This window comes from Stegostoma tigrinum, chromosome 13 (assembly GCF_030684315.1).
Source record: "Stegostoma tigrinum isolate sSteTig4 chromosome 13, sSteTig4.hap1, whole genome shotgun sequence".
NCBI classification, from domain to species: Eukaryota; Metazoa; Chordata; class Chondrichthyes; order Orectolobiformes; family Stegostomatidae; genus Stegostoma; species Stegostoma tigrinum.
In genome coordinates, this window is record NC_081366.1 from 78448003 (window position 1) to 78592181 (window position 144179).

Below are 144179 nucleotides of genomic sequence, written 5' to 3' on the forward strand. Positions count from 1 at the left end.
AACCACAATAAATTGCATTCACTGTAGGTAAATGTCCAAAGATACCTACCAGGCCCCTTAGCCCATCATGTCTGTGCTGACCATGCTGCTATATGTGTTTTGCAAAGCTTTCCATTCCCGGGACCATTCTTGTAACCCTCATCTGAACCTGCTCCAGGGTCAGTACATCTGTCCTGAGGTATAGGGCCCAAAATTACTCACAACACTCTAAATGTGATCTGACCAGAGCCTTACAAAGCCTTAAAAGTACATCCCTGCTTTTATATTCTAGTCCTCTCAAAAATAAATGCCAACATTGTATTTACCTTCCTAACGACTCAACCTGCAAGTTAGCCTTAAGAGAATCCTGGACCATGGATCCCTAGTCCCTTTGCATTTCAAATTTCTGAATTTTCTCCCCATTTAGAAAATAGTCCATGCCTCTATTCTTCTTACCAAAGTGCGTGACCTCACACTTTCCCATGTTGTACTCCATCTGCCATTTCTTTACCCACTCTGCTAACCTGTCCAAATCCTTCTGCAGCCTCCCTACCACCTCAATACTACCTGTCTCTGTATCGTCTGCAAACTTAGCCAGAATGCCCACAGTTCCTTCATCTAGATCATTAATGTACAAAGTGAAAAGATGTGGTCCCAGCACTGACCCTTGTGGAACACCACTTGTCACTGGCTGCTATCCTGATAAAGACCCCTTTATCCCCACTCTCTGCTTTCTGCCAGACAGCTATTCTATCCATGCTAGTACCTTGCCTCTAACACCATGGGTCCTTATCTTACTCAGCAGCCTCCTGTGTGAGACCTTGTCAAAGACCTTCTGGAGGCCCAGATACATAACATCCATTGGTCTCCTTGGTCTACCCTGCTTGTTACCTCCTCAAAAAATTCTAACCAATTTGTCAGGTATGATGTCCCCTTGATGAAACTGTGCTGATTTTGCCACATTTTATGAGGGACGTCCAAGTATTCAGAAATCTCCTCTTTCACAATGGACTCTAAAATCTTACCCACGACCGAAGTTAGGCTAATCGGCCTGTAATTTTCTGTTTTTTGCCTTACTCCCTTTTTAAACAGTGGTGCCACGTTAGGATTTTCCACACTGTGGGACCGTCCCTGACTCTAGTGATTCCTGAAAGATCACCGCTAACGCCTCCCCTATCTCTTCAGCTATCTCCTTAAGAATTCTGGGTATAGTCCATCTGTTCCTGGTAATTTATCCTCCTTCAGACATTTTAGTTTTTTCTAGCACCTTCTCCTTCATGATGGCCACCACACTCATTTGTATTTTTGGGATGTTATTCCTGTCTTCCACTGTGAAGACTGACACAGTTCCTCAGCCATTTCCTTGTTTCCCATTAGTGCTTTACCAGCATCATTTTCCAATGGCCCAATGTCCACTTCTGCCTCTCTTTTATCCTTTGAAGGTCTTTCTAGACTTTCCAATCCTCTGGCTTCACACTGTCCTCCACCTCATTATATGCTTTCTCTTTTGCTTTTCTGCTATCCCTGACTTCCCTTGTCAGTCATGTTTCCTTCATCCTCCCTTTAATGTGTTTCTTTTTCCCAGGGATGAATTCTTGCTGGGTCTCCCAAATTAATCCCAGAAACTCCTGCCGTTGCTGTTCCACTGTTTCATGCTCTGCTCCACTCCCAGTCAATTCTGGTCAGCTCCTCCCTCATGCCTCTGTAGATGCCTTTATTCAGCTGTAATACCATTACATCTGATTCCAGCTTCTCTATCCCAAATTGCAGGGTAAATTCTACCATGTTATGGTCACTGACTCCTAACGGTTCCTTCACCTTAAGCTCCCTTATCAAGTCTGTCTCATTACCCAACATTAAAACCAGTACTGCCCGCTCCCTAGTGGGTTCCACCCAAGCTGCTCCAAAAAGCCATCTCGTGGATGTTCCATAAATTTGTTTTCTTGCAATCCACTACCAACCTGATTTTCCCAGTCTGCCTGCATATTGAATCCCCCATGATCACTGTAACCTTGCCTTTCGTACACACCTTTTCTATCGCCTGGTGTATCCTGTGTTCCACATCCAGATTACTGTTCGGAGGCCTGTACATCACTTCCATTTAGTTTTATTACCTTTGTGGTTTCACAACTCGACCCACACAGATTCTACGTCATCTGACCCCACATCATCACCCCTCTGTTCACTGGGCTGTCCTTTCAATAGGATACATATCCTTGGATATTCAGCTCCTAGTCCTGATCCCCTTAAAGTCACATCTCCGTGATACTCACTATTTCATTCTGTGCCTTATTGTGTATGCTGTGTGTATTCAGATACAACACCTTCAGTCCTATATTTACCATCCCTCTTCGCATTGTCACTTGTTTATCCAGTGTGCTCGAAGTTTGATTCCTAACCCTTTCCAAACACACAGTCCTATCTTGTGTTCTAGTCATGGTGGCTGCATGGTTTGGTACAACATGTTACAATGTGAGTAGGGGTTTTTGGATGCATTGAGGTTTATGGAAGGTAAATAGAGAGGTTGGCCAGCAGCATATTGAGAAGCCTGGAGGTAAGCGAAGCATGAATGAAGCTTTCCACAGCAGTTAGGCAAAGTAGAATGTTAGAACAGGGGTGAAAATGGGCGATCTTTGTGACTCGGGGGTGTGTGGGATTGAATAGGACACTGAGGTTCACAGTTTAGTGTAGCCTGAGCTAGTGGCATGGAGAGGATGGATCAGTGGCTTGGGAGGAAAACTAGCAGCAGGACTGAAGACAATGGCTTTGATTTTCCAAATGGTTAATGCAAGTAAGTTGTAATTTATTCAAAATTTGATGTTGGACAATCCATCTGAAAACACAGTGGTAGGAAACAGTTGAGAATGATAATGGTGAGGCGTCATCAGCTTACAATTGGAAACTAACTCAAACGTTTTGAGCACAGTAGGAGGTCGTTTGGCCCATCATACACGTACTGGTCAGCAAACCTCTGACAACACTAATCACACTTTCCAGTCCTTGACTTGTAGCCTGGAGGCTAAAGGTGACTATCTAAATACTGTTTAAATATTACGTGAGTTTCTGGCTCAATCATCCTCTCAGACAGTGAGTCCAGCCTCTTGTCACCCTCTGGGTGAGAATACTTCTCCTCACTCCCCTCTTAGCCTTTTATCTCTCAGCTTCAATCTGTGTCTTCTGGTTATTGACCTCGCTAATCAATGAAGAAAAGTGCCTTCCTATCTGCCCTATAAGTGCCCTTCATAATCATATACACCTCTGACCATTTCCCTCAGAACCTTGGCTGCTCCAAGGAAAACAACCCTAGCCAATCCTCAGAGCTCAGACCCTCCAACCCAGGTAGCTTCCCGGTAAATCTCCTCTGCACCATCTCCAGTACAATCATATCTTTCCTGTAGGGGAAGGCAATGGTTTAGTGGTATTGTCATAAGGCTATTAATCCAGGAACCCAGCTAATGTTCTGGGGCCCGGGATTCAAATCCCACCACAGGCAGATGGTGGAATTTGAATTCAATAAAGAATATGGAATTAAGGGTCGAATGATGACCGTGAAACCATTGTCAATTGTCAGGAAAAACCAATCTGGATCTCTATCCTTTAAGTAAGGAAATCTATCATCCTTACCTGCTCTGGCCTCCATGTGACTCCAGACCAACAGCAATGTGATTGATTCTTTACTGCCTTGTGGGCAATTACGGATGGGACAATAAATGCTGTCTAGCCAGTGGCACCCACATCCCATGAGCAACCAATAAAAAAAAGAATAAATGTGTTGACCAGAAGCACTTGTCTTTCTGACAACTGAATTTCTTTTGCAGATGGTGGATGCAGTCAAGAAATAGGAAATGACCAATCACCAATTTCCCTCTGAGACACCCTGGTCCACACTTCCTTCAACCCCAGCACCACCTGACAGCCCTGCGGCACCTTTCCCTGTAACCAGCAAAGGTGTAACACCTGCCCACTTACCTCCTCCCTCCCCAGTATCCACGATCCCAGACAGATCTTCTGGGTGAAGCAACACTTCACCTGCACTTCCCAGAATCTAGTCTTCTGCATTCGCTATGAGAGACAACAAGGTGTAGAACTGGATGAACACAGCAAACAAAGCAGCATCAGAGGAGCAGGAAGGCTAACATTTCGGGTCTAGACTCTTCTTGAGAAAAAAATTTACTATCCTACTATCTCTACTGCATTTGCTGCTTCCAATGTGGTCTCCTCTGCCCTAGGGAAACAAAGTGTAGACTTGGTGACCGCTTTGCAGAACATCTACATTCTCCTCGCAAAAAAGACCCTGAACTACCTGCTGCCTGTTACTTCAATGTACCACCCTGCTCCCTGGCCAACATCTCTGTCTCTGTGGTGATGGGAACTGCAGATGCTGGAGAATCCAAGATAACAAAGTGTGGAGCTGGATGAACACAGCAGGCCCAGCAGCATCTTTTGTGCTCCTGAGATGCTGCTTGGCCTGCTGTGTTCATCCAGCTCCACACTTTGTTATCTCTGTCTCTGGCTTGCTACAGTGTTCCAGTGAAGCCCAGCGCAAACTGGAGGAACAGCACCTCATTATCCGCTTGGGGACCCTTCAGCCCTCTGGACTCAATATTGAATTCAATAATTTTAGGGCCTAAACCCTCCGATGTCCCAGCCTCCCAGCCCCCCACCCCACACACCAAGCCTTGTTACCACATAGCCTGCCATTAAACACACGCTGTTGTTAATCACTAACAGTCCCCATTAACAACTATTCGCCCTCCCAGCCTGATCGTTATCAACTCCTTTGTCTGTCCAACTGTCTTTCTCTCTCTTTAGGCTCTATCCTATTGTGTACTCCCTACCCCACCCACCTCCCTATTTTCTGCACATAAACTGACGTTTTCCCAGCCACCATCAGGTCTGAGGAAGGGTCACCAGACCCAAAATGTTAACTCTGTTTTCTCCTCCACAGATGCTGCCAGACCTGCTGAGCTTTTCCAGCGACTTTGTTTTTGTTGTTATTAATGACCAATGACAGCTCTTTCAGGATGTTCATTGCTGCATTTCCAACAAAATTACTTAATCGCCCAACTCAATCTCGTGTCTGCAATACCATCCAATCCACACCCCAGCACACAGCTTCCACTTCTCACCCACTGTAGGCTTTCCCTCTTCCCTTCTATTCCAACTAAAAATTTCTTGTTGTTAAGCTCTTGTAATCTGAAATCTTCTCCAAAACTTATTTCCTTCCTGACATCAAATATCACTGACTGAAACACCTGACTAGGCCAGTGAAATGTCCTCAATTTCTGAACAATTACTTTTACTACTTTCAGGCGAAAGCAAACGGGTAAACAAAACTGCAGTTATATTTCAGAGGTAATGGGAACTGCAGATGCTGGAGAATCCGAGACAACAAAGTGTGGAGCTGGATGAACACAGCAGGCCAAGCAGCATCTTAGGAGCACAAAAGCTGACGTTTCAGGCCTAGACCCTTCATCAGAAAACTTAACTTATTAGGGATGCTTTGTTTCATTAGCTTTCTGTAGATAGTTTCACTCTCGGAACAATTTATTTTCTCTTTACACACCTGGTGGAGTATAGAATCGACAAACAAGTGCCTAACCTGAACAAGTGCCTGTGTCTGTTTCTATAGCTAGATTCTCTCACCCTAACATTAAAAGCCTCCTTAAAATTTATATCACTGTACCTTCAATTCGCATATCTCCTGCTTTGTGCTCTGTAATCTCATAAAGACTATCATACAATGTAAGATGAAAACCATTTGTTAGCAGGCCATCAAACCATTTCCAGGCCATCTGGCAGGATGAATAGTTGTTAATGGAGACAACTATCTGCCCTCCCAGCCTGATTGTTAGCAACTCCTTTGACTGTCCAACTGTCTTTCTTTCTCTTTCTCTCTCTCTGGCCCCTATTGGTATCATGTATTCCCTTCCCCACCAGCCTTCCTGTTCTGAGGAAGGGTCACTAGAACCAAAACATTAACTGTTTTCTCCTCCACAGACGCTGCCAGACCCGCTGCGCCTCTCCAGCAATTGTGTTTTTGAGCTGTGTATTTCTATGACTCTATGTTGAAATTATCAAAGAATGCCAAGAATGTTATTAACTGCTTACTTAGGGAAAAACAGCTGTTGAAAAGAAACATAGCCTTTTAATATCAAGGCGTGATGTTGCTACTTCTATCAAAACTGCTCCTGACCAGGCCTTGTTCAGCTTGAGGATCATCATATAAATTTAGGGCATCCCCAAAATATTTTTCTCTCTCTCTCAGCATCAGGGATCACTTCCACACCCTCACAGAACGAGGCTTGTCCTTATGCACTCCATATTTGCTTGTTAACTGTTGGCCAGGCAACAAGGTTGCACTTCTCAATGTAATTTACTTACTGGGGTAGACACAAACATGACTATTGTTTCCCTGGCCTTCGGGCAGCAGAAGAATGAGCAATCAACCCTTTTGATTTCAATTACAATCCCCAAAACAGGTTAATTTAGAGCAAGAATATTAAAGAAGCAAAAACAAAATACTAAACTTCATGAAAGACAGAAACAATGAAAGATATAGTTTCTGGCATGTCTCCTAATAGTGCTGCAGTAAGATAACCGTAATAAACTTGTGGATCAGTGACAAAGAAAAATCCAACAAATATCATTCCCAAATGAATCATCACTCAACTAGCCAACAGCAGAATTTAAATTTAACACCTAATCACTGCCACAAAAGCCTATCTATTGAATTGTCATGGGCTTACAATTAATTCCTTCCTGCTGCCAGATTTAATTATCCATAGCACCTGCACAGCCCTTGTGAAAGTTTATTTGTTGAACTGCGACTGTATCACATATTAGGAATTCTTGTTCCTCATTGCAGCCTTCTGCAAACAATTTCACTCTAAGAACAACTTTTCTCTTTTTCACCATGAGTGGAATATAAAGTAGACAAGTGTGTTTGCAATTGTTTCCATTGTTAGATGTTCCTGGAAGAAGTTGCTAGACCTTTGTCAAAGGCTGTAACTTCAGGGGAACAGTTCTGGATCAGACTGACCAGAAAACTCTTCCACTCTCACTGCTTGCCAAAGTCATCCTGGAAAGATTTACAGGTTTATAATCAACCTGTTTGGCCATGTTACAAACACACCTTCTGTGAACTTCGACTCCTGGAATGGGACTTGAACCCAAAGCGACTGGATTAGAGATAGAGTCACAAAGTTTTTAAACAGGATGGAAAACCAATCTTTGGCCTATCATGTTCACAGGCCATCGAGCAGCAATCTATTATATTCCCATTTTCTAGCACTTGGCCCATTGTTATGCTATGGTATTTCAAATGCACATCTAAATACTACTTAAATTCTTCCTCTACCAGGGAGCTCAGAAGTAAATAGAGACAGGAGTGGTGGGGCTGGGGAAGGTAGGTGGAATGGTGATAGGTGAGTGAAGGTAGGGAGTGGTGGGGATTGGTCAGAGATGGGAGGGATGGATAGATGGGAGAGAAAACGGACAGGTCAAGGAGGCGGGGATGAGAGGAAGGGATGGGGAGATTTTGAAGCTAATAAAGTCCACATTGACAGCGGAGATAATAGGAACTGCAGATGCTGGAGAATCCGAGATAACAAAGTGTGGGGCTGGATGAACACAGCAGGCCAAGCAGCATCTGAGGAGCACAAAAGCTTTTGTGCTCCTCAGATGCTGCTTGACCTGCTGTGTTCATCCAGCTCCACAGTTTGTTATCTCCACATTAAGAGCATTGGGCTGTAGGCTCCTAGAGCAGAATATGAGGTGCTGCTCCTCCAGTTTCTGGGCCCCACAAGGAGCTTGAACAGTTCATTAACTTATCAACGCCTTTCACCCCAACCTCTCATTCACCAGGACTATCTCCGATACCGCTCTCTCCTTCCTGAACCGCTCTGTCTCCATCACTGGTGATTGTCTCGAAACTGATATCTATTTCAAGCCCACCACCTACCACAGCTACCTACTCTACACCTCCTCTCACCCATCTTCCCACAAGAATACCATCTCCTATTCCCAATTCCTCTGCCTCCACTGTATCTGCCCCCAAGATGAGGCGTTCCACTCCCGAACATTAGAGCACCCGCGCTTGTTTCATGACAAATGACAATGCCTTCCAGTTGTGAACCACTTCAACTTCCCCCTCCCACTCCCTGGGTGACATGTCCATCCTGGGCCTCCTCCAGTGTCACAATGAGGCCACTCACAAACTGAGGGGCAGCACCTCACAGTCCACCTTGGGACCCTGCAGCCCGATGGCTTAAATGTGAATGTTACTAGTTTCAAAATCTCCCCACACCCGGCCTCATCCATTGACCAACCGTCCCATTCAATCCTGCCTCCTTGGCCTGTCCGTCTTCTCTCCCACCTATCGGCTCCTCCCACCCCACCAACCAATCCCCACCACTGCCTACCTGCACTCACCTACCTTCCCCAGCACCACCCATCCTCTCTATTTACTTTAGAGACCCAACCCTGCTCCACCATTTTTGAAGAAGGGTCCCAACCCAAAACATCAGCTTCCTGCTCCTCTGATGCTGACTGGCCCGCTGTGCTCATTCAGCTCCATGCTGTGTTACCTCAGCGTCTCTGGTCTCTCTTATTGTAGCCACAGTGCTGCCAGACCCCTGGGCTTGAACCTTAGTGTTTTTTGAAAAAAAAACATAATGCCTAAAGAGATAATATTATTCTAAAAATAAACCTGGCTTTGTCACGAGACCATGAGGAAAAGACAACTGAAAGACTCAAGTTTCGTCACGGTAACTTGGCCTCGGCTTGCTGTGAATGAATCAGGAAGGTTACTTATGTCCATGAACTCGAGAAGCAAACTTTGCCAAAATGGCAATGGTTTGATAACAATTGTTTTCAACCATTTCATGCCAGCCTGGTCTTTGCAAACAGCCCAATGGGACCCACTTTTCTTTCCAACTGGCGGTGAGATGAATAGTTGCAGAAACGTTTGCGAGGTTTCTTGTAAATTAGCAATGACGTTTCAACCAATGTGGTTAGTTTGCTCAAAATCTTTACAGTGTTTGCTTTTAACAAGTCATGATGCTTCTTCTGAACGGATTTTGCTTGCTTGTTAGTTCTGATTTTGAAAGTCCCGTTGTCTGTCACCTCTAGTTCTGTCATATTATTAGCAACCAACAATAAGTTCCTGTTGCAAAGTTTTGAGTTCCTGAGTTATCAATCCTCAAACTTTTTGTTAAGTGCTCTGTGCTCCTAAAAGGACTATGCTGATATTCAAAGGAAAGTATGACTTCAAACATACAGTTGATGCTCTTGACCACCAACCAGCTGGAGTAGCTGGAATCAGAGTTAGAGTACCTGAGTGAAGGTAACTGCAAAGACACAAGAAAGAAGCTGGCCAGAGTTGATTGGAAGCGGACCCTAGCAGAGAAGACAGTGGAGCAGCAATGGCAGGAGTGTCTGGGGATAATTTGGGAAGAACAGCAGAAATTCATCCCAAGGAAAAAGAAATATACTCAGGGGAGGATGAGGCAACCATAGCTGCCAAGGGAAGTCAGGGACAGCTGAAAAGCAAAAGAAACAGCACACAATGTGGTGAAGATTAGTAGGGAGCCAGAGGATCGGGAAGCCTTTAAAAACCAGCAGGCAATAACTTTTAAAAAAATCAATAGGGCCACAGAAGAAATATCAGAGTAAGCTAGTCAGCAATATATCTGAAAAAAAAAGCAAGAGTTTGTTTTGGATATGTAAAAGGTAAGAGAAAGACAAGAATGGACATTGGACCATCAGAAATTGAGGGTGAAGAAGTAGTAATGGGGAAGAAAGAAATGGTGGAGAAGCTGAATATGTACTTGGTATCAGTTTTCAGATGGAAGATACTAGCACTAGTAAGGGGTTGGAGGTGAGTGTAGCAGCCATCACTAAGGAGAAGGTGCTAGTGAAGCTGAAGTTGAAGGTGGGTAAATCACCCAGAATAGATGCACTGCATCCCAGAGTTCTGAAGGAGATAGCTGAGGAGGTTGTCGAGGCATTGGTGGAGATCTTTCAGGAATAGCTGGAGCCAGGGAGGGTCCCAGAGGACCAGAAAATGGCTAATGTTTAAGAAAGCAGGAGGGAAGAAGACAGAAAACTGTCGGGTGGTTAGCCAGGCCTCGGAGTGAAGGGACCCTTTAGAATTGATGTCAGGAGGAATTCCTTCAGCCAGGGCGTGGTGAATCTGTGGAACCCATTGCAGCAGGCGGCTGTGGAGGCCAAGTCATTGAGGATCTTTCAGACAGAGATAGGGAGTTTCTACAATAGTAAGGGAATCAAGGCTTACAGAGGGAGAAAGCAGAAGTCAGCCATAATTGAATGGAACAGCAACAATTGAATAGTGCGGCAGACTTGATGGACTGAATGGCCTAATTCTGTTCCTAAGTCTTATGGTTCCAACACATTTGTTAGAAGAACTTTGTAGGTTTGCCAGGACTGTCTGTACCATTGCTGTTTCCCTTGTCTAGGTCAATTCCAGCTGGTCTGTCTAGTTTAATTCCTTTCTTTTGATTTTGCAATAGTTTGATAAAATTGAATGACTTGCCAGACCACTTCATAGGACAGTTAAGAGTCTAACACATTACTGTGGATTCAGGAATTACATATCGGTCAGATGAGGTAAGGATGGCAGTTTCTCTTCCAAAAAGGACATTTGCGAACTAGATGAGCTCTTATAACAATTGATGCCATTTATATGATAGCCATTAGACTAGTTTTTAAAAATCCAGATTTTCATTCATATTTCCCTATTTTCCACGGTGGAATTCATACACATGTCCCCAGAGCTTTAGTCTGCAGTTCTGGATTACCAATCCAGTGACATTGCTACCATCCACCACCTACCCCTTACAGGATATAAAGTTTTCATGTTCTTTTTTGCAGAACCTAATTATAGCTTTCCCATTGTTTTAAAAAATATATAATTTGCTTGAAGATGTTTCACTTCTCAGGAATGCAATTCCAACTTTAAGTGAGGACTCACTCTATTTTCCTCTACAGATTGCCTATTCTTCCTTTAGCCTCATCCCACAGGAAATATATTTGTGTTACAGTAACTGTACAGCAAATATATTGTTAGTCCAATTCAATTTCCATCTCACTGATTAAAGACATCACTTTCTTCATGATAAAAATTCTCAAAACCAACCTTGATACTGAAAGCGTACGATAATTTCCAGCCCAATCCATTGAGAAGCAAGTCCCCAAACTTAGTCTCAAACATTGCAGAAAGAATAATTCAAACCCATATCTTTACTTATTTATTTATTTATTAAGGTAGCGATGATGTGGAGGTGCTGGTGATGGACTGTGGGGGACAAGGTCAGAAGTCACATGACACCAGGTTATAGTCCAACAGGTTTATTTGAAAACACGAGCTTTCTCAATGCTGCTCCTTCACCAGTTGACATCACCTGAGGAAGGACCAGAGTTCTGAAAGTCTGCAATTTCACACAAACCTGTTGGACTGTAACCTGGTGTCATGTGACTCATGATTTATTTGCTAAGGATATCTCTGAACCCACTCAGGCTCATTGTAACAAGTTTCCTACTTTACTTCTGCTGGAAGTTGATTTATAAATTCTACCTCACCCCACAAATAGCACATGTATAACCTAAATCTTAATCCACAGGATGTACTTTTGAAGATGAGACTCACATCCTAACTGCTCTAAAAGAAGCCCATTTCACAATTATAGACTGCTAGAAAGATGTTAAGACCATTAGACACAGGAGCTGAAATTAGGCCATTCAGCCCATTGAGTCTGCTCCATATTCTCCCACTATCTCCCCATAACCCTTGAATCCCTTGAAAATCAAGAATCTATCTATCTCTGTCTTAAATATATTCAATGACCTGGCCTCCATAGCCTTCTGTGGCAGTGAGTTCCATAGATTCACCACTCTCTGGCTGAAGAGGTTTCTCCTTATCTCTGTTCTAAAAGGTCTTCCCTTTACTCTAAGGCTGTGCCCTCAGGTCCTAGTCTGTCCTACCAATGGAAACAGCATCCCAAAGTCGACTCTGTCCAGGCCATTCAGTATCCCGTAAGTTTCAATTAGATCCCCCTCATCTTTCTAAACTCCATCGAGTACAGTCCCAGAGTCCTCAAACGTTCCTCATATGTTAAACTTTCCATTCCTGGGACCATTCTCATGAACTTCCCCTGAACCAGCTCCAGGGCCAGTACATCCTTCCTGAAATATGGGGCCCAAAACTGCACACAATACTCCAAATGTCATCTGACCCAGATCCTTATAGGGCCTGCTTTTATATTCAAGTCCTCTCAAAATAAATGCTTGCCTTCCTTACTACTGACTCAACCTGCAAGTTTACTTTAAGAGAATCCTGGACTAGAACTGCCAAGTCTCTTTGCACTTCATATTTCTGAATTTTCTCCCCATTTAAAAAATAACCCATGCCTCTATTCTTCCTACCAAAGTGCATGACCTCACACTTTTCCTCACTGCATTCCATCTACCACTTCTCTGCTCAGTCTACTAACCTGGACAAATCCTTCCACAGCCTTCCTGCATCCTCAATACTACCTGTCCCTCCACCTGTCTCTGTATCATCTGCAAACTTAGCCAGAATGCCCACAGTTCCTTCATCTAGATCATTAATGTACAAAGTGAAAAGATGTGGTCCCAGCACTGACCCTTGTGGAACACCACTTGTCATTGGTTGCCATCCTGAGAAAGACCCCGTTATCCCCACTCTCTGCTTTCAGCCAGACAGCCAATCTTCTATCCATGCTAGTACCTTGCCTCTAACACCATGGGTCCTTATCTAACTCAGCAGCCTCCTGTGTGAGACCTTATCAAAGGCCTTCTGTAAGTCCAGATAGACAGCATGTATTGGCTCTCCTTGATTTAACCTGCTATTTACTTCCTCAAAGAACTCTAACAGATTTGTCAGGCATGACCACCTCTAGATGAAACCATGCTGAATTTTACTGTGCACTTCCAAGTATTCAGAAATCTCATCCTTTACAATGTACTCTAAGATCTTACCCACGACCGAGACTAGGCTAATGGGTCTGTAATTTTCAGTCTTTTCCCTTACTCTGAAGAGTTACACAGACGTGTATGTAAATCTCAGATTCCCATTTTTTTACATTCCTGGTCTCAAATTTTGAAGGAATACCAATCAAACTTGTGTCAGACACATACTAGTCTGAGATAATGGGAACTGCAGATGCTGGAGAATCCGAGATAACAAAGTGCGAAGCTGGATGAACACAGCAGGCCAAGCAGCATCTTAGTAGCACAAAAGCTGACGTTTCGGGCCTAGACCCCTAGTCCGACTCATTTTCTATAATTTGAAATAAAGCTGCAGTATGTTCATTTCCAAATATTACTCTTTTTTCCTCACCTTTATTTCCAATGAGGCTAACAAATTCGGACATCTGACCTCCCTTAATGCAGGTTCACTCTTGAAAACTGGCTTCCTAACCTGAAGCTTTACAAGGTTTGTGCCCCCCCCCCCAACATGGTTCTCCCCACCCAAATCATATCTGCTGTTGAAGAATCCCTATTTGTAACTTTACTGGCACTGTTTACCACACTTTCTCAGCCTAGCATAGTGTAATCCCAGGTTCTCGGAGTGTGTTGGCATGGATTTTTTGCTTTGAACATATCTTTCCCTTCACAGGTTTGTACTTTCTGTTTTAGATTTCCAGTTGCTCTGCTCATATCCGGAGCATCTCTCTGCAGGAATCATCCCAGATACAGATTCCTCATTATCTCCCTCTCTGCAGGTTAGACATTCCCAATCCCAAGTGTCTGGCTTTGTTCTCCACAGGAATGTGAATTCTGAATCCCAACAATGCTTTCCAAGATAACAAGGTATAGAAGTGGATGAACACAGCAGGCCAACTGCCCAGATCTTCAAAATCCCATCAGTGTCTGTGACATCCCAATCCCACATTCCCATGGAAACTCCTTCCCATTCCCCAACTCCTGTGACGTCACGGCGTCCTAGCCGCTGCATAAAGAATAAAAGATAGTTTATTGCCAGGGTATTTAAAAAGAAACTCTCGGAAATAGAAGTTTACAGTTTAGCTTTTAGCAGGATGGGGAGAACAAAAGCGGTGAGAAAAATAAACAGCCGGCTGTGAGAAGGTACAGAGGCTGGAGTAATATTAGGACACCGTTTGCAGGTTAAGATCGGCTGAGGGCTGGTTTGGGACGGTTTCACTCGGTGTTTTCCCTGGGAAAGCCGGGTGAATTGTTTGTTTGTTTATTTACTTTTCCCTCTCTGCCTGCCTGTGCAGTGATTTAGTGTTTCTGAATGAGCGAGGCGTGTAGCTGCCAGGACCTTTTGCAGAGCTGAGTTGCCGGAGGGAGATATGGAGCCGCGGAAAATCGAGGTGAGAGAATTATATATATATATAAAAAGTTTTTTTTTAAAAAAAAACCTCCTTGTTGAACAAAACTCCTGTGGGATAGGAAGGGGTGAGTGGGAGAGCTGTGTGATGAGGAGAGGGTGGTCTGGGAGTTTGCTGGAGGGGGTGAGGAGTTGTGTAGAAAGGGGGAATGATGATGATGAATATGATGAAGAAGAAGTTGGATACAATGTCTCCCGGCTGCACCCCGCGAATACTTTGTTACTAAATGGCTCTCTCTCTCTCTCTCTCGTTGTTTCCTTTCGCGCCGCCGCCAGTGGGTCGGACCTCCGTGCGGTTCCCACGGACCGTACACTTTCTACCGGGCTTTCAGCGTGGCCGAGGCGGCCTCCCCGGGCGGCGGGAAGCCGCTCACCGCCAGGCTCGGCCAGTTCCTCTTTGTCCGCTGCCAGCCGCATGAGCCCGAGTGTATCGCCGAGCTCCAGCTGCTGTGGGAGGACCGCGGGCGCCAGCAACTGCTCGCCAGCACCAGGCTCTACTTCAGCCCCGAGGATACCCCGCAGGGCCGGAGCCTTCACCACGGCCAGGTACGGAGACCACTGCTGCAACCCTTCCCGGGGGAAGATAAACAGGGAACTGGGGATGAGCTGGGGGATCTATAGGGTGATGGCTCGGGGTAAATAAGGAGCTGGGGGATCTATATGGTGATGGCTGGGGGGTAAACAAGGAGCTGGGGGATCTATAGGGTGATGGCTCGGGGTAAATAAGGAGCTGGGGAATCTATAGGGTGATGGCTCGGGGTAAATAAGGAGCTGGGGGATCTATAGGGTGATGGCTGGGGGGTAAACAAGGAGCTGAGGGATACATATGGTGCCGGCTGGGGCTAAGCCACAGCTTACCGGGAGCCGAACATTCCTTCATTATCGCCCCGAGAACCCTCTTCAATACTTTCCACTCACTTCAAGGTCAGATGGTCCCTATTCACGCCTGACCCTTAATCACTGCCTGTTCTGCCCAGTGCTTTCTGCATTTTCCAAACCCCGAGTTTCAGGGCAATTGAATTGCTCGCTGTGATTATGATTTTCTTTCATCACTCTCTCCCTTCCATTTCCTGACTCGCAGCTTTTCTCTTTTTCCCCGAGATATTATTTATATTTTCTATCTTGGAAACGGATCCAAAGAACTTGTACATTTGCCATCTCCATTATAAATCCCGAATCGCTCTTGTCCTCAAAACAAGGGTTTTTTTAAAATTAAGCGATATTTTTCAACTACTTCGAAGTTCTACCTGTGTAACATTATCTGTGGTTGGGTGGAGGCATTACAGAGTTATTTCCAGGAATTTGCAGAGAAGCCTCGTACTTTTTTTCAAAAACAAAATCTTTAAACAATGTACGCGACAATGTTATTGGCGCCGCTTCAAAACTGCAAAACAACTTTTTAAACGATTGGTATCGCTGTGATTCAAAAATGAAATAAGGGAGAGATTAAACTCTCGCTGCAGTTTGATCTCTGCTACAAAGGGCGTGAATCTCACTGTTTCCCGTGTCTGCTGTTTGCGGGTTAAGATTCAGTTTGACGGCAGCAAATATTACAGTGATCTGCAGCTATGTGGATTTAATCCCCGGGCAGCATTGTAGTACAATGCAATTATTATCGTGAATCTGCAATTGACCGGAGTTGAGCTCCGCAGTCCCTGCTCTCAGAGCAATTGCTTCAAGGTGGGCTACCTAAATGCAATATTAATAAAATGAAAGCTTTACATAGCTGTTTTTATTTATAGTTTTTCATGCTAAGTGTAATTTGGAATTCAGTGGAATAATCTGTTCCGATTCAGACCAAGCATTTCCTGACAAACGAGTTTGACTTTATTTCCCAAGAGCAAATGGAAAGGCTGCCTCTTTGATGAAAGTAGGCCTTTTATTCTGTCTCAATTATTTTGTCTGAAGGAGTTTTTTAGACTTTGGTGTTTTGCAGTAAGTCAACCATTATGCTATAGAATTTTTACATCCGCTAATTATAGTGTTGTCTCCTTGCATTAACTCTAGTAGTAGAGGCCAAGAACAGGCTGAATGGTATTATTGCAAAGCATTTTCTTTTAAACAGTCAGAACTGAATGACAACCATAAATCCTACAGGATATCTTTATATGATATCAAAACACATTATTAGATTCACATCTTGATGAGATTCCCTGTTGTTGTACTTGTTGTTTTCATAAGAAGCCAGTAAGTTTTTTTTTAAAGAGTATTCTACTCAGGGGCAAAGGAGATAGTCCTAGAGCTATACAGCATGGAAACGGACCCTTTGGTGCAACTTGTCTATGCCGATTAGATATCCTAAATAAATCTAACCCCATTTGCCAGCGTTTGGCTCATAGCCCTCTAAATCCTTCCTAGTCTTTTACGCAGAGATAGTAAGAACTGCCGATGCTGGAGTCTGAGATATCACAGTGCGGAGTTGGAGGAACACAGCAGGCAAGTTGATGTTTCACGGAAGGGTCCTGATCCGAAATGTCAACTTTCTTGCTCCTCTGCTGCCTGGCCTGCTGTTTTTATCCAGCTCTACATTGTGTTGTCTATTCTTTTGCCCATCCAGATGCCTTTTAAATGTTGTAATTGCACCAGCCTCCACCACTACCTCTGGCAGCTCATTCCATACACACACCATCCTCCACATGGAAAATATTGCCCCTTAGGTCCCTCTAGATTTTTCTCATCTCACCTTAAACCTATGCCCCGCTAGTTTTGGATTTCACCCACCCTGGGGGAAAAGACTTTGGCTATTCACCCTATCCATGCCCCTCATGACTTCATAAACCTCTACAAGGTCACCCCTCAGCCTCCAACGCTCCAGGTAAAATAGCCCCAGCCTATTCAAACTTGCCCCATAGCTCAAACACTCCAACCCTGGTAACATCCTTGTAAATCATTTCTGAACCCTTTCAAGTTTCACAACATCCTTCCTACAGCAGGGAGATGAGAACTGAACCTAGTATTCCAAATGATGACATGTAGGACAGGGAATCCCTGACAATGTTCTGAAAGATTGCAGCAGCTGCCCAAAGTGCAGATCTTTGTTGGAATGTTACAACAGAAAAAGTATTTAATTTTTGTCAATGAATCTGGGTTACTGTCAACAGTACTTCCCTGAATGCATGCTGGTTAGCACTAAATGTCTTTGGATTATTCAAATAGTTGAATAAAGTGACAAATTGTTTCTTGTTCAAAAAAATTACTTCAGATGGTCGGAAGAAGGTACAGCAGTAGCTATAACCTGTAGTTTAATTTCCAGTTTCCCTTGCGTGCCTCCCCCCTCCCCCCAACCCCTGTAGTTTATTTTTTAATCTTAACTGTCATACTGACTGTGTACATTCCTGGGGTACAATCAGATTAAGCATAAACTTATTGAATAGTTGAGCAGGCTCAAGGGGCTGAATGGCCTTCTTATGTTCCACATACACTTTTTTTTTCTTTGAATGTTCATATCTGTGTACAATGTTGCCCATCTCCGCATGAAGCTCTGGTCCATCTTCTGGCGAAAACATGATGAATGCCTTTGTTGCCTTGCTTTCTGTGAACTTGAGCTAGTACAATATCTGTATCTTGTTCTGTGCCAAACCTTGCCATATCTATTATCCTAGTTGTTAAACTACATTGGTTTGAATTCCAAAATTCTTGTCCTTTGTATTTAATTTTTTCATGCTGTTTCATCATTCCTTCTCTGTAATGTCCTGCAGCCCAACCACATTAAGACCCATTGACAAGAACATACCGTTGCTCTGTGTACACCTCACTACTTAGTGCTCATTATTGACACCAGGCTTTTTCCTGCTTTGGTTTCATGGTCTGGAATGACCTTTTTAAACTCAACGATGCCTCCATCACCTCCTTTTGGGACTCTTCTTAAAATCTAGCTTTTGATCACATTTCTGTTATTCCTTCTAGTAAGACCCTCTTTGTTTGCTTTTTTTGTTTTGTAAAGCACTTTGGATTGTTGTTGATGAAGGCAAAATGTTCTAATTCTGTGTTGTCAGAAAGGTTGGAAAACAGTATAGATTTGGATTTGAACTGCTGGGGCCTATAAAAGATGTGGAACAGTCACTTGCTGCAAAAATGAAGTGGGGTCCCTCTAAAGCCGCACCTTTTGATTTATGGAAATACTTCAAAAAGTTGGACTTAATTTATGTTGAGCATTTGGAAGTGTATCATTTACATTTGCAAATAGAAGTTTGAATAGTCCTTTATAGTTAAACATTGTTGAGGAACGGGACACAAGTAATGTTCTGTGATCTTGGAGGAGAGAAGTACTCCTTAATTTTCCTTTTGATTTGTAAAATAAGATGTGACTGTGGAGAGGATGTTTGTATGTAAAGGCATTGCTGAACTTTAGCTAAGTAACTTCCAGTTCTGATCGTGTGTCATTATTGTAGAAATTACAGTAAAGATGGAGGCAATTTGGTCCATGTGTACTTCTCAACTGGATGTACTTGCCGTAATCTAATTTTCTCTCCTTTGCCAGGTGTTTTATATTTCTTGTGAAATGAATTAAATTAGTTTAGTGGTCTGCATTTAAAAAAAACAGCTGCTGTAAAGAATTCTGCTCTTCCAATGCTGTGATTAAAAAAAATTCTAACCCCTCCAGCCTTCCAATTGACACCCCTTTGATTCCAACTACAAAAACACAATCTTGCATTATTATCTTCTTAGAAACCTTTCAGAAGTTTAAAACTTTTTTTAAACAATTCCAGTGAAAATGTTCATTTATTTAACTACTTGTATATATTTGATCTTTATCATTCTGGTGAATCTTCATTACATTATTTTCATAGCAACAATATCTTTTAATGTAATGTCAGGAAAGGCACACGGCATTCTAGCTGTCACCAAATTAATTGTATGACTTTGTTTTTACATTGATTTTGAATGTATATAAATTCAGAATCCTGTTCTTTCATGTTTTTTCTACTTGCACTGTCACTGTTATGCTTCATACAGCTGTTCCACTGATCTTTATTCTGCTGCATTATGTTAAGAGTCTTAAGTATTTAGATAATGTTTCCTTTCATTGTTCTTTTTCCTTGAAGTGATTAACTTTGTAACTCATTGGACTTCAACTGCTAACTATTTGTTACACAACATTCTCCCTCATCACCAAACTTTTTACATTATTCCTCTTTATATTGAGCTAATTGTGATAGATTTCTAATAAGGTCTAACTGCTGGATAGTGGAGCTAAGGTGTGCCAACTAATTATCTTCTACCTTAACTATCTTGTAAAATTATGTCTCACTGTTGAATTCTTTCTGGGTTGAAATAGATTGGAAGTGTTTACCATTTTGGCCCTGTTTCTAAGGCTGTGTGCCCCATTGTAATTCTGCCTCCATGATGGGGAAACGTACTGTACAATATTGAGACTCCAGGAGAGGAAGAAACATGTTGGTTCCCTAATAACTCTTAGTCAGACTTGCTTATCAATACGTGGCCTGTTTGGGGATCTATAATTACTTGTTTCTGAACCAAAACTGTAGAAAATCTAAGCAGAGTTGCAGGAGAACTAGATTTTATACCTGTTTCACTTCAGATATAACTGGTGGTTCTCTCTTGGCAGCTCAATTTGATGACCAATTGCAGCAGATTTTAACAAAATATTATTGCAGCGCAATAGTTTTTACTCAATAAAATTCTTGTTTCCTGAATGCATAGTCAACTGCTAACTATTTGTTACACAGCATTCTCCCTCAACAACAAACTTGTTACATTATTCCTCTTTATATTGAGCTAATTGTGATAGATTTCTAATAAGGTCTAACTGCTGGATAGAGGAGCTAAGGTGTGCCAACTAATTATCTTCTACCTTAACTATCTTGTAAAAGCATGTCTCACTGTTGAATTCTTTCTGGGTTGAAATAGATTGGAAGTGTTAACCATTTTGGCCCCGTTACTAAGGCTGTTCTGACTGTGCCCTTTTGAGAGGCAGAATACAATAAGTGTTACAATTTATAAATAAAAGTTTAAATTGTGATATAAAGTACAAATACGTCAGTAGCATGGTGCAAAATATTTATGCAAGAAATATTGATAACGAATCCTGTTACTCTTAAATAATCAACATTGATAAAATAGTCACATTCTTATGAATAATGTCCCATAGTTGAGCTGAATTTATGTTTGTAGACTTAGGACTCCATTTTGTTGCATGACCATGTTACATAGATATGAGAAAATAATGTGTGAAAACAGAATAGATTGAATAGTTATAGCTGAGGAAAGCAAATGTTTGACTGTTGAACATAATTTTGCTTGGAAGTGGGAAGTTCAGCCTACTTACATTCTGTTTTGCTATTTTAAATGTGACGATTAACTCTGTAACTCCATTGGACTACAACTGCTAACTAGTTACACTGCATTCTCCCTCTTTTGCTATTTTAAATGTGGTGATTTGTGGTGTAACCTTCAGAGAAAGAAGCCTAATTCAAGAAAGGGACAAGAAAGAAACCGAGAGCCCAAGAGAAGAAACTGAGGACTAATGATAAATTTTAAGTAAACCTAAGTGCAAGGGATAAATCCATGTGCACTTCCAAACAAAATATGCAAAGTGGCAGAGAACTAAAAGTGCCCACAGTAAGGTCAGGGGTGAATGTGGTTTTTTGAGGACTATTCTTGAACGCGACTTCCTGATTTTTTTTTTAAGGCCCTACCTTTTTCATTTTCAGAGATTTCTTTTTCATTTTTCACTAGCTCCTTTATTTGACATCATTATTTCAGTGCACCACCTTCTCGGACAGTGTTGAACCTCACATGGTTTGTTTCTTTATGCAGCAAAGAAGGCAAAAATAAAGATTCCTCGTGTAAAAATAAACATTTGTTAATATAAATAAATCTACCGTGCTCTGCTTGTTTTATGCCTTCAGCAAAATAAATAGTTAAATGCATGTGTAGGCTAAAAAAATCAAATTGATGCTGGCTATTATCTGGCAGCATTTTGCAAATTACATATCTCTATTTCTTTGTCTCCATTAATCAAATAAATATCGATTTAATCAGCCTTCCCTTTTACAGATTCATCTCTCATGTGCAGTGTCCTTTCAGCCTGTTGGTTATTGTAAATGTTTATAAACTTGGTCAGTAATGGATAAATTTCCACATTTTATAAAAACTGTGTGGTACCTACCTTCCCACTCACTCGTGAATCAACTGGTACCTAAATCAGATGCTGTGCCGCCTATCATCAGCGAGTACTCGGGCTCTGCTCATGGCCTGCCTGATCCACCCACCTGAAACCTGAGTGCTGCCCCTACACTCCTCCCTGAACAGCCGCTACTCTGCCCTCGTGAATCTCAGCTGTGTGATAACTGCAGCACTAGCCAATGAAACCTTTCTAATTCACCATGTGGCACGGCGGCTCAGTGGTTAGCAGTGCAGCCTCACAGCGCCAGGGACCCGGGTTCGATTCCACCCCCCGGGTGACTGTCTTTATGGAGTTTGCACATTCTCCCCGTGTCTGCGTGGGTTTCCTCTGGGTGCTCCGGTTTCCTCCCATAGTCCAAAGACACGCAGGTTAGGGTGGATTGGCCATGCTAAATTGCCCATAGATGTATCGATGGGTAAGCCGTGGGAAATGCAGCATAACAGGGAAAGGGTAGGGTCTGGTTGGGATACTGTTCGAAGGGTCAGTGTGGACCTGATCTGCCAAACGGCCTGCTTCCACAGGGTTTGTATGATTCCAAGAAATAGCCTGCACAGGTGATTGTTAAAGTTTCTTTCAGATCTGAAAGAAAACAACTGGCTAAATCTTTAGGTAAGAAAGAAGGCTATAATTGTAGAGTACGTGGGAAAATTCCATATTACCTTACTAATGTAACTTTTTTTGTTTCTGGGTTAACAGAGTACAAGAACAGATGAATAACAGAGCTATAATTAGATTAGATTAGATTCCCTACAGTGCGGAAAGAGGCCCTTTGGCCCAACAAATCCACACCGCCCCTTGCAGCATCCCACCCAGACCCATCCCCCTTTAACCCACACATCCCTGGACATTACAGGCAATTTAGCATGGCCAATCCACCTAGCCTGCACATCTTTGGACTAAGGGAGGAAGCCAGAGCACCCAGAGGAACCCTTGCGGACGCTGGGCGGAAGTCACCGGAGGGTGGAATCAAACCCAGGTCCCTGGCGCTGTGAGGCAGCAGTGCTAATCACTGAGCCACCTTATGATTCCTTATGAATTGTGTTGGGGAAGTGCACGGCATCTACTGATTCTTTATCCACAGCAGGTTATCTTCACAGATTGGTCAAATATGATTTCCTTTTCACAAAACAGGGTTAAGTCTACCTGATTACGTTGAATTTTCCCATGTGATCTGTTGTACTATCTTCAGTAGCCTAATGTCTGTCAGGGATAATGTTAGAAGTTAATTGGCCTGTCATTTCCAGCTTTCTATCTCCCTTTTCAAACAAAAGAGTTACATTTGCTATTTTTCTGTTTGAAAGGAGCTTTCCTGGAATCTGTCAAATTTTGTGAAATTAAAACTAACTCATTGACTGTCTCACCAGCCAATTATTTTAAGACCCAACGTCAAAGTCCATTCGGACCTAAAACAGTTGTTCAGTACCATTTTCCTGAATGACTCTCTCCCTTGCATTTCCGGACTTAACAGCTCTTTTTCTGGGATATTTTAAATATTGTCATCATTAAAGACTAAGCCAAAAAATCTATATATTATTTGCCATCTTCATTATTAATCCCCCACATTTATGTTCCATAGGACCAGCACACTCCTTACAATTACTTTGTTAAATATTTATGGAATCTCTTACTATCTTTTATACTTACAAGAGAAATTTAGCAAGAAATATAAATGTATGTTAATATTTCCCTCCTTATTAATTTTTTTTTGGTCATTCTTTGCTATCTTTAATATTCTGTCCAAACTTTTGACCTGCCTCTCACTTTTTATGCAATTGTATACTTTAAGTAGGGGGATGGGCGTAGATTAGGTCACTGGTCGGCGCAACATCGTGGGCCAAAGGGCCTGTTCAGCATTGTATTGTTTTATGTTCTAAGTCTGATTCTATCTCAAAGTTAATTGTAGATGGTGGAACTCCCTTTTGGAATTTTTCCTTCCTAGAAATGCACATTTCTTAGAAATAGAAATGCATCTATTCTGTAAATTCTTGAATATCTTCTAAATTTTTGCCATAACATCTGTATTGACATATCCCATGATCTAATTTGCCTGTTCATGTCAGCCAGCTCTGCGTTCATGCCCTCCTAGTTATTTTTATTTCAGTTTAAGATTATAGTAATGGGCCCACATTTCTTTCAATCAATATTGATATGATTGAATTTGGCAATCAATTATGGTTACTGCTACTGGGCTGCCTTCACTGTGAGGTCATTAATTCATCCCATCTCATTGCAAAGTGCTAGTTCTGGTGTAACCTGTTGTTTGCTACCTTAAGAAACTAGCGTGAAAAACTGTGAATAGCTGCCTTTGTCCACCTGATAAATTTAAATCCCCATGGTTATCACTTGTCCTTTTGCTTCGCTTCATTCTGTCACGTAACTGTTCGGGGACGTGGACAGCACTCCCACAAATGATACCTTGCCTTTACCATTTCTCATCTATACTCCAAACAGCTTCCAAATCCTAGCTGTTGGACCTATGTCATCCTCCTCTGGATGCTAATACTATAATTAATGTCTTCGCCTTTTCTTAGCTGCTTGTCCTTTCTGAATGTTATGTAGCCATTCAGTTCACAGGGTCACACACTGCCATCCTGCAGCCATGTTTGTGTAATTGCTATCAGATCATACCCTATGCAAATAGAATAATCAGTTCTGTTTCAAATGATACTTATATTCAGATGTCAGCTTCGTTTTTGGAGACCCTCACGGACTTGATGTAATAACAAGACACTGGCCTGGCTACAAAACACACTCGTTTATTATTAAGCAAGTACAAGTTGCGGAGGGTCGCTGTATACCACCCGGCACAGAGCACAGGGTGTGGTGAGCGATCCTCCCCGAACGGCGGACAGTCCCTGCTTTTTATACTCTTGTATAAGCCAATGCATAAATAAAAAAAATTACTACGTTCGGAATATAAAGAGAACAGTACCTATCTTCTCCTCTATCCATCTTCAGTCTGCCTCCCCCTCTCTCCCTATTTATTTCAGAATCCTCTCTTACCCCGCCCCCCCCCCCCCCCCCCCCCCCCCGGCCCCTTTCTGATGGAGGGCCTAGGCCCGAAATGTCAGCTTTTGTGCTCCTAAGATGCTGCTTGGCCTGCTGTGTTCATCCAGCTTCACACTTTGTTATCCCAGGATAGAGTATCGATTGTTCGCGAAGTGACTGATAATGGCAGGATGCGTTTTGAAGTCGCCAAAGTGACAGAATGCGATTTCAAGCCGCCGAAGTGTCTGGCTTGAACAAAAAGACCTGGCCACTTTAGTATAAACAGGAGTTTCATACCTTTACAGAAGTTTCACCCTCTTACAGAAGTTTCGTCCCCTTACAGAATTACAGAAATCTCACAGCTTTACAAACGTTTCCCACCCAATCCTATTCAGGCAGGAAGTTTAAGACAGTTTCCACATATCCCTGTGTGAGAAGATAAGGAACATAAATATTAATGGGTGTTATCTCATTAACATTTCAGACACAGAACCTTCAATTTTTATCAGTAATACAGCACAGAAACAGACCCTTTGGTCCAACCAGTCCGTACTGACTATAATCCCACCTGCCAGCTCATGGTCTATATCCCTCCAAACCTTTCCTTTCCTACTAGTCTAAATGACCTTTTTATTATTTTTCTAACCTCTTGCCTTGTTTGATTTACTCTTGGATTTGTACTGTCTATCCCTTCCTGTCTGGATATGTTTATCATCATTTCCCCTATCGATATACCTTTTTCTGTACTATGACCTACATTCTTTGGTTCGTCCCATCTTCACAAGTTTGGGCCCCTACCTCCAGTGTTGTTGTAAACCCTCCCTACTTCCCTGGTTATGTGGTTCACTAAAATCACCAACCCCAGAAAATTCGGGCTGTAAACCATCCTAATGATACTGATCCCATCTTCCCTAGTACTAGTGCCAGTGCCCTATAGATGGTTTCTTACAATGAATGTTAAATCTGTGTCTTCTGGTTTCCTACACACCTGGACACTGGGAACAATAGATATTGTACAGCCAGAAAATATTGCCCCAGCTAGCCCATATTTTAGCAAATGTATTGCTCTTTTGCTCAAAAGACTTGTTTGTTTTATTTTGGATTTGTAACTAGAGAAAATGCAGACATCGTTTTGAAATGTAATGTTTTCTTGCAAGGAAATCAAAATACTAAAAATCCCCATGACAGGCAGTTGCAACCGTAGATTGGAGGTGGCAGACCCTGGTTCAGTTCCCCAAAAGAGAAGAGTCTGGGGTGGTTGCGGGGGAGGGGGAGGGGGGTGGTGCGGTGCAGGGATAGGTTTAGACAGGAGATTGAAGGGAGCAGTGCAATGTGCTAGCCAAGGTAGGGATGGAACTTGTGGGTGGGTGCAACGTGGAGATGGTGGGGGTGAGTGAAGAAAGGTGTGTGTGTATTGTGGATGGGAATCATTAAAAGCACTTCCCAAAGGTAAGCAAATGGACAATTAACTCGGGGCTCGAGGGAACTGTCTTCTTCTTGTGAAGTCAGAAGGAGCATGGCATTCGCTTAGAATCCATCTCATCCCACGGTCTCCCCAGATGGACGCCGATAGATTCACACAATGGCCAGGGCAGTGAGTCACAGTCTGTGATGAAATGAGGGTTGCAGGTTTTCATGCGCTTGGTGGCAAACGCCTACACTGCCTTTGACTGCATTATCCTGTTGTTGAATACCACTACACTGCTGGTGGCACAGGAGCTGCACAGGAATTACTTCTAAAGCAGCAGACTTGATTTGTTTTGAAGTTCCATGTTATTCACAATTTCTCTCAGGTTTATTACTAAGAAAGTTTTCCATAAGAAGTTCTCCAACTTCCTGGAGTTTGATTAGAATATACAAAAATCACACTGGATGTGGCCTTACAGCTTATAACAATTTTGTGAGACAAATGCTGAGGTTATGTCTGGTCCTGCTCATTATACAGAGCATTTAGACAAATGGGATTTATTTTGCTTTCCTCCTCTATGTATCAGAGTATACTAAGCCAAGTCTTCTGAACCTATGCTGTTTCACATACTTCTCATTCCTAAAATTTCTGGTTCCTGCTTGTTTGCTTTTGGAGAGCTGTAGTGCAGGCATGTTCAGGGCCACAGTTACTCTAGGAAGATACTAACTTGACAGAAGCCAAGAAGGAAGGAAAAAATAGAAAGAACTTAAATATTTATTGCTGTGCAAGCCAACCATTTCCTGCTAGTCTGGACCATTAAAGGGAAAGCTCTACACGTTAAATATCTAGAGTAGAACAGTTATGAAATGAGAATAATGGTATTTCAAATGAACACGATATAACATTAAGAAATATTTGGGCTTGAAAAATGTATAAGTTGTACCTACTGTAATCTCTTTGGGGTGGCTTAGCACTGCTGCCTCACAGCGCCAGGGACCCAGGTTCGATGCCAGCCTCAGACGACTGTCTGTGTGGAGTTTGCACATTCTCCCCATGTCTGTGTGGGTTTCCTTTGGGTGCTCCGGTTTCCTCCCACAGTCCAAAGATGAGCAGGTTAGGTGGATTGGCCATGCTAAATAGTGTTCAGGGATGTGTAGATTAGATGGGTTATAGGGATGGGTCTGGGTGGGATGCTCTGAGATTTGGTGAGGACTTGTTAGGCCGAAGGGCCTGTTTCCACACTGTGGGGAATGTATGATTCTTTTATCGTGTTTGTGACAAAGCTGTGTATTCAGCAAGTAAAACCTAGAAATTTTGTTTAAGTTCCTGATGGTTGTGCTTATTTCTGCTTTCAAAATTCCTTCTGCCCAGAATACGTAACAAGTGAGTTACGTTTTTGATTTTAAGGTTGCAGGTTTTTTTAACTCGTCAGGCTTGCCTAACACGTATTGTCGTCTTGCTGCTCAGTAACTACAAGCATGCAGTATTGTAGAACAGCATTTCACAAGATGTTTGATTTGATTTATTATTATTAACCTGTGCAAACAAGGTACACAAAAAGCAAGATCAGTATTAGATATACTGGTGGTGTTCTGTAGGAGATTTGAGGGGATTTTGTCATCATCGACTTGCAGTGTTTACAGCTTTTGTCTCCTGGACTGCAGGCTGAGTCTGATATATGAAAAGGGATCTTTTAGATGATTTAACTCCCAATGTATAAATTTATAAAGTAAAAGCTCTAGATGATGCAGGCATGCTGTGGAGAGGAAGATGAGAATCAAAGGGAAAATTGATTCTGGTGACAATTGTGGTTTTTGAGTGGCTGTGTTATTGAGTGAAGTCAGATCCCGGTAGTAGTTTTCTGTGGAGGAGGATGAGAAACCTAAAGAAAGGAACTGGCTAATTTTAAACGTTTTTGAGGGTGTAGTATTTAATCCTGGATAATAGCTATCAGTTAAAATGTTTCTGGGTTTTCGTCTTCTCCTGAAGATTTTGGATTTTATTTTCTTGTCAGTATATTTGTAAAAATCCAAATTTTCTGTTGTGCAAATGTTACTTGATGGGTGCGGAACTTGATGAAGCAATATTGGGTTTTTCAGTGCTCGCTTTCTGTTTTTGAACTGCTTCAATATGAAACTGCTTACCAGTTTAAATTACATTTGGTAAAGATGCTGTGAAAATGTTTGTTCCCAATACATTGGGAAGTGAGACTGAAGTAAGACAAAGTAGTTATTGATAATGGGAACTGCAGATGCTGGAGAATCCAAGATAATAAAGTGTGAAGCTGGATGAACACAGCAGGCCAAGCAGCATTTCAGGAGCACAAAAGCTAGACCCTTGTAGGGTCTAGGCCCGAAACATCAGCTTTTGAGCTCCTGAGATGCTGCTTGGCCCGCTGTGTTCATCCAGCTTCACACTTTGTTATCAAAGTAGTCATTGAGCTGGTTTTAAATAGACTAGTGAACCTGTGTGGCTTATTATGCTCCCATGAGGCATCTTGCAATACCTGAAATTATTACCTGAAAGATGTGCTATGAATTCTGGTTGATGTTGGAAGGGAGAAGAGTAAGCTTGTATTATTACTGCCTGTTATCCACATGTAGAATTATATGACATTGTTTTAAGAAACAGGCCTGGATTTTTGACACTTCAGTTCATTCAACTGAAAAAGCTTAATTAACCTAAAACAATCAAAAAGGATGGGGGATTTTGAGAATAGGGGTCACATTTTTAAGGTGAGAGGGGAGAGAGTTTAAAAAAGACATGGGGGGCATTTTTTTTTTAGAAAGAGCTTGGTTCCTGTGTGGAATGACTTCCCTGAGGAAGTGGTGGATGTGGGTGCAATTACAATCTTTATAAGTTATTTAGATAAATACGTGAATAGGAAGTGTTTGAAGGGATATGGACCAGGAGCATGCAGATGGGACTAGTTTAATTTGGAATTACGTTCAGCATGGACTAACTGGGCCAAAGGGGCAGTTTCTGTGCTGCATGACTTTACAAAAACAGAAATTCCTGGGAAAATTCAGCTCTGTGGAGAGAAAGAAGAGTTGATGTTTTGGGTCCAGTGACCCTTCTTCAGATGAATAGGTCGTTTGGCCCCTTAACCTTGCTTTAGCAGTCAATGAATCATGACTATTCAATATCAGCTACACTTTGGCATACTGTCTTCATGTTCTTGATTTCCTTAGTATCCAAGACTCTAAGGGGAGGTTGATCAGCCTTAGTAATGACTTGCCACAGATTTGCAGGACAGGGTCTAGGCAGATCAGTAGGAAAATTAATTTGCCACTGATCAAAAGGACCATATAGCTGTAAGACTAGTAATTACTGTTAATTATGTAGCAGTCTTCTATCTTCAGCTGCAGAAATTTGAAATGTGCAGCATTTATTTCAATCTGTGGATAAAGTTTAAAGGAATAAAAAATTCAGTTTAGCTTCTTGTATCCAGGTTTTTTTTATTGCATTTGGATATATTCTGCCAGGATGAAAATAATTTATCAATTTACCAAACAATTGGTGTAGAGTTTTAATTTCTGGGATGTCTGTTTAATCGGGTCATGTAACAAAAGTCTCTCTCTCTCTCTCTTTCTCTCTCTCTCTCTCTTTCTTTCTCTCTCTCTTTCTTTCTCTCTCTCTCTCTTTCTCTCTCTCTCTCTTTCTCTCTCTCTCTCTTTCTCTCTCTCTCTCTGTGTCTCTCTCTCTCTCTCTCTTTTAGGGCAGGGGTTTATTGATATGATTACCTCTGATCAGGCCTTTGTTTGGATACACCGAGTCCAGATACATGAATACACCTTCAAAGGATCAGAATGCTTCAGTGGTCGCCTGCTATCTATTACGGGAATGTTTGGGTTGTTTTCCAGTATTTGGGGAACTAGTAGGTATGCTCTGTGGGGTTGAGCATGAGTTTGACCATGAACTGAGGTCACACAAGAGCAAGGCTGGCCATCAGAAGACTGTGTAGGAGGAGGGGTTGAAGCACTGTCCATGGCAGGAAACTGTATTTGTTCAGGATATTCAAGGAGCAATTCTGTTACCTGAAACTCAGCAATGAATAACATGTGAGACATGAGTACTTCAGCCTGGGTAGCCTCACTATAACCTGCCGCCTGCTGCAGCCACTGTGGCAGTGGCAGAGTAGCGTAAGGCCAGCGTTTGTTGGTGGCTGAAGATGAGTGTGATCACAAATTTTTGTTTCCTACTATTGATGCTTGCCTTGTGGTTTACTGTTCCCTCATTGCGCAAGGGAGGTTATTGAGGTTCTCCATTCTCAGACAGTAATGCCCATTTTGTTCTGCCTTGCCAGAGGTAGGTAGGTGGAACAAGCATCAGTGACTGCATTCCAGGCTGATTCACTGATGGGTTTAGACTGGTAAAGTTAGGAGGCAAGATACTGGTTTTCTGAGGGAACACTGGGGTTTTTGCTTCATGGAGCCTAGGCTGCTTCATTAACAGGAGCCCATAACATCCCACCTAATGTGACAAACTGGAGACAAGCTGCTGGATGGCTGTGATATCCTGCAGATCTATTTGCACCCTGCGATCCACAGCCATGCCAGTAACTGTCCCCAAGTTTCCAGCACAGCACTCGTGTTGTCTGGTTACTGCCTGTGCTGCATTGGAAATTGCAACATTGTCTGTCATAGGCTGCATAAAATCCATGAATTAAACTGGCCCAGGGCTTGCATGGGAGTGAAGTGAAATTCATGCTGGAAGAGTGATTGGTGACAATAATGTGCTCTGTTTGGCTGGTGCGCCTTTTATGGTTAAATAGTTTGTCCAACCTGCGAGTTGTGGAAGTGAAGCTTTCAACAGTGCTTTGCTTGTGAGAAACATATCTGTATTGCTGATGGAGCATGACTAATTCAGTCGGTGAATAATGGTCAGCTGATGGGTTGAGGCTGCTCTTGCATTTGGTGAGAAGTCACGTGACACCAGATTATGGTCCAACAGGTTTTTTCGAAATCACAAGCTTTTGGAGCGCTGCTCCTTTAGGTCACCTGACACAGGAGCAGTGCACCGAAAAGCTTGTGATTTCTAATAAACCTATTGGACTGTAACCTTGTTGTTATGTGACTTCTGACTTTGTCCACACCGTTGTATTTAGTGAGGAGATTGTCGAACCTCTTGTGACACCACTTCCAAGTTCTTGAGAGTTGACTCCTTGCATGGACGTGCACAGCTGTCTGCTTTCAATTCCCCTCCTGCTTGCTGTTTCTGGAGAGCCTCCTTACACCTGCATATTACAGGGCCTGCTCCACTTTTCTACCTCCTTGACTGAGAAAGCTGCAACCTGCCTTCTCTTGTGCTGTGCCATTCCTCACTCTGCCCCTGGTCAGATTCTCCTCATCCTGACTCCCGCTTTGCATTCCCCCTTTCAGGCTGCCTTTGAAGTTGCGTGACTAATCAGCTAAGCTGCTGATGCTTCCAGCCAGGGGTCAGCAAGGTTTGTGCTGGTTGGAGGCAGAGATCATTCCGATTAATGGGCAACGTAAAGCTGACTGCAGTGCAGTCGGTGGGAACTAGTTAATCGGGTGTTGAAATGGGGCTGGCTATCCAATTTGATGATGTTGGTATTTATGGTGAAAATAATGGGCAGAATGCAAAAATGTCCAAGGAAATCTGTGGAGAAGTGTGACTAATAGAGTGAGCCATTTACTCAGTGTTTCTATGATTTTTATTTGCATCCCAGGTAGAGTGGCAGTGAGGATGTGACCAAAGTTATGAAACCTGATAGTGTCAGGGTCAAACGGTGGTGTTGTCAAAGTGCAGATCAGCAGCTGGTAGTGAGTGAAATAACTTGGAGTCATCTTCGGTAAAGATTAAGTAATATTTACAGAGAACAGTCCTGCCCAGGAACAGGCCCTTCGGCCCACCGTATCTGTGCTGACAGTGATGCCATTCTAAATTAATCCCGTCTGCCTGCACATAGTCCTTATCCCTCTCTTCTCCGCCAGCTCATATGTCTATCTCTATGTCTCTTTAAATGTTATTATCTGTGTCTGCTTCTTCCACCTCTCCTGGCGGCATGTGCCAGGCATTTACTGCTCTCTGTTTTTTCAAAAGAACCTCATCAAAATGTTTTATTTGAAATAACTCAACCTAGCCCAGGTTAGGTGCCTTGCCTGCAGGAAGGTGACTGATGGTGTGTGATGAGAGAGAGCAAGAAAGAATCTACCAAATTCAACTTGCATCTCGGCCAGAGAACGGGGCTTTGCGGTGTATCAGATCCCACAAACTGATCAAGCTTATCTCGAGCAGAGAATTACTGCTGCATACTTGGCCCGGTTTTAATGTTAAGACCGGCGTGTTTCCATGGTAGTTGGAGCTTTTTAACAATAGCCATAATCCACTGATCTGACAGGAGCTGCCCAGTGGGAACATTTTCTAAAGATATTGAGAGAAAGCTTACTTGTATGAGGAGCTGGGCTTAATAATGGAATTCTTTTGTTCAGTGTAGAGTTACTCACAAATTAGTGGAACTATTTAAAATAAATTTAAATAAAAATTATCACCATGAAATTGTCTGCAGCAGGCAGTCGATAAAACTTCAAACTGGAGAGAGCTTTTGAAGAGTTTTTTTTTTGAAGCTTTGGTTTTGAAAGCAGATTTATTAAAGGGACTAGTTTGTCGGCTGTCTTTTGAGCAGACTTACTGGTGCTTGAAGGAGGTTTTTGTTTTCCTTGTTTTGGGTGAATGTACTTTAAACAGTGATCACTATTGGCATCTCTGGGGAAGACTGAATTGAACTGGTAACTGATCCTGACAATGGAGTATTGCAAATTACCCGAGCCACTGCTCAACCTGGATTCATATTTATTTAATTCCAATTAAATATGTGTTTTCTTTTCCTTAATTTCATTCCACTCCTCCTTTTTCCCTCGCTTTTTGGTCTCCTCAGGCCTCACTGAGGCTGAGGTGGACTCTGCATCATGCAGTACTGTTCTCAAGTCTGCTATTGACACGTATGTGAAGGTGACCCAGTTACCTCTCTGTCACAAATCAGTTGCCTATGTGCCCCACTTTCCCTTCATAACCTGGCTGAAGTTGGAAAGATGCAGCAGTTGGAGCGACAGTGTGCGAGAGAGCGGGGAGGAGAAAATGATTTATTGTATTGTTCAGTGCCATCTTCACTTCTAATGTTAATTCAGCTATTTTCACCACTGGGACCCAGTGGTATTAATGCAGGGAGTCAGTTAGCTCAGTTGGCTGGATGATCTGGTTTGCAATGCAGAATGGCACCAACAGCATGGGTTCAATTCCCACACTGGCTGATGTTACTACGAGGGTCCCACCTTCTCAATCTCACTCCTAACCTGCGGCATAGTGACCATCCCAATTAAATTCACCACCGGTTGTCCCTCTCTAATGAAGGTGTCACGCCATGGTCCTTAACAGCAACTGCTGCTGCTAGTATTGAATTCCCAAGAGAGGAAAGAATGATTGAAGATGCACACTGTACTGAACCTGAACTCCATTTAATACACTTGGGAATTTTTTACTCTTTTCGTCACCCCTTCCTCAGGGCTAATGTACTAGTCTAAACCAGGAATGGAAGTTCTCCTCTCTCAAGACAGAAGTCCATAAGCAGCAGGGCTGCCTCTGCCCAAGTATTTTTTATACAATTGAGTTTTGGTTTTTTTTAATGCAGTGTAAACTTGCACCCCGATCTTCTGTCTTCGAAATCATGCTAATGGGGGATGTGATTTTTCCATTGGTTTCTGGAGTTGAAAAACTGGACTAAAACATGAGGGATGCACGAAGAGGATCTCAAATTTTTGGGAGCTACATTAATGTCAAATACCTGGACAGTGCAGTTGATGCATGACATTCTGTTTCATCCTCCTAACCTCCATGTGGGTCTCAGAAAGCTAATTCCTCGAATTCTTAAGGAAAGACCCCTTTCAATGTGCTGATTTTGTGCTGTTGGATTGTAACCAGTTTTAAAGAGTTAATCCAAACCTTTAAAGCACAAAACAAAACGTGTGTGCACATCTATGTATTGGGAAATTATTTCTGTGGAAGATTGAAGAGGCTGGTGATCCTTGAGAAATCTAGGGTGAGACTTTAATCAGGTTCTTTGCAATTATGAAGTTGTCTGACCTGGTGCAAGTACAGAAGATGCTCCCTCTTGTGGGGAGTCCAAAACTAAGGGTCATTTAATGAATAAAAATATCAGGAGCAACCTGAACACGTAGAGAGTTGCTAGGATTTTGAACTTTTTATCACATGAAGTAGTTTGGACTAATTACTTTAAATGCACTTGCAACAGCTGGGTTTGCTGAATTCCTGTCTTAAATTCTCCGAACAAGGGAAAAATGAATAGAAGGATAAGAAGAAACCAAAAACACCTGTGGATGCTGTAAATCAAGAACCAAGACAAAGTTCTGAGGAAGAGTCACTGGCCCCAAAACGCTAACTCTGTTTTCTCCTTCACAGATGCTGCCAGACCTGTAGGCTTTTCCAGCAACTTTGAAAAGGATAAGTAGATTGGGTTACATAAAGTAGGGCTGCCTAGAACAGAAACATCAGAATGGACCATTTGTAAAATAATGTAATTGTACCTTCTGTTCTCTGACCCACCACAAAAGCCATTTTGGGGCCTCACCCAATGCAATCATAGATGTGAACCTGTATCCTAATACAGTAGCCTCGATAGGCTTGAGATATAATGCTGAGAATAAATAGGACATGTCACTGCACTTGGAGAAAGGGTTGTTTTACAGAAAAGGTTTCTTTTTAAAAAAAAAACGATCTCTGTAGTGAAGGTGCAGATTTAAAAGTAGTTAGCATTTGCAGTGAGAAGTGCTGACCACACTAATGTTGAGGCTGTGTTTCCCACTTAAAGTGGAGGATTTGCTTGAGTGGATTGGGATCTCTTCAGTATCCTGCTAGCTCTGAGAGTCACCAAGCCTTCTCAGATGTTAAACAAACTGTAATAAGAGTATAGAGAGGGTGGACGCGGTCTGGAAAATGAAATTAGGGTGGGTAAATAGCGGTCGCAAAATATTTCTGGCTGATAGGAAAACCCTAACGTATTTTGTATGTATTCCTAAGAGTGGATGACTAGGGAAAGAATGTGACCTATTAAAGACCAAAGGGGCAATCTATATGTGGAATAAGAGAGTATAGGTGAGATCTTAATTCAGTATTTCTCATCTGTATTTACAAAGGAGAAAGACATTGTAGTTGGAGATTTCATTAGGGATGGTGCGGTTCTGTTAAGATTAATAAGGAGGATGTGTTGGATATTTTAGCAGACATAAAGATGCATAAATCCCTAGGGTCTGAGATACATTCCAGGCTGCTATGGGAGGCCAAGGATAGGGGACCTGCAGAGATACTTACACTTCACCTATGGCCAGTGAAGTATTATGATGACTAGAGAATGGCTAATGTGGTTGTACAGGTCAGTTAGTCTGATGTCAGTGATAGGGAAATTGTTGGGAAAAAAATTTTGATTTAATCAATACTTGGAAAGGCAGGGATTGTTAAGGTATAATCAGTGTGAATTTATTGGAGGGATATACTGTCTGACTGACTGAGTTTTTCGAAAAGATGACTAAATATGTTGATGAGGGTGGTGCAATTGAAGTAGTTTGCAAGAACTTCAGTAAGGCTTTTGACAAGGTCCCCCATGGAAGGCAGGTCGAAAAGATCAGAGCCTGTGGGATCCAATGCAAATTGGCAGATTGGATCCAAAGTTGGCTTGCTAATTGGAGGTGAAGGGTGATGGTGGAGGATTGATTTTGTGATTGAAGCTTCTGGCCAGCTGTGTACCACAGAGATCAGAGCTGGGACCCTCGCTGTTTATAATGTACATTAATGACTTGGATGTAGATGTAAGAGATGTGAATAGTAAGTTTACTGATGACATGAAAATTGGTGATGCTGTTGATAGTGAGGAGGATGGTCTCAGGCTGCAGTCTGGTATTGATCAAATTGGGCAGAGCAATATCAGATGGAATTTAATCCTGATAAGTGTGAGGTGATGCATTTTGGCAGGTCAGCAAGGGAGGGATTTACACAATGTATGGTAGGTACCTAAGGAAAGTGCTGAGGAGCAAAGGGACCTTGACGTACAAGCCCGTAGATCCCTGAAGGGGTCAGAACAGGTAGACAGGTTGGTGAAGAAGGCATAAAGGGTGCTTACCTTCATTAGCCAGGGCATAGAACTTAGGAACAAGCCTTGTTACAACTTTATAAGACATTGTTTATGCCACAGATACTTTTTGTAGTTCTGGTTGCCACACTATCGGAAAGAAGTGAGTTTACTGGAGAGGAGACTCCCTGGGATAGAAAGGCTGGGTTAATTTTCCCTGGGGTATCTGATTGAGGAATATGACATTATGAGGGGCATAGACAGAGTAGATTGAAGAAAATATCTTTAACTCGAGAGGACGGTCGAAATATGTGGTCTCGCTGTTGCTTTTGTTCCTGTTTTTTTTTTCACTCTCTCGCTCTCTCATCATAAAGAATTGATGTGTATTTTCAATCTGGATTTTCATCCCTTGAGATGGGATAGTTGTGGGTGATACACAGTCTACGTGTGGTGGCCCATCGTGTAGGACAAGTTTGGATGGACTGGTGAACTTTGTCGATTTCTTCATTGTTAGTAGCTCAAAAATGAGAGAGGTCGTTAAAATGACAGTGGCCATCTTTTATATGAACTGCCAGTCTTCAAAGAAAACTCTGAAAATTCCAAATGATGGAGCAACTAAACTATTTTGGAATGGATCTCAAAACCAAGTTTGTTACTCAAGAATTAACGTGAACCATTACATGGTACTATTAAAGATATATTAGATTAAAAATGTAAAAGTTTTTCTTTTGAAAAAAGAGAAAGGAGTATAGTCATTTTCCAATCTTTCCTGATTGTCTTTTCTGTGGAGGTAGGATTGAAGTTATTATAGACCTATTTCCTTTAATACTTTAGCATTAAGGTGACCTTTTCCTGTGTCTTATGTGGATAACTGCATCAAGTGAGTTCTGTGCTAAAGGTTTCACCTACCTGACTGGGACTTGCATGTAGCTTTCCGTAGAATGGTGGCCATGAAAGAATTCAGAAGCATTCAGCAATTACCTTTTATAAACTTGCCTTGGTTTCTCCCGTGATGCGTGTAACAAGCTCGAGAGAGGAGGAGCCTGTTCCATTTGGCAAATGTTACATTTATTCCAACAGCAATGGGAAATCTCCAATCCTCTGCAGCCTCGCTCATGTAACAATTTTACTTTATATCAATATTCAATATCAGGGAAGATACATCATATTAGATATGGAATGTGAACCTACTACTAGAGCGTGGAGCCAGAGGAACACAGCAGGCCAGGCAGCATCGGACGAGCAGGAAAGTTGACATTTCAGGCCAGAACCCTTCTTCAGAATGGGGAGGGGGAAGGGAGCTGGGAAATAAATAGAGAGGAAGGGTGGGGCTGGGGAAGGAAGGTGGGATGGCGATAGGTGAATGCAGGTAGAAAGTGGTGGGACAGATAATAGACAGGTCAAGGAGGCCCGGATGGGATGGAGGGTTGGACATGGGTTGAGGCTGGGGCTGGGGAGATTTTAAAACTGGTGAAATCCACGTTGAGACCTTTGGGTTGTAGGCTCCCAAGGCAGAATATGAGGTGCTGCGCCTCCAGTTTCCGGGAGCCGCAATGACACAAGCTGTAATGGCCAAAATGAAGACCAGACTAGCTCCAGGCAGCTGGCATCCCCACTCTGGACTACCAACCCCCGACCCTGTTTTTTGGGGGTGGGGGGGGTTAGGCGGGTGTCCAAGGCCAAGAGTCCAAGAGAGTAGAACAGGAGAAGAAAACCACGGGGGGAGGAAAAGAGGGAGTTAAAAAAGGAAAAGAACAGGTGGGGTTTGTGCCATTGTGGCTCCCGGAAACTGGAGGCGCAGCACCTCATGTTCTGCCGCGGGGGTTCACAGTCCAGTGGCCTCAACCATTGGATTTTACCAGCTTCAAAATCTCCCCACCCCAGCCCCATCTGATGATCAATCCTCCCTCTCATCCCTGCCTCCTTGACCCGACACAACCTCTCCATCTTCTCTCCCACCTCACTGACCAATCCCCGTGTGCGCTCACCTATCACCAACCTGCCTACCTTCCCCAGCCCCACCCAGCCTCCTTCTCTACTTATTTCTGAGCCCCCTTCGCCCTCCCCCATTTCTGAAGCAGGGTCCTGACTGGAAACATCAGCCTTCCTGCTCCTCTAATGCTGCCTGGCCTGCTGTGTTCCTCCAGTTCCACGCAGTTTTATCTCTGACTCCAGCATCTGCAGTTCTTGCTATCTCTGATACTGCTACTTTATTCACCTGTATATTCGCCAACATTTTTTATTTATTCATTCACTGGCTAGGCTAGCATTCGCTGTCTATCCCCAAAGGCAGTTTAAGAGTCAACCACAGAGCTGTGGGTCTGGAGTCCCATGTAGGCCAGACCAGATAAGGATGGCAGTTCCCTTCCCCAAAGGACATTAGTGAATCAGATGGGTTTTTCCTGACATTGGATTCGTGGTCTTCATTATTGTCGGGATTTTTATTGAATTCGGATTCCACCATCCGCCGTGGCGGGATTCGCACCCAGGTCCCCAGAACATTTCCTCCGGGTAATGGGTTTCTGTATTAACAGTCTAGTAGTAGTACCATGAGGCCATTCCCTCTTCTGTGACAGGAATCACTGGCCCTCCTATCCCCTAGGTTGCTGTGGCTAACTGTTCAGATCAAGTGGTTTCTCAGGTATGAAGAACCCAACTTGGAACCTTTGTTTATACAGATGAGTGACCTACATCGTGATTATTTAAATGGTAATTCTTTGTGAAGCATCGATGGATTAACTGCAATATCAAACATCAAGGTATTGAAATCTGTTGTGATTTCATATTACTGTTACTTGTGGATCCAAGTCTATTTTACACTTCCAGTGTGGTGCAGAAATCTTCCTTTTGCCTGAGTGGAAACACTCAACTGTTCCCAGGTTTCTGGCTGGAATTATTCCCATAATAGTGTCAAAAAGCAAACTGACTGCTATCCATGTCTTACTGATGGGAGAGATTTCTGCGTTTGCAATGAATTGTGTGTGAAGCACTTTATGATGTTTTGGGGAACCTAAATGGAAACTCAGCATTTTTTCTTTTAATATTTAGCTAGCTGAAAGTTACTAACAGTTGACTGCTCTTTACTTTTTTGTGTGTGATAGGATGAGGTCATTGCAGTCTCCAAAAGGATAATTATCCGTCTACAAGATTTGGTGAAATGGGTGTGCACTGAGAGTTCACAATGGACCACTGATACTGAGGAAGAGAAACCCAGCATTATTGATTTGCATTGCAGTGACTGCAAGGAGGACCCTGAGCTGAACGTCACATCACCTACACGCTGCTGCCACACCTCAAACAGTGTGGAAAATGAATTTGAAAGTTCAGGTGAGGATTTGTCCAATTGGTGATGCCTGAGCTGAATTTGTAAAAGAACTTGGGGTTAAAGCAGTCATCTGAGATTTACCTTTCTCTCCCCCTGTGAATTGTTGGATGCTGATTATTTCTGCAGAGATCAGCTAATTTTTATCCAACTTTTGTGGAAATTGGCTTTTATATCAGTCGTAAGGGGAACTGAGTGAGGTGACTTAAAGTGTCTGCGTGGACACTTTTTTTTATTTTCTGGGCTCCCTAGTTAAACCCGCCCAGCTCCAGATCATCTTGTCACGAGGGCCTCCTCGCTGTCACTGTGTGGCTCAAAAAAAATCCTTAATCTACAGACAAACAGAGTAATTGGGAAACAGAGTGGTGTGGTGTATCAGGCAACAGTTTCTTTTTCATCTTAGCATTCCTCGCTTTTCACAAAAATCAAAGCCAACAGGAAAATCGCTGCAGTTCAGTGAATGGGCATTGAATGCAGGTTCCCAATACACATCCAGGGGACTGGCCAGTAATATTGACCATCATGAAAACCCATTTCCTGTGGGATTAGTAAATCCTGTTGGAATCTATATGAAGCACAATACCTGAACAGAGGGGATTTTTTTTGATAGTGTATGAGAACCCTGGCGGCACAGTGGCTCAGTGGTTAGCACAGCTGCCTCACAGCGCCAGGGACCCAGGTTCGATTCCAGCCTCGGGCGACTGTCTGTGTGGAGTTTGCACTTTCTCCCCATGTCCGGGTGCTCTGGTTTCCTCCCACAGCCCAAAGATGTGCAGGCTTGGTGGATTTGCCCACAGTGTTCAGCGATGCCTAGATTAGGGGAGTTAAAGAGGAGTGGGCTGGGATGGGATGCTCTGAGGGTCAGTACAGACTTTTTGGGCTGAAAGGCCTGTTTCCACACTCTAGGGATTCTACGTTCTTTGAACCCTGGGGTAAGAAGGGGCTTATTCCTTAGTATCAGAGATAGTGGGAACTGCAGATGCTGGAGAATCCAAGATAATAAAATGTGAGGCTGGAAGAACGCAGCAGGCCAAGCAGCATCTCAGGAGCACAAAAGCTGACGTTTCAGGCCTAGACCCTTCATCAGAGGGGCTCTGATGAAGGGTCTAGGCCCGAAACGTCAGCTTTTGTGCTCCTGAGATGCTGCTTGGCCTGCTGTGTTCTTCCAGCCTCACATTTTATTAGCTTATTCCTTAGTTGTTGCCATATTTGCCACTAAGCGCAGTGCTTGGATGGTAATCCCGCAATTGCTGAATTTTAAAGCAGAACACAACCTTGAATAATAAGTGCAAGAATTAATGTGGAAAGGATCCTGAATTCAAATAAACCTGGCCTTGGGCAATGGTGTCCTTCAGAGCCTCACAGTTGGAATGCATCTTAGTTGAGTAGGTGAGCTATGTTTGTTTCACATTGGAAAGTCCTTTCTGTATAACACGTGGAGCTTGAAAAGAGCGGCAAGTCCCTTTCATGACCTTTCACCAAGCCCCTGCCAGATGCTGTTGATTTTTATTGAAGTATCGCAAGGAGGCAGGCCCCCAGGTTTGCCTCAGTGGCAGCACGATCGAACCCTGTGCGGTTGGTGTGAATTGCCCTGTGTCCTAATTGTTTCTCCATCTGACCTCTCTACAGTGGTACAAAGAGGGATTGAAACTTTGAGCAGCTTTAGTGATGTTTTAGGGATAAGTCTGGATAAGAAATGTCTGCAAACCCAGAGGGATGAATTTGGGCTTGTTCTGTGCATTAATTCCTTGCAGTGATTTTTTTTTCATTTGCAACATCTCCACTCAGCACCTTGTGGAATTGCAAAGTAACACAAAACATCTTCAGCAGGCAATGATGGATACAATGTACAACTAATGCTGATGTTTCACATGATCACAGTGTAGAAGATGGACGAGGGTTCTTTTTATCAGTGGTGCATATGTTAGCTTTAAGGAATTGTCTCCAGTTTAAACACCTGTGATAGTAAATAGCAGTAATTTGCCAGCTCTTCAGGATCGTGAATAGAACCTCATTATGAGTCACTTTCTACTTGTTTTGGTTAGTTTATAATATTTTGTGAAGGATCAAGTGTTTACTTCTGAGGTTGAAATTGTTGACAAATAAATCATTCTATATTCTCAGGCTGAATTCTTTTGACTTTCTGTCCTAATTTAGTGTATTTTTATTTGCATATGGAAATTGAAAGATGGTTAAGATTATTAGATGACTAAACTTCACTGTGTTTTACCTTATTCAATGTACTTCAATTAAGGTTAAAAGAACTTCCCTGATGTCAGTGTATACACACAATGAAGTTTGTCATGTGAGGGGCTCTTGTGTACTTTCTTAGTAATTACCAGTTGTGTAATCTGCCAGAGACAGTTCCCATGAGAAGAAAAGAGAGGAAAGACCAGAATTATTGCATTTAAAATAGATTTGAGATGATGATTCAAAAATTGACTGCGTGGCTGATGAAGAAGAAAGTTGCAGACTGCAGGAAGATGTGAATGGATTAGTCAGATAGGCAAAACTATGGCAAATGGAATTCAGCCTAAAAAAATGAGATAGGGCCAACAGAGCTTGGAAGTACAACACGAATAGTAGGATACCAAGAAGTGTACAATAACAGGATCTGGGAGTACATGTTCACAGATCCCTGAAGGAGACTGGTCAATGGTATGCTTGCCTTTATTTCTGAAGCATAGAACACTCAGAGCTGGGAGGTTATTCTAGAACAGAATAAAAACACAAGTTATACTACAGCTGGCTTACTTTATGCGCTTTCTGACCAGTGTACTGCAGGAAAGATGGTTGTGTTCTAGAGTACAGAGGAGATTTAAGAGAATATTACCTGGACTGAAGCATTCTAAGTTATCAGGAAATATTGGATTGGCTGGGGTTGTTCTCTTTGGAACAGTGAAGACTGTCAGGAAATTTCATTGAGGGGGACTAAATAATGTGGTCAGGAAAGCCCTCTACTACTTGGTTGAATAATCCATTACAAGAGGCAGGGATTTGGGGAAAAGTGAATGCAGTTCAGGGGAATTTGAAGGAAATTTCTTCCACCAGAGGGTGGTGGAAGTGTGGAACTCCGTGTCTGAAAGTGTGGTAAAGACAGAAATTCTCATCATATCTTAAAAACTACTTGGGTCTGCACATCAGTGTCTTAACCTTCTGGAAAGTGCATTACTGTCTGATTTCTCAAGCTGTGTGTGTGTGTGATTGCACATGCAAACTGTAAAGTTCTCCATTGGTTTGCCTTGGAGACTTAATGCTGGTATTCCTTTCTCAGAGGGTGCTTGACTGACTCCCACGAGTTAAACCAGGGAATTGTTTGCAGTAAGATTTGATTTTATATAGAGCAGGCCGTCGGACCTTTTTGTATGTCAAGATACTGTTGTCTAATGGCCTGGAAAGGTTTAATAATGGGGAGTGCCTTAAGCACCACTCACTGTGGTAGTATCATAGACTTGGTGGGGAGGAAGTTTATGTTTTTGGCTAAAGGTCACCATCCAGGCACTCCTCATTACTACGTAGATTACGGTGATAGAAAATAAATATAACTTATCCTTCCTGGCTAACGTGCAATGAATTATTTTGTGCTTAAGGTAAGGATCACTTCCAAACAGAGTAACAAGTGGTCTACCTTTCACATGCCAGAATAAACAGGCCATGAGGAATGCTACCTGAAAACAAAGTTGTGGCAGTCAACCTACTGAATGGTGAACTATAGTGCAGATAGCCTCAAACACAGTGGTCAGCCGAGAAGATTGCTCATCTAGTAGGCATCTGTTCCAGATTAATTTTGTTGAGTTGGTATTTTTGTATTTTGCAGTAATAATGACAGCAAAACTGTCATGTATCATATAGTCCAAATTCTCTGGGTCCAATGGCAACTGCTGAAATCCATATCTTGTAGCTATTGTCATAGAATCACGGAATTTACAGTACAGATGGAGGCCGCTTAACCCATCGAGTCTTTACCAGCTCTCTAAAGAGCGAGTCCCACTCTCCAGTCCTGTGTCAGTTATAGTACACTTCATTATGGGCTTCAACAGGTAATTTGATATTGTCAACATTCGCTTTGAATCCTCACCCAATCCAAATTTGTACATTGTCATAAAATCTCTCATTTCTAATTTTTATGGAAATTTACAATACTGTTGTTTATATCTTAATTGCTTGCTGTAGCCCAATCACTTGTTTTGTTCTCTGTAATTAAAAGTGAATGCTAATCTCAATTTTATTTCCTGGTTTGCTGTCTGAGAGAAGTGTTACAATCGATTGACTGATTGCCCTGCTTGATAATGTCACTGTAGAATGGATGTAGACCAATTGGTGCCAGATTCATGCTGATGTCAGGGAAGAGGGAGTTAATGCCACAGAAATCGTTAGATCTTTAAGGCATCTGGCAAATGTTGTTGCTTCCCTGCCGCCTGTGATAGCCAAGTCAATGTTTGCTTTTATTAAAACAAAGTTTTCTTCAGATGAGCAAGTGTGGGGACTGTGTAGCCTCTGATGTATCAAACAAAAAAAATTAGATGAAGGTATAATTTCTTCCCCAGCGCTGTTTCTTTAATATAGTAACATCATCCACCCCGGTATGACTATTTGTAAGTGGTAGTCACCTTGCATTTTTTGAAGAGAACATGACAGACTCAAATAGTTTTGTTTTCAAGTTTCAATTCTCTAAGATAATACTATAAAAAAAAAAGCATTGGGAACTAGAAATAATTTCTTTATGCAGAGACAGGTTGGAATGATAGATTCACTGTCACAAGTATCTGAAACTACTTTCGGGGCTTAAAACGTCAGCTTTTGTGCTCCTGAGATGCTGCTTGGCCTGCTGTGTTCATCCAGCTCCACACTTTGTTATCTCGGATTCTCCAGCATCTGCAGTTCCCATTATCTCTGACAACGTTAAGGAGAGTTGTTTACAATTTTGAACACCTTTCTAGATACAATGCATTTTGGAAGGTTGAGTAAATAAGTTGAAAAATTTGAGATCTTGCACACTTACAAATGGCTAGCTTAAAAATGATGAGCTCAACAGCCTCTTTTGCTGGAAATATATCATTCTGTGGAAGAGGAAATGTGTGTACACATGGGATTAGACTAGATGACTCATTTACAAACAAAAAAAGTCGGTGCCGATTTCATGGACAGTTTCTCTGTAGTTCCAAAGCCCTGCCATCTGTGCCTGTGTGAACTTCAGTTTAGAATAGCTGAATAAAGCTGCACATTAATTGCATCAACCCAGCCTTTACCCATACAGTTTAGAAAGATGTGGAACCTAATGTTACATTTCCGTTTGTTCTGTGTTAAGCAGTGACTCATTATCATTGTGAAATTGATTTTCTCCTGATCTCTATACTTCATCTCTAGAACAGCGAAATGCCTGTGATTATGGTCGAAATTCCTGCAGTCTCTTTCTTGCTGAAACAAATTGTTACTGGTGCATCTTGAGCAGGAAGCCAAATAAGCTTGACTGATGTGACTTAAGGGCCATGCTGTGAATCATTACCTTAATTGCTTCAGCTTCCACCTCCCCACTTTTTAACTGATCTATTCCCAAAACAATAATGCCTCGCTTGTGCCGAGCTTATTAAATTTTCTAGTGAAACATTGCATCCCTGTTAGCGCCATCCGGTGCCCATTCTCAGTTGGCAGCTGTCTTCAGCATTTTCGCCGGCTTTTTTTTAAACATTTAAATCTGTGATTTGTTGCCATTGCTCCTTGAGTTTCTTTTAATGCATTTAACCCTTATGTTGCTGCTGGCCTTTTATAATTTGCAACCTTCTGTCTTTCTGTCAATTTTTATTGTTTTGTTTTCCTTTTCCCCCTGCACCTGGGATAGTTTTCTCCCACTTTTGTTTAAGTTGTTATTCCCGTGTGGCTGTAGATGTTTGAGTGATGGCTGGTAATTTGATGAAGGGTAATAGCTGATGGAATCAGAGGTTGTCTCTCACCCACACCCACTAGAAATACAAAACCTCATCTAGTGTTCAGTAAGCCCATGCGCTCCAGAGGTGTGTAATAGCCTCTCCTGAACAGGTTGGTTTAGAAAATATCTATTAAAATGTGTAGCATTTTGCAACAGAGCAGAAATAGAAGTATTCTCGTGCAAAAAGACTTAAGAAACCTTTAATCTTCTACTGAGAGTCCAAATACCCGACTATGTCAGCACAAATACCAAAGTACACGTTGTACTTACAAGATATAAAACGCCTATGGAAGCTTTTCACCTCAGAATCTGGCAGGTTACTTTTCCAAGAAAAGATTGGACAAGCTAGTCTTGTATCCGCTGGAGCCTAGAAGTGGAAAAGATAACTTGATTGAAACAAATAAAAGCTTGAGGTCCCTTGACAGCGAGGGACATGGGAAGGTGGCTTCCTTTTATGGAAGAATTTTGAACGAGAGGTCATTTCAAATAATGAAGTGTCATCCATTTAAGACTGAGATGAAGCAAATTTTCTTTTCAGGGTTGAGTCTCCTTTGAACTTCCTCCCTTAGATGGTAAAGGTCAAAAATCACGCGACACCAGGTTACAGTCCAACAGGTTTGTTTGAAAACACTAGCTTTTGGAGCTCTGCTCCACGTTATGCCTGAGGAAGGACCAGAGCTTGAAAGCTAGAGTTTTCAAATACACCTGTTGGACTATAACCTGGTGCGGTGTGATATTTGATCCTTTCCACCCCAATCCAGCACCGGCACCTTCATGTCCTAAAATGGTAATTGAAGCCAAGTCTTTGAATATTTTTAAGGCCAAAATAGACTGATTCCTGATAAGCAAGAGGGTGTAAGGAGTAGGGGCAAATTGCTGCAGAATCTGGAATCTGTACTGCAAACAACAAATGCTGGAGACTACAGCAGGTCAGAAAGCATCATTGCACAGAGAACAAGAGGAGTTTAGATGACTTCATTAGAGCTGAAGTGAAGTGTGCAGGGGACAGCATTTATGCTACAGGATAAACGAATGTGAGGCTGGATGAACACAGCAGGCCAAGCAGCATCTCAGGAGCACAAAAGCTGACGTTTCGGGCCTAGACCCTTCATCAGAGAGGCCTGAAATGTCAGCTTTTGTGCTCCTGAGATGCTGCTTGGCCTGCTGTGTTCATCCAGCCTCACATTTTATTATCTTGGAATTCTCCAGCATCTGCAGTTCCCATTATCTCAGCATTTATGCTACAGTTGGGGGAGGGTTGTAGAGTAGGTTGGATTGTGTAGTACTTGAATCAGCCACGATTTTATTGAACAGGCTTGAGAGTCTGAGTGGCCATCCCCTGGTCCTAATTTCTAAGGGTGAGATGGGGGACGAGCTTGATTCCAGTCTCTCTCCAATAACTGTGTCTTGTATTTAACATTCTTAAGCTACTGTTGCTTCAGGGAAACTTGCTGTGGATCGCACTGGTGCCTGCCAACATGCTCATTTTACTAGCCACCTATTATTGTACTGAAATTAGCAATTCAGTTCAAATTTACATTAAAATAATTAGTTTTCTAGTTTTTCCGTGCTTATTATGATGCTGTTTATTATTTCAATTGGTGGTCTTCTTGCCCTGATTACAATTCCTTAATTTAGATGAGGTAAGTTATCTTTTACTATTATGGCACTGAATGAGGTATTGGTATGCTTGCGTTCTATCTCATGAGGCTGTTGTTGATATTGTGTAATGAACTGTTCGAAGCCAGTCTCTGGTATGACCGAAGAAACCACATTGTGTTTTAGGGTTTAAAGACGATCGACCACGAGTGAAAATACTAAGCTACCCCCAGTACTGTCGCTATCGAGCCATCCGGAAGAGAATTCAGAAAGCATCAGCTGACTGTGTCAGTGAAGCTCAGCTACTGGCTCTCGGAGGAATTCTTCTGGTTAACCAAAACACCAAGATTCTTTACTGCCGGGAAACATTTGAACACCCAACGCTGGGGGATAACAAATCCATATGTGATGAGTTTGGTGAGTTATGGAAGTTTGCCACTTTGTTGCCTGTAGAAGCTTGTCTGCTTGTTTTCTTTAACTGATAGTTTAGCACTCTTACTCCTCTTTAATATGGATTGCAACCTCATTATGCAATGTGGAATTGTCAGTTTTAAAATAAAACCATGTGTCTTGTAATTGGAGAATATGAGCTTGCTGTACTAGACTCTGCCATATGTCTAGGGAAGCACTGATAATACAGAGAGAGAGAGAATCTCTGAATGGTGGTACAGGTTACAGGATACATTGTCCCTACGGTTGCTCAGGGACTAGTGATAGGAAACATTTTTACAATGTTTTGTTGTTTGTACAAAACTATTAAAAGTGACGTCACAAAATTTTACGGATGGAAAGTATGCCTGGTGCTGTTATGAACAGAAGACAGAGGCTAGCCAAGATGCATGGTTTTCCTTTTGTGTTAACGTTCAGTATTTCTAAGACTTAAACTGATTCTGAAATTAAATTTTGTTGTGACTTAAAGGCGTTTGGGATTTTAATGGATGTGGGATTCTTCCACTCAATCCAGTATAACATCAGAGGAAGAGTGGTTACAGAAGCAATTTGTGTTCTCCTGTCCTGTGTTTCCCCAGTTTATCCATTGAAAGTGAGGAGGAGACCCACTACAGAAACTTCGTCCCCTCTCTTAAGCTGAACCTGAATGGAATTGAGGTTGTAAATGACAGAATCCTTTTGTGAGTTGGAATTTGGGGAAAAACTTGTGACTTTTGTGTCCTCTTTAGCACCTCGTGTTTTGACACGTACTTCAGCTGGGAGAGTGGTCCGGACAAGGTTACAAATCACTGCACAGCCGCGATCACTGACCTTACTACGTCTTCATTTAGCAGGAGGTAGGCTTGCCATTTTTGTCAAGTTGCACAATACGACACTTCTTCCTTTCGGTTGTTCTAAACTGAAATACTTCATTTCTTTCCAACAATCGTGAAATAAAGAATGATGAGTGAATTCAAAATGTGCTTTGAGTGTGCAGGCATTTTGACCAGTAGCTAAAGGCTAGGAAATGAGTGCCTTAACTCAGTGCTGCTAATAATGTGACCCAGGGAATCGCATGAGATCCATTTCAGCTTGTGACTCTAGAGCTGTGGTTTCCCTTTAGGAATCTGGAGGCACTATTTTTCGCCTGGCTGTGAAATGTTACCAGATCCAGAACTGTCTCTGTGCCTTTTCCCCCTCATGTTCCTTTTGTGAGGGGATGAAGAGATGCTGCTGGGAAAAGTAATCTAATGCATAACAGCGCAAATCTGTGTAGCTCTTTCAGAGAGGCCAGGGGCCCAAGCCTCTTCAAAGCTGTACTATCAGACAAAATTTGGCATTGAGTTTTGGGCAGGGAGATCCAATTTCTTGGGTAATCCAGTACAGTTATGGTTTAAATGTGTTGCTTGGTAAAAGTGACTGACAGTGAATTTCTACAGGCCAGATAACTTCAGCTCCTCGTCTTTCATAATGACAGGAGTTGCAGCTAAAGGAACGTGCAAACAAAATGTTATTTTTCCTCAGCAGCCTGGATCTAAAGAGGGAACAGTTCTTGGTGTCAATACGCCGCCTATCGACCTGGAAAAGGAGGGTGAAATACATTTAATAGAACTGTTCCGTTTCCTTCCTGAATGTTTCCTGTCTTTTCTTCCTCTTATATTCTGCGTACATTTAGCAGACCTGAATGCGTGATTTTACCCACCTGAAAAGCACAGCTCCATGCAACTGAAATCTGTCAGGCCATGCTCACTTCCAACCTGGGCTCCTGTGGCCCCAGTACTTGTCACACGATGCCAACCTGAAAATGACCCATTAATGCCCCACTTGTTGCCCGCTAACCAACCAATCCTTTATCCATTCTGTTACCTCTACACCAGGAGCTGTTATTTTGTGGTGACCATTGTTGTGACACTTGGACAATACCTTCTGGAAATCTAAATACAGTACATCCACTTCTTTCCCTTTATTTATGTTACTCATCACTTCTTCATCAAGAAACATTTTGTTAACCTGTTTTTCATCTCTCTTCCTATACAAGCTTGAAAGTTGTTACGAGCTTATTCTCATTCTGTTTTCTCCATTTTTTTTTTCCCCCTTACCCTTTGCTGGTTTGTAAGCTCTCAAATCCTTAAGCTTATTGTTACTTTTGCCAACCCTTTACACCCATCTTTTAACCCAGTACCACTTTATTGTAGTTGCACTACTCTTCAATTGGATCTTTTCTTTAATTGCTCAAGGGAATGACACTCTCAATTAGGCAGAAAGTAAAGTAGTGAGGATGTTGAAGACTATCTTCAGAAGGACTGTGTAGTGGTTGCATCAGCGGATGTTGTCATAGACAGACCTATCTGCGGCAGGCGAATGGATGTAGTAGCTATGTCCTTGAGAACTTCACCAGCTTATTCAGTTTAGAAGCTCCTGAGCCACTCTTAGCGGTGGACATTGAAGTCCCCAAGCCAGAGTACATTCTATGCCCTTACCATCCCCAGTGTTTCAACATCGAGGAAGACTGATTCAAACACCAACGGGTCCTCATTGGGTCTTGAAGTCAATGTTGAGGGCAGCTCCTTTTCACTCTACAGCAGTGCTATCACATCTGTCAAGTCTGTCCTGCCAGTGGGACAGAGCATGGCCAGAGGTGGTGGTGGTATTGGGTCTTTGTGTGCAATGTATGATTTCATGAGTATAGCTGTTGCTTGACTAAATTGTGAGACAACTCTGTGATGAGCCCCCAGAGAGCTTTGCAGATTTGATGGAGCTGTGTTTGCCATTATTGTTTCCAGTGACTTTTCATTACCAGGTGATTCATCTGGTTTCATTTTCCTTTTTATTTTGGAAATGTTCTAGCAGTGGTTATGATTAAATGCTTTACTAGGTCATTTCAGAGGCCAGGTAAGAGTCATCCACATTGCTGTGGTTCTGAAGTCACATCAGCAGTTTCCCTCTTCTGTGCGTGTTTGGGTGTCTGCTAAATACCTTTTAGTTAGCAAACTGATGGGTGAGGGTTTTTAGAAGCAGATGAGCTGAGGCAGGTGTAGAGTTTGGAGATGTTTGGGGAGTTAAAAATAAGATACAAACTAATATGATGAATAATATTTCTGTCCTGGCAAAGGTGTGCTCGTTCTTGTCTATCTGATCCACATTTCTGAGCTCCTTCATTAGTACACCTTTGTTTTCTGCCTGCCCATGTAGTAGTGCTGAAATTAAACAGCAGGGGGCAACATCTGTGCACTTGCTAAGAGGAAGAGGAGTCATACAGAATCGAGCTTTCGGACTGTGACTTTTTCTGCACACCACATGATTGGGAAATGTTTGGCACAAAGGCAAGATTTTTAAGGCTTGAACAATCGTGCTCCGGTATCTGGCATTCTTTAGTTTACTGCCAGTCAACCAGTTGCAGAGGGATTTCTCGCGGCGCCCCCCCCCCCCCCCCCCAAACCCTGCCGCAGAATGGAAACTGTGTGATCTCGCAGTGAATCTTAAATGTCGAGGAATGGTTTTCTCTGTCCTGAGCAGTGCTGGTTGAGAACAAGCGCATGGTTTATATCATCTTCAAAAAAATCACATGACACCAGGCTATAGTCCAACAAGTTTGTTTAAAATCACAAGCTTTCGGAGTGCGGCTCTTTCGTCAGGTGCTTTGGAGAATTACCTGGAATTACCTTCCCATTATCTCTCCGCCTATATGTCGTGGGCCTGGGCGCCCCTCTCCACTTCACCCAACAAAGGAGCGGCGCTTCGAAAGCTTGTGATTTTTAAATAAACCTGTTGGATAAAGTCTGATGTTGTATATGTTCTGACTGTGTCCGCCCCTGTCCAACACAGGCACCTCCACATCTTCGTGGAAGATCAGTTGGGTTGTTATATTTTTGAACTGGGTAAAGAGAAGAACGGAAAGTATCGTGAGTTTTCTAAGAGGATGAAACTTAATGGACAAATTTTGGGGGAGGGGAGAGGTAGGGCTATGGGGAGACTGGTGTTCAGCTGGGTCCAAAAATGGCATTTGTGCTGTCAAATTCTGGTAAATTCCACATCTTTGACTTGGTTGCATATGATTTTAGAAACATACATTTCAATTTAGAAAAGCTGAGTAAATTTTCTCAAATCAAAAATGAAATCAGCAAAGGACATTTTAACAAGGCCAGCACTTCAAGATGAGTGAGAAGGGTCTGGATCTGAAACGTCAACTTTCCTGCTCCTCTGATGCTGCGTGGCCTGCTGTGTTCATCGAGCTGTACGCCTTGCTACATTACCTGAAGATGAGTGATGCAGTTCAACATCTCCATTATCGCCAATTTCAGATTTTTCATTTGTGTTTCATTATTTGCCCCTGACAACTGAGAGAATATAGCTGTGTGATCTAACCACGTATGAAACTGAAGGGCAAAATACACAAATTTTGCAATGCAAAAGATGTCGGTCTGTTTCTCAAAAGAATGACCAATTGCCTCTTCCAGCTAGGTGTGTATATTAACTAGAAATTCTGAAACATTTTGCCCATCATGTGACAAATGCCAAACCCCGCCCAAATTGCTGTCTGCTACATTTAAACAAATGCAGTTGACCGCTGTATCTGAAGACTTCCAAAGTGGAAATAAAAAAAAACCAGAACTAAAGGCTTGCACAAATGCCACAGAGAAATTTGGTTTCATGGTTTGACTTCGAGCTGTGTTACACAGGCGGTTGGTAATGATTTGTGAAATGAAGCCCTGCAGTAAATGAGGTCACACAGCTGTGCTGTGATTGCCAGTCAGCCCTTTGTAGATTTCTGCCTCTGGAATTTCCTTCCATGTGATGAGTTGAGCAAAGAGTCGTATCAGTTTGTGTGCACATTTCCCCCACAGTATATTCATTCTGGTGTACTTGCTAAATATAATCCTGGAGATTACATTGCTTTTGTTCATTGGGCATTCGAGTGGCTCCTATCCATGTGAAGTAATTTGCAGTGAAACCATTTAATGGGTTCTTGCTTGTTCACTTCTCCTTGGTTCTATAAATGCCTGCATTATGACTATGTCCAAGACCAGCTGTTGCAGTTTTGTTGTATTGACATTATAGATCCTTTCATCCAAGCAGTTATATAAACTTTTTATCCCCAGCCAAAGTACAGCGATTTATCATCACCATCATCATGGGTGCTGTGTCCAAAGGCAGTTCCTTGGCTTTTGGTAACCTTTCCATGATACACTATCCTATGCCAGTATTGCTATTTGCCAATAACTTGCTTTTTAATTTTTAAATCCTCCAGCATTAACACCTCTTCCCTTCTCTCTTTCTTTCTTTGAAAGTTTATGCCCATAACATCTCTCTTTACAAGTCAGTTTCTTCTTTTAAAAAAATGTGATAAATTGATTCTCTGGCTTTTTCTTAACATGTCCAGCAGTTTTCTTTGTTCATTCAGTGTTCTCAGATTTGATCATTTGCTATGTTTTCTGTCCATTTAATGCTTCCATTCTTCTCCACACCTATATTTCAAAGCAGCTTCACAAGTTGGACTCTTTGTGTAAGGGCCAAGTGTCTTCTGCATCCAAGATAACACTTGTCACTTGTCTTATTTCTTCAGTTTAATAAATACTTGTTTCACAATAACTGTTCTTTTTCCTATTGCACCTTCCACCTGCGTCCTAAATACGTGGAGATATTAAATGACCTGATACCTCACACCTCTGGAGCAGGTGGGACTTGAACCATGGCCTCCTGGCTCAGGGGTAGGGACACTACCGCTACATCACAAAAACCCTAATTCAAGAATGCTTACATTTGGCTGTGCTGTGATTGCCAGTCAGCCCTTTTTATGATTGAATTTTTCAGTGCTTTTTTTTGAGGTATGAATCACTTCTTTGGTTTTACCAAAGTTCAAAATGTTGCAAATCTTGTAGTTCTCCTTTTCTGTGTTTCTTACAAATGCTTCATCACCTAAAAATGTTTCTTTGATCATTGCTTGAGTACTGGGGAGTCGGTTACCCAATTGTAATGTCAGCGGTTATAGTCCAAAGGTCAAAGCTAATGCTCTGAGGACACATGCTCAGATCCCCACATGGCGGTATTTAAATTCAGATGATCACTGTGGAACTGAAAGCTAGACTTAGTATTGGTGACGTCTTCAGCGATGTCATCACTGACCTTTGGAGCAGGTGGGACTTGAACCTGGACCTCCCAGTCCAGGGGCAGGGACATCACCACCACACCACAAGAGGGCCACGGTGACTAACTGCTGTTGTACAACCCCATCTGCTTCATTTAATGGTAGAAAGGCTGTCATTCTCATCTGGCCTGTGTGTGATCCCAACCCCACAGCAATGTGATGGACTTATAACTGCCCTCTGAAAAACCTCTGCAAGCCTCTCCGTTTAGGGGCAATTGGGGATGAAGTAACAAACGCTGTCCCTGCCAACAACACCCACATCCCCAAAATAGCTTAACAGTTGTGTAAAATCTCAGTGAGATCATTGATTTATTATCTGAATTAAACCATAAAACAAGACTTGGGCGGAAATGAGATGAATGTTTCAGTGGGACAGAGCAGCCTAATCCCATTCTAACCAGGGCCCATGATAGAAGGACATTGGAATAATCAGTGCCTAGCATTCTGGAGGGCGCATTCTGCTCTGGTTAGGGGCTACAGAGCCCTGGTAAGTGCAGTTCTGGTGTCTGTGATTTCTGCCCTTGTCTCTTTGCCCCTCACTATTCCATGTTAAATAACATTATTGTAAACTACTTCCTATCTGTTCACAGTCAATATCATTAGAATCATAGAATTTCTACAGTGTAGAAAGAGGTCAGTCTGCTCGTTAGGTCTGCGCTGACCTTGTGAAGACCCTTTTCCCCACCCTGTGCCCATAACTCTGCATTTCCATGGCTAATCCAGCCAGCCTGCACATTCCAAGACACTGCGGGCAATTTAGCATGGCCAGTCCTCCTACTCTGCAAATCTTTGGACTGTGGGAGGAAACAGGAGCACGTGGAGGAAACCCACGCTGTCACAGGGAGAACATGTAAAAATTCACACAGCCAATCGCCTGAGGGTGGAATCAACCCCAGGTCCCTGCTGCTGTGATGCAACAGTGCTAATTGATATGTTCCTTCTTAGATGGAGTTGAAGAGTGACCTTAGAGATTTATAAATTCATGAGAGATAAGTGAATAGCAAAGGTCTTTTCCCTAGGGTGGGGGAGTTCCAAATGAGGGGGCGCATGTTTAAGTTGAGAGGAGAGAGATTTAAAAAGTACATGAGGGGCAACCTTTTTTACACACAGTGAGTGGTGTGGGATAGTGTTCAATAGCGACTGAGATCAGTGAGTGCCGAAATAGCCTCTTTTTATTGACCATCTGTAGTGGCATAGTTCGAGGCGGTGATGGAATCCAAAGTACAGTTTTACAGTAGCCTCTTTAATACATATTTTTTACATACATTAAAAATTTTAGTACTGTGGTGTCACGTAGTTGCATCTATTGTGCACAAGTTTGTGTGACATCTGTCCTGAGGAAGCAGGAGATAGTTTGACCACTTGCTGAATGCTGGCTGTTACTCCTGATGGGATTAGAATGTTTGTCCGGTCTGAGTTTGCATAATTAAGAGGCGTTAGTCCTTTTGTCTTTAAAGTTAGTAATGTTAGAGAAAAAAATACTAGACCTATACAATCTAAATAAGTGACAAATTATATGTGTTCTAAATAGAAGTAAAGAGGGTGTTAAACTGATCTCCCGCAGCTGGGTCGTGAGATTTCATCTACTGTTGCTGGTTTTGACAGATCCTACACATTCATGCAGTTTCACAAAAGCACTGTTTAATAGTAAGTGTCTTAAAGGGGATAGTGGCCCTGCTTAAGAAGTGCACATGAGTGGAGGAAACGGTTTGATGCTTGGCAACCTATTCGGGTCTCGAGAGACAATCGCTAAGGGCTAATTGATATTATAATCTTTTCATAGTTTCGATTGAGAAATGGAGACACGCTGGCAGGGATGGCATTGTTCTGAGTAGGTTACAGTATTAACATTTATTCGGGGGTGGCCTTTGATGCAGAAATAGGTCTAAACACTGCTTGCGGTATGGGGCCAATAAGAATTGAAAGGTATAAAGAAGCTGTAATGGCTTGGAAGGGAGGTTTAATTTACTTTAATGTGGTTTTATGGAAATACACTATATAGTAAACAAAGTGCTTGTGAGTGAGTTGGTAAAACAAATCATAATACAATATCTCTCAGCGGCTAGCGGTGGATGCAGGTACAATTACAATATTTAAAAGACATTTGGATAAGTACATGAATAGGGAAGATTTGAAGGGATATGGGCCAAATACAGGCAAGTGGGACTAGTTTGGTTTGGGAATGTGGACAGTGTGGATTAGATTGAGCTAAAGGGTCTGTTTCTGTGCTGCATGACTCTGTGACTCTGTTGGTAATACTGTCATCTCTGAGTCAGATGTTTGTGAGTTCAGTTCCCATTTCGAATTCCTGCACTCAGAAATGCAGTGTTGAGAAAGTCCTTTTTGAAAAGGGTTCAGTCAAAATCCACGCATGCTGTAAAGTTGGTGTACAGGATCCCAATTTGCTATTTTCTGAAGAATAAGAGTGTTAGCACTTGTGTCCCAGCTAACACTTATCTCCGAACAATTTCTCAAAAACTGATGGTCAGATTATTGTCGCCATGCTGTCTGAGGGTGTTTGCTATGTGGAAACTGGTTGTCATGTTTCCTACATTTATAACAGGGACTACTTTGAAAATGTACATCATGAAAGCTAGCATGTATTGAGATTGTAAAAGTCACTAGTTCTATTTCCGCCTTTATTTTCTTTTTGAAATAATGTTTCATGCAGAGTAGTGAGAAACAAATTTATGATGCCTTTGTATGAAACAGTGTCTGTACTGTATTGAATGGATTTTTTTTTGTTTGCTGTAGACTGTCAGGTGTTGAGGGATAATCTCTAATACATAATAAAAATGAAATACAATCGTTCCTCATGAATTAATGACTATCATCATTTCACCTCAAATCATTGAATGTTCCTGCTGATTGGATTGTACACTTATATAATTAAAGTGGCATTACATTACATTGTGTAGTGTCACCATAAAAGTTATATTTGAGACTAAATTGCGGTGTTTCAAAAGTCAGGATCTGGTACTTATTTATTTTAAACTGTTTTCAGTTGTTGCATGTGGTTAATGCAGTTTAAGTCACAAAAGACCCAGAGGTGGAAAGCCCTGTCTTCCCATTCTTGTCAAATTCTCAGCTTCTACCCCTATTGATGACATGTGTTCCCAAGAGTTTTCCGCACTGATTCCTGTTTTGCCTAATCTATCTTCTAGTCAGCCGTGTTGTCATGCTGTCACATTCTGCGGAATGTGTGCCCATGCGTGTCTGAACACGCTCAGATCTACGTATGTGCTGTGTGACGCTGTTGTGTTCTATCTCATGGTCTTACGTTAGTGTGCTTTTAAGAGACGTGATCATGACATCGATCACCATGCCCAAGAATCTGACCTGCGGGTATAATGGCCTCATGCTTCCTTTATCTGGGACTCCATGAAGCATGACCCGCTACTGGTAACATGTTCCTCATTGTTCCTCTAATACCAAATGTTTGTGGATAAAAGTTAGATGGACTAAACATCTGTTGGATTCGTTATTGTCAGAATGTCCATGTCCATGTCCATTTCTTCCATTGAGAGAGACAGCATTAACACTGCTGCATCTGTTAAAATATGCCTGTTGGAGGGAAAAAAAACTCATCAGATGCTGTTGTGATTCAGCTTCTCCAAAATGTTTTGGCATTTCCACATGGCCAAGATGTGTAGGCAATGCTGCCCTGCCTCGTTTACAAATAATTGTTTCTGGTATTTTATTTTCAGTTGAAGGCAAAAGAATCATTTAGCTAATACTAGAGCTCTGGGCAAATTTTTTTATTTAAAAAAAGAACTCTAACCCAGTGACCTAAAATACTTACCTTTACTTGGACCCCTTCACTTTGAATGGATCTCTCCCTGTTTGTTTGATATCTGCTATTTTGGTGCTTTTGGGTGCAGACACTGAAGGGGCAGCCGGACCCTTTGGGGAATAGAACCTTTCAATTGATGTGCAACGAGTAAACCACTGGGAAATGTTCTTCCAATCTATAGAACGAGATAGATCTGTTTAAGGAATTGAAACAGGAACCCAATGGTAGTTCTACTTCCCTACCGACTGCACCCTCATGTTGCCCCAACACATTTTACATAATTCAGCAAAAAATCAGAGGTGAGAACTTTTGGCCTCACAATGCTCACTAACATGTCCTCACCTACCTGACCATCAGTCGAGCTCTGTGTAAGTTTGTGAAGTGCTGTTACTCACGGTGTGTATTTGCCTCTTTACTCCCCTATGCCTTGTTGCATCAGAGCATCCAGATTGTCAGTTCTGATGACCATTTCATATATACCTTGTTGATTCCACATGGTCTTAAGACCAATACTTGCTGGTGAAATGTTCACTGGTAAATGTTGAATTAAGGCAGTTCAACCCAACCCAAGTCTGCTGAGTCATTTTCTGAAGATTATATTTTAGTCAGTTGGAAATTGTTATGTGATAACATTTTGGTGAAGTTTCTGACATTCTAGCCTGTCTGGAAGTTCATGGATTGTTTAATGGAAGCTGACTTTGAGGAAAATGGCCTGTACAACTTGGCCCAATCTGGGTGAGCTCGATGCTGTTAGCTGTGAGGAGCATTAGATAAGTTGATTTTGGATTTTCAGTTCCTTTCCACTTTATCTCGGATCTGCTGCATCATGTAGCAAGACTGCAAACAGTGGGTGAAGATAAAATGGTTTGGAATTTGTTCTCATTCAGTGTCCTGAAATTTGTGCATGATCGACATCCACTGAAGTGAAGTTAATAATTCAATCCATTTGTGCTGATGGCAGACCCTTCAACTTTACCTGCAGGAGGAGCAACCTACAATTATTAAAGTACGTAGTACCTGGAGTCGTCCTGTTAAAAGCCAGTTTTTTTTTAGTCTCCGACTGAAGAAAATCATTTGAAGACTGTGTGTTTCCTTTGTTCACTGCAGTAAAAGTGAACTGTCATTAAGTTAACCAGTACTGACGTGTGAGGTTTGATTCGTACTAACGAATTGACCCTGATCGCAGGAGCTACACTGAGGCTTAAGGTTTTAATGAAGAACATTGATCCTCTTTTGTGAAGGGAAGGGTGTTATTTTGGATTTTAGATTTTTTTTATTACAATCATTACAAATTCTTGTAAGTTCATGAAGACAGTAGTGTGTTTAAAGTTAATAATGAGTGGTTGAAGCTGGGAGTATTGTTTGCCTGTTGTAATCCCCATGTTTTAAGCATTTGAAAATGTCTTGGTGACTGTAAAGCCATTCTAATACAATAATTGTTTATTAAGATCAGAAATAAACTGGTTTGAGTTGGTACAGAGAGACTGGGAATGGTTCTAGTTAGATGGAATGTGATGGTAATAACGTAAGAGCCCCAGGATTCCTGTAAGAGCCAATAAATTATTTAAAATGGTAAATGGCTGCAGTTTGACAGTTCATTTAACCCCAACTGAAAACACACTTTTTCCCCTCAAGATCAGATAGTGGGAAACATGACACCACTCTGTCAGGCACAGCGTAGAGATCTATTAGATGGGATAAAGCAAATTTAAATCATTCCAAATATTTGGACAAGATGCCACTTTTTAAAAAAAAACCACAAATTGTTCTTATTGGCTAAGAGATGTGCAGGAAGCCACTGGTTTGTTGCGTCCTGGAAATGACTTGCCTGATCGGTCGCAGTTTCAGAGGTGATTTCAATTGGATGCTTTGGTATGTGCATGTAATTTGGGAGGATATCAGTGAGCGTGTGCAAGGGCAGGGTTACAGTGCTTATGAGACAGTAAACAGCAGACTGAGGAACAAGGAACTATCCAGAGCTGCTCCTTAAGCATACTGCTATAATACTGCTATTGTTACGGCAGCCCCAATTCTGGGCAATATTCTTTGGGACTGAATGGAATTTGTATTGGCACAGAGTGGACTCTGGCTGATCAGCATCGGCTGATCAAATGTAAAATTGTAAGTATCATAGTCGGTTGTACGTTAATTATTTATAAAGGGTTGTGAAATTCCAAATGTAAAGAGAACAACATAAAACTCTCCCGGCTAATATGAGGTGAAGGAAACAATTTTTACAGGAAGGAATAGTTATCATGCTGTAGCAGAGAGGAAGTTTGCAAAAATAACCAACTTCAAATAAAACAAGGTGTGTAAAATATTTTTAGCATCAAAATACATAAAGGAGTCTTAAACCATCTAATTGAAAAAAGATGGGGAGTGATGCAAGATTAATTTCAAATTCCAAGCATGCAGAAATGAATACGTAACCTCTATAATTAGTGTCCTGTGGCTGCCAAATGACTCAAATTTGTTTTTAATGGTATTAGAATGATAAATAGTTACTTGGAAGTGGAATCGTAATTGCTGAAGATAATTGGAAGTACAGAAGCAGAATGATATTGGCAGCATTTTTGTGTATGATTTGATGCAGATTTTTATCGTGATTATTTGCTTTTCTGTCCCCTCTCATTTTGACATACTTAAATGAAATATAACTGATTAGGAGAGTGAGGGTTTTCTGTTGGATTTGCCATTTGAATTAAATTAGTTTTGCTGCACAAACCGACTCGCGTAAACATACAGCTTGTAGTCAGGCATTCAGCTTTGAGGGACAAAGGCAGTGGGGGTTGGTCATGGGCAGAATGCATGTGTTGACAAGCTGATACTGACTGGAGTGTAGATAAGGGTCAGTGTTTGCATATACTCTTTTTTTTGCATTTCATTGTCATAACATAATCAAAATTTGAATTAAGCAACCCCAAAAGAAAGCTTTAATTCCCAGTCTTTCTGACAACTTCCATGGTGGTTATTGTTGGTTGTTAGCTTGTGGCTGGGTGGCAGGGTGGGCTGAATTTGGGACTGAATGCTTATAACTTGGTGTTAGTGTATATATCAGGACCTATTTGATGTGCAACGAGATGGTTCAGTGTGTTGGCACTGTTCACATTATTTACTTCCTGATGTTCTGTAATTCTAGGAATACCTGGTAAATGGCCTGAGGACAGTTGGTTGAACTGTGATTTTTGTTTTAAGTATTGAAATTACATCTCACACCACAAAAAAATACAGAAAGGAGGGGGCGGTGTGGAATATCAAGCAAATGTCATTGCCTTGTTGAGCAGTCATCGGGTACATTTAGTTGGACCCAAGCCAAAACCCATATTTGGGGAGATAAAAGGCGGTGGGGGGAGAATCTTGTGCTTCACCTCTGGGGCAATGATGTAAAGATACAGCAGCGACTTGCCACTGATACTTTTGTGTGTCTTTTCTGCTTCCTGGCAGCAGCCCGTATCAAAGGACGATCTCGAAAAAAGAAGAAATCGACATGCAGAAAGAGTGACGAGAGCTTGTCACGGGAGAACCAATGGCCCTGCCAATTGGATGTCAAGGAAGAGAAGGTTAGTGAACTGGCATCATTGGCAGTGGCCCATTGTTGGGGCTTGGTTCATGATACTTTGTCTGGTTTGCAAACTAAGATCTTGACCCCACATGCCGGTGTCTCTACTGATAGATGCTCCACTATTTGTTTGTGACGAAGCCATTCGCTTGGAACCTTTGATCAGATTTGTTCTAGTGCTGTACATCGTTGATTATTTCTGATATTGGATTTGTCGTATTTCATGGTGGCGAGGAAATGATAGCTCGGTGTCTTGACAAGGTTGATGCAAACTAATCAGGCAAGTAAATACCTTATGATGCAGTAGCGTTTATGGGATGCCCCAACGTCCTCCGCAGAAATTGAAGGGTCATCACTGTTGGAATTTGGAAATATGGGAGTCACACAGACACGGTGGATAATGACTGGGCACTCTGTCTTACTAATGTTGATGGAAAGATAATTATTGGGCAGCATACCATGAAGAATTCAGCCGCCTTCCTTTGAAATGTTGTGGGATATTTTGTCTCTGCCTAAGAAGGTGTTGGTTTAATATCTCATGTGAAAGATTCCAGTTCTGACTTTGAACACATTTTAACTGAGGTCTCTGGATGTAATTAAAACCAAACCAGGTGTACTCTCCCTCCCTCAGGTCACAGTAGTCCTGATGATACAGCCTTTCAGAGCTTCTTTTTAAAAGTCCCACTTCATGGTTTGGTCACTTCTGGTAAAACTGTCAGCTGTATTGTGTGCCTAAGCTATTTAGATTACAGTTACCTTTCTTAGAGCTGTGGCTGCCCCATCACTTCAGCAAGAGATCTGTGTTCTTTTTGGTTACTTCTCCTGAGCACTAGATGTTCTGTGTAAGTTCTTCTGCAGCTGAAACTAAGACCTCTGCCCGAGTTGGCTGCTGCTGACATTTCTTAGTTACCCAGGTTGCTTCTCAGTCAGAAAAATTAAATTGCAAATTCCTTTGCCAGGGTTGACTTAGTTTTGTTTTGCTTTCGGCCATGGGATTGTCTCCAAAAGCTGAGCTTTTTGAAAACTGCACGGGTGGTTCATTACATGGTCCAGAGGTAACAGTAATCTACTTACTGTGAGCCTGCCTAACTTGATTTATTGGATTATTAAATCTGACCTCCTCTCGGAGGTGTATCATCTTGGAACCACCTTGACCCAAAGAGATCTAGTTTTGATTCCCTTTGATCCTCTCCGTACTGGTGTTGTTTGGTCACCTGCAATTTACCGAGCCATGCCTAGATATGCTGGAGTAAATTTCTGTTACAGCATGGAATGCGTTAGTGATCTTCCTGTGGCACAATCTGGAAGTGTTATAAGGAGGTGGTTTTGCAGTTTCCATCAATGAATGCCTGTGTGTCATACCGTGTTTCAGGAATTTGAATCTCAGCTTCAGCGTTTACATCTCGATTTTTTTTTGTGGTAGACCAGGTATTATGCACCAACTTTAATGTGGCTCAGTGGTTAGGCTGATGCCTCACAGCACCAGAGACCCGGGTTTGATTCCACCCTTCGGCCGACTGTGTGTGGAGTTTGCACATTCTCTCAGAGAACAGGAAGTGACATCACAAATGCAGGAAATGACATCACCAACGCAAGGAAACCTAAACAGATAAATAGAAAGTGGGACATGACACCAGCGCTTCACCGGAGGCTCACTAATGATGTTACCTGGAGTGGTGACGAAACGTCTGAAAACTAACCTTCCAGCTCAGCGAGCAAACTCCCATCCATTCTCCCTGTGTCTGTGTGGGTTTCCCCCAGGTTCTCTGGTTTCCTCCCCGTGGTCCTGTGCAGGCTAGGGTGGATTGGCCACGCTAATTTGCCTGCAATGTACAGGTTAGATGGGTTAAGTGCAGTAAATGTAGTGTTACAGGGATAAAGAGGGATGCCCTTAAGAGGGTCTGTGCAGAGTTGGTGTACCAAATGGCCTCTATCTGCACTGCAGGGATTGTATGATTTTATAACAGATCTCATCTTTGGGAGACAGAAATTGATTTAACCGGTGTTAAATGTGGTAGCGTTATCGTACCTACATCTGAATACAATGCACTTTAGCACTCCATCTAGACTGGTAGTTTCCAGTGCAGGATCGCAGTGGTAGAGCATTGACATGGACCATCATTTCAGTGAGACATTAACCCAAGGCACCGGTTGCCTGCTGAATGGATTTTGAAAATCTTGTGATATTACTTGAAGGGCTTGTGAATTCTCCTGACGAAGTAACCTCACTTGGCCAACATAATGACTACCTACGAAACACCAGTGACATCACATAAACAGAAAGTGTATTAGTGCCATAAAGATCTTGGGGATGTTATGACGATGTAAAGGGTGCAATAAAGATGCAAATTCCTTCTTGCTGGATGATTTTGTGAAGGGCTCAGCAGCAACTTCTATGTATTAAATTAACAAAGTGTCCTAAGGGCTGTGAAAGTTTGGAGCTAGATCTGAGGAAGGGGAATTCTAGAGTTTTAGGTGCAAGGTAGCCGAAGACTTCATTGATTTAAGGAGGCCAGAAAGTTATTGTGAGAGCAGCTAGGCCATAATGGAGAATAGAATTGAAGATTATCCAACCAGTTATAATCTCGTTGTGATGGATGGACTTGGTTGATAGAATGACCTTCTTGTGCTTCTGTGTCTTGTGTCTTATGATAGAGGCTACAGAAGCAAGCAGAACACAAGATAGGATACAAATGGTGGAAAGTCAGCAAATTATATTTGGAAAACTAACTTTAGGAGTGACATAAGAGATTTCAGCAGCAGGATGATAAAGACAGAATCTGTTTGAGGCGCAGAGAGGTTTTGGCAGATGACCTCTTGCTGGACTGCTCCCTGTAGATTATCCACTAGGAAGCGCCATGAGCACTAGAGATCAAAGGCTGGAGGGGATTGCTGCAGTATATCACCAAACCAAGGAATGTCATTGAATAATTCCAAATAAAATGACTTTTGAGGTTTTGGTTTGGGTTTTTTTTTTGGTGATTAGTCGTGCCCCCTTCACCTAATGGGTGCCTCGGTATTTTAGTGATGAAATTGATAGTCTCGATAGACAGGTTATACTGATAAATGTTTTTTGCCCTTGGAACTGAACAGAAAAATGAGCCATGAATGTATTTTTAACTGCATTTTAAGTCAGATACTTTCTGAAGTTCATGGTGTTTTTGTGCTGTAGCTACATGAATCCCTATCTTGCGTTTCCACCTACTGAATCAGTCCTACACTTGTTTCCTTGTGACAACAAGAGGAGGCCAAAGGCAGGATACTCTGCAGCCATCAGCTTGACCAACAGCTCCACAAGAATGTCCTTTTGCTTCTTGGAGTTGTATTTTTGGGGTGAATGCTGAAGCTTGCTTGACTGGCACTCCAACCACAACATTAAACATTCCCTCCCTTCAATCATTGACCGTATACAAAATACAGTACAGAAGCTCACCAAGGGTTCTTTAGCAGCACCTTCCAAACCTGTATTCTCCACTGCCTAGAAGAGCAAGAGTGGTTGGTCTATGCAAATTCCAGGCTATGATGTTTCCCCTTTTACTCATATACACCATCCTGACTTAGAAATGTGTTGCCATTTATTTATTGCCACTGGGTCAAATTCAGGAACTCCTTGCCTGATGGCACTGTGGGTGTGCCTACACCCTGATGCCGCTCGCTACTGCTTCTCAATTGAAAGTGGCCATTGAATGCTGCTCTTGTCAATAATCCCCACATCCTTTGAGTGACTTCTAAACAAAAAGAGAGTGGGCATTAATTAGAAGGGGGCTTGAGGCCAGCTGACGCAGGGAGTGAATCAGAGACCTGAGAAAGCAAGTGAGATGGAGCCATAGAGTAGTTGCCTGATGTGTTTTTTCAGGGTTGAGTGAATGCTCTGTTCCCCTTGTTGGGGCAGATCTGGATTTGACCACAAAGCCTTCTGCAGTCAAGTAGTATTATAGCTGTTCCAGCTATGCCCAGATATTAAATGTTGCACAATGCTGAGAAGTGACAAAATATTGAGACTTGAGGGAGTAAGAGCTGGGTGAATAAATAATTGAATTCTGCAATTTACATTTCCTGTTATTCTACATTGCTGGGTCATACATTCCTCGATTGTCCTTACAGGAAAATAGGTGGTGTAATGATTGTGGAACAGGTCTGTCTTTGTTCCGTGATTTTGTTGGACCGGTTTGAAACACCAGCTGCTTTTAAGGACATAAATCATATCTGATTTTATTTGCCTTCATTTTGAATGAATGTTTGTTTTTTTTTCATTTGTTGAATGACTTATTGTAACATAGAACTTGAAGATAGATATAGTGAGAAGTGTTTTATTGCCACAATCCGTGCCATCTTGAGTTTAGAACATAGAACATAGAACATAGAACAGTACAGCACAGAACAGGCCCTTCAGCCCACAATGTTGTGCCGACCATTGATCCTCATGTATGCACCCTCAAATTTCTGTGACCATATGCATGTCCAGCAGTCTCTTAAATGTCTCCAATGACCTTGCTTTCACAACTGCTGCTGGCAACGCATTCCATGCTCTCACAATTCTCTGTGTAAAGAACCCGCCTCTGACATCCCTTCGATACTTTCCTCCAACCAGCTTAAAACTATGACCCCTCGTGCTAGCCATTTCTGCCCTGGGAAATAGTCTCTGGCTATCAACTCTATCTATGCCTCTCATTATCATGTATACCTCAATTAGGTCCCCTCTCCTCCTCCTTTTTCTCCAATGAAAAGACACCGAGCTCAGTCAACCTCTCTTCATAAGATAAGCCCTCCAGTCCAGGCAGCATCCTGGTAAACCTCCTCTGAACCCTCTCCAAAGCATCCACATCTTTCCTATAACAGGGCGACCAGAACTGGACGCAGTATTCCAAGTGCGGTCTAACCAAAGTTTTATAGAGCTGCAACAAGATCTCATGACTCTTAAACTCATTCCCCCTGTTAATGAAAGCCAAAACACCATATGCTTTCTTCACAACCCTGTCCACTTGGGTGGCCATTTTAAGGGATCTATGTATCTACGCACCAAGATCCCTCTGTTCCTCCACACTGCCAAGAATCCTATCCTTAATCCTGTACTCGGCTTTCAAATTCGACCTTCCAAAATGCATCACCTCGCATTTATCCAGGTTGAACTCCATCTGCCACCTCTCAGCCCATCTCTGCATCCTGTCAATGTCCCGCTGCAGCCTACAACAGCCCTCTATACTGTCAACGACACCTCCGACCTTTGTGTCGTCTGCAAACCTGCTGATCCATCCTTCAATCCCCTCATCCAAGTCATTAATAAAAATTACAAACAGTGGAGGCCCAAGGGCAGAGCCCTGTGGAACCCCACTCACCACTGATTTCCAGGCAGAATATTTTCCTTCTACTACCACTCGCTGTCTTCTGTTGGCTAGCCAATTCTGTATCCAGACAGCTAAGTTCCCCTGTATCCCATTCCTCCTGACCTTCTGAATGAGCCTACCATGGGGAACCTTTATCAAATGCCTTGCTGAAGTCCATATACACCACATCCACAGCTCAACCCTCATCAACTTTTCTAGTCACGTCCTCAAAAAACTTGATAAGGTTTCTGAGGCACGACCTACCCCTCACAAAGCCGTGTTGACTGTATTTGATCAAGCCATGCTCTTCCAGATGGTCATAAATCCTATCCCTCAGAATCCTTTCTAACACCTTGCAGACGACAGACGTGAGACTTACTGGTCTGTAATTGCCGGGGATTTCCCTATTTCCTTTCTTGAAGAGAGGAATTACATTTGCCTCTCTCCAGTCCTCGGGTGCGACTCCAGTGGAGAGCGAGGATGCAAAGATCCTCGCAAGTGGTGAAGCAATTGCATTTCTCGTTTCCCAAAGCAGCCGAGGATAAATCTGGTCCGGGCCTGGCGACTTGTCAATCTTAATGTTTGACAAAAGTTTCAGCACATCAGCATCTTCTATCTCTATCCATTCCAGCATGCACACCTGCTCTTCAAAGGTTTCGTTCACTACAAAGTTCGTTTCTTTTGTAAAGACAGAAGCAAAAAACTCATTTAGGGCTTCCCCTACCTCCTCAGACTCCACACACAAGTTCCCTATGCTATCCCTGATCGGCCCTACTCTTTCTTTGATCATTCTCTTATTCCTCACATAAGTGTAAAATGCCTTTGTGTTTTCCCTAATCCGTTCTGCCAAGCCTTTCTCGTGCCCCCTCCTGGCTCTCCTCAGACCACTTTTGAGCTCCTTCCTTGCCTGCGTGTAATCCTCTCTAGCTGAACTTGACCCTAGCTTCCTCCACCTTATGTAAGCTACCTTCTTCCTTTTCACAAGACGCTCCACCACTCTCGGATAAAACTAAGGATAAAAAGAAATTACTTAAATAAGAGTTTGTGTTCTGTTCAAATTGGGGTCTCAAGTGCAACTTCAGGACTTCTGTAAGGTATTCTGGTCTCAGGGAGCCCTGCTCCAGGAACAGCAATGACAGTGACAATGTCAATGCCCCAGGGGACCCCAGCTCTGCTGCTGTCACTGCCTTGCTGATGCCGCCCCGAGTCCGGGCCCTGGCCCCGGCCCCGACGCTGCAGCCACTGCCACTGATGCCACTCTGGCCTCGAAGATGATGAAAAAAGACAAAATGTAGATAGAAAAAAACAATGCCATTGGCCTGGAGCAGACAAGCTCCTACCTACCATGCTGGCACTATCTTGGATTTCTTTCTCTCTTGTACTGAAAAGAACCTCAGTGCGAGACTCTGATCCCCATCGACCTCCTGTCCCAACCCTGCCAGATAGCGTGCTGCAGCCCTGACATTTTTTTTCCCTCATTTAATTCACCTTGAGGAATGAACATTTGACTTGGAAGGAAAAAGATTAACTGAACTATCCTTAAATTTGTTGCATGAACTTCCATGTGTTTGTTTAATCGAAATTGAGATATGTTGGGGGAACATCGTCTGGACTTCCCCATAGAGCTGTATGATAGAATGAAATACTCTGCCTCCTCAATATTAGCTCTAGCACCATGTGTTGGTCCATATTTGAGAGGTTAGTTATACAGTGGCCGTACAAGCAGTTAACGTTTTTATTTTGTACGTTCCTTCAGCTTCTGAACATTGATTGACCTTTAAAAGCATTTGGTTGGTTCTGAGTACGCCATGAGTGTTATTGTGAGTAATTTGGCATAAATCGTTGAACCTCTGCAGAGTTGGTGCCTGTTTACCATTCTGTGCAAGGCAGCTAGATAAATCCGATCATAAGATCCAGTTAGTAAAACCACTGAGTAACACAAGGTTTACATGAAGAATGCCTTTCCTTAGAAGAATCTTGATAGTTAACCCCACTTAGCACCATAATGCCCTTATTCCATATGGGTTGCCATGTTATTGAATAAGAGTCTGTCAGAAGTTGAGACATTCCAGACTGCAAAACCCTTCCCCATTACCATGGCGTTCTTCAGACAGGATAATTCTGTGCTTTTTGCTCTTGAATTTATTGTGTGATCATTTTTCCTTCCAGAACAAAGTTGGATCAGAAACGATGGCAGCTGCAAGTGCAGAAGCAGATCAGCCAGCTGAACAAAATGACCTCCTTTCTGCAGAGCAATGCTTCCTGAAGGCTTTGTATAATTTTATGTGTGATCGCAACACTCCCATCGCCAGAATACCTCACCTGGGCTTCAAGAAAAGTAAGAAGGCCTATAATTTCAAGCTGATACAGTTTGACAGCTGGATTACGAAATGAGTTGACAGGGGTCCACCTTTTGTAATGGCACATTGTTTTGCGTTTCACTGTCATATGCCACCATTTAAATTTCTCGATCACTCTGGCCTCTTAGTCCTACGCAGCAGTATGCACTATGACCCTAACCCTTGACTCAAGGTGACCAGTTATTCTGGTCAGCTACACGTAACTGTTGGTTTTGTCTTGTTTAAAGTTGCTTTCTCACTGGGGATGTTTTGAGTCCATTATCCTGTAACTGTGCTGAGCATCGTTGGGGCAGTTGTTGGACAAATGTTTTAAATTTTGGGACTTTGCCGCCAGTGCAGTCTTTGGGCACCCAACGCTGTTTACTTCCTCATTGGCACTTGAAATTTTAATTTTGTAGGCCGTTTCAAAGCACAGGTCAGTTGATCTCACTGTGCACCCTGGAGCAAAGTAAGTTTTAGAGCAGTTATTGCAACAACCAGGTTAGCATTCTCTCAGCTGCAAACTTGTGGTAATGTTTAAAATTAAGAGTATGACTGAATTGCCACTGTTTAGAACACAACAAGACATGTATCTTGTCCATCTGGCAGCCCGACTAGTTACGGTATGAACCGCTTATGCAGATAGCGCATACTATATTTCTCTGATTGTAAGCAGCGCTGCTTACAAGGAGGCAGATCAGTGTAGAACAGCAACCTGTGTGAGGCAGTGACTGGCATTTCAAACGTGCTACTGATTATAGGAAAAGTGCAGGTGACTGAAGACACAAGTCGAATGTCATGCACAGTGGTGGGATTCGGAGGATGTCGCATCATAGTGTGAAGGTTTTCCTACCAGTGACTGATATCCACCAACAAAAAGTGCAAATGTTCAACCAGATCGACTGAAAAAATAATTCAGTTGAAAGAACACTGGCACATATTTGATTCTTTCAACGGAATGCATATGTTTATAATTATATTCAAGAACTGGATATTGTGAGCTTTCTCCAAATTGAGTGACTGAGCATCAATTTAAATGGGACACTGTTTGTAGAAGAGATTCCCCTCTGCCCTATTAGGGGCTTTAAGAACATTTATGTACAAAGGTGTATTGTGAATATCCTGGTCCTTTGCTGACCACAGTCCAACAGGAAGCATCACGTGATTAAAGTTTACATGAGTTCACATCACAGGTAGGGGAACTGGGTGGATTAGATAATAATTTAAAAGTAAAGCAATGAGGCAAACAAAAACTACTTGTCTGTCAGACTCTCTGTGTCGAGTTTTTGTAATTATGCTTTCGTTCTGAAACCAGCACCTGTAGGATCTACACAATTGCCAAATTTGTTGCAATTAACTGCTCCCCTATCCTTCCAAGTTTGATTCAAACTTTGGCTAAAGTTGCTCCCTGCAGGTTTTAGGAGACATAGTGGGCAGTGCTACAGGAGTTCTCCATGTGGAGATTATGTCCTGTACATATCTCTACTCAAGATATTCGTTTCTGAGTAAAAAGCATTTTCATTCCTTAAGATCAGGATTTTGCCTGAACTGACTTGTGTATAGTATCATAGTGTATAACCATTTTATTATATGAGACACTAACCACTACCTTGCCCTCTAATCTTCCCAGTTCTAGTTAACAAACACATTAGCAAGACACTGCCAGCTTTGAGTTGCTTTATTTTACAGTTACAAATGAACATAGCACAAATTAGTTGAAATAAATGTTGTTCATTATGTAATTCTGGTACCATCTTGCTTAAAAGAAAATGGGCGGCACTGTGGCTCAGCCTCACAGCTCCAGGGACCCAGGTTCGCTTCCAGCCTCTGGCAACTGTCTGTGTGGAGTTTGCACGTTCTCCCCGTGTCTGCATGGGTTTCCTCCGGGTGCTCCAGTTTCCTCCCACAGTCCAAAGATGTGCAGGCTAGGTGGATCGGCCATGCTAAATTGCCCGTGTGTTCAGGGGTGTGTGGATTATAGGGGGATGGGTCTGGGTGGGATGTTTCAAGGGGCGGTGTGGACTTGTTGGGCTGAAGGGCCTGTTTCCACACTGTGGGGAATCTAATCTAAACCACACTACACTATCCATATTAATTTGCCAGTAATATTTTGTATGTGCTTAATAAAATCTAAAATTATTAACTAACTAACTAACTAACAGTGGTTGTTTCTTGTATGGAACAGAAAGATGAAGGTTTTATCTGTGACCGCTCCAGGCTGAGGGGCTGGACAGTGAAGTTGTCAATTAGACTGACAAGTTTATCCAAGTAGAAATCGCTGGCAACTAACTAGCTCTTTCAAGATGAACAGGCAAGATCCAGGACATTAGGCTGTTGATGTGCCATTCATCACAAGATGGTGACATTCTGCAGACTAAGCCACCTAGCTGTAATGTACATCTCCTGTACTTCATGATGAAAGATTTTGTTTAAACACTAGGATCACAAGCATTGACCTGGTATCCTAACTGATTGATTCTTTATTTTCTTTTAACCGTGTGCACTGGGATAAAGTGGCTAATTTTCACTCTGCTTACGTCCAGAAAATAACTAACTGTACATTTGTTGACCACTCCGTTGGGTGAAAAGTAAAATTAGACGGGGGATATGCAATGAATGAGGAATCTTCTACTGATGAATTCCACTCAAACATGGTCAAAGTGAACATTGTCCTCAAAATGTGAAGCACCCCATATTACCACAGTTGATTTTAACTACCTCACTTAAGGCAAGGCATTGAGCATTAGGTCTGCCTTGTCTTTGAGGGCAGCACATGGATGTTTGTGTTTAAAACCTCGAAGTGTTAAAGTAGGCATTGAACACACTACTGGAACCTGTGATGAACTAATATTGCAGCTGTTTCCTGGAGGTAGGATGTACTCTGTTTCCTGTGGCTTGGATACAGCAGGGCTCATCGTCCTGTTACCAAGCCTGTTACCTTTGACCGAATGTGCGTTTGTTTAGATTAATAGTTAAACCTTATTGTAACCTTTGGAATGCTGAAAGTAAATGGTCTGCCTTTACAAAAACCACCATTGATAGTGATATCAACTAAACAAGGTGAACCAACAATGATCTGGTTCATCACTCCAGTATCCTGCTGTACATTTTTTTGATGACCTATAAAACAGTTTCACTAATCCATGCTGGGGGATTGAACCATGTTTATGTTACCTTGAACTCCCAACAGAACAGTATTGTGCAGTTCCTGCAACTATTGGGAAATAAAAGGTATTATAATCTCTTTTAATATCTAGTTTACTTGTCTCTGGAATGTTGCTAATGAAAAACAAACAGCTGTGAAAGCTTGCCTACTCACTACCCATTATTAGAAATCAAATTATGCACATATTCCTAAATAACTTTTTCATCTCTTAAAGGACTAAATTGATAAACAGCATCTGAAAGGCCCGTCTGTCAGAATAGGAGGTGCTTTATTTGTTTCACTGACATTCAAAAGAGTGGTTTGTAAAACTTGCCAAAATCTTTAAATGGAGGGGTAGCTGAAATTGTCCAATTTGTTTGAGCACTTTTTTATTTTCTGAGAGTTCCCTTTAAAATGAGTTGTCATGAGTCCATAACATTGCTGAATGTTTGAGACATTCTGTAATTATCCAACTTTATCTAAATCCTTAGAATAAAAATAAATCCGTATCCACTCTCCGGTGTTTTCACTCTTAACTTTCCCAGTTCATTGGTTTCACTATTGATATGGAAAGCTTGGAGTCTTTAGGTTATTGGCCTGGAATAGCACAAGATGATTCAATACCCATGGGATGTATTATCGCCATCTACTGACACTTATTGTGTGTAAGCCTGAGAGTTTCAGAGCTAAGGATGTTTTGTGAGGGGAGCGCACTGTCCCTATCTTTAATTAACTTGATCAGCCTCCAGGCGAACAGGAGTGGGAAAGCTGATGGGAGCGTACAGGGGGCCATCAGGAGTTCAGCTTTGTGAAATTTCTGGGAATGGGGTCTACATTTGGATTAAGTAAAAGGAGCCCTCGCTGGGAAATAGAATCCAAGTGTTACCTTTTGGAGTGGAGAGAGCTGGATCTGCAAGAGGCACCGTCTACTCGAGCTGGCTGAGTTTGAGGGGATAAGAGTTAAAGACCAACATCACAGACAAACTGTAAATTCATTAGTTGGTGAGAAACTACTATTCGCAAATATCTCTAAATAACTAAAAATTAGAATTCTTTTTAAGCAGCTACTTAGAAGCACCAAGAGTAGGGAAGTAAAATTTAAACTAACACCACATAAAATAAAGAAATACTATATATATTTCTATAAAATGAAAGTTCATGTAAATGAAATAAAGTTGAGATGTGGCAGGGCATATTGGTCATGTGGATTGCATGTCCTGTAATATGTGGGAATTAATGGGCGTGATAGGCCCAGACAATCCCATATTTAGCAAGTGAACTGCAGCTTTCGGAGCTCAAGCAGTGGTTCGAGTTACGGTGGTGCAGTGCTGAAGTTGAGAGCCATGTGGACAGCATGTCGAGAGAGGTGGCCATGCTGGAGGTTAGGAGCATGGATGAGAAAGGAAATGAGTGATCGCCACGCAGCCTAAGAGAACCAGATGGGTAGGACAGGAATGCCCTGCGGTCCTGTTTGCAAATCGGTTTCTGGTTTGGATTTAAACTACAGGGTGACTAAGCTATTGTTCTGGAGAAAATGTTTCTTCTGGCAGGGATAGGCAGAATGTTTAGAAAACTATGCTAATAGTATCAAATGGTTTAGATTATTCTTGGACACAGACAAACATGCACTAATTTAAGAAAAGCCAGAATTGATTTGTTAAAATTAAATTGTCCTTTTTAAAAAGAAAACTTGATTGGATTTTTGAAAAGGTTACAGTTGATTGAGATTGTTGCAATGATGCAGTCAGAACATGAGTTCCAAAGGCAACTGAAGTGTCACATAACAGATATCAGCAAAGTTGAAGTTTGCAGACAGTGGCAACATGAATGTGTACTTGTTTGTGTGACAGGAAGGTAGACCGGGCGAGAATGGTTTTTAGACTGGTAGAAGGAATGGTTTTTAGACTGGTAGAAGGAATGCAATGAAGTTCCTAGTGTTCAATAGTAGGACTGCTACTTACCTTGTTATGTAAAAATGAACTAGACTTAGTGCACTGACCTAAATTTCCAGAAATTTCAGAAGGTGCAACTTCAATTTACTCTAAAAACACAAAGTACTGAAATCACAGCGCGTCAGTAGAGAGAGCAAGACAATGTTTCAAGTCCAGATGACTCTTCTTCAAAGAGATGAAGCAAGCAAGTTGGAAGGGTAATGATATAGAACATAGAACATAGAGCAGTACAGCACAGAACAGGCCCTTCAGCCCACAATGTTGTGCCGACCATTGATCCTCATGTATGCACCCTCAAATTTCTGTGACCATATACATGTCCAGCAGTCTCTTAAATGACCCCAATGACCTTGCTTCCACAACTGCTGCTGGCAACGCATTCCATGCTCTCACAACTCTCTGCGTAAAGAACCTGCCTCTGACATCCCCTCGATACTTTCCACCAACCAGCTTAAAACTATGACCCCTCGTGCTAGCCATTTCTGCCCTGTGAAATAGTCTCTGGCTATCAACTCTATCTATGCCTCTCATTATTTTGTATACCTCAATTAGGTCCCCTCTCCTCCTCCTTTTCTCCAATGAAAAGAGACCGAGCTCAGTCAACCTCTCTTCATAAGATAAGCCCTCCAGTCCAGGCAGCATCCTGGTAAACCTCCTCTGAACCCTCTCCAAAGCATCTACATCTTTCCTATAATAGGGCGCCCAGAACTGGACGCAGTATTCCAAGTGCGGTCTAACCAAAGTTTTATAGAGCTGCAACAAGACCTCACGACTCTTAAACTCAATCCCCCTGTTAATGAAAGCCAAAACACCATATGCTTTCTTAACAACCCTGTCCACTTGGGTGGCCATTTTAAGGGATCTATGTATCTACGCACCAAGATCCCTCTGTTCCTCCACGCTGCCAAGAATCCTATCCTTAATCCTGTACTCAGCTTTCAAATTCGACCTTCCAAAATGCATCACCTCGCATTTATCCAGGTTGAACTCCATCTGCCACCTCTCAGCCCATCTCTGCATCCTGTCAATGTCCCGCTGCAGCCTACAACAGCCCTCTACACTGTCAACGACACCTCCGACCTTTGTGTCGTCTGCAAACTTGCTGACCCATCCTTCAATTCCCTCGTCCAAGTCATTAATAAAAATTACAAACAGTAGAGGCCCAAGGACAGAGCCCTGTGGAACTCCACTCACCACTGACTTCCAGGCAGAATATTTTCCTTCTACTACCACTCGCTGTCTTCTTCTTCTATGTTGGCCTTCATTGCAAGTGGGCTTGAGAACTAAAGATCTAATTGCAGTGACATGACTCCTGGAATTGTGCCCACCCTCTTGTTCCCCTCAAAGGGATATACTAGCCAAAGAGGGAGTAGTCTGGAGGTTCATGCATTTAATCCTCGAGATGGCAACATGGCTTTTTTGAGGAGAGAATGCGAATGACATCACTGAAACCTAAAATTCTCACAGGACTTGTCAGGGTGGAAGCAAGTTAGATCTTCCCACTGGTTTGCCGAGCCTGAAACCGGAAGAGACAATTTCCAGATAAAGGTCACACAAGACGAGATGAGGAGGAATTCCTTCACCCAGGGTGATGAATCTTTGAAATTCTGTACCTCAGAAGGCCGTGGAAGGTTGATCATTGAGCATGTTCAAGACAGAAATCAGTAGATTACTGGAGACTAATGACATCAAGAGTGTGCAGTAAAGTGGCTTTAAGGTATTGGTTAGCCGTGATCTAACTGAATGTTGGAGCAGGTTTGGAAGGTCTGAAGGCTTTACTCTTGTTCCTAGACTAAACTTTGAGCCATGAGAGGAAAGTGATAACTTTGATAAGACCTTGGTTGATTAAATGGAGAGGTGAATTTTAATGCAGGGAAATTTGCGATGATATATCAAAGTGAGACAGTTGAGAAACTGCTTAATGTAGCATACAGCTTCTGAGCTTCATAATTAGAGGTTTGATGCAGAAATGCGAGGACATAATGGTAAATTATGGAGGAATGGAATTGTGGGAGATATAGCAGTTTGGATCGGAAATTGGCTTGCTGAAAAAAGACAGAGGGTGGTAGTTAGTGGGAAATGTTCATCCTGGAGACCAGTTACTAGTGGTGTACCGCAAGGGTCGGTGTTGGGTCCACTGCTGTTTGTCACTTTTATAAATGACCTGGATGAGGGCGTAGAAGGATGAGTTAGTAAATTTGCAGATGACACTAAGGTCGGTGGAGTTGAGGATAGTGACGAAGGATGCTGTAGGTTGCAGAGAGACATAGATAAGCTGCAGAGCTGGGCTGAGAGGTGGCAAATGGAGTTTAATGCAGACAAGTGTGAGGTGATGCACTTTGGTAGGAGTAACCGGACAGCGGCCGCACTTGGAGTATCGTGTACAGTTCTGGTCACTGCATTATAAGAAGGATGTGGAAGCTTTGGAAAGGGTGCAGAGGAGAATTACTAGGATGTTGCCTGGTATGGAGGGAAGGTCTTACGAGGAAAGGCTGAGGGACTTGAGGCTGTTTTCATTAGAGAGAAGAAGGTTGAGAGGTGACTTAATTGAAACGTATAAAATAATCAAAGGGTTAGATAGGGTGGATAGGGAGAGCCTTTTTCCTAGGATGGTGACGGTGAGCACGAGGGGGCATAGCTTTAAATTGAGGGGCGAAAGATATAGGACAGATGTCAGAGGTAGTTTCTTTTACTCGGAGAGTAGTAAGGGAATGGAACGCTTTGCCTGCAATGGTAGTAGATTCGCCAACTTTAGGTACATTTAAGTCGTCATTGGATAAGCATATGGACGTACATGGAATAGTGTAGGTTAGATGGGCTTGAGATCGGTATGACAGGTCGGCACGACATCGGGGGCCGAAGGGCCTGTACTGTGCTAATGTTCTATAAACCTTTTGTAGAACACTGGTTCATCATGAACTGGAGTATTCCGTCCATTGGAAAGGTTGCAGAAAAGCTCAACAACAGCAGTTTCATGCTTGAGGCTTTTGTTCGGTAGATAGATTTATAGCTGTTGGTATTCTCCCTCAACCAGAGATCTGTGCTTTAGGGTGACTGGAAAAGAACAAAGTAGCAATAAGAGGGAAGGCACTTCTTCTTATGCTTTGAATGCAGAATCCCTCCTCACCCCTATCTTGGATTGCCTGTCCTGAGATTAGGCCCCCTGGTTCTAGAATCACCAGCCAGAGGAATCCTCATCTCTACATCTAACCCCTCATGCCAAGTCATTAATGGAGGCGATGGCCTTGTAGCATAAATGATGGACCGTTAATCCAGAGACCCAGCTAACGTTCTGGGGACCTGGGTTCAAATCCAGATGGTGGGATTTGAATTCAAAACAAAAATCGAGGATTGGAAGTCTAATAATGACCATAAATTCATGGTCGATTGTCAGATAAACCCATTCGGTTCACCAGTGCCCTTTTGGGGAAAGAAATCTGCCATCCTTACCTGGTCTGGACTACGTGTGATTCCACAGCAACATGGTTGACTCTGAACTGCCCTCTGGAGTGGGTAATAAATACTCACCTAGCCAGTGAGACCCTCATCCCATGAACAAATTTTTAACAAATGCCCAGTGAAAATTTTATAAATTTCAGTGAGGTACAGAGAGTACAGACCCTGTTGTCTCAATCTCTCCTCAGAAGACCGAGAATGTGTAGTGGCAGAGTGTTCAGTTGTGATCTTTTGGATAATGAAATCAATGTGCAAGATTACAGGGGAAATGTGTGAGTGGGACGAGCAGAGTTGCTGTTGTAGAAAGTTGAGCTCAGTATGTCTGTACTAAATGACCTTTCTCTGCACTCAGCATTCTGTGGTTCAAGTTCCAGTTCATTTATTTGCCTTTGTGTAGATAGTAATTAAACTGATTTGGATTTTCTGCGATAATCTGTAGAGGTCAAATACTAGGACCACCTGGCTCAGCAACCTGGTAATCAGTTCAACAATAACTATCTGCATTGGATTTTTTTAAACTAATCTGGGCATAAGTAGCAGAACGTATAACTTTTCCCATATACACAAGGTAGTTAGGTGACTTGGTGTATAAATATGAGGCCTCGATTATAGATTTTGACATGTAACTAAATATTTCCTCATTTGCCATTTCCGTTTCACTGCAGTAATCAGTAACTCCACACCCCGAGGTAAATAGTAATTGTGGGCTGTGGTTGAGGTGGGATGGCACTTGTTAGTTTGGTGAAGTTATTCATTTTTAAGGTTTCATGTTTCATTACCTTTCACAGTATTGTTTCCCCCAGTGCCCTCCTATCCCTCAATGTCATTAGTATCCAGAAATCTATTGAACTCTGCCTTGAATCTGGGCGATGATTGAGCTCCCTTACCCTGTGTGAGTGGAAAAATTACAAAGAACCATTCTGAATGAAGGAATTCCTCCTCAACTCTGTCTTAAATGGTCTACCGTTCATCATAAGAATGCACCTGCAAGTTCTTGACCCACCAGGCAAGGGAAACATCCCACCCACATCAACCCTGTCAAATTCTGTCAGTTTCAATTAGATCTCTTCTCAGTCTTCAACCCTATACAGAGCACAGACCCAAGTCTCAGTCTCCCCTTGTTAGGGATTAGCGTTGTGAGCCTCCAGTTGCATCCCCTCTGTGGTAAGTGTCTTTTCCTTTTTAGATAGAGATACCACAACTGTATTCCAGGAGGGCCTGATCAAGCCCCAGTATTTCTACACCATGACCTCTTTAGTACAGTGCTCAAATCCCCTTGTCCTGAAAGCTTGAATACCATTTGTCACCTTAATTGCTTGCTGCACTTAGGTTGACTCATGAACAAAAGCACCCAGGTCCCTTTGGATCTCATCACATTCCAATCTCACCATTTCAAAAATACTCTGCCTTTCTGTTTTTTTTCGACCAATGTAGATAACCTCACACTTTGTTTACATTAGATCCCATTTGCTATATTCTTGCCCGTACCCTTAGCCTGTCCAATTCACCTTCAAATCCCTCTATCCTGCTCATGCCTTACAGCCTCACATTTGCTGGCTTTGTGTCTGCAGCGAATGTGTAATCATTGGCTCCCCATATCCAAATGCTTTCTGTAGGTTGTGAACAGCTGTTCACAGAGCACTGATCCTTGTGGTACATCTCCAGTAACAGCCTGCAATCCTGAGAATGACCCATTTCTTCCTACTCTTCTTCATTCTATTAACAAATTCTGAATCCACGGTAGTATACTGGCCCCAATTCCATGTGCTGTAATTTTGTTTACTAACCTACTGTGTGAGATTATAGTAAAATCTTCAGAAAATACACAGTACATCAATTGTTCTTGTTTTAACAATGCGACAAGTAACACGTTCCAACAAAATCTCGAACAGGTTTGTCAAACGTGACTTCATAGAATCCCTACAGTGCGGAAACAGGCCCTTTGGCCCAGCAAGTCCACGCTGCCCCCTTGAAGCATCCCACCCAGACCAATCCCCCATATAGCCCACACATCCCTGAACACTACAGGCAATTTAGCCTGGCTAATCCACCCTAACCCGCACATCTTTGGACTGTGGGAGGAAACTGGAGCACCTGGAGGAAACCCACGCAGACACAGGGAGAACGTGCAAACTCCACACAGACAGTCGCCTGAGGCTGGAATCGAACCCAGGTCCCTGGCGCTGTGAGCCTGCAGTGCTAACCACTGAGCCACCAGGCCGCCCCCAAATTCACTTTCACAAATCTATGTTCACTCTATCCAGTCATTGTTGACAACATTACTGTCATTACAAAACAATGTCAACATGTTACAATGAAGGCAGGCACCGAGTTAGTTTCTCTGCCAGGTGTCTCCTCCTTTGTAAATTCTCCTGTCTGTAGTGGACCTACCTTTTGTGTAAAACTAAAAGATTAGAGTGGACATACCGAAAGAAGCTTTTACATCCTTTTTTTGGTTAGTTGCTAGCTTGCAAGAATGCTGGACCTGAAATGTTAACTCTTGATTTTTTTTTTCCCCCATAGATGCTGCCAGACCTGCTGAGCTTTTCCAACAACTTCTGCTTTTGTTTAAACACTAGCTATTGCCTGTTTGCAATCGAACCTTCAAATGTGTTTTTGCCAATCTGTCACTGCCAGCTTGTTCTTGGGTCCGTATGTAAATTGAATTCACCCAGTGTTACCGCACTAACAATCCATCATGCTTTGTGACATATTTACCCTTGCTCATTCCACACTGTATTGGCTTGTAACATTACGTTGTCATGCTGCTTTCCATAGCCAGTTTCCGTTTAGCTGTTAAAATGAGGATGTGGAAGAAGCCGACCATTTGTTTAATTGAACCTGTTCTGTCATGTTTGTTAGCTGTTTTCAATACCTCTTGTTTACTGTTTTCCTCCTTAACCTTTACTTCCTAAGTAAGCATCCAGCTTTTTTAACTACCTCAGTTGACCTTGAATCTGAGAGAGTTTGTTCTTAATTCATATAGTCTTTTTAAAATATTCAGCCCTTTGGTCTTCTGCCAGTCAATGAGATCATGGCTGATCTGCATCCTAACTCTATTGGTCTGACTTGATTTCAATATCCCTGGCTCCCAAAGTATACTGATCTCAGTTTGCAGATATAGCATGTACTGTTTTCCTGGAAGAGAGTTCCAAACTTCTATCACCTTGAATGTTGAAAAGCAAGATGTTGCTGAAATTTTTGTTTGCACACTCATCAGAACAAACAATAATTCCAAATTTGCCTTCGCAACATTCCCAAATTCAAATAAGTTACATACAGCACTTTCCTATATTTTCCCTTTCTATTACCTCAACACATAATTCAATGTTATTAAAGCATGAAAGTTTCTTTTTGGAGTGTGTACTGGCCGGTCTTTCTGTTTTCTATAACTACATCTTTGAGTAGTGATTCCCACACACACACTCATTCCACTGCATCAAGCTAATTGGTCCATCCAGCAGGTTTGGGCAACTATCTCTACATTTAGTAGGACCTCTGACATCTGTTTCCTATCTTATTTCCAGATCATAGAATCCCTAAAATGGAAAGCAGGCCACCAACCCTCCAAAGAGCATCCCACCCAGACCCACTCCCCCACTTTATCTCTGTAACCCTACATTTCCCATGGCTAACCCAAACATCCCTGGACATTATGGGCAATTTAGCATGGCCAATCCATCTAACCTGTACATCTTTGGTCTGTGGGAGGAAACCCCCACAGACACGGGGAGAATGTGCAAACTCCACACAGACAGTTGCCCGAGGGTGGAATTGAACCTGGGTCCTGGCACTGTGAGGCAGCAGCGCTAACTACCAAACCACCATGCCACCCCAGATGTGTCTATGCAACCCATTTAGACAAGGGCTTTCTCCGTTCTAAGTTTGAATAGTTAATCAATAATCTACCTCCATGTCTTGTATCCCTTTTTAATATCAAAAAGTTTTCTACGAAATACTGAGGCAATGTAATTATTCCTGTCATTTTGATATTCATTGCCTGTGAGTTTATCATATATTTCCCTGTTTGGGTCTATCTCTGTCATGATTATTCTTCTGTTTCGCGTCTCTGTGGAATTCGCATGTTCTTTAACAATATAAGGTAATTTTACAGTGCCTCTTTTCCCCTCCTTTCAACTTTCCTAACCTTTCCATGTTATCTTTAGCCTCCTGCATTTGTTTTATTTATGATCTTATTTTAGTTTAAGTTTTGCCCTTTATCTCTTTATTGATTCATAGCGTTTAATTTCTGCCAAAATTGCTCTTGCTTTTTAGGGAGAATTAAGCCTGGATTTTTCAATTCCTCTTCTCTCTCCTGGTCAGTAAATTTCTCTTGTTCTGTTCACATCTTCTAAATCAGCTTTAACAACTCATTAACTTTGGTATTTGTTTAACTTTTTTTATCGTGTTGGATAAAGCTCAAAGATATAAGGTTTCAAATAGCAAATACTGAAATGTTCCCAAATGCTTGCTCCCATTAACTGTTGTAGAACATTTCCTGTTTTGAGATCTAGCAGGGCTCCCCCTCTTGTTGGAATTTATTTTACAAACTGAGTAAGACAGGGCCTCCACACTGTCCAAATCTCCTTTTCCCTGTATGCCTTTTGATGTCTTTTTTTTAAACCAGCTTGTTGGGGTTACTAACAGTTCGTTTAATAATGATTCAATGCCTTTGACTCCTTTCATGAAGTTATTGCAGTTTTATTCCTAATCTCCTTTCTATCTGAGGTTGACTGATGTACATCTCCATTTGTGTAATCAACCCTGCCTTTTATTACAACTGACCTTCCGTTAGTTGTGTTCCTTTTCTTTTAACTATTAATATAGTAATCCAGACATCCCAATCCTCCCCTAACCTTTAGCTTTGTTATAAATTACAATGTTGGTTTTCTTTGTAACCATGTTTTAGTTATTCCTACCATATCTGAGCCATTGCTGAGTTGACTCTTGTTCTTTTTGTCTCAGAATCTGTTGACATCATTCAGATTGTTTAATCTGTCTTTAGAGGCAGTTTCTTCTTACTTTACGTTTAGCTTTTGTTCGTTTTGTATTTGTATTTAATCACTGTAATGTTACTTCTCATCCATACTTTGGTCTGACCGTTATTTCTCTTTTCTTTTCAGTAGCTTAATATTTCTGTTCTGCTTTTCACCAATACTTTGGTCCCACTCAAGATGAAATGGAGCATCTCCCAGTTCCTTCCCGTACCAGTATGAGTACGTGTGCCCCATAAAATACAGAGCTTTCCAGCTAATACTTACCTTGCAGAACTGCGGGTGCCTCTGCCAATTAGAATTTTGCTTGTGTGGTATTCAGAGATTGCTGTCTGTGAAGTTTTGTTTTGTTTTAATTGGTTGCTTACTTCTGGTATTCACTTTACAGGACTTCCTCCAATTTGTTCCCTTTGTCGTTTGTTCCAACAAGGACCATGATAAATGGATCTTTCTTGATTCTTTCCAAGTTCCCCTCTGTAATATCATTTACCTTTGCAACAGGTAGATAACCCATTCTTTTGGACCTTTCTCCATGACTGGACAGGACACTATTGATGCCTCTAACTATTTAACCTTCTATGACCATAGCCATTCTATTCTTCTTGGACTGGATGTGGCTCCATGGTTGGTATTCTGGCAGTCCATCTCGCTGTCTCCTTCTTTGTCCTCTCAAGCAAATAATACTTTTGTACCTATTTCCCAGGACCTGTGCCTCCTGGATGTTCTCCCCCATCTCCTTTCAGTTACACTTTCCCTTTTCACTAACAGTCACGCACCTGGCTTTTTTCTCTGAAAGAGCACCATTCTAGTATTAAAAACTATTCAAAACTTTCCCTTCCTTCCATTGTAAATGTTGGAGTCTCTCTGTCTTGCAGTTCAGCTCAGAGGCTGAGTCAGATGTTTGCTACAGAAGTGAAAATGCCAGGCAGTCTCGTGTTGCAGTGGCTGTTACATATTATAGTATCAACATCCAACCAGCAGTATCCCTCCCCTATTTATCTGGTTAATCGGCAGTAATTTATAGGTGAAACAAATAGTCATTGGTCATATAGCAATTCAAAAAACAAACAAAGTACTGTAGATGCAGCAACTCTGAAATAAAAACAGAAACTACTGGCAATAACTAGCAGGTCAAGAAATATCGGTGGCGATAAGAATCAGAACGAGTATTTCAGGCCTGATTCAAAGTGACAGACTTAAAAGTTCAACTCTGTTGACAGATGCATTCTGGACTGTAATGCTAATTATTCTGGTGGATTAGCCTTGCTATTAATCCATTAAACGATGAGGAAGGGAATGCTCCAGAATGGATTATGCCACGAGTGGTATACAAGGCCAGCTGTCATTCTAAATAGTTTTACCACCGTGCATTTCAGAGGTGTTGGACCAATCAAACCTATTGGTAACTTGTCTTGGAACCTGAACTGGTGATCCAGTGCTTTTTGGCTGTATTTGGCATTAATGTCAGCACTCATAATGTAACAGCTCTCCAAAATAACTGAGGGAGGGGGAGGAGTGAAATGTTTCTCTGCTGCTGCAGTCTGCTGTGAATTGTACAGTGTTTTCTGACCAGACTTATCATTTCTGAAAGTTGTTTTTTTTTCCCTTCGCTCCTGCTTTGCTGGCTAATGGGTTAGGCAGCTATTTGACTCTCTAGCCTGTAGTAGGAGAAACTTGAACCATTGACCCTGGAATATTCAAGCCTCTGTCTGACAAGAACCTTCTGGCCTCCCTCTCTCAACATTTACATATAGGTTTGCCAGACATTGGGAAATTGTAAAGTATAGGGATCATGGAACAGTACAGCACAGCACAGTACAGACCCTTTGGCCCATGATGTTGTACTGAACTTTTACCCTAAACTTAAGGTCCATCTGACCTCCACCGCTACCTTTATACTATCATCCATATGCCTATCTAATAGCCACTTAAATGTCCCCAATGAGGCTGACTCCACTACCCTCTCCGGCAATGTATTGCATGCCCCGACCACTCTGAGGAAAGAAACTACCTCTGACGTCTCCCCTATGTCTACCTCCACTCATTTTAAAAAAACTACGCCCCCTCGTAATAGCCACCTCCACCCGAGGAAAAAGTCGCTGGCTGTCCACTCTATTTATACCTCTGATCATTTTGTACACCTCTGTCAAGTCACCTCTCATCCTTTGTTGTTCTAAAAGAGAAAAGCCCTAGCTCTCTTGACTTTTCCTCATAAAACCTTCCCTCCATTCCAGGCAACATCCTGGTAAATCTCCTCTGCACCTTTTCCAAGGCTTCCACATCTTTCCTGGACACAATACTCAGGATGTGGCTGAACCAGGCTTTGTATAGCTGGAGCATAGCTTCACGGCTCTTGAACTCAATCCCTCTATTAAGGAAAGCTAACACACCATACGCCTTCTCAACAACTCTATCCACCTGGGTGGCAGCTTTCAGGGAACTGTGGACATGAACCCCAAGATCCCTGTGCTTCTCCACACTGCCAAGAATCTTTCCGTTAACCCTGTATTCTGCTTTCAAATTTGTCCTTCCAAAATTAATCACCTCACCCTTTTCAGGGTTAAAGTCCATCTGCCATTTCTCAGCCCAGGTCTGCATCCTATCAATGTCCCTTTGTAACCTAGAACAGCCCTCCACACTATCCACAACTCAACCCACCTTTGTATCATCAAAGTTGATACAACGATCCATACCACATTTCCCCCTCACAGGTGAGGGTCCAAACTGTTACAAACATAAAACGCACTCTGCCTGTCAAATAAGTGATGGGTTGCACAGTGGCTCCGTGGTTAGCCCTGCTGTCTCACAGCTCTAGGGACCTGGGGTCAATTCCAGCCTTGGGTAACTGTGTAGAATTTGCGTGTTCTCCCCGTGTCAATGTGGTTTTCCTCCGGGTGCTAAACTGCCTACCGTGTCTAGGTGATTTGTAGTCCAAGTGGATTAACCATGGGAAATGTGGAGTAACAGGGATAATGTAAGGGCTTGGGGCTGGATCAGATGTTCTTCAGAGGGTCAGTGCAGACTCAACGGGCTGAATGGCCTCATGCCACACTGTAGAGATTCTATTTTTCTGTGAAATGCAAAAGAAACTACAACCAGGCAGTTTCCACATCAGCACATTGTGCTGATAGAGCAAGAATGCATTGTTATGCTTCAACATTGTTTGCTGTACTTTGCAGCTGAACATCCAATCAAGATTGGAAAATGGTGCATCTCAAATTCTCACGAAATCAGGTTGCCACATGCCTCCACCTGGCATCCAACTCTTTCTGGAAATATAGACTGCCTCCCAAGCCCATTGCTTTCTCCAACCAGGGTTTTTTTATTCCCCAATTTGCGCAACCCAGTTGAAGATAGGTACTATACGTCAACGTGGATATCAACATTGACATAATATTGGAGTTTGTTTTGGAGAAATGAACTGCATATGCTCATGATTGTAATATTCCCTCTGTGCTGTGTAACCATTTGTAATACACTGCAATGCCTACCGTTACCTTTTTAAGGAGGTGTAGGGACATTGGAACAAATAGCTGCGCACAATAAAGAAAAATAAACAGTATTCAGCATTTTAAAAATTTGAATTCTGCAAATAAGGCCATAAGCTACAGGAACAGAATTGGGCCATTCAGCCCATAGAGTCGGCTGTGCCATTTAATCACAGCTGATCTGTTTCTCAACTCCATTCTCCTGCCTTCTCCCCGTAACCCTTGATCCCCTCACCAATCAAGAGCCTAATAAAAGTCTTATGCTGTCCCAGCTGAGCTACCAGGGCTCCCATATACTGGAAAACTGAAGTAAAATTAAAAATAGTTAGTAATACTCTAAGTCGGGCAGCTTCTTGGAGACAGAAGCAAATTTAACGATTTGGGTTGATGACCCTTTTGTTCAAAGTAGCATGTTTTGGCTAGCATCATGTTTTAAATCATTGTCAGATTACAGGGCAGTTACAGACTGCTCTTTCCTCATCTTGCAACTAACATTAAGCCATCCAGGTTGAACATTAGGATTGCAATTTTCACAAAGGATGCAGCAAGTTTGAAATTCTCTTGTTGAAAAGAAAATGGACACTAGGTCAACTGACAATTTCCAAACTGAGATCAGTAAATTTTGAGAGAAACCTGTCAAAGGACTTGGACAAAAGGTGAACAAATGGAAGTAAGCTGTGTTCTGACTTGAATGACCTGACTAACAGAATTGAACTGACTCAGGTGTGGAATGATTCACTCTTGATCTTGTGGCAAACAATGTGCACAATGAAAATGCACAGAGAGATCTGGGTGTTCCAGTCCATTGTACCCTGAAGGTGGCAACGCAGGTCGATAGTGGTCAAGAAGGCATACAGCATGCTTTCGTTCATCGGATGGGGTATTGAGAACAAGAGTTGGCAGGTCATGTTGCAGTTGTATAGGACTTTGGTTCGACCACATTTGGAGTACTGTGTACAGTTCTGGTCGCCACATTACCAAAAGGTTGTGGATGATTTGGAGAGGGTGCAGAGGAGATTCACCAGGATGTTGCCTGGTATGGAGGGCACTAGCTATGAAGAGAGGTTGACTAGATTAGGATTATTTACATTAGAAAAACGGACGTTGAGGGGGGACCTGATTGAGGTCTATAAAATCATGAGAGGCATAGACAGGGTGGATAGCAAGAAGCTTTTTCCCAGAGTGGGGGGGGACTCAATTACTAGGGGTTACAATTTCAAGGTGCGAGGGGAAAAGTTTAAGGGAGATGTACGTGGATAGTTCTTTATGCAGAGGGTGGTGGGTGCCTGGAACGTGTTGCCATCGGAGGTGGTAGAGGCGGGCATGATAGCGTAATTAAAGATGTATCTGGACAGATACATGAATGGGCAGGGAGCAGAGGGATACAGATCCTTGAAAAATAGGCGACAGGTTTAGATAGAAGATCTAGATCAGCGCAGGCTTGGAGGGTCGAAGGGCCTGTTCCTGTGCTGTAATTTTCTTTGTTCTTTGAAAAGGGGGATGAACATGTAAACAATTCCTACAACTAGTTTCGTCTAAATTGGCACACATCATCCAGACTTCACAAACGGAGCAAAATGAGATGGAATAAATCAGCAGGATTTCCTGAGGTGCACCAAGTGGGTAAACTGGTCAAACCCATTGTGTGGCATTGTAACAGTCATCAACCAATAGGGATGTGCTGCCTTTACAACAGGGTGACCTGATGGGTAATTTGCCCTTTCCTGGACAGCTGGCAGTGTTTCTGAATTACTTTGGCATTTTATCATCATTATGCATTAAGAATGTTTGTTTTTATTTCTTATTTCTTGCATATCAAAACAAAATTAGCTTTTGTTAACAAGTGAGCCTTCTACAAGACAATGTGTCCTCCTTTTATTTAATTGGAATTTCAAATTGTTTGTGTGACCTTTTGACTAACAGAATCCTTACAACACATAATGTTTATTGTTTAAGCACCGGTAGCAAACCTTTTTCCTAACACTTAACCACGTATTATAACTTATTGTGCTCTATCCTGTCATTTAACCCACATCATTTCAGCGTTGCCTTTTTTTAATTGCAGTCTCTCCATTCGGCCTGCTGATGGTCTTGCATGTTTAAACATTAATCCAAGTGGCTCAGTTTCAGTATTCACCTTAGTTGAAGGTGTTTTGACTCTTGAGATTTTGGGGTTTAAAGGGTAAGCTTGCTTGTGAGAAGCTTCTAAAACAAAAATAGCTTACTGTTGTCCACCAGAATTATTATAATTTGTATAGTTTTGTGTGTTCTTCAGTTCTTTTAAAATAATAGTTAATGTCACAGTGTCAGGATAATTGAGTCATGTCAGCTATGATTAATGCAGGACTGAGTCAATTGCTCTCATTCTGTCCCAGGGAGTCTTGATATTTAAATGCATTTTTCATGCTGTGTTTGAATTGAAAGAGTGTGTGCTGTAAGAGGTGTGTTCTAAACTCAGTCAGTGAATGGATGGTGTTGAATTTCAAGTTATTTCTGAAAATTCACTGCTTACCCATGGTGACACGCTTTTCTGTTTGTTTACCAGTTGATCTGTTCATAATGTTCACTGTTACACAACGGCTTGGAGGATATGAGGCAGTGAGTATGCTTCCTCTTTTTTTTTTCAGAGCAATTAAAACCTGCCCTCTCAGCTGTTTTTGACATAAAGTACCTCTTGGAATCCACTGACTCGGGTGAAATGAAGCAATTACAAAGTTCAGAGATTGCTGTTCACCCTGGGGGCATCTCTCTGACGTTCCAGCTTGCCACCTCAATTAAGGTGGCTTTTCTCTCAGATGCATCATTACCCAGGACATATCTTGAAAGCACTTGTCTATAAAGATTTTGCCCGCAGTGCTTGTACGCTTGACAGTCACCTTGAGCATTGCTTCTCCATTCTCATTCATTCTCCCACTACTTTTATGGAGCATTTCAACGTGCCCTGTGTCCAGATCGTTTACAGCATTATGTGAGGTATAAGAGACCTTCCCCATAGCCTGGATAACGAAATGGGAGGCTGGATGAACACAGCAGGCCCAGCAGCATCTCAGGAGCACAAAAGCTGACGTTTCGGGCCTAGACCCTTCTTCAGAGAGGGGGATGGGGTGAGGGTTCTGGAATAAATAGGGAGAGAGGGGGAGGCAGACTGAAGATGGAGAGAAAAGAAGATAGGTGGAGAGGAGAGTATAGGTGGGGAGGTAGGGAGGGGATTAGGTCAGTCCAGGGAAGACGGACAGGTGAAGGAGGTGGGATGAGGTTAGTAGGTAGGAGATGGAGGTGCGGCTTGGGGTGGGAGGAAGGGATGGGTGAGAGGAAGAACAGGTTAGGGAGGCAGAGACAGGTTGGACTGGTTTTGGGATGCACTGGGTGGAGGGGAAGAGCTGGGCTGGTTGTGTGGTGCAGTGGGGGGAGGGGACGAACTGGGCTGTTTTTGGGATGCGGTGGGGGAAGGGGAGATTTTGAAGCTGGTGAAGTCCACATTGATACCATTGGGCTGCAGGGTTCCCAAGCAGAATATGAGTTGCTGTTCCTGCAACCTTCGGATGGCATCATTGTGGCACTGCAGGAGGCCCATGATGGACATGTCATCTAAAGAATGGGAGGGGGAATGGAAATGGTTTGCGACTGGGAGGTGCAGTTGTTTATTGCGAACCGAGCGGAGGTGTTCTGCAAAGCGGTCCCCAAGCCTCCGCTTGGTTTCCCCAATGTAGAGGAAGCCACACCGGGTACAGTGGATGCAGTATCCCCATAGCCTGACCTGCTTTAGTGCAGTCAATTTGCCTCAGCTGTGGTATTTGATGAATTTGTTTCCTTCCCTTGGATACTTGTAATTGCGTTTAAGGTCATTACTTATCCTGCTTTAAGAAACTAAAGAGTAATATTGCATGCAAAACAGAAGGCAGTGCTCCTGATTAAGGTAGTGCTGAGCTACAGTCCATTGTATCTAGTTCCTGCTTTAAAACTTCGTCAGTATTTTAAGCACAGATGAGTTTTGACTTTGAAAGCCATTGGTTGTACAGCTTTTTTTTAAACTGACTGTGGTCTTTGTTAAAACATTCTGATTTCTTGTTGCAGGTGACTGCCCGTAGACTGTGGAAACATATCTATGATGAGCTGGGTGGTAACCCGGGGAGTACTAGTGCTGCCACTTGTACCAGGAGACATTACGAGAGGTAGAGTACATCGCATCTCACTGCACTCCTCCACTGTTAAAACTCCTGCTGTGCTTGAACACAACATTTTTGGGCAATAGACAGATCTAATACCAGGCCAATGTTTGTTCCACCCGAGCGTAATGAGGTGGCTCGGAGCCCTTGAAAGAAGTCAGCAGTGACTGTCCTGTAACTCCACAACCTGGACCATCTTCACTTGGGTAGACAGCGACCCAGGTTCCCTGACTTTCACAAGTGACTTTTCTTTTAATTCACTCCCTCGTGGGATGAGGGCATCGCTGACCAGGCAACACTTATTGCCCATCCCTAATTGCCCAGAGGGCAGATGGGAGTCAGTCACATTGCTGTAGGTCTGGAGCCGCATGCAGGCTAGACCAGGTAAGGATGGCAGTTTCCTTCCCTAAAGGACATTAGTGAATCAGATGGATTTTTCCAGTAGTCAGTAATGGTTTCATGGTCATCATTAGACTCTTTAATTCCAGATTATTATTGCATTCAAATTCCACTGTGTGTCATGGCATGATGAAAATGTGGGTCCCGAGACCATTAACTGGGTCTTTGAGTTAACATTCCAGTGTTATTACCACTAGGACATCATCTCAGCAGGACTGGATGGTACCATGTGTTACAATGTTTGACTCTGGGAACAACAGGCATAATTCAATTCCTGGAGCCGTGTGTTAGGAGCCGTTTAAGTTTAGCCCAAAGAAAAATGTGGGCTACCTGTTCTTGGGTCATTAATGGTGTGCTGTGTGCTTGAATATGACTTTCTTCCTGAGGTTTCAAAGACCAGTGTACATCTGGACACCAAGTAAGTTGAACAGAGATTCTCTCAAGTTCCAAGGATATTGAGATCTGTACTGAAGCTTATTCAAACAAAATAATATTCAAATAATTTAAAGAGACACAATACAATTGTGTATTGAGTAGTATTAGGTAAGATTAAAGGTGAAATGTGATGTGGTTTGTATCTAAATGTCTCTTCATCTTACTGAAACAAGACCAAGTGTTAATAGTTTAGTTATTAACAATATAATATAAACCTTGTTAAAAGTAACAGCGGTGAACCATGGACAAATTTTGACTGACTAACTGGTAACCCATTTCTTTCTAATTCAGAAGATCATTACCTTATTTGATCACATTCAGGCTGGCTCCCTGAGAATTTTTACAATGCTGAGGATTGTCCCTTCCAAAGAAGTTGTTAAATCTTTTCGGATGGGGCTGAAGGATCTCACAGTACAAATTGAAGAAAAGAAGTGGAGTTCTGCAATTATTTTGAGCAGTATTTATACCACAACCAACATTACTAAAACAGATTTATCTCACTGCCAATGTGGGACCTTTGCTGCATCAGTCTGTATTGCAGCAATGATAATGCTTCAAAGGTGTTTGCAACAAATTTTGTTTTAACTGGCACCTTGTGAACTTGTCCCGTTCATAAACTGGCAAAAATTATGTCCCTCAAATACTGTGCAGGTTACTGTATTATTCTGTCCAAATTTTATTGTCTTTAAAAAAGTTATTTACCTCAATGTAAATATACTTGTTCAATTCGATGGCCTCACAAAATATCACCAACTGATTCAATTCTCCTCAAATACCACAATGTCTGTGTAGTCAGTTGAGGGGGTGAGGTGAGAAGGTAAGTTTTATTTATGGTAAAGTTGCATTATTATTTGTGATTTATGTTGTAAGTAAAGTGTAACAGTGATGTGCATATCCCCCGTATCATGTTTCTATTACTTAGTGTGTGTTTTAATTGATTATGTGGATCTCCTAATTATTTGTAATGATTGATCAATTAGCACTCTACTGATCCGATAGGTACTGGGTAACAGAAAGTTTGTTGTAATTACAAAGCATTTTTGAATGCCCCACGGATTTGAAAGATTCTGTTTTAAATATTACTCCTTTTTGCCTCAGATGACCCCTTGAAATGTTCTCTTACCTGTGTTTTATTGCTTAAGCTCTGCAGTTATTGCACTGTCAGTGACATTATCAGATAAATTTATATGACAAATATAATGTAGGCTAAAAGCAATGTGATCTAGAATGTTCTGCCAATTACCAGTCTGGAAGAAGTCAAGCTGGCAGAGTTTCAAGACATTCCTCAGTGTTTCATGGTAAATGAGGTACTTTTTGAAGTGGAATGACAGCTGAAATGTGGCAGCAACTTCGACCAGAGCAAGATCCCATCAACAGGAAGAGCAATGGCACTTGGGAGAGCAGACATGGCTTTGGTTGAAAGTTGAAACCAAACAAGACAGAACCGCACCACCAGCTCAATCTCACAAATGTGCCAGGCTAGGTTATGGTCTGAAGTCTCTGCAGAGAACCTTGAGCCCAAAATCTTCTGAATCAGAGCACGGAGGGCAGTAATGCAGAGCTCAGATATGAAGGGGAAAGAAAAATTTACAAGGCAGTTAAATGATAGTATAAGAAGAGGGCTATTGGAGGACCAAGAGACTGAGCAAGCTTGGCTGGTTTGCAGAGAATGGGTGGCCAGTTTCTGTTTTGAATTTTAACATTCTATATTTCGAGACATGAACTGTTAATAGTTACGAACCTTCAGGTATGTTGAAGCAGATCCTGATGAACTGGTTTTTAATGCTTTATTCCAATAAAATTATTGTTCTTATACCATTATTCATTCCCAGAAAATGTTACAGTTTCATGTATAAATTCTGGTCTGTCTGAATGAGGAATCTCTGGAATGTGAGGAAGGGGTGGAGCTGTTTGTAAAGAAGCGGGGTGGAGAGAGTGAGAGAAGAGTGTGCTGTGTGTATCTTGTTGTGCCCTTTCTTGGCTTGGCTGCTAGCAGTTTTTATTTGGGGCTATTAGAGAAAAGAGTCTGTACTGAGCACCGTAGACGGGTGCCAGCATTTTTGCAAGCCAGTGAGAGTGTGAAAAGATTTGCTTTGAAGGTGACTGGTCTGACACGTAGACGCCACTTGAATGTGCCAATTGGAAGTTGAATAGAAATCAAGTTTTTGGGTCTGATTTTTATTTTTTTGGCAAGATTTTTGTTTCTTTAAATTTGAAGTGTGGTTGATTCTTTTGTAAATTTCATCTACTTTTTAAGTCTTTCTTACAAAATTGTGTTGCGGCCATGAAGCGATGTATGATCGGAGTTGGATGTAACTACCACATCCTTTTGTTATTAACTTGTTTTACTTTTGTACCATCCCTGACCTCAGCTAAAAAATTGGCTACAGTAAGCTAGAAATAGGCAATTCCTACAAGTATCTTGTACCTTACAGTGGTACTAATATACACCTTACACCTATATCTACGTACCTAACACGGTTTCAAGCCATCTACAGGTAGAGAATAATTTATATAGAAAATGGAAATGTCTTGCCCACCCCACATCCCATCTTGTTTAAACATGTTCAAATCTTTTGGCCCTTAGCCATTTACATGTATCGCATGGAGCCAAGGGACCAGATGATATAATTGCTCAGCTCCTGGTGGTTTACTTACGTTGAGAGACCTTGGGTGTCTTGAATTAGGCTTTATTCAGTGATGAAGTCTCTGCTTTGGCACACGCTTTACCAAACCTCAAGTTTACATTATTGAAAAAAAGAGAACTTTGCAATTTGAGGAAAGTCATTGTGAAACTCGAAGGATTTGCAGGATGCTGCTAGGGTTGGAGGATTTGAGCTATAGGGAGAGGCAGAATAAGGTGCAGCTTTTTCCCCTGGAGCTTCAGAGGCTGAATCTGACCTTTTAAAATTTGGAAAATCATGTGTAGCATGGATAGGGTGAATAGCCAAGGTCTTGTTCTCAGGGTAGGAGAGTCCCAATACTAGAGGGGCATAGATTTGAGGTGAGAGGGGAAAGGTTTAAATGGGACCTGAGGGGTAAGTTCTCTGCACAGAGGTTGGGGTGTGTGTGGAACAAGCTGCCAGAGGAAGTGGTGGAGACTGGTACAATTACAACATTTAAAAGGCATCTAGATGGGAATTGAATAGAAAAGGTTTAGAGGGATATGGGCCAAATGCTAGCAAATGGGACTAGATGAATGTAGAATATCTGGTCAGCACTGGCGAGTTGGACCAAAGGCTCTGCTTCCAAGCTGTATATCTCTATGACTCTGTGTAAGGTCCTTGAATATTTTTAAGGCAGGGAGTTACAGCCTTATAACCACTAAGAATCTCTCAGATATGTAAGAATGTGGATTTGAGATTACAATCTGATCAACTGTGAACTTATGGAATGGCAGTACAGACGTGAGGGGCCAAATTGCCTACACTGCTCCTAAGCTCTAACTTCTTGGGAAAAGGTGTGAAAATGATGTTTGAACCCCTGGGTGACTCCGATGCTGTTTCTCTACAGGCTGATCCTACCGTATGAACGCTACCTCAGAGGGGAGGAACACAAACCACTACCACCAGCCAAACCACGTAAGCACACTACAAGCACATCAGAGGACTCTGAGAAAGATGTCAAAACTAAAAACGGGGAGCCGAACTTGAAAGTGAAGAAGATTCCGGAATCGACTGGATTATCAGAGAAAGAGGTGAGATTTTCCCCTTGTTCCGGTGTGTACAATGCTCCGTTCTCAAGATCAACAAGATTCCCTCCTTTCATCTTGTAGCCTGTGCCTGACAACATTCTCATAATGCACAGCTTGGATCATTAGCAAAGCCCTTTGGACCAAACAGAAGCCTCTGTATCAAGGAATTAAATTACACTGTTAACCAGCATTTGTGCTGGGCTGTAATTGATGCAGAATGATAAATTGCAGCCTAGTTTTTTAAAAAAATTGATCTGGAGGCATTTTATACGCGATCTTTTCCACGAGTCAGCTATTCATTGGCACCAGGCAATGGTGACGGTGTCATAAATGTATTTCGATTTGAAATTGACTTTGGAGAAATCCCTGTGGTATGATGTTAAATTGTAAATTTATTGATTGCAAGTTTTCTTTCTCCCTAGGCTGTCCTAAACTAGCAAGTGGTGGAAGTGAGTGTACCCTGCCAGTTCAGTAGCAGTACTACTTTACCACTGAGTACAGAGCTGCACACTTAGGTAGAAATTATAAATCAGAAGGGGGTTTGTGGAAGTGCTTATCCTCCTCGTGAGCAGTAGACTTATCATCACATGCCCTGTTTGTGTGTGCCTTGATAGCTCTCTCTCGCGCTCGCTCGCTCGCTCTCTCTCGCGCTCGCTCGCTCGCTCTCTCTCTCGCTCGCTCGCTCGCTCTCTCTCTCTCTCTCGCGCTCTCTCTCTCTCGTGCGCTCTCTCTCTCTCTCTCTCTCGTGCGCTCTCTCTCTCTCGTGCGCTCTCTCTCTCTCGTGCGCTCTCTCTCTCTCTCGTGCGCTCTCTCTCTCTCTCGTGCGCTCTCTCTCTCTCTCGTGCGCTCTCTCTCTCTCTCTCTCTCGTGCGCTCTCTCTCTCTCTCTCTCTCGTGCGCTCTCTCTCTCTCTCTCTCTCTCGTGCGCTCTCTCTCTCTCTCTCTCTCGTGCGCTCTCTCTCTCTCGTGCACTCTCTCGTGCGCTCTCTCGTGCACTCTCTCGTGCGCTCTCTCGTGCGCTCTCTCGTGCGCTCTCTCTCTCTCTCTCTCGTGCGCTCTCTCTCTCTCTCTCGTGCGCACGCGCTCTCTCTCGCTCTCTCCTTCATCCACCAATCTAAACTATTTGTAAACATCCTCACTGTACATGCTTCAGTCTTAAGTGAAGTAGGTAGCTCATGATTGCCATGGATAGTTTTCTTTTGGTCCCTTATTGCTGGGGTAGTGCCTTTCTTTAGTTGTCCATCCTGGAAGAGGTTGGGAAATCACTGTGAGGAAAATGGGACATCAAATTCCCGTACAGCCACTATTTGCTAAGGTCTGGAGTTCTATGTGCCATCTGTGGGGTTTTTAAGCAAAATCCCCAAGCTGAAAGAAACAGTAGCACTTGTGAGACTGACCCAATAGAATGTAGTTTTTCTTTCTTCCCTGTGTGATCAAATGTTTGGCAGTCAGGTTGATGATCTTGTGGGAAAGCTCAGTGTCTGAGAGACTGTCCAGCTGCAGAGCTGATTTTAATCCTGAAAAGATGGTTTTTCTCCTTCCTAAGAAAGCTTGGAGCTGGAATTGGGCTTGTTACAAGGTAGAAGGCACACGTGGGAAGTTCATAGATAAGTGTTAGGGAGAAATGTGTGTATTTGGCGTTCTTAAGTTTGGGAAACTGAATTTGCATTTGCAACTAAAAAAAAATTCCGAAAGAACTGGGGATACTGGAAATCAAGCAAAAACGGAAATTGCCAGAAAAGTACTCGGCAGGTCTAGCAGCATCGGTGGAGAGAAATCAGAGTCAACGTTTTGGGCCCTGTCTTTCTAAGTATTACAGGATTCCAGTACACCTCGACCCGTGACCTAAAGTGATTGATTGTGTTGATCCAACAGGTAAATGCACCATGTGCTGTGCTGTACTGCGCCATTCCAAACAGGAATGTCTCTGGCAACGTTCCCTCTCACGGTACAGCTCCTTTAAAATTGCCACACCTGCACATCTTAAAGGGGCTGCTTGTTGTGTATGACCTGTTAGTCTCCTGAACCTGTTCTACATTCAGCAATCTGGAGGGAATATTGACCCCAAGTTTAATTCTCTCATTCTGTTGTGTTGGTTAATGCCCATGTGGTCAAGGGTGGTGGGTCTAAAAATACCCTCCCTGTCTATACTCTCCCACAGACTGCCATGTGGTTAATATTAGCTGGAGAGCGCACATCTGTGAAAATGAACTGGAACAGGTTTGGATTACACTGTAATGAGCCCAGAGCTGAACACGCTGTGGATAATGGGATGATTGCCCTGTGGATGAGTAGTTACTGCCTGGGATAGAAAATTGAGATTGTGGGTGATAAAATGAAGAGAGTGAAGCGAGGCAAGCACTAAACCATTTTCTTTTCCCTTTTCCAGGGTCATCTCTCAAGTGCTGGGAGATGCCAAGACAAAAGCCAAAGGACTGTCACAGCTCAGCACACAGGTACTCAGGGTAACCCCCCAGATAAGAGGATACAACCTCTAAAATGTAAAAACCAAGATGATGGTGCATCAATAAGAGGAGAATATTCCAGAAGCAAGGCCTTCCCTCTTACAGATTTAGGAAAAGGTGAGAAGTCTGAGACTGAAGTGCATCAAACACATGAGCAAAAATTAAAAAGACAGAGATATAGTGATTGCCCAAGTGTGGGGAAAAACCAGAGATCTCAGCTGCAGCCTCAGGACCTGTCGAGTGGCTCCAGTGTTAAAGGAAAGCTGCACGTTGCCACCGAAGGAGCAAAGTCCATCTTGCCATCTGCAATGTTCCAGCACCTTCACTCTGGGATACTGAACTTTCAGTTACCTGAAGGCATGTCTCCTCTTGATGTTCTTAAAAGCAGGTTGGGCCTGACCACTTCGAAAGGTGGATGCAGGCCAGCTTTTCCCGGGACACCCAAGGTAGACCAATCAAAGAATATCAAACTAGATAGCAAAATGTACAACAAAACCTTGAGAGAAGGTGAAACGCAGACTGTTACTCGGCTTAATAGAGAAGACTCGAAGTATGTTTCTCAACCTGCAAAGAAAACTTGCATGGGACAAATGAATGGAATTCAACTGGTGAAAGGAAACAGATCTCCTGTAACCCTGTTAAGTAACTCAAATTCTGCCAAACATGCTGCAGATTCCAGGGAAGGACGTAAAGTGAACCCAAGGCCAGGAACGTTTGAGAGGCTACGTGTGAATAATGACAGTGGAGACGCTCAAAGTCGTCTGAAGGAGGGTTTAGTTGAGGAGGGATTGAACTTAAGCAAGTGCATGGACAGCAGCTATGTGAGTGATCGTAAAGAGCAACTGTCTGAAAGATTACCTCAAAATTTATCCAATAAACAGTCACTGCTACAGATTGAGACTTCAATGCAATATAGGGAACAGTCCTCTCCATTAAATCTCAGCAAGTCAAATAGGAATTCTCCAGGAAAGAGAACTGCAGATCTAATGCATGCACCGGTCTGTTTATCACGTAAGGGTGTCCCTCATTACCTGCTCCGTCAGTCTTTACAAAATCATTATGACAACAGGGAAAAGCATAATAACAGTGAACAACTGGCTAAGAAGCGGAGACTGGATTCTTATTGCACAAGGTTGGGTGAGCAGGGAAGAGAATCTATTCATTCGGATCATAGCTCTGGTATTGAGTCAATGAGTCCCTCGCTCCGGAGCCTCAGTTCTCGAGTTGTGTCAGAGGATCTCCCTACAGATTTGAGTCTACCAAAATATCCTAAAACCCAGAAGCCAGAATGCACTTCGACCAATTCTGATACGCCTCACGATAAAACAAAATTGAGCTCCGAGACCATGAGTAAGCGTCCTACAAACCTGCCCCAGTTATCTTCCCTACCCCCTGCTGTTTCAGAAACAATGACTACAGCAGACAGCAGCCAAAGGTCTCGAGCACAAAGTGGGCCTCGCATTCCACTTGGAACATCCTCGATCAAGGACGGAACAAAGAGCTGTAAGGAGGAGCTTCCCAAAGGCTCCACTAACAGGCCATTCTCATCAAATAACCTGGTGTCAGCCAAACAAAGCCAACTTGCACATCATCCAGAGGAGTTGGGAAAAGAGGCTGAAGAGACATCCGGAAATGAGGTATTCACCTCTCATGTTGACCAATGTCAACCAGAAGAAAAGCCTGCAGGGGACCAAGTATCAAATCTGTCCAGTCGTCAGGCCGTCTCCTCACGGAGTCAAGCAGACAATAAGAAAGGCGCACAAGCAAGCCCATATCTCCTCGGAGGCTACCACCCTGAACTTCATCATATGGCAGAGAAATTTGGAGCACGTTTTCAGCTGGTTGACTTGAATAAAAATTCTGCAAAGGCTCGCAAGTCTGATCCAGTTATTGTGCCTGCATTAACTCCTGGCCATCCTGTTTCATCTGCTATGGTTCCCGGTTCTGTGCCGCATCAACTTCTTGCTTCCCATTCCCAGCAAATGTATAACCACCTCCTGCGAACTTCGGTGCTGCCTAACCTGCCTTATGATGAGGTAGTAATGCACAGACTATCTGCCAGCCCATCGACATTCTCTTCCTCCCACCTTTCTACAGTTTACTCTGAGAAACGATTGTAAATGGCTTTTTGAGGAGGGTTCTCTCTCAGATTTACAAAAGCCAAAGTTCAGCTCGACAAATGCAAGGTTGCACCAGCGGTCACTTTTTATTTGCCTTTTTGTTTCAGGAAGTCTGCATGTTGTTAAAGTTACTTTGCCCCCAGCCAAACTCTCGCAATCCCCCTAAGTGTTGCATTAACTATTGCCTAGAGGGAGATCTCCAATTATCTCTATAGCCTGGTCAGTGTTAACTCTGGGCAACTTGCAGGGATCTCCAGAACAGTCTAATGGCTTTGATGTGTCTGATTTTACTTTTCTCTCCACTCAACTATGAAGACAGATGGGGAGAAATTAGACTACTTATTTTTCATCTCCTTGCAGTGACATCGTTGAGAAGAACTGCGTTCAGTAAATCAAGTGAAACCGAAAGAACTGCGGATGCTGTAAATCAGAAACAAAAGCAGAAGTTGCTGGAAAAGCTCAGCAGGTCTGGCAGCATCTGTGAAGAGAAAGTTTCGGGTCGAGTGACGTTTTCCTCAGAAGTGAGCTCCCCAGTTCTGATGAAGCGAAACAGTAACGCTGATTTCTCTCCACAGATGCTACCAGAGCTGCTGAGCTTTTCCAGCAATTTCTGCTTTTGTTTCAGTATGTCTAGGCCCAGTTATATTGTAGCTTGTCAGAGATGAAGAGACAGGTGGCTACTCCAGCAATGATTTCTGTCTTCTATTTGCCTTTATCAGGAAGGCAGTTGGAGTTTTCTTTCAGCAGGGAACTGCTTCCTTTAAGCCAGAAACTGACATTCAGAAATGAAACTATGCTCCTATTTTAAATACGCGTGCAGAATCTCTCTCCAAGAAAAATGCGGGTTGTGCTCAGGGAGCGTTTTGTATACTAAACTGCTGATACTGCTTGATCCATTAGAATTCTAAATGATAGCTTAACTTTAACTTCTACCTGTCAAGGTCTTCAACACTAGAGGGGAGGACAAAAGGCTCATGCGTCAATGCTCCTGTTGAGGACATAACAATGGACAAATCTTCAGAAAGATACTGTGAAGTAACAGAATTACAGTCCCAGGTGCTGCTTGAGGTTTTGAGAGAACAGGAGGCCCCTTCCAACTTTAAAGATCAGAAATCATTTCCCACGTGTCGGCCGGTCTCCTACCCTTTTGCTTGCCCTTATTCTTCCAAATTAAACAATAACTTGGGATGTGAGTTATTTCTTTAGTTGGGATATTTGTTATTGCACACACTTAACTACTAAATACTGTGGAACTCGGATGAGGTCAACTCCAATTTGCCAAAGAAGAAAACTTGACCCTAACCAGAAACTGATGAGTATCAGAGGCACTCTGACTCTGTACGTCCTTTCCTCATCTAGTTTCTTCTGCATAATGATTGTACCATATGAGTGGTTTTTAATGAAAACATTCCTTTTATGTTAGCTTGCCTAAGCTATTTTGAAAGTTTTTACTGTTTAAATATGCTTATCAATTTTGAAAGTTACACTTTTTGTTTCCAGAATGTATCTGTAGATCATAATGTTGTATAATTCTGTAATGTATGAGACAGGTCCACAGTATTTACAAGATACTATTTCTGTTAGTAGTAAGACCTCAGGACTTGACTTACAAGATGGAGAGAGCGCTTGGTCAGTGGGGAGGACTATAACAGACTGCAGTGCGGAGTCTTGTCACTTGTGTAACATTTTCACACAGGTGATGAGATTGCACCCTTGGAGACTAGGTAAAACTATAATAACTGTCAGCGTATATTTGATGAATGTTGAAGCACTGGACGTTGTCTCCCTCGTTCTAAATTGGCCTTGTGCAATTTCTGTTTTGACATTAGTTTTCATTCTTAAGCCAATGCAGCCACTTTAAGTAACTGAATTTAAACTGTAATCTCTAACTGTTTGCATTTCTAGATTTCTATACAACCAGTTCCTGTAAACTCTGGCAATGGAGATATTAATAATTCCCTCAGGTACTTGCATCTCATTGCACCTATTTAAATGATTACAACAAAGCAGTTCATCTTCATCTGCAATTCCAGGAGATCCAACTTGCCTGGCATTGAGGTATCTAAGTTGTACCTTGAGAACTGTGCTTCCAGATGGTTATGATGACTTCAAGAGGATAGCAGCAGAATTCTGCAAAGCAGTTGCCTTGTTTGACTAAACATATTTTAATTTACCATCCCCTCAACGGGTAAATAGCTGATCATGGAGCTGTGCGAATGTACTGCAACATGATTTTTTTAAGTTTGACTTTTTCAGACCAGCAAAACAAATGCACTGTTAGAGACTTTGGAAAGAGGCAAAAAAGATATATTTTCAAAAGGGCCAGTTCACCCGTGTCTGTGTCCAGTTCAATTTCCGTATGTTTAGCTGCAAAAAGCCTGCTATACTGTGTGAATCTTGTTTGACTCTCCTCTGATTGCTTAAAGATTTGAGGGATCAAAGCTAATAAAATATAGACTGTTATGTCCATATATAGAAATGACACTAGATCTCTTCTGCAAGAATTTATCCCTCAGATCACATTAACCTTCTGGCTTCCTTTGTCGGAATTTCTGTATACTACTTTGAAAGATTTCAAGGGTACAGCATTATGAACACTGTAAGAATTCATGAGATGCATTACCCAGTTATAGACTTGAGTTAAGATTCTGGAAGAAAAACCATCTTGAAATGGTCACTAACATTTTCATATTTATTTTGCGGTAACTTTATTCAGTTTTTTAAAATTAACTAACTTTATACTTTTGAGTGGTTAACCTTTTCCTGCCTGATTTTAGAAATTATTTTATGTTGAATGCATACTGATTTTGCTGTTAAGTTGAATTAGTTTTTAGAATTTGGTTTTAAAAAGCTGCCAAGTTTTAATTTGTTACCATCATTGTGGTGATCAAACCACCACCCCCCCCCCTCCCAGAAACATCTGCCTATCCTCCTTTTTCAATCCATTCAGTGATGAAAATAACACAAAAGAGTTCCAGATACAGATCTTCGCAGGAGAATGGGTTCAGCAACAAGAGTCCTGATTAATGTTTTGACCAAGTACAGCTTGAAAAGCTAATTCCTAATGTTACCAGCACCACTGGTCTAGTTGACCTCGCTGGCTGATGGGTTTGATGTCCCAAACTTTAAGTCTTTTCCCTGTAGTTGTTCATATTTTAAATCATTTTAACCAAAATCCCTTATTGTTTTGGGGTGCCTTTGGGTTGAAGAAGGGATTATCGTAGAACTTTCAGGAGCACATGTAGATCAGGAATTGACAAAGTTGAGCTAGCACCTTGTGTCTTTTCAACTTCCTGTATCACACATTATGCACTGAGCTGTTAATTGGTTGTAAAAATGTCTCTTTGTGAAAGGCAACATAGAACAATCTGAAAATGGCCTCAAACTTAATTTCTAAATCTGACCTATTCCCAAATGAAATGAACCTTTGTCGTTTTGAAAGTTACCTTAGTTTTCATGTTTTTTCCCAATAGTATCTCTTGCAGATAGAATAGGCACATTCTACATAGTGTGGCACTTACTCAGTCTTTGTTAAGCAGGACAAGATGTATAAATATACAGTGCTTTTGTTGTGTTTGATACATAAATCAAGCATGGTAAACAACTGTTGCTTGAGCAGCTTGTTGAGAGTACAGTTAGATTAACTTTGATTCTTAATTTACACATTCTCTCTGTGTCTGCATGGGTGTCCTCTCACAGTCAAAATGTATGCAGTTTCGATGGATTGGTCATGTTAAATTGCCGATTGTGTCCAGGGATGTGCAGGCTGGGTGGGTCAGCCGTGGGGAAAATGTAGAGTTACAGGGATAGGTCTGGGTGAGAAGTCTTTGGTGGGTTGGTGTGGATTTGTTGGGCCAAATGGCCAGCTTTCAACTGTAGGGATTCTGTTTATATCATAAATGTATGTTATGGTTCATTACATCAACCTTGCTTAATGGTGTACAAAATAGTTGTAATAAAGTAAAGTCTTTGTCTAACATTCTGTAGCCAATGAGTCCGAGTTGCGTTGCCCGTTGAATAGGTTGCTTGAGCCATTGTACCAAGTGCTGGAAGCATGGTTAGGCATAGGGCTCTTGAGCTTGTAGAATGTGGGAGACAGATGTGCTGCTATTCATACAGCTATGGTCTGCAGAATAGGAAAAGATGTCTGGATTACCGTTTGTTTGATAATCATACTGTTCCAACTCATTTTTCACTTGACACTTTTGTAAAGAATAAACCAGGCAGTTTGTGTTTTGCATGTAAATATGTTATTAAACTGCCAGATGCTAGAAGCACAGGAATACTGTCTTGTATATAGCTACTTATTATCAAGCAGATGTGCATGTGTTATTGAAGCTACTTTAAAAGATGATAATGCACAGTTTATAAAACCGTTACAGCCACAATCTATGACCAGAAGACCATGTATTCAAAATGTTGTCACAATTGACAGCTTAAAAATATTTTGTATTTTAAGTTTGGGTTGCTAATATTTCATCAATCATGTGTGTCAATGTTCTGTTATGTGATCAATTCACCAAAATTGAATCCAGTCCAACCCAATCTTACCCTATCAAAACCGAACATGGTTCTATGTACGAATAGCTGCTTTGAAAATGTAATAATGTGTCCCACCTTGCTGAATTTAAGGTTATACTCTCTTGTCCTACCTCAGCCTTCCAGAATTGAAATGTGGAATTTCAGGAATGTAGCCTAATGACAGCGGGTTCAGTAAAGTACATTATGTCCTGTACCAGTTGTCCATGGTGGGCATGGTATATAATTTTGTTTGACTATATTTGTATCTCCTCAAGTAGATTCTGGTCCACATGCATGTTACCTGGGCTGAGCTGACTAATGAGCATTAGAATGCTAGTGTCTTGAAACCTGGGAGCCCTAGTCACACCTAGCATTTCCTCACACTCAGTCCAGTCCTTGCTTGGCCTGAGTAGTTTTATAGATGTGCTTTGGCTGCTGTATACGATGATGATGATTTTTTCTGGCTCTAAAGCGCTACGCTACTTCAGGCTGGGTAGCTTGCGGATCAGGTGTGAGGTCTGTTGGGTTTCTATGAAGTTCGATAGAAATAACAGAGATCCACGGTTTGATTCTGTGCCCCTCAACCTGGCAGTTTTCCATTCACCTCTCAGTACCTGCTGGAATTGTGGCAGGGTAGTCCGGAAATCCAAAACTTGTTATTCGCTAAAAGGAGCCCTTAGGCCATTACTTTTGACCCAATGCACCCATTTCTCTTAAAAACCTAAGATCTAGTTTTGGTCATGGTGTAATTGAATTTGATGTGGTTATTTGCAGACTTTTGTCTGTATGGTATAGCAACACTCCAGCATGAGCCCTAGCAACCTCCGATAATTGTTACTTTGCTTGTTAAAGCTATCCTCAATGTAGTCGATCCATTGAAATGTTAGACCCATTAGTGCTCCCCCAAATAAGAATCCCACCTAATACTGCAGATGTGTAATTTCAATTAATCTTTCCTGGCATGTTTCAAATGAAATGGTGAATCTGCATTTCCAGAAAGTTCAGATAGTGATATTTACTTTGGAAGTAATGTATTTGATTTGCAAACTAACCTTTTGGTCACACTGGATTGGGGAATACTGTGGTATGCAGTTATGCTGCACTGTGGATGAAAAAGTGCTTTTTTTTGTTTTTAAAAAATGCTGTTGAATGCACTGTTTCAGAAATCTTGACATTTCCCTTTTTCAAGCAAATTCCAAACAGAGTGTAATGTATATAATGGGACCATGTATGGAATAAAGTATCCTTTTACAGCATTGTCTTACTCCCTTACAAAACTTTAAACTATTTTTGTATAATATTCTGATAGTTTGAATAAATCAACAATTGCTTATATTTTCACACTACATTAAACGAAGGTAACTACTTTTTGATAAAAAAATTAATTAGAGTACTAACTGATTTTTTTTGTATGATTTCTTTCAATGTATTGCAATCGTAATAAAGACATGCTCAAAGGTTTTTATTTGTTTTTTTTTCAATAGAGTCTTTGTCTTTTACATCAACTCACTGGAAAACTCTACTTTCAAAACAATTTTGCTTTTTGCATATTTTATCATTAATCTTCAATGGTTGGTGTACGAGTCTTAGTGCCTTGTATGAAATAGTGAACTGGAATGAATTGGAGGTTTGACCTTGCAAGAAAGAATGTGCACATATTCTCAAAGAAGGAACATTGTACTGAAGTAAAGTGGAAAAAATGCTTTTTTGCAGCATGAATGCCCTTTACCATAATAGCATAATATTGACTTGAAGATATTTATTATGCTTGGACTCTGCTGAAAATGCTCATTCTTCAGCCCAGATCCATTGGTGCTGGTGTCCAGTTGACTTGCTTAAGTGGGAATTTTTAATTTTATAACTGAAGTGTCAGGGAATTATTCACACAGAGACGTTGGAACCTAGTTCTGTCCTGGCTTAAAATCCACAAGCATGCTGTTTATTGGGTGTTACTAAGCAGCAGCAATGGGAACTAATATTTCTTCCACCTGTTTACCCTGAGATATTGAGGCAATTAGTGGCAATTCAACTGTTAACCTAACATGGGCTTTGTTTTACGAGTACATCTGTAATTGTTGGGTTCAGTATTACTTTGTTACTACCCACTAGCTCATTATGGGAGCTATGTAATCTGATTTAAATTCCCTATTGGTGGAAGGTGATTAATGGAAGCCTTGAGTTGGGCAATTCTCACTGAACCTTATATTGATAACCTCTTGTTTTTAATATCTGGGTGTGTGGTCTGCTTTCTTACATTGCAAGCACTTAAGATAAAGAATTAAAAAGATTTATTAACCCACTCTTCAGCAATCCCCAGTATTCTGGCAGTAATTGGGAAACTTAGACACATTTCACTTTGCTGTGAAACTGAGATCGATCTCATTAGAATGTGTGTCAGATTCGTCAAGCTCAGTGGTGCTTTGCTCGATAATGCAGTCACAAGTGTTTGGTGTACATGAGGGGAATTTGGGCTTCAATTGTAGGCAAGCATTCTAACTTTTTAATTGTAATTTCCAATGGGGTACATATTCCCTGTGTGGTTACAGTTTTGTCATATCATACCCTTGAATTATAGACTCCCTCCCCAGTGCAGCTGATCATAAGTTTGAGCCCAATGTCCAAGAGGGACTACAGCTTTCAAGCTTAGCAATATGGCCCCATCCTTTGCTACTCATGATACGTGAGAGGAAGGTTTAATTAATTAGTTACGTAGGTTATTTTTTTGACTGCTGCAGATGTGATGGGTCAAAGAGCCTTTTATGACTTGGTGTTTCAACTCTGAGTATACTTTTACAGAACAGTGACCTTCTTTAAGTTTTAGAATTGAAACAAACTTAAAGCAAGAGCCTTGAATTAATACTTCCAGTTACTACAGTACGCTCCAGTCCCGCCAACGTCCAATGGTAAATGGACTAGCAGGCCCACAGAGAACCATCTGCGCAAGTGCAAAGCGGGAAATGAGAGGCAGGCAGGCAGTCAGGATGCTAATGTTGAGTCATTTGGGCCCATAGACGGATATCCAGTTCAGTCCAAGTCACGAACCCTTGAATCCCCGATCATGTCACTCATTTGGAATCTACTTGTGCCTCACTGGTGTGACAGATTCGAATACATAACAAAGAAATTAAGGTATTAATAGGTAGCATGGGGTGATTTGGAGATACATTAATAATAAAAAAAAAGTGGCCTGGGAGTTCAGAAAATGCCATCACATCCCATTTGAATGGCACAGCTGTGCAGCACTGTCCACACCATGTTGCCCTGGAAATGGTCAGGATGCTTGAGTGGCATCGATTTCAGCTCAACCGCAAGAGGATCCACAGAAACTGGCTAGTGCAGAGTTAGAGGGTAGAAACCATGAGGTAGGGGAGAGGTGCTTTCAGAGGCTCGCTGAGGAGAGACAGGAGCTCAGTCAGGATGAGGATTATGGCAGCAAGAGGAGTAGATGGTGTTATGTATGTCATTTGTGTGTTGCCCCAGTAAGAGTGAATCAGGTGACCTGGAGGCAGGAGCTAGAGGGGTTGTCAAAAACTGACTTCGGAGCTCAGAGGACCTACAATAAAGTATTCCCTGTTCAAGTTTATCCTCTGCCAACCTCTTGGTGTATTTATGGTTCTAGTGAACCACAAACACAACAAATGAATCTTATTGGTTGGAGGCACTAGACATCAGAAAGAGACAGAAGCACTGTTGGCAGATCAGAGGTTTTTGAGGTAAGGATAGGGAAAGGGGTCTGACGGAGAAGAGGTCAGTGTTAGAACAGGATTTGAATGGGAAAGAGGAGTATCTGGGAATAGAGTTGCCAATGGGAAATGAACTCTTCTTGCTGAGCTAACAATAACAAATTGTTTTTAAAAGAACATAGCAGCGCTGAATGGCATTCTCCAGTACAGATCTCTCTTGTCCTGTGAAAATTTTGTATTGAGTAAGAACCCAGAGTTAGAACATTGTAGATTGAACTCCCACTTGTGTGCAGTTATAGGCTTTGTGCTTCAGTTGAGACAATGTGCCCGCAGTGGAGCATTGGGTAGAGTTATCCTACTGTTGTGGGCAATATTTATCCTCCGTCAGCATCAGAGAAACAGGTTATTTGTTCAACAGGATGTGGGAGCTGGTTGTGAACAATTTGATTGTTCCATCTTCCATACTACAACAGTTTCAATGCATTAGATCTAAAGCACTTTGGTGGTGAATATAGTTATGAAATGAATGATAAAAATACCGACTCTTTTTGAAGCAATGCTGTGGAGCTGATATTAATACACCACACCATTCTCCCACGTTTTGGCCTCACGACCATGGTGGTTTGGTTCAATTCCAGTTGCCTTGCACTTGGAGAGGCATGTAAAGTCCAAATACTAATTAGCTTTACCCAGGTACTCTTGCGGTTGTCAGTTCACTCAAAGCCAATTTGTTTATCTAAAAGGATTACAAGCCAATGATAATTTTGAGGGTCCCAAGATGGGACTCCATAACAAAATAATCAAAAGGCTAACAGAAACTTACCAAAATCAAATCATAATGCCATTACCGGGGATCATAATGCACCCTAGCCCCTGTGAGGACCAAATATCCCAACATGACTTTCTGAGTTGACTACGATGTACACAAGGGCTTTTACAAATGTGATTCACCATATGTTACGACCAATGCTTCCCCCAAAGTTGCTCACACATTCTGAGGTCTCTGCACAGCATTGACATGTCAATCAAGGCATTGACTCCCAGTTTCAAAGTTCACTGCCACATGCTGGCGTCAGAGCCCATGTCCAATTATAGGCAACACCAATTGTGCATCTTTCTAAAACAAAAGTCGTAATCTTGAAAACCTGGGGCTCCCGTCCTAACTGCTATATAGCTGACCCTTCACATCACAGCGTGCAGCTATTTGAGATTTCCTTCTCAAATACAATTAGGCTTTAAATACTGGCTGTACCAGCGACATCCTGAATGAATACTTTTTAAAAATTACCAGCACATTATTGAACTTGGAGCTTTCCCGGCAAAATTTATTGTCCAAGTGCTCCTGCATAAACTTCTAAATTTAGCCTTGGCTCAGTGTTGCCTTATCTTGGTTCCCATGATGTGGAGGGGCAGGTGATGGACTGCGGAGGGACTAAGTCAGAAGTCACATGACACCAGATTATAGTCCAACAGGTTTAATTATAATCTCAAGCTTTCTTAGTGCTGTTCTGTTTGTCAGGTGACGAACATTCACCTGAGAGAGGAGCAGCGCTGCAAAAGTTTATGATTTTAAATAAACCCATTGGACTATAGCCCCTGTGCTGTGTGACTCATGACTTTATTTTGATTCGGGTGAAAAGAAATTTGGGATCTGACATGCACAGCACGACATTGTATAGTACATTGGAGCAAAGACTGCGGTCCCAGCACATTTTTATTTGCTTGATGTGAAGGAATGAAGTGAATTTCTAAAGCATAATCATCCAGAGCAGGCTGCAGGAATGTAATTTGGGCCGAATAACTGGGAATGTTTAAGAAACTGCAGGCTAAAACCTATGGGCATAGTGAGGTGGAATTGCACATGATCATGAGAAATGAGGACAGCGACTCATCTAAAACTAAATCCCCAAGCCCCAAATTAATATTTGAGGTGGGGTACCACTTGGGATGAGATGGCATGGGGGAAAGCCATAGAGAAACCAAAAACGGACTGGTTGTATCCTGAATAACAAAGTGTGGAGCTGGATGAACACAGCAGGCCAAACAGCATCTCAGGAGAACAAAAGCTGACGTTTTGGGCCTAGACCCTTCATCAGAGAGGGGGATGGGAAGAGGGAACCGGAATAAATAGGGAGAGAGGGGGAGGTGGACCGAAGATGGAGAGAAAACAAGATAGGTGGTGAGGAGGTGGGGAGGGGATAGGTCAGTCCAGGGAAGATGGACAGGTCGAGGTGGGATGAGGTGATAGGTAGGAAATGGAGGTGCGGCTTCAGGTGGGAGGAAGGGATGGGTGAGAGGAAGAACAAGTTAGGGAAACAGAGACAGGCTGGACTGGTTTTGGGATGCAGTGGGGGGAGGGGACGAACTGGGCTGGTTTTGGGATGCAGTGGGGGGAGGGGAGATTTTGAAGCTTGTGAAGTCCACATTGATACCATCTCCCCTTCCCCCACCGCATCCCAAAAACAGCCCAGTTCGTCCCCTACCCCCACTGCACCACACAACCAGCCCAGCTCTTCCCCCCCCCCACCCACTGCATCCCAAAACCAGCCCAGCCTGTCCCTGCCTCCCTAACCTGTTCTTCCTCTCACCCATCCCTTCCTCCCACCCCAAGCTGCACCTCCATCTCCTACCTACTAACCTCATCCCACCTCCTTGACCTGTCCGTCTTCCCTGGACTGACCTATCCCCTCCCTACCTCCCCACCTATACTCTCCTCTCCACCTATCTTGCTTTCTATCCATCTTTGGTCCGCTTCCCCCTCTCTCCCTATTTATTCCAGAACCCTCTCCCCATCCCCCTCTCTGATGAAGGGTCTAGGCCCGAAACGTCAGCTTTTGTGCTCCTGAGATGCTGCTTGGCCTGCTGTGTTCATCCAGCTCCACACTTTGTTATCTTGGATTCTCCAGCATCTGCAGTTCCCATTATGACTGGTTGTATCCTGAATACTGTTGGTCTTTTATCGCAATAATGACCCACAAATACATGCTGAAGGAGAGACTTATTTTTCTACAGCCCCACCCGATGGAACAACATCTGTACATAATGTGTAATTGCACCACAACATTGCACAAATAGCGATGTGATGATGACCAGATAATCTGGGATTTTTTTATGTGTTGATTGAAGAAAAGTATTGGTCAAGGGCATGATAAACTTGCTTGATTTTCATCATAACAGTGTTACTAAGTGCATTATATTCAACATGAGAATATGTATCTGTGTCTATGTTGCACAGGAGCCAAAGTGATCTCCTTTGAAGTTGCAGATATTCAGCTGTTGATTGACGTGTCCCTTTAAGACTGCTGTGCAAAAGTGATTTGACTTCAGAATGTTGAAAGCAACGACACTAGGTGACTCAAAAGAGTGCGTTTTTAGATTGTAATAACACCAGCATCATTGCTAATTGTGACAGACATCAAGTAATACTTTAAGAATGAACCAGTTGTTTTAGATTACTGTATATGTTTTTTCTAATTAAATGATAAGCTCATATTGTTTCTTGTGGAAGGAGGACAAAGCAGCCCACCCACCACTAAAAACACATATTCTCTTTACCACTGAACCAGCAGTCGCAGTGGGTGTGTGGCTTTTGCAAGGGACAGTGCAGCAGCTCACTGAGATTCCTCTGACAGCCCCAAAGAGCCAGGCAGCAGGTGCATTGGAGCATCAGCAAAGCCACACCATCCTCTCTTGGAAAAGCCATGTCATTTCTTTTTTGGTGCTGGTAAAATTGCTAGAACGCTCTGTCTGAGATAACAAGGTGTAGAGCTGGATGAACGCAGCAGGCCAGGCAGCATCAGAGGAGCAGGAAAGCTGACATTTCGGGCCCAGACCCTTCAGAAATGAAACTCTCTCTCTGACTGCATTCAGGATGCATTGACAAGAAAGCCCTCATCTGCAATGAGGAATCAGCAACAAAAGCTGGCATTACAAGTAACATACTCATCCATGAAAAAATACTTCTAAGTATTGAATTCATCAGAACATTGCAACAGCTTAGCAGATTTAGCATAATTTTTTCTAATAGCTTTTGCAAGGTTTAACCTTTCGACTGAGGGAAGTAAAAACATAATGACATTCCATAACAAACAGTGCAAGGCAGAAACTGGTTTGTGATGGAATGCATTTACTGAAACCTTAAAATGTTTGCAACTCCTCTTTCAAAGTGTTTGAATGCTCTAGTTCCGGAGTACTAGAAAACAATTTAATGTGGGACACCACAGTACTCGATGAGTTGCAATGTTCACTGATAGCTGAATGGATGAGTCAAACAAATTCATTACCACCAACTCCCACCACCAGAGACTATTAAAGATCCTGGAATGTTCCAAAATGCCATCTAAAGAAACAAAATTTGACTTAATCAAATGCTGTGAATTCATGAATCTGATTATGAAGAGTCAGAATCAAAAGAACACAAATTGTCAAAGTGGTATTAAATATCCTGTGATAATGGGAACTGCAGATGCTGGAGAATCCAAGATAACAAAGTGTGGAGCTGGATGAACACAGCAGGCCAAGAAGCATTTGGCCTGAAACGTCAGCTTTTGTGCTCCTGAGATGCTGCTTGGCCTGCTGTGTTCATCCAGCTCCACACTTTGTTATCTTAAATATCCTGTGATGTGATTCCATAATAGGAGGATTTCACTTAAGAGCCTTTATGAAAACTGATGGCCCTGACAACAATGTACTGTCCGAAGGTGAAACACGGGGTTGGAATGTACATTAGTCCATACAAAAATCAGGTCCACAATGTGCTGTAACACAGCAGATCAGTTACTGATCCAGAGCAGTAGGAAGCGATAGAAATAAATATGCTCTCATTATGAAACATTTTTCACGATCTCATGCGATCAGCCTGAGAGGATCTCTGAGCTAGATTGGCACTGCTGCAAATTAATTTTAACAATGTCGAATAGATACTGGGGTTGGGCATGCGATCTCTGTTTCAGAATCATGTGCATGTGTACATGAGCGTTTCCTTTCACGCAATGATAAAAACAAATTATGCAAGTTTTCACGTGTTTTACTCCATTGTTTCCTGAAAGGTGATATATATTTGTTTGTTTTGTCAGGGGTGCCCTCCAACAGATATAAGATTAAGCTAGGGCTCAACCAGCCCATTTAAAGCACCATAAAACACAGGAGCAGCAATAGGTCATTTGACCATCAAGCTCTATTGTTCAACGTGATCATGGTGATCTGATAATCCTCAACTCCACTGTCTCTTATACTATAACCCTTGATTCCCTTATTGATTAAATGTCTATCTATCTCAGCCTTGAATATACTTACCTCCCAGTCTCTACAGCCTTCTGCAGTAGTAAAAAGAAATCCACAGATTGACTACCCTCAGAGAAAAATATCCTTCTCCTTTCTGTTTTAAAACGGTGACCTTTTTACTTTTAGATGATGCTCTAGACTCTCCTGCAGGGGGAAGCAACCTCTCCACATCTACCCTGTTAAGTTCCATAATTATCAATAAAGTCTCATCTCATTCATTGAAACTTCAAAGCAGTCAAGTCCAACCAATTCAACTTCTCTTTATAAGGAACAACCTAATGAACCTTCTCTGAACTGCCCCCAATGCCTGTATATTTTCCTTAGATAGGAGTTGCAAAACTGTTCACAGTATTCCAGCTGTGGTCAAAATATTCCTCTGTAACAGCATTGTGGTGTATCCACACCAAACAGACTACAGCAAGTTCAAGAGGAAATTCACTACCACCTTCTCAAGTTCAGTAGAGATAGGCAATAAATTCTGGCTTAACCAGCAATGCTCATATCCAACAAATACTTTTTTAAAAAAACACATCCTATTAGTGTTCTTGATCACCTGCTGGACCCATGTACTAATCCTTTATGACTCATGCACTATAACTCCTAAATGGCTCTGCAACTCAGGTGAAGCATTGCCCATCCACTGAGTCTTAAACCTGTCACAGGTTGGTTCTTTTTAGATTCATCTAATATTGGTATCTTCTGATTCTCCATCCCTCCGTGAATGGGAACAGTTTCTCTCCATCTACGCTATCCCAAACCCCTTATGGTTTTTGAACATGTCTATCAAATATCCTCCTAAACTGCTCCTCTCCAAAGAGAACAGCTCCAGAGTCTCCAGTCTGGCCTTGCCCCTGATGTCCCTCATCTCTTTTTACATAAATCTTTTCTGCAGATTCTTCAGAACTTTACATCCCTCAGAAAGTCTGGTGCCCAGAATTAGACACAACAGTTGAACCATTGTTTTATGAATGTTCACCTTGTTTTTAATATTCTTTACCGCCCTTTCTATAGTTCAGTTCTCCTGTGGCTTTTTAACCACTTGCTCTAACCTGCCCTACCAGTGCCAACAATTTGTGTACATGTACTCAGGCTCCCTCTATTCCTAAACTCCCTTCGCAGTCGTATCCACTTCATTATGTTGCTTCTCCTTGAGCTTTTGACCAAAATGCGTCACTTTACATTTTCCAGCATTCAGCCTGAACAAATATATGTCCAAGCATTTCTCCAGCTTGCTGTGTCCTTCTGAAGTTCACAAGAATCCAGTCACAGTTCAAAGTACACTTTCACTTTTAGAACTTTTCCAGGATTTGAAATTGTGCCCAGTCCCCACAAGGCAAGGCTTTTAATCTCCACCAAGAAAAGTAAAGGTCCTGGCACCGAGTGCTGGGGAGCCCCACGGTATGCCTTCCTACTGTTCAGTCCTACTCCCCATTTCCAATCAATCTCACATCCGTGATGCTGCAGTCCCTTTAGTTCCAGTGGCTCCACCTTTGTTTACAACTCCGTTCTGTGGTCCCTTATCAAACAGTGTTCAGAGCATGTCGTGTACATCATATTGCCTTCCTCGGCCTGTGTATTTGTTCACCAGAAAAGTCCATTAAATTAGTTTAAGCAGAGTTTGCCTGAGCAAATCTGTGCAGCATCTCCCTCATTGATCATCATTTGTCCAAGTGACTTCTGATTTTTGTCATAGAATTGTTGTTTCTGCAACTTTTCCAAACACAGAAGTTCTAGTTGATTAGTAGAATCACAGAATCACAATTATTACATTGCAAAAGGAGACTATTCAGTCCGTCGGGTCTGTACTAGCTCTCTGAGCATTTTAGCTCACTGCCAATCTCCTGTCTTTGCCCATGTCCATTTAAATCATTATCCAGTGCTCTCCTGAACTTGCCTCTATGATGCTCCAAGGCAGTGCATTCCATTTCCGATATGGAAATATCTTCTCTTCCATCATATTTACTTCTTTCGCAAATCATTTTAAAACTTTGCTTCTTAATCTATTTACGACTGTTTCTCCTACCTGCTACATCCAAACTAATCGTGATTTTGAAAACTTCTATCAAACCTCCCCTTAGCCTTCATCTCTCCAAAGAAAACAGTTCCTGCTTCTCCAATCTTTCCTCATAATTGAAGCTTCTCATTCCTAGAACCGTTCTTACAAACTTCTTCTGCACTGTCTCCGATACATTCACATTCCTCCTATTAGAGTGGAACCCAGAACTGTACACAATATTCCAGCTAAAGTCTAACTAGTGTCTTCTTTAACTTCATGATAACCTCCCTACTATTTTATGTGGCCTGGAACGCTCTATCTTTCATTAACAACTGTCCTGCCACCTTTTACAATTAATGTACAGATGACAGCCAGGTCTCTGCTCCAGCAGACCCTTTGGAATCGCACTCTTTATTTAACACAGATTTTCCACATTCTTTGAACCAAATTGCACTGCCTCACACTTCACCATGTTACACTTTATCTACCCACTCCACTAGCATGTCAATGTCCTTTTGAAGCTCTACACTGTCCTCCTCAAACTTCACAATTCTCCCAAGATTTGTGGTGTTCACAAACCTTGAAATTAATACCCACGCTCAGGTCATCATGATAAACCTTGCTCCAGCCCGAAAAATATCCATCGACAGCTACACTTTGTTTCCTGTCGCTCAGCTAATTTTGAGTCCATGTTGCGACTGACCCTTTTATTCGATGATGTCTAACTTTCTTCACAAATCTCACAGTTCCTCACAAAATCAACAGCTTTTGGAAGACCACAACGCCAGCCTTCCTTTAATCAATTCTCTGTTACCTCTTCAAAAAAACTCTAGACATTTAGTTAGACAATGATTTTTCCTTAACAAATCCATGCTGACTGTTTCAAATCAATCCACATGGTACAACTGTTTCCAGAAATTTTCTCACCACCAAAGTCTTAAGCAGACCTTTTTTTCTTTAAGTTAATTTCTATCTCCATTGTCGATGAACTACATTATTTCCCATCAAGCTTTGGTTCCAGTCTATTTGGGCCAGTTCTGTTCTAGCCCATTCAAATACACTGTCTGCCAGTTGAGCAATGGATTGGCCAATGTTGTTTTATGCCATCATCCTAACATTGATGAAACAATGGTCACTGTTCCCTAAACCTGCAAGACCTACTTCATTCCGAAGGACCGGGTCGTGCCTCCTTCCTTGTTGGACTGGACATATAAAGGAAACAAATTGCCATTCTCCTGAATTCTACTGAATGCAACTGAGGAATGCTTGGCCAGCGCTGGCCCACTCAGTACCACTGTCCCAGCCTATATGTGGCTAATTAAAGTAGCCCATTACCACTGCCCTATGGTGCTAACACCACTCTGTAACTTCTTTACAGATTTGTTCCTCTCCATCCTTCCCACAAGCTGTTGGTCTGTGTTTTACATGGAGCAATACAATTATGCCCTCTTTGTCCCTTGGCTTTGACCAAATTGATTCAGTTCTTGAACACTCTGTAATTCTTGAACACTCTGTAACATCCTCTGTCTACACTACTGCGATGTTCTCCTTAATCAAAAATGCCACACCTCCTTTTTCTCTATTGCTATCTGTTCTGAAAATCTAGTAACTTGGGAATATTTAACACCCAGATCAGCCCTTACATCAGATCCCTATTTTCGGCACAACATCATTATCCTATATGCTGATTTGTGCCCGTAATTCCCAGCCTTATTGCCTGTATTCCATGCATTCACATACATGCAATGTAATCCTGATTCACTCTCCCTTATTTTCTCCCTTACTCTGACTCCAGTTGTTAACTTACTCTTCTTTCTTTTAGTGCTATCCACCTCTCCAGCATTTTGTGCATCCTAGCGTTACTTTTTAATATTACACCCTGGTTCCCAGAACCCTGCTGAGTTAGTTTCAACCCCTCCCCAACAGTATTAGCAAAACACCCACAAGGGAAGCAGTCCCAGCTCTGTTCAGATGCAACCTATCCGTCTCTCCCAGAGATAATGGGAACTGCAGATGCTGGAGAATCCAAGATAATAAAATGTGAGGCTGGATGAACACAGCAGGCCAAGCAGCATCTCAGGAGCACAAAAGCTGATGTTTCACGCCTAGACCCTTCATCGTCTCTCCCAGAGCCAGTCCCAGAAATCCATAGCCACCCCTCCCCGCAGCCACACATTCATTTGTTTAACCTTCCTACTTCCATACATATTTGCACAAGGCACTGCAAAATTCCCACTTCAAAGGTCCTGCCCGCTAATTTCCAGCCTCACTCCCTGAATTCCAGGTCCGGGACCACATTCCCCTTTTAACCAACATCCTTTGTAGCAATGTGACTGCAATCTCTGACTGCTCACCTTCCCCCAGAAGAATGTTCCCCTGCTATTCCATGACATCCTAGAACCAGGGAGGAACAAGCCACCCTGGAGTCACACTGATGCTACGGAAACGCCTGTCTCTTCACCTCATTCTGGAATCCAACACCAGCTCTGTCCTTCCGCTCCCCTCCCTGTGCTCTGGGCCCTGCTGCACTCCTTCAAGGGTCTACCATTGCACCAACATAGGGGTTGGAGAGTGGGTTAATGAGTAGGCTAACCAGACACTATGCACTACCTGCCTGTAACTCTCTGACTGCCTAGTGATTACCCATTCCCCACCTGCCTGCCTGTCCCCAACTTGCAGTCTGAACGTGATACACATCCAGTTCTCTGCCACACAGATACACCTCAGTGACTCCAGCCATATTTACCTTGTCACGTCCTCAAAGTCTCTCGTAAATTCCAATAAGGTCACCTCTCTTTCTTCTATATTCCAATTAACACAGGCCCAACCTACTCAATCCCTTCTCTAGAACCAGCACCTTCTCTGGACTTCCTCCAGTGTTGGTGTGCCTTTTGTTAAATGAGGGCACTAGCATCCTAAGTCACTTTCTGACAGCTCATGATGGCATTAGCCATGTTGCCAGTGTTCTTGTTAAAATGGGATTTGGAACAATCAAGCAACTTGCTACTTTCTGAAATACCGAATGGGCCGGAAAATAAAGGTATCCGTGAGGAAGGCTTTACGTGGGATATCAATAACATCGCCAATGTAGCCATCATTCCCAGCTGCAGGCATTCAAAATTAAAGACTTCTCCTGAAATGACAAACCCACTGAATTACCTGGAATTCACCACTTTTAAATTTGAGGGTGGTTTACTTGTCGGCAATTACTAGTTAGACAATGTTATTTCACATTCTAACTGTAATTTAAACTGGATACATTATACAGTGAAATGTGAATTGTAATTTTAGAAAAATATTGGAGATTAATTACAGCAACTAGATTGCATTAGGGATTAAAGGATAATAAAACTATAATTGAATTCTTCACAGCAGATTCATACTCAAATAAAAAGTGATCTAAGAACTGAGACCAAGTATAAGTGTGAGACAATGGAAATTCGCCAAGCTAACAATTGTTGAACATTATTAGCAGCCCTGAAAAACAACTCCAGTTGACTTACACTAAAAATAATAATTTTAATTGGCATTTTAATTAACTTGATTTATTCAGCTAAGGCTATGATTAACAATATGGGGTGGTGAAGTATTATTCATTGTAAGTGATAGCAAGATTACAGTGTTAAACACATTATCATAGAATATCTTTAATATATTATTCAATGTTTGGGTGATATACTCTTATCCTATTATGGTGGCAGAAGCCAAGCGTGGATGTTGTTTTTTGCTAAGGTTAGAGAATGAAATGCAGTGAAATGAGAAGAGTTGAAAATGAAGTTAAATTCCAGACAAATTAGGTTTCAATTAATCCCTGTCTGGGATTCAGCATTGTGGTGTCCCATTAACATTGTTGTTAGGTCGTGAAATAGCTGCACTCTTTGGCAAGTTTCCTTCACATTTATGGTGCAAATCCAACCATTTCTTGATGCTCATGAGGAATTTGACGTTTTTTGTAATGCTGACATTGAGTTGCCCTGTAATTTGTTATGTATGGCAATAGAAGTCATATCTCCCCTGAGCTGCTTCTTTCAACACAATAGTAACTGTGTGCGCCTTTATATTTTCCTGACAAATTCCGGGCAAATTTAAAGTTATAGCTGTTACGAGGGGGCATAGTTTTAAAGTGAGTGGAGGTAGACACAGGGAGACATCAGAGGTAGGTTCTTTACTCAGAGGGTGGTAGGGGCGTGGAATGCATTGCTGGAGAGGGTAGTGGAGTCGGCCTCATTGGGGGCATTTAAGTGGCTATTAGATTGACATATGGATGATAGTATAAGGTAGGGCTGGAGGTAAGATAGACCTTAGGTTTAGGGTGAAGTTCAGCACAACATCATGGGCCGAAGTGCCCGTACTGTGTTGTACTGTCCTATGTTCTAAAGTTCAGAGTCAAAAGGGCTTGAAAACTTTACCATGTGACCGTTTAATGAAAATTTGGGGGGTGGGGGGGGGTGTTCTTTTCAAATAGTCACACACAGGATACAATCTGCTGGCACCTCCAACTTTATACTTGGATCAGTTCTGTTCCATTACAATCAACTTTTATTCCCTAAATAATTCCAACTGACAAACTATGTTTAGGCTCATCGTATTTTTTTAATAATACCCTGTCTGTAATTTTAGGACATAACAAGGTGTAGAGCTGGGTGAAACAGCAAGCCAGGCAGTATCATACGAACAGGAAGGCTTCCTGCTCCTCTGATACGGCTTGGCCTGCTGTGTTCACTTATCTCCCAAGTTACCCCTTTTTTGGATAGTCGCGGGGGTGGGAGGTGCTGCTATCACAAGAATTCAGACTCCAGTTCCCTACAAGCAGCCGCTGTTACACTGTAAAGGTCCACCAGGGGGCAGAGGCGGCCCATGATTTCTCTTGGTTCCAGATAAGTTTGGTAAATCGGGGGATAGACCCTGTGGCTAATTTCTTCTCTGCAATGCGGTTATGTTCAACATTCCAGGTCAGTGCAACTCACTACAGGCTGACCTCCTAAGAAATGAGGTGGAAACTCCGTTGCAGAGCAGATGGGTTGAGATAACGAATGTTTTTTTTGCTGGTGTAGGATTTTGCAGAGTATTACGTTGGTTTGCAACACTTCGCTTCCAGGGGTGTGTGCTGGTTATATGAGATTCCTCCCGTTATTCGCCTCTGCTACTTGTTGCGCAGTATGTTTGTCCCGAATTTCTCACTATTTGTGGATAATTGTTTTATATTTACGACCCAGTGTTTAAAAAAAACACAAATACTGCGGATTCTGAAAATCTGGAATAAAAACAGCAAGTGCTGCGAACACTCAGCAGGTCTGAAAGTATCTGTGGAGAAAGAGAGAGTTTCCATATCAGACAGTAACTCCCGTTTCTGGTGACAGCTCGTCCAGTTGTTAGACAAGCAATTTTCTGCTTTAATGTTATATTTCGGATCTTTGGGTTTAGAGTCTCTCAAATGTTTATTGACCCCTTTCTAAATGTTCATGTGAAAACACTTGATAGACATCTCCTGTCTAGAAAAGATTCCTACCCTGCCCACCTACCTTGTTAGGCATCATCCTAATGAATCTTGTACCTTTTTCCATACCTTTCTATATTTTGACCAACTAAAGACTGAACTGATCACTGTGTGCTAACGATAAGCTAACCAATTTTCTTCAAATGGAACTTCTCTGGAAACTGATGTTTTCTGTATGTTAGCCCAGGTAACACATGCCTCAAAGACTCAGGTTTGTATTGAGACAGATATCTGGAAATTTGTTAACAACAATGTATTGCTAATATCACACCTAGGCCTAGGATATAGCTTATTCACATTGCTGACTGTCCATCAAACTGAATGTACCCAGTAAGATGAAGACACTTTTTAAACTAGGGCATTACATGCTGTGGTGCTGTCGAGCTGTCGGAAATAAGTAGTGCCTTTCTGAAATCTCTCCAGTTAGCCAACAGTGATCACAGTGCATGGTTTGCTTTTATTTATAGTCTTTTTAACCTGTGACGTTATTTTGAGTGATTTTAGTAGCTGGATAGCTATTAGGATCTGGGATTTAGTAATCTTTGTATTACACCCACACGCTAGTGAGTTTAGAAATAGCTGGATGGAGCAGATGAATGTGCTTCTGGAGACGTGAAGCAGGGAAGGCGGCTGTACGTTTTTGGAATATTGTCTTGGGTGAAGCTGGGACTTGTACAGACTGGATCTGCACAGAAGCAAGGCCAATATGCACATTGGGATGGGACAGTTTGCTAGAGCTATTGGGGAGGTTTAAGCTAATTTAGCAGAGGTTTGGGAAGAGAAAACGGGACAGTGGAAAAAAATCATGACAGGCAGTACTGAAATAAGCAATATTTCAGCGGATGTGGGAATGTAAGAAGGTTTATGGTGTGTGAATGGACAGAATGTGGTAACAATGGGTGGAGAGCTGCAGGCTCACGTGGGAGCTCATGCCTTTGTGCATCAGCCTTTGAAAGGTGAATGGGCCATATTGGGGACTAAATGCCATGACTTGTCCTCGGTATAATCCATCCAGAGCTATGAAAGTGGGATTTTCCTATAGGCAGACAATCAAGAGAACCTGCCAGTACTCCTTTAGTAAATGGATCCTGGTAATGTGAGCTAAACTATGCCCCTAACTTAGTTATGCAATCTTCCAGCCAGGGTATTGGGTAAAAGTTGGCTCCAGTGTTAATGCAGAAGCTGTGGACCCTGGTCACGAGGACAACTGGAGAAGTTCAGCTACTGCTGCTGGGTTTTATTAGTTGGTTCTCCAGCATATAGCTAATCTCCTCCTGAGTCTGGGCCTTGCTATAGGGGAGCTGCCTCTAGATAAGCCTCTCCCACCTACAGCAAGAGTAATGTAGCCTGGCTCGTCTGTGCAGAACCTTTAAATGCCATGGACAGCATTATTAAATCTGCTTGCTGTTGTGCACCTTGATGGGTAACTCAGGAACCTGAGTCTGTTGATGTGTCTGTAAGAGACAGTTGGGTAGTAGCAGGTTCAAATACAGGCCTCTGCCACATCCCACTATGATCCATCCCCCAGTACCATCCTCATCGTTTTGCTCAGTATCAATGAGACGGCCTGCTACCTGCTTTTTGGTGGTGGTATTGTTTTATCATGTTGGCCTGATACAGTCTTTGCTGTTTATTCCCTGATCCGACATCTCAGCCTCCCTGAGCTTCAGTGACTGGGTAAAGCAGGCCTTTAAAGGTTCCCATGGGTGTTGTTCGAGGCACTAAACACACAGGCTGCTGGCTGAAAGCTTCACCTGTCTGCCTGACTTTCGAATCAATCCTATTTCAGTGATTTCCAAATGTTTCTGGGTCACGCTTGGAACTCTGCTGCTATGTAGTCTAACATTGGAGACTTCCTTTCTGTTCCAGGTATTTTCTAATTGACCAGTACAGAGATGGTATCACCCACCTCTGGTGCATGTCGAATTGGGAGGCAATGGCTGGACTGTTAATCCGGAGACCCAGAGAACATTCTGGGGACCCAGGTTTGAATCCTGCCACAGCAAGTGGAATTTGAATTCAATGAAATATCTGGAATTAAGGATCTAATGTTGACCATGAACTCATTGTTGATTGTTGGAAAGCCCATCAAATATTGTTGAGGGAAGGAAACTGCCACCCTTACCTGGTCTGCCCTACATGTGACTCCAGACCTGCAGCAGTGTAGTTGACTCTTAACTGCCCTCTGGGTGATTAAGGATGAGCAATAAATGCAGCCTAGCCAGCGACACCCTCATCCCGTAAATGAATTTTAAAAAGTTGAATGTGGGACTCTAGGCTCAGCGGTGGGGATACTACCACTATGTCACAAGAGCATTTCCTGTTTCAGTTCTGGAAGCCTGGCCTTGATGAGCTTCAGAGGCGCTCGCTTTTGATGCAGGTACCCCGATTCGAATGGAATAAAACTACTGGTCTTATTGGATGGGTCACTGGTGGTTACTGGAGGAGATCTAGTCCTTTATCCCAGCCATGGGGGTATTCATGACAGCATGCTCCTATCATCATTTCACAGCCTGGTGTTACCGCCCTGTAACTGCGAGTGACACACTGACAGTTTCTGCTGAGTCACACCCAGGCTCCTCATCACTTATCTTCAGGTCTTCCTTGATGCTTCAACATGAAGTTTCAGCTGTGGTATGACAGGACTTTGATGCACAGACCAGGCTGGATGAAGAATTGGGTTAATCCCCTCACGGCTGTTTGGGGGAAATTGTTCTTAGTGTGTTAGGAAGGTGTAACAGTTGCAGTTCCTCGCACTATTACACTATGATGCTTGTGTTAGCTCCCATAACACGGCACAGTGGCTCAGCGGTTAGCACTGCAGCCTCACAGCGCCATGGACCAGGTTCAACTCCAGCTTCGGGCGACTGTCTGCGTGGAGTTTGCACGTTCTCCCCTTATCTGCGTAGGTTTCCTCCTACAGTCCAAAGATGTGCAGGTTAAGTGGATTGGCCATGGGAAATTGCCCTTTAGTGTGCAGGGAAATGATGGGATACAGGATTGGGTGAGATGCTCTTTGGGAGGTCATTTGGAGACTTAATGGACTGAATAGCCTCTATCTACACTGTAGAGATTCTGTGAACATAAGAACAGTATGTGGGGTCATGGTACTGAGGAATTCAGTTGACAGCACCTGGTATATACATAAGCACATGCATATACCATGAGCACAGTGACAGACATAAATGCAACTAGGGACAGGCAGTAAATGCTGGCCAGCCAGCAATGCCTACATCCCATGAATGAACTAAAACAAAAAGGTCATAGGCAGTGTGTTCTAACAAGAACCAGCAGTTGTGTAAGTGGGCTGAAGCAGAGCAATTTGTGTCTGCTACAGCCCCATGTCCCTCCGCATTTCATGCTGCAAGAGGACTCGTAAGATGGAGACTGAGAGGGTTCTACCATCAGGTCACCTGACATAGTGATGACATCATGAGCGTGTCTCATGTGAGAACTTCCGAGGAGGTGGGTCCCCAGGGATAGCCTGGATCTGCCGCAAACCCGTTTTTATGTTGATCAGCATCCACTGAGTCCACAAACACCTTGCAGACCATTTCTCAAAACCCAGCATTGGAATTGTAGATGTGTAGGTCTTATTGTGGGTTGGTGCTTTTCCTATAAACTGACACGTTAGCAGGTGCTGCACGTCCTTCCCATGTCCTTGTGGAGACACAGCCGATAAAACACATGTGAATACAAGCTTAGGTTTTGTGTGTATCCACATTGGTGTCTGCGAACCAGGTTCACTTGCCATAATGTTTCTGACTGTACCTCACAGACAGCATGATCTGGTGGATCACTGTCCATTTCTCATATGCAGGTCTGTGAGGGACAGGGTCTTCATTTTCTCATCAGTACCTTCTCATTAACAGCCCAGCACTCGGGGACTGTTTCTGCACCCTCTTCAATGTGAACAAGCTGAGCTAGTGTTTTCACTCACTGGGTCAGTTTGTTGCGGCAGCTCTGTTCATCACTTCCTTAGGGGTTGGTGGTGGTGGTGGGGGGAGGGGGGGGGGGGTGGTTTCATAGGCTCCATTAAAAGAGTCCGGAGAAGAAAAGCAGAGAGGCTTCAGCTGGTAGAGTCACCCCGGCCTCCTTTAGCTACCCCTGTCTGTGTGAGCACCCCTGTGACAAGCTCTCTTCTCTGCGGTCTCCCTGACATCAGTGGGATTCTCGGATACTGTTACCTTTGATCCCAGCAGCTCCTCCCTGAGGAGCAGGTCACTGGTTTCAACACAAGATCACTGCCTTTCCTTTGGATCCAAAATCCAGCAGCTCTCGGGGATTTATTTAACTCCACTCTCGCTCTCACAAGGGATTCACAGGAACAGACTGAGACTCAGCCGTATCTGCTAATGAGCTCCCATGCTGTGCATGGGTTAATTTACACACCAACAGAACTGTCATTAATTTCAGGCTAATGTTCCTCAGTGACCTGCAATCCACATGGGTTCCAGCAGCACCCCCCCCCCCCCCTCCACCGCCACCTTTCCCAGTAAACCACCCAGAGCAGCTGAAATTAGGAAATTTTCTTAAACTCCATCCAGCTCCCTGATGACTAGGCCTGCTCTTGCCAAGCTTCAAACTAACTTTTTAATCAGCCGTCATCTATAGTTTCTTCATTGAAACGAATTTAGTTCAGCTTGTCTCTGGGTTACACTCCTTTGTGAGCATTATGGTCATCGTGTCTTCAGTTCTTTAGCTGAGGAAGTTCACTTGATGTGGTTTTATTCTGTCGTAATTATTTGTATAATTTTACATTTCTAGCAGACCTAACCAGTTATGGGTGACAGACCTCAAGATTATTTTAATGTCATTACAACAATTGTCTTATGTTTTAGTTTCAAAACTGCAACAGTTACATTCCAATGAATAAGAAAAATTCCAAGGGATTTGAAATACATGGCTAACTGGAGATGTTCAAGATAATATCAAACTTAAAAAATATTGTGCAGAGACAGATTGAGAGCTTCAATAGGAAGTAAAAAAGTCCAGAAAATGTAATAGAGGGAAACATTAGAGTCTGAGAGAAACCTTTGAAGAGCAGGTGTGCATGCTGGAATGGATAGAGATAGAGGAAGCTGATGTGCTGAAAATTTTGTCAAACATTAAGATTGACAAGTCGCCAGGCCCGGATCAGATTTGTCCTCGGCTGCTTTGGGAAGCGAGAAATGCAATTGCTTTGCCACTTGCGAAGATCTTTGCATCCTCGCTCTCCACTGGAGTCGTACCTGAGGACTGGAGAGAGGCAAATGTAATTCCTCTCTTCAAGAAAGGAAATAGGGAAATCCCCGGCAATTATAGACCGGTAAGTCTCACGTCTGTCGTCTGCAAGGTGTTAGAAAGGATTCTGAGGGATAAGATTTATGACCATCTGGAAGAGCATGGCTTGATCAAATACAGTCAACACGGCTTTGTGAGGGGTAGGTCATGCCTTACAAACCTTATCGAGTTTTTTGAGGATGTGACTAGAAAGGTTGATGAGGGTCGAGCTGTGGATGTGGTGTATATGGACTTCAGTAAGGCATTTGATAAGGTTCCCCATGGAAGGCTCATTCAGAAGGTCAGGAGGAATGGGATACAGGGGAACTTAGCTGCTTGGATACAGAATTGGCTGGTCAACAGAAGACAGCGAGTGGTAGTAGAAGGAAAATATTCTGCCTGGAAGTCAGTGGTGAGTGGGGTTCCACAGGGCTCTGTCCTTGGGCCTCTACTGTTTGTAATTTTTATTAATGACTTGGACGAGGGAATTGAAGGATGGGTCAGCAAGTTTGCAGACGACACAAAGGTCGGAGGTGTCGTTGACAGTGTAGAGGGCTGTTGTAGGCTGCAGCGGGACATTGACAGGATGCAGAGATGGGCTGAGAGGTGGCAGATGGAGTTCAACCTGGATAAATGCGAGGTGATGCATTTTGGAAGGTCGAATTTGAAAGCTGAGTACAGGATTAAGGATAGGATTCTTGGCAGCGTGGAGGAACAGAGGGATCTTGGTGTGCAGATACATAGATCCCTTAAAATGGCCACCCAAGTGGACAGGGTTGTTAAGAAAGCATATGGTGTTTTGGCTTTCATTAACAGGGGGATTGAGTTTAAGAGTCGTGAGATCTTGTTGCAGCTCTATAAAACTTTGGTTAGACCGCACTTGGAATACTGCGTCCAGTTCTGGGCGCCCTATTATAGGAAAGATGTGGATGCTTTGGAGAGGGTTCAGAGGAGGTTTACCAGGATGCTGCCTGGACTGGAGGGCTTATCTTATGAAGAGAGGTTGACTGAGCTCGGTCTCTTTTCATTGGAGAAAAGGAGGAGGAGAGGTGACCTAATTGAGGTATACAAGATAATGAGAGGCATGGATAGAGTTGATAGCCAGAGACTATTTCCCAGGGCAGAAATGGCTAGCACGAGGGGTCATAGTTTTAAGCTGGTTGGTGGAAAGTATAGAGGGGATGTCAGAGGCAGGTTCTTTACGCAGAGAGTTGTGAGAGCATGGAATGCGTTGCCAGCAGCAGTTGTGGAAGCAAGGTCATTGGGGTCATTTAAGAGACTGCTGGACATGCATATGGTCACAGAAATTTGAGGGTGCATACATGAGGATCAATGGTCGGCACAACATTGTGGGCTGAAGGGCCTGTTCTGTGCTGTACTGTTCTATGTTCTATGTTCTATGTTCTATCGCAAGCCAAAAATATAAAAACTGAGAGTGAGAATTTCTATAAAAATTGAAAATGTGGTTAAAAAAAGTGACCATTTGGTCCTTTACAATGTGAGACTGGAGAATTAGTGATGAACGATATCTAAATGGTGGTCGAATTGAACAGGTATTTTGCATCAGTCTCCGTGCAGTTCAGTGGTTAGCACTGCAGCTTCACGGTGCCAGGGACCCAGGTCTGATCCCACCTCGGGTGACTGTCTGTGTGGAGTTTGCACATTCTCCCTGCATCTGCGTGGGTTTGCTCCAGTTTCCTACCAGGGTCCAAAGTAGTGCAGGTTAGGGTGGATTGGCCATGCTAAATTGCCCCGCAGTGTCTGGGGATGTGCGCTTGATGGGCCGCAAGTCCTGCTCCTGTACTGGAGGGTTTCAGTGAATTATAGCAGATTGAAGAAATTTCTGTAAATCAGGCAAAGGGAGGGAGGAGGGAACAGGATAGTCTCCACCACCAGGGAAGTGGAACTCAGTAATTTCTCGAGCAATTACTGGTTCTTGGGCTCTGAGGGACTTTATCCCAGGGTCTCAAAAGGAGTCGTTCATTAGACAGTCGGGGATGGCCCTGTTTGATTGGATGTTGGTGAATATAATGCCCTTTATTGAAAAAAAGGAGGAAGACAGAAAGAGGCCTGATGGTTTAAGATCTGTTGTATCGAAGCTATTATTACAGCAACTACAGCAGGGAACTAGGATACATTTGAGTTTTTTGAGATAAAGAAATCCTGTTTGTCCAATCAGCTGGAGTGTTTTTGTTTGAGAAAATAACATGCTGTGAATCAAAAAGGGAGGTAGTGTTGTTCAGTACTCAGGTTTCCAAAGTTGTCTGTATAAGTGCCACATCTAAAGTTATTGTGGAAAATGAAAATAAAAGCTCATGGTCTAAAGGGTCACATTTTGACCAGGGTGGAAGATTTGTTTCCTGCTAACCAGCTAGAGTATAAGCGGAAATAGGCCTCTTCCAAACTGGCAAGACGTGACCAGTGGTGTTCCACTGGGATTGGTGCTGTGGTATCAACTGTTTACAATTTCTACGAACGACTTGAATGAAGGGACACAACGTCTGATTACCAAATTTACTGAAGACTCATGGCCAAGGAATTAAGTTGTGAAGGGTTCCTTTAAATATAAATAGGTGAAGTAGGTGGACAGAGACCTGAGAATTGGATTATAATGTGGGAAAACGTGACGTTGTCCATTTTTGGCAAGAAGAATTTTAACAAGGAGTGTTATGGTAATGATGAGAGATTGCAGAGCTCAGAGGTCTCTTTGTGAATGAGTCTCAAAAGACTCATATGCAGTCAAAGCATATAGTTAGGAATGTTATCATTTAGTGTGAGGGGAATTGAATACTGAAGTAGGGAGGTTATACTGCATTTGTACAGCACACTGATGAGACCACATCAGGAGAACTGTGTGTGGTATGGGTCACTTTCTTTCAGGAAAGATGTAAATGCATTGAAGGCTGTTCAGAGAAGATTTCCCAGACTGGTACCTTGAATGGGTGGGTTGTCCTGTGTGGAGAGATTAGACAGGCTCAGCTCGTAGCTGCTGGAGTTTAAAAGTGTAAAAACCAACTTGACTGAAACATCTAAAATCTGAAGGGCCCTCGACCAGGTGGAAAGGATGTTTCTTCTTAGAGCGTGGAGACAGATCCTTTGGTTCAACTCATCCACGCTGACCAAGTTTCCCAAGCTAAACCAGTATCAATTGCCTGCATTTGGCCTGTATCCCACTAAACCCTTCCTATCCATGTACCTGTCCAAATATCTTTTATATGTTGTAACTGTACCAACCTTCACTAGCCCATTCCACATACACACTACCCTCTGTGTGAAAAATTTGCCCCTTAGGTCCCTTTTAAATCTTGCTCCTCCCACCTTAAACCTGTGCCCTCTTGTTTTGAACTCGCCTACCCTGGGAAAAAGACCCTCTATATTCACCCTATCTATGCCCCTTATGATTTTCTAAATCTCTATAAAGTCATTCCTTAGCCTCTGACACTCCAGGGGAAAAATTCCCAATCTGTTCGGCCTCTCCTTATATCTCAAACCTTCCAGTCCTAGCAACATCCTTGTAAGTGTTTTCTGAGCCCTTTCGAGTTTAACAACATCCTTTCTATAACGGGGAGATCAGAATTGTACACTGCACTCCAAATGTGGTCTCACAAATGCCCTGTACTGTTGAAACATGATGTCCCAACTCCTACACTCAATGCTGTAACTGATGAAGACAAGCATACCCAATGTCACTGTCATCATCCTGTCTATGCAACTGCACTTTTATGGAACTATGAACCTACACCTCATGTCCCTTTGTTCAGTTACACTCCCCAGGGCCCCACCATCGACTGAGAGTCCTGCCCTGATTGCAATACCTTGCTTTTATCAAAATTAAACTCTGTCTGCCATCCTTGGCCCAATGGCCCATCTGATCAAGATCCTGCTGTACTCTGAGGTAGCCTTTTTTGCTGTCCACTATACCACCCAATGTTGGTGTCATCTGCAAACTTACTAACCATACTTTCTATATTCTCATCCAAATCATTGATATCAAAGGCAAACAACAGCGGACCCAGCACTGATCCTTGTGGCATATCACTGGTCACAGGCCTCCAGTCTGAGGAACAACCATCTACCATCACTCTTTGCCTCCTACCTTCAAACCAATTGTATTCCCAATTGGCTATCTCTCCCTGGATCCCGTGTGATCTAACCTTACCATGTGGAACTTTGACAAAGGCCCTTCCCTGGTATATGTGTGACATTCCAGAATTCTTGGACATATCTCCCTTTTTATTAAAATTCTTGGAGACTCTCGAACTCTGGGTCACTGTTTAAAATACCACCACAATAACACACCCCTGGGGTCTCCAGTGTTAAGTGTACTCAGCCCCCTACACTACTTCCTGTACACCTAAGGCTATGCTGCCAAATTCTGAATGAACACCATCTACAAGTTCGCTGATGACACCACTTGGAACAGATATCTAACAACAACGAGTCAAAATATAGAACGGACATAGAGCACTTGGTGACAAAGTGGAATGAAAACAATCTGTCTCTCAACATCAGAAAAACTAAAGAACTGATCATCAATGTCAGAAAGAAAGGAAGAGAACACGCCCCCATCTACATCAATGGAACTGAGGGTGAGTGAGTGAAGGGCATCAAGCTCCTCGGAGTGACGATAACTGACAACCTGTCCTGGATTTCCCACGTAGATGTGACAGTCAAGAAGGCACAACAATGCCGCTTCTTCCTCAGGCATCTCAGGAAGTTTGCCACGTCTGTAAGGTCCCTCACCAACCTCTACAGAAGCACCATTGAAAGCACACTGTCTGGGTACGTAACGGGCTGGCATGGAAACCATGCCAATAAATGCAAGCATTCCAAATGCCACCTCCACCACCCTGTCTATGCAACTCCACTTCCATCGAACTATGTACCTGCACTCCGAGGTTCCACTATTCAACAGCATTCCCTAAAAACCGGGTGTTGCCCATTCAAAGATGAGGTAAAACTGCTTCTCTGAGGGTTGAGAGTATTTGGAACTCTGTTCCTGAAGGTGGTGGAAGCGGACCCCTTCAATATTTGTAAGGCTGAGGGAGATGGACTGTTGAGGTGAAAAGGGTATGTGGGGCACATGAGAGTGAGGAGCCGAGGTTACAATCAGGCCAGTCATGATCTTATTGAATGGTGAAACGGCCTCAAGGGCTTTAATAGCCTATAGCTGCTTTGATTTCTGAAGCATTTAACTGTGCTTAATGACACAGTGCTGAGGGGATTATTTCTAAAGATTATAAGGATTAAAAAAAATTATTGCCAGCCCTGCTGCACGAAGAATATGTAACAAAGTTAATTACCAGTTTCAATGATAATCAGTGACATTGGCCTTTTGGGGTGGCACGGTGGCTCAGTGCTTAGCACTGCTGCCTCACAGCGCCAGGGACTCGGGTTTGATTCCACCCTCGGGCGACCGTCTGTACGGAGTTTGTACATTCGCCCCTGTCTGCGTGGGTTTCCTCTGGGTGCTCCAGTTTCCTCCCACAGTCCAAAGATGTGCAGGTCAGGTTGGATTAGCCGTGCTAAATTTACCAGGGATGTATAGACTAGGTGGGTTAGCCATGGAAAATGCATGGTTACAGGGATAGGGTAGGTGGGTAGGGTGGTCTTCAGAGGGTTGTGTGGACTCAATGGGCCAAATGGCCTGTCTCCATAGCATAGAGATTCTCTGACCGTTGCTGGGAGTGGGATGGCAGAGAGTAGAAAGATTAGTGCCGTTGACTGTCATTTCTACTTAATAAATTCCAAGGTATGGAGACATGCTTTAGTGAAAGGAGCAGGCAATGTTCCTCCGTATGAGGACCCAGTAATGAGTTCACCTTCTTCATTACACGAAGATTCGAGGGGAAGGTGCTCTAATTGAATGAAATCAATTGCTTTTTACCCATTAGTTAATCAATTCCTTACCCACCACTGGTTACTCCCATTATAAGATAGAATGTGTATTGACTGTAGTGATGATTGGCACAAGAAATTAACATCTCACCACGGAACTGCAGTATCTTGTTGGCGCCCCTATCAGGAATGGTAATAAATATTCACAATGACATTTACTTTTCTGAGAAATGCTGAACAATACTCCAACATTAACAAGCTCATTATTGTGGATGACATTTATTCTTACATGAATGACAATACTGTATTTATATCTGAACATGTTTAATGTACACTTACCAACTAGTTGAATGTCTAGCTATGTTAAATATTCAAAAGTCACATGGATATAAAAGTTTCAATCAGGACGGACAAATGCGCAATTAATTTGTAGACATAAAGGTCAGTAGAGGTGATTTTTTTTTCTTCATTGAGTTTCTGTACTGTAATGAAGACCACTGTGTTCTGTGACATTGGTTTAGATGTCAGTCTAAATGGAGATGATGCTGAATTTCCAGTTCAGATATCTCCAGCAAAACATTGCAGGCAAACCACACTGTTTTCTTCACGTTCTTTGATAGCCCATGTCAGAATTTCAGGCCTGATCCCTTTAAGCATGAATGCATTTGACCCTTGAACTTATGTTCTGTGTCATTTAGCCTCAGGTTTTTGAGGTTATTAGAGAGAGGCCGTTGTGCTGTCTTGAACTAGTACCCCAGAAGGCTAGGCGAAAGTACTGGGGGGTCTGGGATTGAGTCCCATTATGACCGATGGTGAACTGTGATGAATTCCATAAAAAGTCTACAATGAAAGGCTGGTCTAATGATAATCATGTAACCATTGCCAGTCAATATCAAATTCATCTGATTCGCTAATATCCTTTGTGAAACCTGTCATCCTTCCTTAGACTGGTCAACATGAGACTGCAGACCCACAGCAATGTGGTTGCTTTGCATCTCTGAAATAAACCAGCAGGACAGCCAGTTGTGTCAGGACGTGTGGACAAAGTAATGAAAATGTACAGCCCACCTGACATGAATTAAGCCAGAGGCAATGATGTGGCCCTGTCAACACTGCAAGATCTCCTTACTGAAATCTGAGGCAAATTGGGAGAATTGTGCCACGGGTTATTTAACTGAGTACCTGACATTGTCTCAAACATGCAGTCAATCCCTACTGACCACTGTCACCACCACCTGGGTATATCCTGGGCCATCAGCTGTACAGAACTACCACACGCGGTGACACAACGGCAGACAGTTGATAAGGAGTTGCTCTGAGCATCCCCAATGTTGACTCCAAACCTCATGAAGTCTTATGGAATTAGGCCAAGCATGGGTAAGGAGACCTGGTTATCATGTACCACCCCATCCTCAGCTCCTTCGTGTTGAGTACAAGTTGGAGGAAGCATCAGAAGGACAAAACAACAAATACTTGGGAACACTAGCACTAGCAGGTTCCCCTCCAAGTCCCTCACCATCCTGAAATGGAAATATATCACTGACTATCTCGTGTCAAAATTCTAGATCTCCATTTCTAACATTGGTATCTTTACCCCACTAAGAACTGTGACAGTTCAAGGGGACAGCTCATCACCACCTTCTGTGGGGCAGTTAGGGATGGGCAATAAATCCTGGACGTCCAGCATTGCCCATACCCCTTGGTCATGACCAGCTAACAAAGACACGTGCCAGGTGTGTTTTGCTGAGATTGCAGGAGATTATTTAGAAACAGGAAAAGTGGGTTTGGTACTTGAATGTATTACTACACACGTCACTTGCTTTTATAGTCTCGGATCCAGGCTCTGCTGTCTCCATCTTGGGAAAGCAAAACATTTGCTGCTCATTCCCATGGCCAGCCCTACTTGGAGCTGCTGGGAATGGGAGGTTATCCTTTTCCTGTGGACCCCAGCTCACTGCAGTGCCTCAGATCCCACGGACAAGAATGAACCTGGCCTCCTCTGGGTTGCTGCACCCCTACTGTCCACGTGCTAGCTGGTGGACTCTGGTGTAATTCGCGCTGAGGTCTGTGTAAACAGAAATTCCAGCCTTTGACAGAAGGGACTTGTCATTTCCCCACCCCTCCCAAACTGCTCAGAAATCTTGGAGTTGGGAGTCTAGGCTGAGGCCCCTCTTTAGTGAATCAGTTTTCCTGATCCTGAAGTGATCCTGAGGTTCTGGTAGGGATTATGGCTGGATTCCGTTGAATCCAACCACTGGTATGTCCATACATTAGTTTATTTGCAATGGCCTAGTGGTATTATTGCTGGACTGTTAATCCAGAGACCCAGATGGTGCTCTGTGAACCTGGATTTGATGGTCTGCCATGGAATTTAAATTCAATAAAAAATCTGGAATTACGCCTCTAAAGATGACCATAATGCCATGAAACCGTTGTCAATTGTTGCAAAAAAAATCCATCTGGTCACTAATCTCCTTTAGGGAAGGAAATTGCCTTTCTTACTTGGTCTGGTCCACATGTGACTCCAGACCCACAGCAACACGTCTGACCCTTAATTGGGGGGTCTGGGATTGAGTCCCATTATGACCGATGGTGAACTGTGGTGAATTCCATAAAAAGTCTACAATAATAAATGTTGCCTGGCCTGAGACACCTTCGTCCTGTGAATGCATTAGGAAAAAAATACATTTTTGTTACGTTAAACGGAAAAATGGGCCTGTGATGATCCTTAATTGGGATAGACACATTGCAGCACGCCTCCCTAATGCAACACCCTGCCTAACAAAAATGCATCAAATGTTGTTTGAAATATTTAGATTGCCGTAAGCCTTTTTTAGGCAAACTCCTATTACCATTGTATACATACCATTGCATGTATATCATTTCTATATATCTATATACAAACAATATGCTCAGTAATGTCCAATAATGCAGTTTATTGCCTTTCACATTATGAAGAGTCAGTTCTCAGTGCCAGACACCATTGATTTATTTAAATTCCTGTCTGGGTTTTTTCCTCTCTCCTTGCTACCATAGCAACTCTCGTTGCTCTCCAGATTATTCAGTCCTGACCCGTTCTATTGATTCTGTTTTACTGTGAATCACTGAACCCTATGAGGCAACTGGGACAGGTTACTCTGAACTCACAAGTCCAGCAACTGACTCCTAAACGAATTAAGACCAACAGAGCAATTGTAAAATGACAAAGGAACTGGACAGGTTTGTGTCTGTCACTGGAGAGGGTCACTGAGATTTCACTGAAATTTGCACAGTTACAAGAACAAAGAATCAATGGTATTTTCCAGCTAATAATCCTAATCCCACTGTAGTCTGTTTTGATTACTTGTAGTGTGAGAGAACAATTTTAAAGATGTCTTTTGTGACATCATTGAAAAAATATTTTTATGTAATTTACATACGCCGCATCTCTTTGACATTTGCTGTTAGGATGAGCACAGCAGTCACTTTGTGCCGTGCTTTCAGCTTTTGAAATCTTCCTCACAAGCGCAATTCCTTCCTGCAGCTTGCTTGCCTGCCTGCGTCATACAGTAGTGACAAACAAAGTAATTGTTCTCTGACTCCTTCAGCAGCTATTTGGTTGACTCAAATTCTTGCAATGTGGACCATACCTAATTTATATTCTAAAAATACACTTCAGCTAGCCCTACAGAAAAGATGTTTGGGCCGGTTTAGTCAAAAAAAAAGACAAAACCTGACAAATTTGTCTGATTTGGGGTAATGTTAACATTCCAGGAACATGCCACCGATCTTAGTCTACAATATATTTGATGCTGTAAGTTACAACGATGATACTATGTACAATGTAGGATAAAACAATTCATTATAACTGATCCACATTTCAGACAATAGCACAGCCTTCAACATGACAATCTTCTGTGAAGATACTGTACACTAGAACACTGATGAAGATATACCCTTGCACATTTTCGGCTGCAGTCTGGAATACATCTGGTCTCAGCCACTTTGGCTGAGCTTGGGGAGGCTTTAATATTAATTAACTGTTAGAGATCTGACTTGGCTCAAACATAGAAAGCAGGAACAGAGGTAGGCCATTCAGCCCTTCAGGCCTGTACCACTATTCAATACGATCATGGCTGATCGCGCAACCTCAGTATCCCATTCCCACCCTCAGCCCATACCCCTTGGCCCTTTTAGCCACAAGGGCCACACCCAGCTCCCTCTTGAACATATTTAATGAACTGGCCCCAACAGCTTCCTGTGGGAGAGAATTCCACAGCGTCACAACTCTCCGAGTGAAGAAATTCTTCCTCACCTCAGACCTGAATGGCTTACCCCTTATTCTTAGACTGTGATATCCCTAGTTCTGGACTTCCCCAACATCCAGAACATTCTTCCCACATCCGGCCTGTGCAGTTCCATCAGGCTTGTATGTGTTTCCATGAGATATACCCCTTCATTCTTCCGATTTTCAGTGCGTACAAGCCCAGTCAATCCAATCTTTCCTCATATATATTAGTCCTGCCATCCCGGGAATCAGCCTGATGAGCCTTCGGTGGATTCCCTCAATAGCAAGAAGGTCCTTCCTTGGACTAGGCCACCAAAACTGCACACAATACTCAACTGAAGTTGTGCTCTCTCACATTCCAAGCAGCAGAAACACAGGGTAAGATTGGATGACCATGTAGGCTGCCACATTGAGGGCAATCACCACAAAACAGCATCAGCAATTTCTGAAGGGTTAAAAAAAAAGAGGGAGCAAAGAAGACAGTCACAGGCAGACAGTCGGAACAGGGTGCCTCACCTTTACATGTGCAGGTTGCCCTTCATGGAAATGCTGACTGAATTGTTTAACCAGTTGCAACAGGAATTTGAGTCAAACAACAGGGGCACTGTCTGTTCCTGTGAGGCTACAGTGAGACCCTGTCTCCATGGGGGAATATGGTGGAGTAGTGGTAGATATAAAAGATATAACAAGGGTGGGTTAGGAGCAGGCTTATAGTCATCCTGGACAGCTCCAACCTCTTCCCAAGGAACCAAATGCCCTGGATATTTGTCCTTTTCAAGTTTTTAAAAATTGCTGGAAAGAGATGCACGCTTCTGCAACTTCCATGTTGTAGTCATCAGGACTGTGTCTCTGAAGAAACCAAACATGGAAAGGGAACATGGCTGCATGAGATTTGGTTGACCATCGTTGGCTTGGAGATGCAGCTGGGATTTTAAGCTCCCGATTTTAGTTAGCTGTGCGGGTTTGTTTGACACTGACTGGTCTGGGGTGATGCTTTGGGGAACGTGTGAGGGATTCACAGTCTCCATGACCCTTTCTGCAATGATGAGTGTGAAATGTCGAAACAAATTATTTTTTGCCTACAAAGCACGGAGTCCTGCGTGTGAGGTGAGCCTTACTGGTTAATCTTAAACTGGAAACCAGTGAATTCCTTTGCACAGCCAGGATTATTTAATAAATGCTGACCCGCTAGCAGAACGCGGTGTGATGTTGGACATGGTGTTTTGAGGCTTGGTTGAGCCCGATCGGTGTAAGTTTCACATGCAGGGTACTGTGATTTAGAAGTCTACCCGACCCACACTGTGTGAATGTCTGACTGATGCATTTGCACCTTTAAAGGCTCTGTATCATTCACAAATAGAGCCTGCCCACTTAGACAAAGGGAAGTCAAAGATATTATCGCTGGAGACTGTTTTAATCAGAAACCCAAATAAAGCTCTGGGGACCTGGGTTTAAATCCCACCGCAGCAGATGGTGGAATTTGACCCAGTTTTGTAAAAAAAAACTGGAATTAAGAACCCAGTGATGGACTGTGAATCCATGGTGAACCCATCTGGTTCACTAGTGTCCTTTAGGGAGGGAAACTGCCATCCTTACCTGGTCTGGCCTACATGTGACTCCAGACCCACAGCGATGTGGTTGACTCTAAAATGCCCTCTGGGCAATTAGTCCAGGGCAATAAATCTGCCTCACTTGCTCCTCTCACTCAGAGCGTGATTCATGCCACTTTGCAAGTCCATTGCAGACTTATCGGACGAGGGTGAGGGACAGTGCAGATTGTGTTGGTCACAGTGAGTCACACGCTCAGCCTGGTCATAAAGAAACCACATCCTCCACCCCTGCTGCCGCCCCCCACCCCGAACCTTCACCTTCCTTTCTGCCTTGCACTCCTCGCCGATCCTATTGGTGCTGAATTTCCCTCCAACGTTACCCTGAGCCCCAGCCCAACAGCTTGGTCATGTCAACAATGTCACCGCACCACCCCCAGCTGCTCCATTGAAGTTAGTGGTCATGAGTTTGATGACCTCCCACCCTTGGATGAAGAAGCCCCCCCTTGATAAGGGACTGCTCCCTTTAGATTTGGAGACATGGCCATTGGGTTGAAGGACATACATTGTGTTGGCCACAACAGCTGTGGGTGTGAAGTTGATGTAGCATGATGCCATACAGCAACATGTCCATCACCTTGACTGTTCGATGCCGATGACTATGACAAGCTGCCTATCTGCACTAAATGGCAATTAACTTCTGGATGAAGCAGCAATAAGTGTAAGGCAGGACAGAGGTGCTGTGAGCATTCAAGTAGCTGCAAAGTGAGTGGGCACTAAGAGAGCAAGTGAGGAGCTCGCAGATTACCCTGGCCCGCTCCATGTGATGGGCACATGTTCCTGCAGGCACAGTGACCCGACAGCAGCATTATTGTGAAAGGTGCATTTCAAAATACAATATTCTCAGTGAGTTGGACCTGTGCCATGGTTGGGCTGCAGGTATTCAGTACCCATGTTGTGTACCCTGGTATTTTGGGGACTGCTAGCTGCGATGAAGGCCGCTGGAGCTTCAGCTTCCAGGTCAGAAATTGTCAAAGTCTAGTTTCTCTCTGACATTGTGGTAGAACAGGTACCCGCATGTCAGCAAAGCAAGATTAAAGGATAATGACGTTAACTACACAAAATTAGGTCACTTGCCACTCACTCGTGAGATTTTTATCTCCCTATTCAAAACGTGGCTGCAGAATCGGATGTTTTTCTCCCGCCCCCACTTTTCACATTGAGAACGTCAGTCTCGGCTGAAACACCATAGCTCAATGCAACAGCTGCTGGAAAAATTCAGCTCAAAATAATGCACTATGTAAAATAATTTCTTCACATCTCCCCTGCGGTGGTTTTGTCAATTACAAAGAACTATATAGTACAGGAGCAGGCCCTTCAGCCCACCAAGACTGCACTGACACATGATCCGTTCTCAACTAAAAACTTTTTGTCTTTAATTTGGTCCATATCCTGTTATTCCCTGCTTTTTCATAGATCTGTCTGATGCCTTTAACTTTGTCCCTTCTAGGTACTGACCTTCTTTTATCAAATCCCTTTGTAACTTTGAACACCTCTAATTCAGCCTCTTTAACCTTCTGTGCCTCAATGAAGAGAAGCTCTATTTCTCCAAGCGCTTGAATTCTCTCGTACTTGGTGTCTCTGATGTTCCCTCTTCAAATGTCTGTTGATGTAACCAGCAACGTCAAAAGATTTAGTATAACTTATTTGCGTTTTGTTCTGGACGCAGTTTATTAATAAAAGTTGGGGGAAAGATTTAAAATGACCTGAGGAGCAACATTTTCACGCAGAGGGTGGTGCGTGTATGGAACGAGCTGCCAGAGGAAGTGGTGGAGGCTGGTACAGTTCCAGCATTTAAAAGGCATCTGGATGGATATGTGAATCGGAAGGGTTTAGAGGGATATGGACCAAATGCTGACAAATGAGACTAGATTACATTAGGATATCTGGTCAGCATGGACAAGTTGGACTAAAGGGTCCGTTTCCATGCTGTGCAATTCTACGATTCTGTAACAGTTTTATAACTTTGCCTTGGTACTTGAAAAGATTTTGACACTTGTGTGTTCCTACCTCATTTGGAATTTTTAAAAATCTGATCATCATCTCAGACAGTGAAATAATTTTCTAAAGAATTTTATCAAATATTCGTGGAGTTTTTTTTTTAGAAGGAGTGTTTATTGAAAAGAAATTTCTGAAGAATAATTTTCTTGCTTTATTTTCTGGATCTACAGGAAATATGGGAAGTCGCATTAAATGAGAGTAAAATGACGATGAGGAAAATGGTGAGACAGGCAAAAAACACTGGGTCAGGAGTGACCCTATTGCGAAGGAGGTACTGACCACTGAAGGGGGTTTGACAATGGAAGACACACAAGTGGAGGACTGAAAACTACAACCGCCCATCACCCCCCAACTCTCTCTCTCACCAGAAGAGGTACGTCAGTCTTCATTTAGATATTTTTGAGTCTATAACATGCAGCTTGCGCTCAGTTTAAGCACTCCATCACTCCTTTGGCAGCATTTGGGGAAATGTCTGGACCTGCCTTGACCTTACTGTGTAACTCCCTCGGTAACTTCACTTCCCCCCCCCCCCCACCCTTTTAAAGAAATATCCTTAATCTCCCATCCACCCAAATCCCCTCCCGTGGTCGAGCAGCAGTTCGTCCTTCCACTTCCTAACCCCCCCTCTTGAAAGTGCATTAAAATAGGTTCTGCATTGTGGTGCTGTGTAAATGTAAGTTGTTGTTGTTTGGATAACAATAAATGGAAACTAATTCGTACTGAGCGAACGATTTGTCACAGCTGAAACTCTTTGCTGTCATCCACATGTTGTTGCCACTGTGTACATTAACTGCAGAACATGGACCTTTATTTGCATGTTCCCTATGTACACTTACAAATGAATCCCTCTGGAATTTGTAATGGAGAAATCGCTATGTTTGATTCCGTTAATTTTACATGCAATCATGCATCAGGGATCAAGCAAGCTGTGAAGAGAGACTTAATCTTGTGATTTCTACCAATCTCATGAAAATGATGGCTGACTAGTTCAACGCCTCTGAGATTATGAAAAGTTATGATAAAGAAACTGACTTTCTCTCCCTGAAATGCATACTTGATTGGTAGTCCTTTGACTTTTCCAATTATTTAAATATTGCTTGGTCTGTCATTATGAAGCGATTATCGGCTTGAGTTTTTCAAATTATTGGACAGAATTCACGGCCAGGCACTGGAGTGGGTTAGATATCCAGAGAAACGCCCCTGGAGACTTCTCCACTGACTGAATACCTGCCCTGCATTAAAGGAGCAGAGGGAACTAGCTATCATTGAGATTTGGCAGCAGGAAGGAAATTGGGCTGATAAATGAGCCACTCAAATGCAATGATCCCTTCGCCAACTAGGATTTAATGGCGTCTCGGGGATTAAACAAGAATTGTCAGCCACCAGGAAACAACCCAGCAAACCATGTGGTGTGTGTGAGGGGCGTGGGCTAGTGTGTGTGGGGGTGTAGAGAGAGTGTGTGGGAGAGTGTGTGTGTCTGTGCATGTGATAGTGTAGAGAGAGTGTGTGTGTACGCGCATATGTGTGTAGTACGCAGTAGAGAGACCTGGTACTGGGGCAGAGTACCTGCTGAAAACCACACCCTTATCACTGCATCTGACCACCCAACGACACCCCACAGCCGTTACCCCTCTCCAGGAATCTAGTGGTGAAAGCCCCAGCCCCAGACTGGCATTACCCACCCTTCCTATTGGCGCTGTCTGTTTTGGCACGTTACCTGCCTGTGAAAACAGCCAGACGCTTCCTGTGCCGCTGGCAGCCTTGGTCTGGTTGGAGGCCTGGTGCTAGCCAGGTAAGAGCCAGCCAGAGTACCTCAAAATCCCACAATCAGAAAACCAGTCACTTGTGAAAAATGGGACATCTTTAAGAACTGCCTTAAATGAGTCAGATTGAAGAAATGTAGCTAACTAAGTTGGGTGGCATGGTGCACTGGGCATAGTGTGGGGCCAGATTTGTTACCAGCTTCAACCTATCCCACACTCCAAGTGACCGTTGGGCCACCATCCCAAAATCCAGACACACCCAGAGTCTGGCCCAGCCAAGGGACTCTATTTAAAGGTACTGAGCCTGTAATTATGCCAGGCCTCGTATTGAGGTCTGCCATGGTTCTCCCTGGTATGGACGAGGATCTCAATCACTATATTCTGCCGTACGGCCTTCTGTGTCAGTCCTCCATACAGTGTTTCTAAAACCCATACAAGTGGTGAGAACTGATAGAAGACTTATTTGGTATTTATTTCTTGGGTTATCATCAGTGTGTGCTCCGGACAGGGAACACAGGGAACTTTGGATGTGGGCACATTGCAAGAAGGTGGAAGCTCAGCTCTGATCTTAATAAAATGGCAAGAAAGGACCAAAGGACTGAGTTGTTCCCTGAATAGCTAGATTTTGAAAATCTAGCAAAATGAATAATTAGTATAAAATAGATACGCTGCTGCTGTATGTTTGCAAAACAGATTAACTGGTATTGGAACTCTTATAACCCGAAACAAATTATAGCATGGATTCATTCCGATTAGTCATGCTGCCAGTTATGAGGTGATTTTTGACCTATGGTGCTTATTGCCAATTCTTTGATCGAGCTAATGGAGCAGTTCCATTCCAATTCTCAGTCCCCATAACGCTCTAAATGCGTAGCAGACCCCTAAGGGGTCTGAGAGATAATGTATGAGAAAATGAGATGGAAAAAAAGCAAATACTTTGATTTGATCCGTAAAAATGAGGACATGTTGGAAAAACTGGATTTTCAGAAACTGTTTATTTTCATACAACAGCAATTAGCATTTCACAAAATTTGTGCTTTTGAAAATGGTACTTGAAAAGCAGTTGCTGATAGTTAACACTGCTAGTCACATCATATCAGCTTCAGCAGACTCTACCTAGCAGCTGTAAGTGGAATCAATATACAATTAGGTTAATTTAGAAAATAATACATTCAAATTATTACAGTTAAAAATAGTAAACACAGACTAAAATTAAAACTTAGCAATTTTTGTCTTTTTGATTTACTTGAAGCATAAGTGTCATACAGAAGAGTAACACGCTGAGTGAGATCAGTCTGCAGGAGAATGGTCTGGATCTGTGTCAGTATCATTGTCACAATAGGTAATATCAATTTCTGTAAATTGGGATGGAAGAAAAAGTAAGTTATTTTCGTGTTTATAAACAGCTTATACAATTCAGGCACTGAAAATCAGCACTGATGAGTTGATGTAGGTACATGATGCATACTGACCCAAGTCTTTGGAGACAGAATGGTTGAGAGGATAACTGAAGCAGCAAACATCGTTTGTGTCTGACAGAGGGAATGAGAAACAATGAGACAGGAACTGTAAGACACATGGAGCAGAGGGGTGGGGAAGAAAGTGACCAAAAACAACAGGTGAAACAGGACAATGGAGATGACACAATAGAATGGGAGAGTAGCTGTATGGAAACTATGGGGATTTGTCTTCCAAGTAAGAAATCTTTTCAACACCAGTAACAAATTCACAGACAGGTTTACAAACATCCAGCTCAGCATCCAGCTTATTAAAGTCATACTGCTTCCATCCTTTTAACAGGCCACACATTTCTCCTCTACCAATCATTTTCCTTATTATTTAAAAGGCCAAGTAAGGCTGCTTTTGATCTGATAAAACTTTTTATAATAACACTCTTTTCCTTCAATAGGTGTTATTTGTAGGAAAATGAACTCTTACAAGGACCCTCTGCATCTGAAACTTCCTTAGCCCTACAATCCTTCAAGATCTTGGCATTCGAACATCTCTGGCATCTTGCACCTCCCTAACACAGGTCACCATCTCATTATCTTATTCCTATAAATTGTCATTCCTAAATTTTTCTGAGCGCAAGAAGGTATATCTCGCTGTACCAGTTCTTCACTTGCTGTAGCTGAAGCCACCTGCAGGGTAGTGTGACCGCACACTTCCTTAAAAAGAAATCCACACAATAGCAAAAAGGTTGAGGGATTTTTGTATTTAAGCCATTTGATATTAGTTCCCTGGTGACAAGGTCAATCTATAGAAGGTGAACATTTACTGCGCTTCATGACAAAAGGTGTAGAATATGAAAGCAATAAAGTGTTCCTATTACTGTAAAGAGTGCTGACAAAACCTCATTTGAGCATGTCTTCTGTTCTGATAACCTTAGGAAGGATACCTTGCAATGTAGGGACAGAAATGCCCCATGGTTGTTTAATTGTTCAATGTTCGTGTGATTACCAAAACTAGTTTTCTTATTCTGCCTTCAACCTGGAAATAAATTTGCAAATCTTTAAAGAAATGCAAGGGGAGAAAAAAAGAACAATTTCATAGTGCCTTTAATCTTGGAAAGCACTGGTCAGGACTTCACTGCAAAGTTATAATCTGGCCATAGCGAGAGATGGTAGGACAAGTAGCTGAAAAATCACTCCGTTTAGGTAGGTTTCGTGGACATCTTCATGCAGGAAAGCTGGAAAATATTAGGGAATGAATTCCAGACATTATCCCCTAGGTAGCTGGAAGTTGGGCTCCCAATGGTGCAGCAGTTTAAAAGAGTGTACTCGAGGGCAAAGCGAAGTAGCCCAGAAACTTTGCAACCTTCTCCAGTCCCTAAACTCTCTAAAGATAGGGAGAGCGTGGAGGCCATGGAGGATTTCAGAAATCAGGGAAAAGTTGGAATCAGTGACTAGGAACAAAGTTTGTGGTAGGGATGAAGGACGTGACTTCAGTCATTTCCAGTGGAAATGGTGGACAAAATTTCTGATTACCCATGACTGACTGCTGAAGAGACAGGTGCTGGTGAGGGGGACCCTGATGATATTTGTCCTGTGGAATCGGTTGTGTTTTTTTGGAATATGTCACTGAGACAAGGCATGCAGATGAAGAATTGAATGGAAGCAAGGACAGATCTTTGTTAGCACTCCTGGGGTAATGGTGTGGGAGGAGAAAGAGAAGCCGATGCAGGGGGTTCTCTGGATAAGACTGGGTAGATGAGAGTGGCATTAGGACATCACCCATCCACCCAATCAGCGAGATAACCAAGCTGTGGTTTCGGTGCAGGAGGATGTGGTCCACCATGCCAAAGTCTACAGGCAAGTCAAGAAGGATGAGGAAGATTATTTTATCAGCGTTACAATTGTGTAGAATGTTACTCGAGTTAGATAAGGCCAATCAGAACTCTGAGGTTTAGAAAGATGAGTTGAGAGTTGGTCGTGGAGTTCTGGGAATAAATTTGAGAGGCAACAACACATTCAAGACTCGTGGAAATGAAAGTGAAGTTGGGGTTGAAGGTGTCGGGAGGCGGGGTCTGAGCTCAGGGCCAAAGACAGGAGAAGGCTATGGCAGAGTGGGGAAATACAAAGAGTAGGCAATGGTGATGGAATCTTGAAGGGATTTGGGTTTAGGACTAGAGGAAAAATCCAAAATACAAAGGAGCAAGGTGATGAATGGATTTAGAGAAATCAATAAAAA

General features: G+C 42.6%; 2 protein-coding genes across 4 annotated transcripts in view; one reads left to right on the forward strand and one right to left on the reverse strand.

Moving 5' to 3' along the window:
- Positions 1-14263: 14263 nt before the first annotated feature.
- On the forward strand, positions 14264-104645 carry LOC125458557 (AT-rich interactive domain-containing protein 5B-like). 3 transcript variants are annotated; one of them, XM_059650804.1, is made up of 12 exons: positions 14264-14357; positions 14651-14920; positions 39124-39349; positions 47056-47286; positions 48048-48155; positions 60681-60796; positions 68289-68457; positions 88039-88091; positions 89568-89665; positions 94007-94190; positions 96576-96768; positions 99713-104645. In XM_059650804.1, the coding sequence occupies exons 1-12, from the start codon at positions 14337-14339 to the stop codon at positions 99724-99726; spliced, it is 1683 nt and encodes a 560-aa protein (XP_059506787.1). In that variant the 5' UTR covers positions 14264-14336; the 3' UTR covers positions 99727-104645. The 3 variants fall into 3 exon arrangements, with proteins under 3 accessions (XP_059506787.1, XP_048399901.1, XP_048399902.1); XM_048543944.2 differs by having other exon boundaries at positions 96576-104645; XM_048543945.2 differs by having other exon boundaries at positions 60684-60796; positions 96576-104645.
- Positions 104646-141469: 36824 nt separating this feature from the next.
- LOC125458181 (drebrin-like) overlaps positions 141470-144179 on the reverse strand; it is a 53779-nt gene continuing 51069 nt past the window's right edge. Inside the window, exons 15-16 of the mRNA XM_059650515.1 lie at positions 141962-142021; positions 141470-141844 (exon numbers count right to left, since the gene is read on the reverse strand). Of these exons, the coding sequence (XP_059506498.1) occupies positions 141780-141844; positions 141962-142021 (125 nt within the window). The 3' untranslated portion in view covers positions 141470-141779. The remainder of the gene's footprint in view (positions 141845-141961; positions 142022-144179) is intronic.

Bases quoted from the DNA above. Each gene is read 5' to 3' on its own strand.
- LOC125458557 (XM_048543944.2), top strand. From the start codon at position 14,337: ATGGAGCCGCGGAAAATCGAG. The intron at 14,358-14,650 runs GTGAGAGAATTA...CGCCGCCGCCAG, and splicing joins TGGAGCCGCGGAAAATCGAG to TGGGTCGGACCTCCGTGCGG. The intron at 48,156-60,680 runs GTAGGCTTGCCA...GCTTCCTGGCAG, and splicing joins ACGTCTTCATTTAGCAGGAG to CAGCCCGTATCAAAGGACGA.